Consider the following 111,539-nt stretch of genomic DNA (forward strand, 5'->3'; position numbering starts at 1 on the left):
TTCCAGCCAAGGGCAGAGCAGGACCCGGCGGGCTCATGGGCCTGAAGGATGAGATCACAGATTTTCCTGCAAATAGCAACGCACACTGGACAGTCAGAGGCTACTTTCCTGTGGCTGCCCAAACAAATGACCACATACAGGGTGGCTTAAACAACAGACATTCATTGTCTCACAGTTCTGGAGGCCAGAAGTCTGAAATCACGGGGTTGGCAGGGTAGCTCTATCTGAAGGCTCTAGGGGAGGCTTCCTCCTTGTCCCTTCTAGCTTCTAGTGCCCCACTCATTCCTTGGTTTGTGGACACATCTCTTCAACCCATGTGGTGGCATTGCCCCCTTCTCTCTGTCTCAAATGTCTATTTCTCTTATAAAGGACATTTATCATTGGATTTAGGGGCTACCGAAATTTCTACTTAGCACAAAATCCTTAATTCCACCTGTAGGAACCATTTTTGTAAAGAAGGTCCCATTCATAGGTTTCAGGATTAAGACACAGACATATCTTTTAGGGGCCAGCTTTCAGCCACTACAGCTCATTGTCACGAATGAAGTTTGCTGAGATGGCCATCGACAGGTGGGTCAAACGAGGAACCCCGAGAGAAGGGACTTTTTACAGAGAGACGCAGACTTTTGGGGTGTCTTTGGCTCTGCTGTCCAGGCTCCCCTGTGGCCAGGCCAGGTAAACCCCGCTGCTTCTGAAGGAGACTTTAATGATGGACTCTCCTCGGCAAAGCCAAGGGCTCAGGAACAGATTCGTGTTGTCTCCGGCTCGGCTGAGCGTGTGGGTCAGCACCCAGCTATTGGCTGGATTACGGAATCGTCAATAGATCCGGTTGAGCTGAGACAGCTGGAGAAAGCAGACCGCACACAGGCGCTGGTTATTTTGGCTTTTGTGGTGACGTGGCGTGATTTCTAGCTTGGCTCTCGGCCACTATGACACTCACAGAGCCTGGTCAGCTGTCACGGGTTCACGCTCTTTGCTGAGTGAAATGACCTGAGTGTAATTTCACGGTGCATGGAAAGAACGCGGACTCTGGAGTCCCTCAGACCCCTAGGGTCTGGCCCTGCCATTGCTTACCTCCCACTGGAATGTCTCACGGCTTCCTCCTGGGTAAAATGAGGAGGGACAAACCCCTCTGGAAACACTGTTGTGATCACAAACCTGGATTCTATCTCAAGGGCCTGGCCCAGGGCCTGGCGCACAGTAGGCATCCATTAAATGGTTGTTTGGATTTGGGGTTGGGAAGCCCACCCACTGTGTGCAGAAGCGTGGACCTTCCATCACCTCGTCTCTCCTCTCTCCCTGGCTCCTAGTCCTATGGTGTCTTGACCTCGTGTGCCCTGGCTTGGGCCATGCCCCGGCTCCCCTGGGTCCCTCCAGCCATTTCCTGAGCACCCTCGCTGCCCCGGGCTGCCTGCTCCAGGCCCACTTCCCACAGCCGCCGACGCCAGGGAGGCTCTGGTTTTGTCGCATTCCCAGCCAGAATGTGCTGGTGATCTCTCACCCCCGCGGGAGCCTGGATCGGAGCCCCTCGGCATCAGCCCCGCCCACACGGCAGCCTCAGGGATCACCCTCCTCTTTCCCGCACTGCGATCTCGTGCCCATGAGCCCTGCTCAAGCTGCGGCCCCTCCCCGCCTCCTCCCCTCAGTATCTCTCTCTGCATCACATCTTTACTCTTCCTCTTCTCTTCATCTCTTTCCTCCTCCCCTCCCTGCCCTTAACCTCCCCATGACCCCCATTGTCCTTCTCCGTGCTCCCTGACACCTTGAGCTTCCCGTAACCACACCACACCGCGCCGAGCCTCTTCTGGAACCTTGCAGTGGACATGGCATCCTCAGACTGCACTCCCACGGGAAGAGAAAGGCCATGGTCCAGAACCCAAGCTCCAGAGCCAGTGTTGGGGACTGAACTGCCTGTGTGACCTCGGGCAGATCACTGCACTTCTCTGGGCCTTGCTTTCTCAGCTGTGAAGCTTTTGTGAGTGACTCCACGCAGAGCACAGAGGATGACTACCTTTTCTAGTTTAAGCGGGAGCCCTTTCCGTCACGGAGTTGACAGCCGGGGGATGTCAGATAAGATGAGGAATCATGCTGGCCCGACATAAGGGGCAGGAGGACAGGAGAGTGCTTCACCAGCCGGAGACCCAGGTGTGCAGTGGCCGCCCTCCAGAGGCCTTGGGCTGCGCAAGGACGAGGCCTTGGCTGTCGATAACTTCCAGGCCGTACGCCCCCACCTTCCACGCTGCTGGATATCTTTCAAGCACCACACCAATCGGTCCACAATTCTCGTGCTAGTTACCGCCACCTCCACGGGTGACAAACACACTCTACAGGAACCACCCCTATCCCTTCTCCTGGACTCCACACACGTGCCTCTCACTTCTTGTCTCAGACTTCCTGAGACCAGCGCATGTGGCAACACCCTTGGGGATCCACTGAGCACTCACACAGGTGTGGTCCCAAAGTGTAGGAGTCTGTGTACCTGGGACCACCCTTGACCTGTGGAGGGGGACAGCCAAAAGACGAGCTATTCTCCACCTGAGTCCCAGGAGGACAATTCTGAAAGGCATTTCAAAAAGTTCTTCAGAAGTTTCTGCTCAGGTGGAGAACCAGTCCTCCTTGGCAGTGGGTAACCCATAATGCTTCCTTGAGTTACCTCTTATGTTCTCTCTGCCGTCTTCTCTGATCCTACACTTCACATTCCTGGTATCCCTCCCCAATACAGCTACCTACATCAGCCCTTTAACTTGGCCTCTACTGGGACCGCTTAACCTAAAATCCCTAGCAAAGGTTTCCCTTGGGCTGACTGAATGCCTTGGGCAGGGAAGCCTGCCACATTCTCTAATGCTTCTTAGTAGGTGAGTTCCCTTCACAGCATTGGTACCAAAGTAAAGAGATAAGGATCAGGCATGGAGAGTGAGAAGGGCATGGCAACTCACCCCAATATTCTTGCCTGGAGACTCCCATGGACAGAGGAGCCAGGCGGGCTACAGTCCTTTGAGTTGCAAACAGTTGGACAGGACTGAGCACCTTAGCATGCAGGCACGCAGGGAGAGGGCGACCAGGGGGTCCACTGAGTCCAACCAAGACAGATCTAGCTGAGGCTAGAATCCAGGTTGCTGTGTTGAGGCTTCCAACCCCTGAACATAATATGTTACTCTTATTTAGGTCTTTGATTTCTTTCCTAAGCATTTTATAATTTTGGCTTACCGATCCTATACATGTTTTGTAAAACTTATACCTAAGTATTTCATTTTCTTTGGAGCAATAACCAACGGCATTAGGTTTTAAATTTTGGTTTCAAGGTGTTCATTTGTGCATGTAGAAATGCAATTTACTTTTGTGTGTTGATCTTATATTTTGGAATCTTGCTGAACTCATTTATTCTAATTTTTTTGTGTATGTGAATTTCTTGGGATTTTTTTTTATGCAAACAACCAAGCCATCTGCAAATAATAACAGTTCTATTTCTTCATTTTCAATCTGTAAGCCGTTTCTTTCTCTTACCTTATTGTAGTGGTTAGAACTTCAGTTATGTTGAAGAGGAGTGGTCAGAGCAGATACCCTCTCCTTGTTTGACTTTTCACCATAAGTGTGTCGTCGTAGGTCAGAGCAGATCCCCTCTCCCTGTTTGACTTTCCACCATAAGTGTGTCGTCGTAGGCTTTTGTAAATGTTCTTTACTGTGTGAAGTGGTTCCTTTCTATTCCCAGCTGTGTGCACGCATGCTCAATAGCTCAGCGTTTCTGACTCTTTGTGATTCCATGGACTGTAAGCTGCCAGGCTCCTCTGTCCATGGGATTCCCCAGGCAAGAGTACTGGAGTGGATTGCCATTTCCTTCTCTAGGGGATCTTTCTGACCCAGGGATCAAACACATGTCTCTTGTGTCTCCTGCACTGGCAGGCAAATTCTTTACCACTGAGCCACCTGGGAAACCCCCTATTCCTAGCTTACTGGAGATTTTTCTTTTTCTAATTGTCATACATAGGTGTTATATCTTGTCAAATTTTTTCCTGTGTCAGTTAGTATGATCATATGATTTTTCTTCTTTAGCCTATTGATATGGTGAATTATATTAATTTTTGAATGTTAAATAAACCTTTGTGTACTTGGAGTAAATTCCACTTTCTTATGCACTGTATTTCTGGCCAGTTTACCTCCCTGCTCTTTATTCCCTCCCTGGAGTCCACTGGGACCAAGTCACACTGACTACATCTCTGAACTTGGACCCTCACCACAAGCTCAGCACTGCTGCCCCACGTAGCATAGCCCCTGGGTGGCTGATGCTGGCTGAGCTGAACTTGAGTTCACCACGTGTCCTTGAACTTAAAGCATAGGCTGCTAACCTTTCTATGGAGAGGCCCACTGGGACTCTCCATTCAGTTTCTATCAGCCATCACCCAGCAGGTCCACCCAAATCCAAATCTCTGGCTAGAAGAACACTGTAGCAAAGATCCAGTGCTTTCTCATATAAATCCAGATCAAAGTCCATCAAGCCTGGGCTGGAGAATTTCTGGGAGCAGGCAGAAAACAGTTCTACCACGCGTTTACTGTTGCTTCTCTCTTCTTTGGAAGTAAATAAGTGAGTGAAGCCGCTCAGTCGTGTCCGACTCTTTGCGACCCCGTGGACTGTAGCCTACCGGGCTTCTCCGTCCATGGGATTCTCCAGGCAAGAATACTGGAGTGGGTTACCATTTCCTTCTCCAGGGGATCTTCCCGCCTCAGGGATTGAACCCAGGTCTCCTGCACTGGAGGCAGATGCTTTAACCTCTGAGCCACCAGGGAAGATCTTCTTTGGAAAGGCAGAGAAAATAAAGAACCATTGGAATCCAGTACCAAATGCCTAGTTGCTCAGCCATGCAGCAAGCCGACCTTCAACGCAAACCAACATGAACTGGTAGCAATGTCTAACCATTTTTCATGGTCACTAATGAAAACAATGCTGCTTCTGGCTGAGAAGTTCAAAGTGCCCAACAAATGAATTCTGAGTCCCAGGCGAGAACTCTAGATCTGGAAGTCTTGGATCAACTAATGATATACCTTGTGCAAATTTTAAACCTCCCAATAATGTCCATGCATGTGGCCTAATGGTACTACAGAGATTTTAAGATTGGTACATATATTAGTCACTGTAATTAAAATCCTGGAGTTATATTATATGTTATTTGTATGGCAGTTTGTGATGTGTTTAATGCTCCCAGTTTCAAAATTATTAAAACTACTGTCCCTGGGTTGGCCAAAGTGACAAGGAAAGTAAGAATGTGATCTTATTCCCTTTTGATGGGGCCGGCCGGGAGGAGGATGCGTGAGGGATTTTCTTATAAAGAGACCAAATGCCAAATAAAAGAATTCCAGCTGTGCAACAGGAAAGTTGAAATGGTTTGTTAGGATCATTAATATTGCAATGAAAACTAATTAAACCTGGAGCTAGAAGGAGTTCATTAGTGGTTTGGAGCCGAAGATTCTGCTTCTGCAGAGTCAGTTGGAGCACTGGGGAACTTGGAAAGTTGTCAGCTGGGCGTGGGGTCAAGCGGCCCTCTCCTTTTTGTAGCTTCTGAAATTGGGCTTCACTAATGATAGGCACTTGGCAGACATGAGCCAAGAAATTTCCTTGGAGTACTGGAAGTGCCCCCTGGGTGATGTCACACCTGTCTCGGGGTCAGGGGTCACCCCTTGCAGGCTACTGAGAATGAGTCTTTGAGGATAGAGAAGTGAGCCTTTGAAGATGGCAAAGTGGAGGGGAATTGGGAGGCTTTCTTTCTAAGAAACGAGAAAGGTTTTCACATTGCAATTCAATTCACTTCAAGCCATTAAAAATAAGAAAGAAACCCATGTCTTCAATGGCAGTTTTGGATTACCAAAGTGCTTCCACACACCTCTCACTTGCTTTTCTCAAGACTCCTCATAAAATCACTTTATCATTTCTTTCTCCAAGTTGGTTTCCTGAGAGAGTGGAGGTTGTTTCTGTTGCAGGTTGGGTTTGTCAGGCAGCAGACTCTGAGATGGGGGTTAGCTGGCAGGATGTCTGTTAAGGAGGGCTCTTGGGACCAACCCTGTAGAATGGAGGGGTTAGCAGCAGGTATGGGAAGAAGGAGAATCAAACTTTGATCTTGTCTGACACTTCTGGGAGCTGTGGGGCTGGAGTGGGCCTCCAGAGGTGTCCTGACTTGGGTAGAGATGGCCAGGTCTTCATCCTTTGGCTTCGATCAGTCATCGCATGGCGGCCGCCCTGGGAAAGGTGGGGCCTAGTGCCTGGCAGCTCTGTGCTGACATGACTTGTGAAGGGACCCCTGCTCCTAGCACCCCAGCAGCTGGGGCGGCGGGCCCTTCCTCCCTGCGGCCTCTTGGCAGGGCGCGGCAGCATCCTCTGCTATTTTGTTCTTCATCATTTCCTTTGATTCCAGCAGAGTACCTGGCATACCTGGCATATCATCAGATTAAAAAAAGTTCTTTTATTTTTAATTGGAGAATAATTGCTTTACAATACTGTGTTGGTTTCTGCCATACATCAGCATGAATAAGTCTTAGTACACCTAAGATCTCCCCTCCCTTGACCTTCCATCCCGTCTCCCACCCTATTGCACCCCTCTAGGTTGTCAGGGAGCGCAGGGTTGAGATCCCTGTGTCATACCGCAGATCCCCACGGGCTATCTATTTTACATCCGGTAGTCCATATGTCACCAGACCGGTTCCAAACAGGAAAAGGAGGATGTCAAGGCTGGCTATTGTCACCCTGCTTACTTAACTTATATGCAGAGTACATCATGAGAAACGCTGGGCTGGAAGAAGCACAAGCTGGAATCAAGATTACTGGGAGAAATATCAATAACCTCAGATATGCAGATGACACCACCCTTATGACAGAAAGTGAAGAGGAACTAAAAAGCCTCTTGATGAAAGTGAAAGAGGAGAGTGAAAAAGTTGGCTTAAAGCTCAACATTCAGAAAACAAAGATCACGGCATCCAGTCCCATCACTTCATGGGAAATAGATGGGGAAACAGTGGAAACAGTGGCTGACTTTGTTTTTCTGGGCTCCAAAATCACTGCAAATGGTGATTGCAGCCATGAAATTGAAAGACACTTACTCCTTGGAAGGAAAATTATGACCAACCTAGACAGCATATTAAAAAGCAGAAACATTACTTTGTCAACAAAGGTCCATCTAGTCAAGGCTATGGTTTTTCCAGTGGTCATGCGTGGATGTGAGTGGACTATACAGAAAGCTGAGCACCGAAGAATTGATGCTTTTGAACTGTGGTGTTGGAGAAGACTCTTGAGAGTGCCTTGGACTACAAGGAGATCCAACCAGTCCATCCTAAAGGAGATCTGTCCTGGGTGTTCATTGGATGGACTGATGTTGAACCTGAAACTCCAGTACTTTGGCCACCTCATGCGAAGAGCTGATTCATTGGAAAAGACCTTGATGCTGGGAGGGATTGGGGGCAGGAGGAGAAGGGGATGACAGAGGATGAGATGGCTGGATGGCATCACTGACATGATGGACATGAGTTTGTGTGAACTCCGGGAGTTGGTGATGGACAGGGTGGCCTGGCGTGCTGAGATTCATGGGGTCACAAAGAGCTGGACACGACTGAGCAACTGAGCAGAACTGAACTGGTGTTACTCTCTCGGGTCACCCCACTCTCTTCTCCCTCCATGTGTACCCGAGTCTGTCCTCTATGTCTGTGTCTGCATTGCTCCCCTGCAAACAGGTTCATCAGGACCGCCTTTCTATAGTCCAGATACATGTGTTAGTATATGATATTTGTCTTTCTCTTTCTGACGTATTTCACTCTGAATAATAGGTTCTAGGTTCATCCACCTCTTTAGAACTGACCCAAATGTGTTCTTTTTTATGGCCAAGTAATATCCCATGCATATGTACCACAACTTTTTTATCCATTTATTTGTCAATGGACATTTAGGTTGCTTCTATGTCAGGCTATTGTAAATAGTGCTGCAGTGAACATCGGGGTACATGTGTCTTTTTCAATTATGGTTTTCACAGGATATACACATCATAGGTTTTTAATAAATATTTATTAATTTAGATGGAATATTTCCCTTTCACACAGAAAAAACCAAGACTTGGAAAGTGAAGTAAATGGAGGAACTAGAGTTAGAACTGGAGAAGGCTATGGCACCCACTCCAGTGCTCTTGCCTGGAAAATCCCATGGACGGAGGAGCCTGGTAGGCTGTAGTCCATGGGGTCACGAAGAGTCGGACACTTACTGAGCGACTTCACTTTCATGCATTGGAGAAGGAAATGGCAACCCACTCCAGTGTTCTTGCCTGGAGAATCCCAGGGACGGCGGAGCCTGGTGGGCTGCCATCTATGGGGTCACACAGAGTCGGACACGACTGAAGCGACTTAGCAGCAGAGTTAAAACAAAGGTCCCTCTAACTCCCGAATCCCAGCCCAGGCCAGTCTCTCTTACCTCTACTCATGAACAATGAAGTCCATGAAGGAGGTGATGAGCATCTGGCCCCTGGTACAAACAAAATCAGCTTCATCTTTCAACATCCAAAGGAGATAACTAGGTTTTTCTCTCTTTCAAGCCTTTTCCTAGCCCTGCCTTTGAGTGGAAGATTGTCACTAGGGAATCTTGTCCCTGGGTCTCAAGAGGAAGAACAGAGGCTTTTCCAGCAGATCAAATTAACTTGGCCTTGAGTCTGAGGACCCCCAGAATGAAAGCTGGACCCTGATGTCCACTCTATGTCTTGACGACTTTGGCCAGCCCAAGGGGCTGCTTGGTTCTGGGTTACAAGCAAAGAGGATAGAGCACATGGATACAAAAGCCAAGAGTTTCAGGCAGCTTGCCTCGAGCTGCTTTCGGATAAACTGTTACAAGGTCTCAGCCTCTGTGCTTGCATTGTAGGCAAAACCAGAGCAAAGAGTAAATTTGATAACTAAATATACTAAAAATGTTTACATTTCTTGATTTTCTAGTCCTTGGATCCAGCACTTCTGGTGTGCCATGAGTAGGTTGCAAAAGCGCCAGCCTCTTGTTCCCCTTGGGCCTGGGGCAGCAGGCAGGCATGGGGGAGAGGCAACTGATCACCTCCAACCACAAGCAGCCTCTTCTGTTTACTTCCATGTAACACATGTGTGCCGTAATCTAGAAAAGGGTAAGATGTGACGTTTAAACCACATTGAATGTTGCAAACAAAAAGGGCGATGCATTGTAGTAAGGATCTTCCACAGTTTTCTAAGTCTAATCCCATGACCCAAAGGAAATGGCTTGCTCTCTCCCAGGGCTCGGAACAGGCACCCTTCAGCTGTCAGATCCTTGAGCCTCTCATTCAAACCTCTCGCCTTACAGATGAGGATACCAGGGTCCAGGAAGGTAAACGCCTGGGCAATGGGCATGGAAGCAAGGTAGGTGTAATTTGACGTAATTAAGTCTGCTCATCATCCTGGAATGATCCATAAGCAATCATGAAAAATGCCAATTATTTAATTATATACTTTAACCACATAGTATACTTTATGCACTGTGAAATTATCACCATCATAATTAATGGTGGTGAGTTCTTCTGTAGCTAAAAGCAGTCTGCTGAAGGGAGCATTTAAACATCTTTTTCTTTCACGACAAGGTTAAGCCTAGGCAGATTCTTCTTTTTGTAAATCTTATCTCCTAGTTTAAAAAAAATTATTTGTTTGCCTGCACTGAGTCTTAGTGGTGGCACACAGGGCCTTTGTTGCATGACGTGGGACCTTCCGTGGCAGCTCATGGGCTCTCTTTGTGGTGTGCAGGCTTCAGCAGCCTAGGCGCGTGGGCCCTCTAGCCGCGGCGTGCGGGCCCTCTAGCTGCGGCGCGTGGGCCCTCCAGCCGCGGTGCGCGGGCCCTCCAGTTGCGGCGCGCGGGCCATCTAGCAGCGGCGCGCGGGCTCTGGAACACACCAGCTCGGTAGTGGCAGTGCTTGGGCTCAGTCGCTCTGTGACATGCGCGGTCACCCCAGACTAGGGATCGCATCCGTGTGCCCTGCATTGCAAAACAAACTCTTAACCACTTGACCACCAGGGAAGCCCCAAGCCAAGGTAGACTTCTACTTTTTGTTTAATCCCAGGCAGCAGAGAGATGTCATGAAGAACACACTGACCCTAATTCTCAGTCTTCAGCCATCATTTCCCACTGTAGGGGCAAGAACACACTCCAGGACTCCTGAGTGTGTTCACAGTGCTGGAAAAGTCTACCCGACTTTACTAGAGGCCCCCTGATTCCCTAATTTCAGAGGAGTGAAAAATTTAGCAGTCAACTCTGAACCTTTCTAGTCCACCTTTCAGAATCATTGAGGTAATTCATAAGGTTTTGGATTAAGTTAAAATGCAATCAAGCAGAGAAATGAAAGGTCTTGATGGTTTAAGAAAGTCTGGAGTCAGACTCCCCAGCATTAGAAGGGCAATCCCATGGTGACATCGCAGGGCGGGATTCCCTCTTTCTCTTCACACCCTGGTGTATAGCTTTCACCCTGAAGGTCACCTCATGGTCCACGCTGGTGGAAAATTCCAGCCATCATGTCAGCATTCCAGGCTGGCAGCCAGAAGAAAGGTAGGGGTGCTGGGGAGTCGGAGCTTTCTCTTCCCAGTTGAATACATTTTCTGGCATTCCCATAGAGCAACTCCTTTTCATTCCAGTGGCCAGAAACAGTCAGACTACTTCTAACTGCAAGGGAGGGAGGTGAATAAAGATTTTAGCTGGTATACCTTCTCTTAACTAAAAACCAGGGTTCTATAACTAGGGAGGAAAGGAGGGCCGTGGTTGGTGCAGATTATCACTGTCTCTGCCATGAGACTCCAGGAGATAATGGGCGCCAAGTCTTCAGCCAGTGCCTGGAACGTGGTTCAGTTTTTACTTATTTAGCACTCATTCGTGCAGCGCCTCTACGTCTTAGCGCAGAGGTTGTCCCTACCCTCAGGGAATTCTTGATCCAGGGCTCAGCCAGCTACAGAGGCATGGCATTCTCCAAGTAGACCTAGCCTCTGTGATGGATGTGCTGTACATCAGTGGCATCCTTGTGGTTTTCAGAACATGGGACTGCAGATCTGGCCAGCCAAGGTTTGTGGGGGTTGCCTAGGGTCTTCTAGGGTTCTAACGCATTAAGAATGTTTTGGGGGCTGCTTAAAGGGGATGTTCTTGCTAGGCAGCATGCTTTGGTGGGAATGGTACAGGTTGGGAGCCGGAGCCATCTGGCCTCGGATCCCACAGTGATACTGATGCTGGCTCTCAACGTGGTAAGCCTGGTTCCTGGTCTGGGTGATGGGGATAATGCCCCATACCTGGAGGACCATCCTGAGAACAGCGTCCAGCCTAGCTCTTGTCAAGACGCTGCTGCCGCTATTCTGTCAGGAACACTCTGAGAGGCCCTGGTTTAGGGAGAGAATGTAACGTTATAGGGAATTTCACTTTGTCGCTTAGTCACTAAATCATGTCAGACTCTTTGCTACCCCACGGACTGAATGAAGCCAGGCTCCTCTGGTGAAGGGTTAAACAAAACTGTGCTCCATCCATACCATTCTGATTTGTAAGGGTCTCCTAAATGATAAGGATATTAACTCGTTGTCATATTTGTTGAAACTACTTTTTTTTAGTTTGTCTTATCCTTTTATTTTTTAAATGTGGTATTTTTGATAAAGCATATATAAGATATACATATACATAGATTGCGCGGCTCAATCTATCACATTTTCTTCTGTAGTAATTTTTATTGCTGATCTTAGAAGTGCCTCCACCATCCTGATATTAGTAATTATTGACATATATTTACTTCTATTTTCTAAGGTTTCATTGTAAATGCAAGTTCTATTTGATGACTAACAGATTTCCTTTCCCCTTGGGTGTGATGTTCCTTTTATTGTCTTCTCAGTTCTTACATGTTTTGGAGATTTCTTTCTGTGCTTACTTAGTCTCTTCCATTGATCTGTTTGCAAATTCTTCCGCCAATAAAACACTTAATTGTTGGAACTTCAGTACACATTTTAAAATTTGGCAGAATAGTTCTCTGTTCTTTTAAGAACTGCTTCCAACATTTCCCAGTTGTTTATTTTTTAGATGTTTAGAATTATTTTGTAAATATTTGTTTCATTAAAAAATTCTACCACTATATTGATAGTAATTGTCTTAACTATCTAATTGGAAAGCAATTAACTTTCTTCTCCCTCCCTCCTTCCCTCCCTCGCTCCCTCTCTTTCTTCTCCCTCCCTCCCTCCCTCCCTCCCTCTCTCTCTCTTTCTTTCTGCCTATCTAGGGGACCCTGTGGTAAGGAACCTGACTACCAGTGCAAGAGAAATGAGATGTGGGTTCAATCCCCGTTCAGTTCTTACAAAGATAATGGCATGAAAAAGGGGGTGCTTCAGCCTCAGCATCAGTCCTTCTGATGAACACCCAGGACTGATCTCCTTTAGGATGGACTGGTTGGATCTCCTTGCAGTCCAAGGGCCTCTCAGGAGTCTTCTCCAACACACAGCTCAAAAGCATCGATTCGCTGGTGCTCAGCCTTCTTTACGGTGCAACTCTCACAGCCATCCATGCAGCGCTGGGCACTGACCCCACACAAAGTTGACACTTTGCTGGTGGCCTTCCAGTCCCATCCTTCAGGGCCCAACCCACCCCTGTCCTGACACCCTGAGCTCAGGCCCCTGGACTTGAACCCTACATAGCAGCTCTCTGAACAGTGGGCTCCTGCACCGTCACTGGGAAGTTAGGCACCCCCAGCTTCCCTAGGCTCCGTCTCTCTGGCCAAGGTTGGGTTATGGCTCCTGCTTGAGGAGGACCCTCCCTCAAGGCCTGAGTTCACTGCCTCTTCCCTCCAGCCACCCTGCCCTGTCATCTCCCTTTCCTGGCAACTTCCTCTCCAAGGCCCTGGAGAGGTCCACTCTCCTCAAAGGCTGAGCGCCTGACCAACAAGAAGCCGCTGTGTGTTCCCACTTCCAGCTACGTTCATTCATCTTCCCGTGCTGCTCGCCCTTCCCATCTGTGGCCTCGAGCTCCAGAGCCTGACAGACAAATGCCTGACCAGAGCCCGGGGTGGGAGTGGGGGGAAGGCTCAGCTCGTTCTCATCTGTGAGCAGCTGGGCCCAGCCTGGCCCGACGCAGAGGGCCATGGAGACCCAAACTTGGCTTTGAGAGGACTCCTGGCTGAGCAGCCCCAGCAAATGTTGGATCTCAATTCCTCTAAAGTAAGAGGAATCCTTTCCCGCCTCCCTGGAGTGCCCTGAGAATGAATTATTTACTATTTGTAAAGCACTTTGTAGGGTTCAGTATCATTACACAGGGACCACAGGGCTCAAAAGCAACCCTGGATGCCTGACAGGGTGGTTGTTACTATTAAGCATTTATATAGCACTTTGCATTGGCCAAGTGCTTCCCAATCATCTATTAGTTAATTCTCCCAGCACTCTAGAGCCATCAGTGGACTCTGGTTGCCATGTTCTCCAATCTGGAAACGAGGTTGCTGAGGTCAGGCCAGGCCAGGGGCCTTGTGCAGGGTCACCTGGCTCAGGTGGCCTGAGTCACTGGCTCTGCCTTTGGCCTTGCGCCACCTGCAAGTTCCACGTCTCACAGTCTTGCTGGCAGCTCACCCTCATCTCCAGTGAGGTGCCCTGCAAGCGGATTCTCAGTTGCTCCATCATGTCCAGCTCTTCTGTGACTTCATGGTCTGTAGGCTGCCATGCTTCTCTGTCCGTGGGATTTCCCAGGCAAGGATATTGGAGTGGGTTGCCATTTCCTACTCTGGGGGATCTTCCTGACCCAGGGATCTAACCTGCGTCTCCTACATCTCCTGAACTGGCAGGCGGATTGGATGGCTGTAATGTATGACCTCAGTGACACTCCAGAGACTGCTCTCAATGTACAACCTTGTGAAGGGTTGAACACTGGCTTCAGAGTCAAAATCTGGTTGTATAATTTGTAAGATGGGTGATTAGGAACACATTTCTTAATGCTCCCGAGACTTGGGGTCCTTGATTATTAAGTAAGAATAGAAAAACCAGAGAGGTTGCTATGAAGATTGAAAGTGTTACATAAAAGAGGACCCAGTATAAGTCAGAGGCTTCATACTTGTTAGGTCAGGCCTCTAAGTACTGGCATGGCACAGCCAGACTTCAGCTTCAAAGACGCCACAGGCTGGCCCATGGGAAATGCTATAAAGGAAAGCTTTAGATCCAAGGAATTCACGGGACTCTATCAAACTCTTGCCTTCAGCTTGGGAGCCTAAGAGCAGAAAGGAAGAGGGCAGAAGAAAAGGGCAGAGCTGGAGCTACCACTGCTTCCTTTGCACATTAATGCATCTTGCTAGTTAGGACCTGTGCTAGTCAAAACCCAATGAGGTTTCCATTAGTTAGCAAATATCAACTAAGCAATTAATTTCTGCTTTATGGACTATGCCAAAGCCTTTGACTCTGTGGATCACAATAAACTGTGGAAAGTTCTGAAAGAGATGGGAATACCAGACCACCTGACCTGCCTCTTGAGAAACCTATATGCAGGTCAGGAAGCAACACTTAGAACTGGACATGGAACAACAGACTGGTTCCAAATAGGAAAAGGAGTACGTCAAGGCTGTATATTGTCACCCTGCTTATTTAACTTATACACAGAGTACATCATGAGAAATGCTGGGCTGGAAGAAGCACAAGCTGGAATCAAGATTGCTGGGAGAAATATCAATAACCTCAGATATGCAGATGACACCACCCTTATGGCAGAAAGTGAAGAGGAGCTAAAAAGCCTCTTGATGAAAGTGAAAGAGGAGAGTGAAAAAGGTGGCTTAAAACTCAACATTCAGAAAACGAAGATCATGGCATCTGGTCCCATCACTTCATGGCAAACAGATGGGGAAACAGTGGAAGCAGTGTCAGACTTTACTTTTTAGGCTCCAAAATCACTGCAGATGGTGTCTGCAGCCATGAAATTAAAAGACGCTTACTCCTCGGAAGGAAAGTTATGACCAACCTAGATAACATATTCAAAAGCAGAGACATTACTTTGCCAACAAAGGTCCATCTAGTCAAGGCTACGGTTTTCCAATGGTCATGTATGGATGAGAAAGTTGGACTGTGAAGAAAGCTGAGCGCCAAAGAATTGATTCTTTTGAACTGTGGTGTTGGAGAAGACTCTTGAGAGTCCTTTGGACTGCAAGGGGATCCAACCAGTCCATCCTAAAAGGAGATCAGTCCTGGGTGTTCATTGGAAGGACTGATGCTAAAGCTGAAACTCCAGTACTTTGTCCACCTCATGCGAAGAGTTGACTCGTTGGAAAAGACTCTGATGCTGGGAGGGATTGGGGGCAGGAGGAGAAGGGGACGACAGAGGATGAGATGGCTGGATGGCATCACGGACTTGATGGACGTGAGTCTGAGTGAACTCCGGGAGTTGGTGATGGACAGGGAGGCCTGGTGTGCTGCGATTCACGGGTCGCAAAGAGTTGGACATGACTGAGGGACTGAACTGAACTGAACTGAACTGAGCACCTACTCTGAGCTAGACACAGTTTGAGGAGTGAAGGATTTGGCGGTGACCTAGGGAGACAAAGAAAGCTGCCTGGGGACTGAGTAGGGGGTCATGTAGGAGCGGGAGGGGACGGCACCTGAAATGCCCTGAGGAGGGAGCCTTCAGGATGCCCAAGCAGCAGAGAGAAGGGCCCTGTGACTACAGTAAGGGAGGGAGTGGTGAGGAGACGAACTGGGTGAGGATCAGAAGCAGCTCCCATGGAGTCCTGAACCTCAGGGTGAGGGGCGGAATTTTATCCCCTGTGCAGCACCTCTGAGGGGCTGTAAGCAAGGAGGCAATGTGATCCTTCAGGTTGCTTTGTGTATCGTTACATCTTCAGCAGACAGGAATCTGAGCACTCATCTCTGCCAGACTGTTAATCTCTCAGCTCCAAGAAGTCCAAGGTGTGTTCACTTAGTGGCAGAGATGGAACGTTTGTGTCCCGCCCTCTCCCCTTCCAAACCTTATCCTCAGTGTGATGGTATTTGAAGGTGGGGCCTTTGGGAGATGATTAGGTCATGAGGGTGGAGCCCTCATGAATAGGATCAGTGTCCTTATAAAAGAGACCCTAGGGAACTCCCTTTCCTCTTCTACCACGTATGGGCACAGTGAGAATATGACTGTCTATGGACCAGGAGGCAGGCCTTCATCAGAGATCAAATCTGATGATGCCTTAATCGTGGATTTCCCAGCCTCCAGAAATGTGAGAAGTACACATTTGTTTTTTATAAACCACACAATCTGAATGGACCAAGCCACTTAGAGCAGGTCTGAATCACAGCCCAGTGAGGGAAGCCCCAGTACTCTCAAATCCATGACAGCTGGTGAGTTCTCATAAAAGTCCACCAGTCTCGGTGAGATGAAGCAACCATGTGGCTCCTTGGTTCCCAGCTGCTAGTCCAGGGCTGACTGAGATGCCCTGCCTTACTGTACTCAGCATCTTTTTCCGCCTTCCTTTGCGAGATTGTTCACAGACTGGCTGTAGAAGGCTATTCCATCTTTCTTCTCTTCTTGGTGGTCTGGGGAAATCTGCCGCCCATCAAAGCCCTCCCTCATCTCGGAGATCAGACAGATGCTGGTGGGTCCCAGATCCCCTTCCTGGGGCACTGGCATGGACCTTTATGTCATGCAGGGCAATCTGTGTGGGGATCATTGAGCTTTCTAGGAAGGATGTCCTGACCAGCAAGAGGCTTGCAGTCTGGTTGGAAAAACAAGACTTCAGTGTCTTAGAAACTGAATTGAGCCAGTTGTAAAGTGTTGTGGCTGGAAAGAACCTAAGCATCAAGATAAAGGCTGCAGTTACCAGGTCATACTTAATTAATTACTGAGTATGTCATCCCAACAATGTGTGGCTAGAAATCTATGCCCAGCCTAATGGTGAGTTTCCTTGAAACCTCAGTAGTACGGGAACCCATTGTCGAGAAGCTTTTGAGAAAAATAGGGCTGAGGCCTGAGAGCATAAACGAAGTCATGGGGCACTATGCATCTATTTATTTTTTTACCCTTTAATTCAATAAAACAAAGGCAGCATACTAAATAAAGACAGAAGCATTGGCCTCTTACACGCCACACATTTGTAATAGCAGCAAGTTCATGATTAATTTCCATTTACCGTTCCTTCCTTCCTTAAAATCTTTAGGTATCTCTTCCTCACAATTTCAGCAAGATGCTTATAAATTCACTTGGCATGCATTCAGAGAACATGTTTAAAGGGGATAATATTTTTGAAGCATTTTCCTATCTGGTAACTCTTCATGCCCTGGGCTCCCCACCTGCGTTGGACAGAGTTCTTACCAGGAGACAACAAAATCTGTCCCAGTTAGTTTCATCAGAAAGGGGATTTTAAAGTCGTATTTGTTTGCTTACAGGACCTCCTGGGAAACCGGGGGATGATCGTGGCTGCTACACAGGAAAGTTGCCCAAGCTCACACAGGACTATTCTAGTAAAACACCATGGCCGCTGCCACCCCCTGCTCGACACCTATGACACCAGGCTCTCAAAATCCCATTTCAGCTGTTGAGAAGAGTCAGTTGTTTCTGCAGTCAGACTTCTGGAAGATACCATGTGCTGTTGGGTGGCCAGAAAGTCTCATTGTTCACTTCATTTTCCAAGTCGGTGTGTCAGCCTGGAGGACGCTTGGTGGTATGTGGATCTCTCTCTGAAAATATAGTGTCTAGCCCAGAATCGGAAGCTCGTGGGGGTGGGGGTGGGGCAACTAACAGGATCAGCCAGCCCCCCATGGTAGCAATAGTTTTCAGTGCTTCAGGCAGAAGGCAGATATTAACTAGAACACCATGTCATGATTCAGCTCTGCAAATGCTTTTTTGAGTCTCTGACAGGACAATGATGTGAAGAGTCAGGAGTTGTAGAGAGAGAAAGCTTCTTCTAAGTTCTTGAAGCTCCCATGAACCTGTTAGCAGCCAGGCCTGGCCAACAGGAACATCAAGGTTACAGTAACATAGTGGGTAGAGGAATTCAGGATATAGTATAATCATAGACCCTGCTACATGCGAAAGCAAAGCAAAAAGCTCACCCCTTCTACTCTGCTGCTGCTGCTGCTAAGTAGCTTCAGTCGTGTCCGACTTTGTGCGACCCCATAGACTGTAGCCCACTAGGCTCCCCCATCCCTGGGATTCTCCAGGCACTTCTACTCCAGTGAGCTATAAAAAGAGAAGAGAGAAAGAGCCAGGAAACATTGGCCAAAAGTAGAGTCTTCATCTTCCCCTTCTGGGGGATACAATTTGGTGGGGTTGGGGTGCTTAGAAAGATTTCTATACCCCCCCAATATCACTTCCTGCATGTTTTCCTGAAAGGCTATGAGCCTTAGAAGAAGAGAGGTGCCATTTCATCACCATGGTTGCCCCGCAGTGGGAGCAATGGTGTACCACTGGCAGAAGAGGAGGCTGGCAGGTAAGCCACAGCGAGGGTGCCTGGGCAGCCTCCCAAGCTCTTCCACCTGCTGGCTCTGCAGCCTCCTCAGCCCTCAGTTCTCCACTATATCCTCTCTGTCTGACCGGTCAAAACAAGAAAGTAAAAAGAGGAAGGAGAGCCTTGCAGCGTGGCACAGGAAACTTCAGGGGTTTGGCCAGCAAGCGGTGAGCACCACCTCCACCGCATCTTTGACCAGAACCAAGTCACATGACATCCCTAATTGCAGGGGAGTCTGGATGGTGTAGTTTAGCCGTGTACCTAGAAGGAAAAGGAATGCCTAACAAGTTCCTGTCCCATACCAATGGTGCAGATGTGTTGTGTGCCTTGGTGAGAGGACACAGTGGCAGCATGGGGTGGAGGAGTTCCAAGAGATGTCGTGAGCAGGCACTCTATATCCAAGTGCCAATGGAGGAATTCAGAGCTCTGCCCTGGGTGCCACAGGACGCCCTGGGGCCAAGTACAGTGAGAGGCTATCTGATGGAGCGCAGCCCCAGGTAGAAACCTGATCAGTCAGGCTGTGGCAGAGGTGAGTGCAGAATTAGCCTGTGTCTGCGGCCCCCTCCCCACTGTTGCCATGAGGTCACGTATACCCAACACATGCCCAGGGTCCATCTTGGTAGGAAGGAGTGGCCTGCTGTCTTTCCCCTCTCGTTTCCCACTCTCTTTTGGATCCACTTCTTTTAGGACTGGGACAAAGAAGAAGGTTAAGGGAAAAGGTTTCTGAAGGGGCTGCATCACTTGGCATTTCCCCTAGCAGTGTATGAGGAGTCCATTTTCTCTACAGTCTCCTTGACAATGACTGTTGCCATCGGGGGCTGTGTTTCTAGCTGTCCTAATGGATGAAGTAGTATCTCATTGTGGTTTAGATTTGCACTTCCAGGATGACTGACCATGATATTTTCATGTTTGTTACTGATGAAACCTGGGTTGGGGGGTTTGACTGCAGCCAAATTCTACTCAACTCTTCTAGAAAAGTTGAGAGTACAGGTAGTGGCTGGGGTCAAAGGTCAGGTTCAAGTGTCAGAGACAACTCTTCCTTTCCTTGTCTTCCATTCCTGTGTCTTTCATTGTCTTTCCGTAACTCGTTTAGAAGCTTGACTCACTTGGCTAGGTAGAGCCGGAACTGCCCAAATTTTCAGTGGCCAGCCAACCAGCTCTCTGCTTTGGTTCTCTCTTTCACTTGTTTTAGGCTTTTCCCCCGCCTGCATCCCAACCAGGCCTCCCCAGACCTCCTTCAATCCCTCAGGATAGCCACAGCCTGTTGGTTGATGTCAGAATGGCTGAGAATTCAGGGATCTGATTCCACACAGTTAGGCCACGAAGGTCATTCCGAGAGGGGCTGAGTGTGCCTGTAAACAGATTATACGTGATAATGTGTGTTGTAGCAGATTATATGTGATAATGTGTGTTGTAGGAAATCTAAGTGTTCTCTTCTTATGCAAGCCCCTTACTGCCTTCTAAGAAGCATGGGTGTGCTAACTGGAAGCCTTCTGTTTGCTGAATGCAGTTATGCTCTATGTAATGGCTTCCATAGGCCTGAATACAGCATTGATTTGGGTGTGTAAGTTTAAAGGCAGAAACCAGGAAATTGTAAATTGTGTTCCTTAATAAGAAAGAAGTGGCAAATTGAGTGGTCTTGGGGAAAATCTAGGAACAGGAGGTAGTAATAGAGGAGATTTAGAGCAGAGGTTGGCACATGTTTTCTTAAAGGCCAGATAGTAAATATTTTAGGCTTTGAGGTCCATTCAGTTTGTCCTGGCTGCTCAACTCTGTAGTTGTAGCACAATAGCAAGTCCCAGATGGAACCTAAATGGGTAGGCTGTTTCAGTAAAGCGGGTGTCTGTAGTTTGCTAACCCTTGGCAAGGTTGCAGGGACAGGATGGAAGATGGGTAGGGAAGGGAGGGAGGGAGAGACTGGGAGTTCATGACTAGCAGTTGAAATGAAACACTTGGCAAAAGAGACGTAACTAACAGGAGCTTTCCAGCTGTGGCTCCACACACCCCACCTTTGTAGCAGACAGGTTCTTTATGATGAATGCAAAAAGTGCTGAGTATTGCCTTGTGGCTGGTAAGGGAGGGGTGAATACAGAAGCTGTATCCAGAGCACCCAACAAAAGGGTCACTAGCAGAAAGCAGTTCTCAGCTCAGTTCTTGATGCCCGGGAAACTCTTAGTATAATATTCAGATGATCCTGACCAGAACCAACACTGTGATCCAAATGGCAGGGGTCTGATTGTGTCTCTAGAAGACCCTGTTGTTGGTGGAGAGCTTGTTTGGTTTACAAGCCTGCTCATTTATCTGTTGCAAAACCCCATCTGGGACACCTTTCCACATGAAAACTCTGCTTTCCCCATCAGTGCTAACTTTAGCACCCTTGGTACGTGATTGCTTAGAAAGTATTGGAGAGATGAGAAAGGGGGAAGAAGAGGCAAGACTGAGGCAGATGGCCTCTGGCATGGGAGGCCTACGTGCCTATAAAAGGAGGGCCACCCAGTGAATATCAGTGTGACTTAACCGTATCTCACCTACTTGGTGAGCATGGACTGCTTATGGGGACAATGTGGGTATCAGCCCCTGGCAGGTTAGTTTCTTTGGAAATCTGTTCTTGGAGAAATAGATCAGCATTTTTTCCTGTAAAAATAGAAGTTATGTCACTTTTTTCTATGAATTAGCTTTATTTGGCTGCCATCATGTCCTGCTTTTCAGCCATGAGACTGCTGACTTGGTTGTTAAGAAAACAGTACAAAAACCACATCTGCCATTTTTAAAGCTGGTTATTTTGGTCATGAAGACAGAGCCAGAATCTTTGTTTTCTTTTGTAGTCTTTGGCAAATTATCTCAAGAGACAATTTTTTCACATTAATTTGTATTTTTTAAAAATATAAATATCCTGTTTCCTGAACAATTGATTGCCTCACCAGGATGTGGCGCTTTTCTTAGAAAGTGAGAGGCAGCAGGTGTATGGCTTGTCTGGTCACCACCGTCTCTGGGGTCGCACAGAGTCGGACACGACCGAAGCGACTTAGCAGCAGCAGCAAGACATTGTTACGCATTCTCCTTCATTTAAAGTGAGCTTTCCAGGAAAAACATCTGATGCAAACATGGTATAAAGGGTAATATCTTTATTACTCAAAGAGCTCATGCAAATGTTGAAGAACATTAAGACCCCAACAAAGGCATGGAGACAGAACAATTCACAAAAGAGGAATCAGAAAGATGCAATTAACACAACCCCAGCACCAGCTAAAAAATTAATGCTAACTCCCTATGGTTAGTCTCATATGGCGTAAATTGGTACTCCTTTTTGGAGAGCAATCTGGCAAAATGCTTCAAGATTCATGTTTATGATTCAGAAATCTCATTTCTGGAAATCTTTCCCAAGGAAATATCCAAAATAGGAAAAAACCTTATATTTTTGAGCTCACTGCATAAGCAAGCTATCAATACAAGTTCAACAGTAGTGAAATGAGTTAGTATATTACCTGACAAACTAATAGGCAGCCATCCAAGAGTCAGTTATGAAGACTTAGATAACATGAAAAGTAAAATGGGCCAAATTTCAGTGGTCTGTACAACAAAATATACATGTCATTCCAAAGTCCAGAGGAAATATACAAAAGTAATGTTTCTTTCCAATCTTTGGAATGACGTGGCATTAAGAATAACTTTTTTTAAAAAAGAGCTTTTCATTATAAAAAATTTCTAACATACATGGAGAGAAGGGAAAAAATGCTGGTAAACCCATCACTTAGATTTCACAGTTAGTAACCTTTTGCAATGTTTGCTTCATGTAAGTTAAAAAATCTTCAATAAACAATAATTTTTTAAAATGCATAATCCACATATTGTCACAACAAGCAACTTAATTTCTTTTGTGTGTGTCTTTTTTAAAAACAAAAATTGACATAAAAGTTGGAGGAACAATAGAATTTCTATATACTCTTATTTGGGAAGAGTCCCTGGAGAAGGAAATGGCAACCCACTCTGGTATTCTTGCCTGGAAAATCCCATGAATAGAGGAGCCTGGTAGGCTACAGTCCATAGGGCTGCAAAGAGTCGGACATGACTGAGTGACTGAAATTGACATTGATGTCTCTAATTTCAATATAACACCCCACATTTTACTTATCCTTTTCACTTCAATACTTGTAACTCCTGTCTATTTACTTTTTTTCTTTTTATTTTATTTTTTTAAGTATAAATTTATTTATTTTAATTGGAGGCACAATATTGTATTGGTTGTGCCATACATCAACATGAATCCACCACAGGTATACACGTGTTCCCCATCCTGAACCCCCCTCCCTCCTCCTGTCTATTTGATAATAGATTTAGCTCTCATTATCCACAATGTATTTATTTGTTCAATGAAATAATTTGAAATTTGAATATTTTCTGTCCTCTATTTAAGTGGAGAGTATGAGTTTTGTGTAGTTTTATCTTCCTTCCTTTCCTCCTTCCTTCTGGAGGTTATGTGGAAGGATTTGGATTTAGTCATTACCATCATCTTCAGTTCAGATCAGTCATTCAGTCGTGTCCGACTCTTTGCGACCCCAAGGACTGCAGCACGCCAGGCCTCCCTGTCCATCACCAACTCCCAGAGTCCACCCAAACCCATGTCCATTGAGTTGGTGATGCCATCCAGCCATCTCATCTTCTGTCGTCCCCTTCTCCTCCTGCCCTCAATCTTTTCCAGCATCAGGGTCTTTTCCAATGGGTCAACTCTCCACATCAGGTGGCCAAAGTATTGGAGTTTCAGCTTCAACATCAGTCCTTCCAATGAACACCCAGGACTGATCTCCTTTAGGATGGACTGGTTGGATCTCCTTGTAGTCCAAGGGACGCTCAAGAGTCTTCTCCAACACCACAGTTCAAAAGCATCAATTCTTTGGCACACAGCTTTCTGTATAGTCCAACTTTCACATCTATACATGACCACTGGAAAAACCATAGCCTTGACTAGAGAGACCTTTGTTGACAAAGTAATGTCTCTGCTTTTTAATATGCTGTCTAGGTTGGTCATAACTTTCCTTCCAAGGAGTAAGTGTCTTTAAATTTCATGGCTGCAGTCACCATCTGCAGTGATTTTGGAGCCCCCCAAAATAAAGTCTGCCACTGTTTCCATTTTTTCCCCATCTATTTGCCATGAGTGATAGGACCAGATGCCATGATCTTAGTTTTCTGAATGTTGAGTTTTAAGCCACCTTTTTCACTCTCCTCTTTCACTTTCATCAAGAGGCTTTTTAGTTCCTCTTCACATTCTGCCATAAGGGTGGTGTCATCTGCATATCTGCATTATTGATATTTCTCCCGGCAATCTTGATTCCAGCTTGTGCTTCTTCCAGCCCAGCATTTCTCATGATGTACTCTGCATAAAAGTTAAATAAGCAGGGTGACAATATACAGCCTTGACGTACTCCTTTTCCTATTTGGAACCAGTCTGTTGTTCCATGTCCAGTTCTAAGTGTTGCTTCCTGACCTGCATATAGGTTTCTCAAGAGGCAGGTCAGGTGGTCTGGTATTCCCGTCTCTTTCAGAATTTTCCACAGTTTACTGTGATCCACAAAGTCAAAGGCTTTGGCTTAGTCAATAAAGCAGAAATAGATGTTTTTATGGAACTGTCTTGATTTTTCCATGATCCAGCTGATGTTGGCAATTTGATCTCTGATTCCTCTGCCTTTTCTAAATCCAGCTTGAACATCTGCAAGTTCACGGTTCACATATTGCTGAAGCCTGGCTTGGAGAATTTTGAGCATTACTTTGATAGCGTATGAGATGAGTGCAATTGTGCGCTAGTTTGAGCATTCTTTGGCATTGCCTTTCTTTGGGATTGGAATGAACACTGACCTTTTCCAGTCCTGTGGCCACTGCTGAGATTTCCAAATTTGCCGGCATATTGAGTGTAGCACTTTCACAGCATCATCTTTCAGGATTTGAAACAGCTCAACTGGAATTCCATCACCTCCAGTAGCTTTGTTCGTAGTGATGCTTTCTAAGGCCCACTTGACTTCACATTCCAGGATGTCTGGCTGTAGGTGAGTGATCACACCATCGTGATTATCTGGGTCATGAAGATCTTTTTTGTATAGTTCTTCTGTGTATTCTTGCCACGTTTTCTTAATATCTTTTGCTTCTGTTAGGTCCATACTATTTTGTCCTTTATTGAGCCCATCTTTGCATGAAATATTCCCTTGGTATCTCCAATTTTCTTGAAAAGATCTCTAGTCTTTCCCATTCTGTTGTTTTCCTCTATTTCTTTGCATTGATCACCGAGGAAGGCTTTTTTATCTCTCCTTGCTGTTCTTTGGAACTCTGCATTCAGATGCTTATATCTTTCCTTTTCTCCTTTGTTTTAGCTTCTTCTCTTTTTCACATCTATGTAAGGCTTCCTCAGACAGCCAGTTTTCCTTTTTTGCGTTTCTTTTTCCTGGGGATAGTCTTGATCCCTGTCTCCTGTACAATGTCCTGAACCTCCGTTCATAGTTCATCAGGAACTCTGTCTATCAGATCTAGTCCCTTAAATACATTTCTCATTTCCATTATATAATCATAAGGGATTTAATTTAGGTGATACCTGAATGGTCTAGTGGTTTTCCCTACTTTCTTCAATTTAAGTCTGAAGTTCATGATCTGAGCCACAGTCAGCTCCTGGTCTTGTTTTTGCTGACTTTGTAGAGCTTCTCCATCTTTGGCTGCAAGGAATATAATCAATCTGATTTCGTTGTTGGCCATCTGGTGATGTCCATGTGTAGAGTCTTCTCTTGTGTTGTTGGAAGAGGCTGTTTGCTATGACCAGTGTGTTCTCTTGGCAAAACGCTATTAGTCTTTGCCCTGCTTCATTCTGTATTCCAAGACCAAATTTGCCTGTTACTCCAGGTGTTTCTTGATCTCCTACTTTTGCATTCCAGTCCCCTATAATGAAAAGGACATCTTTTTTGGGTTTTAGTTCTAAAAGGCATTGTAGGTCTTCATAGAACCGCTCAACTTCAGCTTCTTCAGCATTACTGGTTGGGGCATAGACTTGGATTACCGTGATATTGAATGGGTTGCCTTGGAAATCAACAGAAATCATTCTGTCGTTTTTGAGATTGCATCCAAGTACTGAATTTCGGACTCTTTTGCTGACCATGATGGCTACTCCATTTCTTCTGAGGGATTCCTGCCCGCAGTAGTAGATATAATGGTCATCTGAGTTAAATTCACCCATTCCAGTCCATTTTAGTTCGCTGATTCCTAGAATGTCGACGTTCACTCTTGCCATCTCCTGTTTGACCGCTTCCAATTTGCCTTGATTCATGGACCTAACATTCCAAGTTCCTATGCAATATTGCTCTTTACAGCATCGGACCTTACTTCTATCACCAGTGACATCCATAACTGTGTGTTGCTCTGGCTCCATCCCTTCATTCTTCCTGGAGTTATTTCTCCATTGATCTCCAGTAGCATATTGGGCACCTGCCGACCTGGGGAGTCCCTCTTTCAGTATCCTGTCCTTTTGTCTTTTCATACTGTTCATGGGGTTCTCAAGGCAAGAGTACTGAAGTGGTTTGCCATTCCCTTCTCCAGTGGACCACATTCTGTCAGACCTCTCCACCATGACCCGTCCGTCTTGAGTGGCCCCACACAACATGGCTTAGTTTCACTGAGTTAGACAAGGCTGTGGTCCGTGTGATCAGACTGGCTAGTTGTCTGTGATTGTGGTTTCAGTCTGTCTGCCCTCTGATGCCCTCTCTCAACGCCTACTGTCTTACTTGGGTTTCTCTTATCTTGGACGTGGGGTATCTCTTCACGGCTGCTCCAGAAAGTGCAGCCGCTGCTCCTGACCTTGGACATGGGGGTAGCTCCTCTTGGCCACTCCTGTACCACGCAGCCGCTGCCACTCCTGTGAACCATCATCTTGGTTACCGACAATAATTTAACACCATCTGTTACCCTGTCTGTGTCCAATTTTCCCTGATTTTCTGTAAAGTTGCTTACAGTTCATTTGTTCAAATCAGGGTCCAAATAAACTTTACACTTCTTACTTGGTGGTAAGTTTCTTAAAGGGGTGCTATAATGCCATTTACCTTTGTAAGAACTGAACATCTACCCTATGAATCCTTCACATTTTGGGTTTGACTGATTTTATCTTGCAAGCGTCATTGAACACGTCAGATTCCCTTTAACAGGCAATTAGGCCCAGTTACTTGGTTGTGTTCAGGTTCAGTTTTGTTTTGAAAGGGAATTTTGTTAGGTGGTGTTCTGTTCTTCCCATTGTATCGTATCATAAGGAGCATGGTGTCTGGTGAAACCACTGAGTGATTACTGATGACTCACTGATGGGTGACGTAAGTCTCTCTTATTACAAAACCCCTGTCAATCTTTTCCCACTGGACCTTCAGCCATTGCGAATAGCATCTAGATTCATTGTCTTGAGGTGGCAAACTGTAGTTTTCTAATTCCCTGGCCTTTTGTCTGCTCCTGCACTTTATTTAATGCTGTAATGTACTTGTAATTAAAAATATAAATACATAAGAATGAAAGTTTATATCAGTATCAGTAGTAAGCTGAGGCCAAATGGCATTATCCGTACAGAAGATGTGTAATCTAGTTTCCCAGATAGTCTCGTTACCATGCCTCTTGAGAGTGCACTACAGTTTCCAGAGGCTGACGGCTTATTTTGGGAAAGTGTGTGACCAGTTAAATCCCTTCATAGAAAAGGAATTAAAATGCACACACCCTGTCACTCAACAATTCTATGTTGATATTAACACCAGCGAAACGGCCATCTTTCTCAGGGTAATGGCTTCTGTAAGCTTATGAGAGAAGGGTTCTGGGGGCCAGCTTAAACAGAAACCAGGAGACAGTGCCAGGAACTTCATTATAGCGATGTTTGTGATAATAACAAGGTGTAACAACCTCAATGTGAAAGGAGGAAGGGATAAGTTAAAGGTAACAGAACAGAACATGCAAACAGGACAAGGAACAGCAGGCAAAAGGCATTTGAGCCATCTGAATCAAGAGGGATAGATCTCAGAAACTTACTGTTGAGTGAGAAAATGAGGTGCAGAAAAATTCATTTTTATGTCAGTTATGAAAATAAAAATATACCAAATAATATTTATTTTTTGTGGATAGATATGTATCTATGTATATATGACTGTAAGACATGCTGCTGCTGCTGCTAAGTCGCTTCAGTTGTGTCCGACTCTGTGAGACCCCGTAGACAGCAGCCCACCAGGCTCCGCCGTCCCTGGGATTCTCCAGGCAAGAACACTGGAGTGGGCTGCCATTTCCTTCTCCTTCTGCATAAAAGTGAGAAGTGAAAGTGAAGTCGCTCAGTCGTGTCCGACTCCTAGCGACTCTATGGACTGCAGCCCACCAGGCTCCTCCGTCCATGGGATTTTCCAGACAAGAGTACTGGAGTGGGGTGCCATTGCCTTCTCCCATAAGACATGAGTTGAAGGCAAAATGAAATATAATACAGGTAGCCACTGGGTTGAGGAGAGGGCAAAGGACCTTACATTTAACTGACGTGTTCTAACACTTTTTTTAAACAGAATATAATACTTGTGGGGTTGTTTTTTAAAAGAGTATAAGCACAGTAAAAGATGGAGACGCAATATCCCAAAGTAGGCAGTGTTTCACCCTCTCACCTATGGGTCATTGTTTCTTTTTTTTCCCCATTGTTTTCTGATACTTTTTAATTTCCAAAGATTATAAAAGGGCAGAACCTTGCTCTGCAGCAGCGATAGCTCATCCAAAACCGTCCCTGGACTGTGGCGTGGTGGGTCCATCTGAACTGGCAGATCTCACTGGAGTGGGTGCCAGGCCTGGGACTGCGGTGCCTCCCAAGACCCAGTGGGCTTTTGCAGTCTGGGACCATCGGAAAGCCATGTCTTCTAATAAAAACCAGTCTGCCCTTTTCTCAGAGGCAAAACCCTGGATCCTCTCACTGGCTTCTTTTCTTCTCCCTCCCTCCCCACAGGCAAACAGTCGCCAAGAGCTGAAGTCCCACTCTCCTCACAGCTTCCCCTGCTCCCAGCACTGCCCCCCTCTCTCTAATCCCTCTTGTGTAGATTCCAGACTGGCCTTCCTAAATCCCACGGCACATGTCTGTCTCCCAGCTGTAAAGATTCTTGGTAGCCCCTTACTGAGGCTGGGACAGAATCTCAGTAACTTAGCCTCACACTTGCGGCCCTCTCTTCAATCTGACTGCAGCCTTCATTTCTTCTTCGTCCCCTTCTCCTTCCCTTCCTCCACTGACTCCTTTCCTCCAGTCTGCAAACAAGAATCTCTCACTAGAGCCAAATATCCACTTGGTGTTTCTGAAGCCTGTGGCTCCCCTTCCCCTGGCTGGCCTGGAATGCCCTTCCCTCCTGCCTGGCCCTCACTGGCTCCTCTGTGATCCGCCCCCAGTAATCAGTCTCCCCTCTGAGCTCTCTCATCATGTATTATCCATGCCCTCATGCATTCCTTTCATACCTACTATAAAATAATAATAAAGTAATAGCTACTGCTTATTGAGTACCTCCATATCAGGTGCACACAGAGTTATTAACCAAAGCCATTAGTTTGATGGAGGGCCAGAGAGATGAGAGACCAGGAAAGCGTTGGCAGTGCCCCAGCCATCCAGGCTGTGGCTGGAGATGGACTTTCTCAGCCTAGAGAATTCCTTGGGCACAAGAGAGTCAACAGGAGGGTCTACTTGAAATCATTTGGGGGAGCCAAGATGGGCAATATGTGAAGAGGCTATTTTCTCTGATGTCGAGAAAGGGCTAGGTTTGGGATATACCCAGCTGTTGTGACTGGCTGTTGTAACTGCCCCTTGAGAACTACTTCCATGCTGACCCACAGAGGGTCTAGGACTCTAGCAACAGGGAAAGGAACAGAGGCCATCACCCCAGCTCTCCTCACTTGGCCCCACTCCCCTGCCTACATGGCAGGCTCTGAAAAGCAAAGAGCCCTGGAGTCCAGCTGCCTGGCTCTGGCCCCTCCTGCCCCACCTAAGGGTCTGCTCACCCTTCTGGTCCTATGGGCACACTGCTCCTTCGCCCATTCCTTGAAGCTGAGGTGGGTGAGCTCCTCAGCTGTCCGGGCTGGAAGGTTCTCTCTCTACAGTGTACAGCCCGTCTTCTGCCTCCAGCATCTAGCTGTCCCTAGTCCTTTGTTCGAAGTGGTCACTGTGCTTCTTGTCTCAGGGCCCCAGATTCTCATCAGCTTGAAGGGACAGGATGGAGGCACAGGCCCTGGGCTAGTGGCCTGAATAAGCTTTTATTTAGGGCTTTGCCTATTTGTCGAGATGGCCTATATGTCCTTCAAGATAGGGCTCTGAGTCCTTAACACCAAACATCCGTAGAGAAAAAAGCAACAACCTGATTTCCAGATAGAGCCAGGGGAATTTTCCCTGAATAGACCAGGGACCCAAGCCAGAGACACTCAAGAAGGCTGAAGGAGTCTGTCTTGGAGGCAGAGGACATTCGAAGAGCAGACTTCTGGCCTCAGTGTGGACGTGGCCCCTTTCAAATGCCCAGCCTCCTGCCAGCCACCGGGGGCATCTGCCACTTACCCGGAAGCTCTGGGAAAGGCAGCGCATTTGCGGGGGCATTCGGAATGCCATCAGCTTCCCGAATGGATGACGTGGAGTTTGCATGTGGCCGTTTCCTTTTTACTCCACGTTTCTGGAGAAAGCCTAATGGCTTCAAGCGCTCCTCTCTGCTCTTGAAATTTAAAAGGGGGAACAAGAGCACACAATTATGATCCCACAGCAGGGCAATTGGCTTGCCTCCGACTATTAGGTCCCATTAAAGATGTAATATCTCTGGTGTCTCAGGAGAAATCCCTACTCATTTATGCTTGGTATTAGGGCAAATATTAGTTAGCATCAAAACAGGATGCAGTTAAGTCTAATCTGATGTCACCAGCAGAGCTTGCCTTATAAACAAAATAAGTGGCAATTACTTTCAAGCTGAACTAATAATTTTTCCAAGTGATTCCATTCGGTGTTCTTCAGAAACGTTCACCGAAGGAAGGTGTGTTCTAGGCAAGTGTGCAGGGTGTGCTTCTTAATCACACTTTATTTAAATGTACAAATGAAGGCTGCGGGGCCGGCTCCCCTCTCCTCCTCCCTAGGTTTTCCTGTGGGACAGTAATTAGGAAATATGACCCAATATAGGAAATGAGCATTGCTGCTTTTATGGGGATTTTAAACCAAATGGCTCTGCTCCGGTGACTGAAGGAGTTGCTCCCAAGAAGCCTGGTGGGCTGCTCCAGGCTGCCTGCAATTCAGACCTTTTGGAAAATGGCTCCTTGTTCCTCTGGGAAGACCTTTCTCGAGAGGAAGAGGGGAATGCCCGGGAGAGGGCCTGGGGGCAGGGCCCTGGGTGAGGAGCGGGCCCAGCACTCAGCCTCGCTGCGCGTGACCAGGCAGGCGCTTCAGGTGGTAGTCTGGGGGCACTCCTCTCTTCCGCACTGAGGTCTTCCTGGCAGCCACTGGCTGCGTGCTCTGCTTTACTTCAGCCTTTAGCAGCTGGGCATTCTGCACATTCTCCAGAAGCAGAGTGTCCCTAGCCCAGAACTTTCTCAGCTTGCAACTGTCACCCCCAGCCAAGACTCTCTGTGCCTTGTTAAATGTGCCCCTTAGTCTGACATCCACACAGCTCTCAGAGGGCTATACCTAGGCCCTCCGGGGGATAGGCGGGGCCATCCATCCCTCTGTCCTTCTGGGAGAGGCAGCTGCTTTGGGGTCTCACTCATGGGCATTGTCTCTGCAGCAGAGAGATGGCCCCACCCCCTACACCAGCAGGCACTGGGGGATTATGTGCAGGACTGCACCTCCAGTCCCACAGGACCCTGGTTCCTCATCTGTTTCTCTGCAACAGCACCAGCCAGGGTTGGCCCAGGCCATGAGAAAATCTACCAGAGCTTCAGATTCACTTCCCCTCCTAGGTTCCACCCTCTTCACGTAGCTCCATCTCATTACACCAACAAGGGGCACTCTCCACGGATCAGGTCTGGTGAGGTCCAGTGGCAGATTCGCAGAAGAAGGAAGCCCAGATTCTACCTACACAGAACCTGCACTTCTAGTTTAGAGAAATGGTAACAGATAATTAACTGAAGACACCCAGGCTGAGATGAGTACCATGCGGTAGGTAGAACGTGGTCTAGAGAGGCAATCACGTCCATTTGGGAAGATGAAGGAAACCTTCAGGAAGGAGGCAGAATTTGCGATCTTAAAGGTCAGATACAATTCCCCTTCGAGGAGCTGGTTTCCAGGGATGATATTCCAAGCAGAAGAAGCTGCAGGAGGCAAGACGTGGAGCTGGGACATGAGGGGCACTTAGACAATGCCAGGCTGGTTGCCAAATTAGTTACATTTCTTTTATTGAAGCAACAGAAACCACCGACTGGCTGTGGAGGCTAAGTGGCACAGATCAGCGTGCCAGCAGTCATGGGAGAAGGGTTGGGGTACAGCAACACAGGTGTCTGCGTGGGACAGAGGTCTGGGGTGGCAGTTGGTCCCCCAGGCCACTGCCTTGAGCGCCTCTGAGCTGTCAAGGGTCGGCTTGACACCAGCTGCTACCCTGCCAGAACCCGCCAATGGCTCCTCATTGTGCCCAGGGGAAGTCCAAATGCCTCTGCTTAGCACATCCTGAAAGTCTCTCCCTGAGCTGCCCTTTCCCCTTCCACCTGCTATTACCTTTGAGAAATAATTTCCTCTGACTCTGGCAGACCCTGCTTGGGAGCTGAGGTAGGCAGGTCAGCTAAGCTCCCTACAAATCGCCGCATTCCAGGAGCACAGAGCTGACACCCCGCCGCAGCCTTGCTTCCCTGGTCTGTGGGTAGGCACCTGACCGACTGTGCCTAATCACATTTGTTCTAGGAACCTGGAGAAGGGCAGAGGCTGGGGCCCACGGGGAGGGCCAGTGAGGCCTGGCTTCAGCCGCAGATGCTGCTACCGTGCACTCTCCTTCTTGCTGCTTCTTGGTTGGCCATGTCTTTCTCAGATTCCCTGAGATACGTGTGCACGCGTAGCTACAGATTCCCTCTGTATTACTTGAAAATAAGTATTTACATGCGAATCACTTCACCCTAAACACTCTGCAAGGTAGCTTCCAAGAATGAGCCTAGGGCACTCTCAGGGAGTGGAGGAGGACTGGGGTCCAGGTAAACGCTTGGACTCAGGAGGTGTCTCGTGGTTGCCAATCACTGAGCCCCTGCTCGCGTGCCTGGGAAGTGGGCTCCGTATGTGTCCCCTGACGTGCAGAGTGTCACGGGACTCTGCTGTTAATCTGACTGACCCGTAGAAGCTGGCCACACTGGAGCCACTGGCTGCCAGATCCCAGCCTCACCAACTTGCCTCTGCAGCCCAGAGGTGGGAGGCAGAAGGTCACTGAGAGGGCAAGGTCCAGTCTTAGCAAAGAAAGGGGGTGGCCTTGTTAGGTTAAGAAATATGCCCAGAAACAAATCTTGTAAGAAGTTCCTTCTACAGGCACACACGTTTGGAAGCATTTTGCCTGCCACGTGGGTTGGTAGAAATAGAATGTAATGAAACAGCAGAGATCAGTGGATCTTCACGAATGCATCACAGTCAGCAGGAAGAATGTGTCTTGGTCAGCAAGACGGCAGGAGATACAGGGCTGAAAAACAGGAAGGGTCGCCACAGAGCTGATACTCTCTCAGCCTCCATGGGAGGCCCAGTGGGAGATGGCGAGAAGCTATGTGGGTGGCAGCAATGGGCCTCCTTGGGGAGGGTCTGGGCTGTGCACTGGGGTGACACTGAGCTTGCCCTGAGCAGCAGGTGGTCCTGGCTGTGCCTGGGCACCACGTGTGGGTCAGTCAGCCGTGTGTGCACATGCCGCCTGACCTGCCCTCAGAGTGGGCGGGGCTGCACTCTCTTGTCCTGTGGCTTCTCTGAGCTGGTGCCACGCCAGTGGCAAGGGCAGCCCGCTGCCTTGACTGTTCCTCTCTGACTTTCACAGCGCAGAGGCTTTCCTCAGAAAGAGAGCAGAATCCAGAAGCAGCCTCCCCGGGTCCGATCACACCACCCTCTTTACCCTTTGCCTTGAAATATTTGAGGGTCCTAGCCATCCACTCGACAACTAGTTTAAGAGTCACGGGGTGTTATCAGCAAGCAGCAATAACATAGCGGGCTGCCTGGAATTTTCCCCTGGTGTATATCTGGGAGCCAAAGCATTCCAACTCTCCCCCCGGGAGATGGTCATACCCCATAGGCAACAGCTTTTAGGTCTACTGATGAAGCTCTTTGAGTAGAAGAACAGAAGTATTATGTTCTCAAATGAATGTTTCATTGGTCACCTAATCTTAAGACTGGAAGGGCCTCCTTTTATTAATAAAAATCACCTAACAGTAACAGAGCTCAGAGAGGGACATGGACCTGTCTGGAGCTAGTCAGCAGGCAGTGGGGTTTGGGATTCTGATTGGCGGCCACTGCACCACGGAGGCAGGCATAAGTAAGAACAGATGGGTGGGTACCTCGGGGGAGGGCTGAGAATCAATGGCTTCATGTTTTGCCCCAGTCCCCAGGATGCTGCAGAAGACTCTGGAAGCTAGAGCTATGAGAAAGAAAGTCTTGAACCATTGAGATTCTGGTCCCAGCTTCCCACCTGGGCCTCCCTCCTCTGATGGGGGTGAGTGAGTGTGTGGAACTGCAATCCATCCTTAGGCTGGCTGAACTCATCCCTTAATTTATTGGCCAGAGTCTGTCCCACGTACCAGTCCCTCTGTATTCCTGACACCCTTTCTTACTCCTAGGCAGCCAGATTTGTTGCTTTTCAGGTTCCAGAGCTGTGTATATGGGGGCAGGACAATGGCATGACTGTTAGCATAGATTATAGCTTACACGCTACGTACACGCTAAGTCGCTCAGGCATGTCCAGCTCTTTGCGACCCTATGGACTGTAGCCTGCCAGGCTCCTCTGTGCATGGGATTCTCCAGGCAAGAATACTGGAGTCAGTTGCCATTTCCCCCTCCAGGGGATCGTCCCAACCCAGGGATTGAACCCACGTCTCTTACGTCTCCTGCTCTTCTTTACACCGGCACCACCTGGGAAGCCCACGTAGTATCGCATAGACTGGATTCAAATCCAGGCCCCACTGTGTAGCTCTGTTTGACTTGGTCCCCCTGTGTGCAAACGGTGATCGTTAGAGTTCATTACACATGTCGTGGGGGCTGAATGGGGAGATGAATGTGCAGCCCAGGGCGTGGTGCCTGCTGCACAGGGTGGAACCCAGTGACTGTGGCGGTTTTTAACACCGGCCTCAGACACTTGCGGTCTCCTGGAGAAAGGCAAAGAGGCTTTAGAATCCAGAGGACCTGAGGGTAAGTCCCAGCTCTCTCCACATGTCAGCTGTGTCCTTGGGCAAGTTCCTTTGTCTCTCAGCCTCAACTTTCCGACACATCCTGACATGTCATAGCTGCCACACAGATACCTGCCTTGTAGGAGAAAATTTGAGGATCAGTGTGATCACATACTTGCAAGCACCTCTTTTATCTTTAATTTTATGACACCTGATGCCAGTGTTATTTGTTAAGGTTTGGCTGACTGAAACTGAAATGATAAAGTAACTGCATTTGCTACATGTATTTGGAGATACGCATTCAAGCTCATCAATGAAACTTTCTAAATTCAGATTCATTATGATCTGTTCGGACTTATTTGTTTGCATGTTTGTTTATTTTGGGTTCCTGAGACGCACAATAAAGTGAGAGTTGAAAGTGTTCTGGAAGGAGATCAGAGGCATCAAAGAAGGAGTGTGAGGTCGGGGTGTTTACTGCCTCAGATCCCTCCTGGCAGTTGCCTTGTTGTGCTTATTATGTGCAAGAGCTTGTCCCTCCCTTTAGGGTTCGCTGTCATCGGGGCTGGTGGCCGGGCATAATGACAGGCAATGACCATACAGGGAAGCTGAGCGGCAAAGTTTCAAGGCGAAGCATCCTCGGGGTCTCTGTGACCCGAGTCCAGCGTGTGGTCTGTCCTGCCAGCACAGGGATGGAGCCTGTGTGGAATGCCAGGCCACTGAGCCAGCTTGTCAAGCATGTTGGCGACACACATCCAAGGAAGGAGAATTCTGTTTTGTCCAAAGGCGATCACAGGACCAGAGGTGTGAGCTGTTCACTGTCTCTACGCAAACAGAGTCTCAACAGCCATTTGGCTTCGTTTCTACATTTACCAGACACTACAGCTCTCATTTTCCCTTCCAGCAATTAATAGAGGAGGCAGCTAGAGCTATTTCAGGGAACATGAGGAGCCACTCAAAGTGGCCAAATTGTTAGCAGGCAACAATTTGCTTGGAAATACAACATAGCAATAAGGCTTCATTCCAGGGCAGCCGCACTGCTAACGCAAAGGCAGTGCGTGTAGCGTGCGGGTGTTTTTCTCTCTTGAGAAAGTAAGTCAGTTAATACCGAAGAGGCCATTAGCACAGGGTCTGGGATGAAGCTCTGCATAGTTGCCACATATGGTGTTAATCCTGTGCAGGAGTGTGCCCCTGCCTTCAGGGCCACTGAGGCCAGTGAGCACCCAGGAAGCAGATGCTGTCCTCAGGTTAACCCTCGCGCTAACTTTACCAAGGATGACTTTCCTTTGTCTCATCAGGTGTAAAAGGCACAGGTTTTAGAGAGACAAGCCCAGGTTTGGATTCTGGTTCCCCTTTCTATTAACTTTGAGAAAGTCCGCAGCTCTCTCCAACCAACCCTGCTATCTTCCACTGGGCCTCCCACACCGTTGGAATGCCTTCAGCTGGGCCGTGTGGGGAAGTGGAGTTCATCGCCCCTCAAGCTCTGGGCCAGAGGCCTCGTCCGCCAACACTAGATGCCAGGAAAACCTTGCATGGTGCCTGATTCCACCTTCCCAAGGCCTTGCATCTTTTGACCACTGTGCCCAGAGACCCTGATCTCCTGGGGGTGGGACTCTTCCCAAGTGTAACACTGAGGCAGGGGTGAGACCCATCCCTGAGCTGAGCTTCAGACAACCCACTCACGCACACACTGTTGAGACAGCTCGGGGGAGACTCACATGGAGCACCACCCTGCAAAAAGCTGAGGTCACTTACTGATTTTCCTTTTCTCGGAAGTTTCTCTCCGGACGCCTAGCGCTCTGTCCACCTGTTGGCCCGTCCCTCAAGGGCCCCCGGCTTCTCACTCCTCTTTTGCTGCTGCACCTCCTCCTCCCGTCTGCACTAGAAAACACACGAACTCCAAACACACGAACAACGCACAAGTCCTTTTCCCCGGAGTTGTGTCCAAGTCATTTGGGTGCTCAGCAAGCAAGACGGCCTTTTATGAAACAGCATTCACCTGAGAAAACAGCTAAGGATATAAATGACAAAGTTTTTCATTCTGTTGTTTGAGTGGCTTTTGTTTGTGTTTCCCTCCCAAGATGAATCTCACACAAATCCCTGGGTGCAAGGAACTCTTCTGGGAGGTGAGGCCCGGGAGCAGGAGAGAAGGAGGAAGGAAGGTGAGGCTGGGAAAAAACTCATAGAACGTGTATAGCACGGTGATTCCTATGTGTTCGGCAGAGGCAGGCCTCTGCAGGAATCTCTGTGAAGCATTGCCAGTCAGAACTGTCTGTTTACAACTCAAGAGGCTGGAGGATGCGCGTTCCTGTCCCTCATCATTTGAGTTGCCCAGAAAGTAGTTACCCTCCCCCAACATTTCCAGACTGCTTATGAGCTAAATGGGATGCCACATCTACAAAGAAAGCTCAGAAGCAGAGGCAAAGAGACCCGAGGCACGCGTGCTTGGAACTGTCCATCTGCTGTGGCTGAACGTGGGGGTGGCCAGGTCCGTGTGGAGCAAGACGCTGGTGGCATCTTCTGCAGAGCGGAGCGTGTGCACTAGCCCAGCGGCTCCTCCTCCCCCTTCCCCTGCCCATCCCCTGACCCTTCAGACAGGTGGCTCATCATGAGATGCTGACCACGCCTGGACTCCAGCCAGGTCTCTCTTTTATCCTGGGATTCCACTTCCCTACCCTACGAAACATGGTGGAGGGCATGCGTGTGCCCCGTGCTGACACCAGAAGCAATGATGGCTGAGCTGGAGGCTGTCTTCAGCTCTCAGGAGGCAGGAGAGGAAGGGCCAAGGAGGAACTCTGTGCCTGTGCGGCCTGGGGCTGATCAGTGGCCAGGAGGAGCCAACCGCCAGCCTCTTATGCTGCTGTGACTGCACGCCTCCTGGGATGAGAGGTGAGGCAGGCAGGGGGGATGCAGAGGAGCTATCCCTTGGGGGGTCTTTGTCACCAGCAATTGGCTGAGCCAGCTCTGGTGCAGAGTGTCCATGAACCCCCTTTTCTGGCCATGGAGGGGTGGAGATGGAGGTGAGACGAGGGCCAGGCCAGGGAGCTGCCCAGCTTGAGGGAGTGGGAGCACAGGAGTGGGCCTAACCCAGGCACGGGTGGATTGGGGGCCAGACCCTGCTGGGTGGCCCAAGGGGCACAGAAGCACAGACATATTCTGCTTCTGAGGCAGCCAGGACGTTGGTGAGGACCGTGGTTGGGGCAAGGGGATCAGAGTGAGGCCTTCCTACGGTGTGCAGACCCTGTACTGCGTCAGTGAGGGCACTTCAGTGTGGGCAGGTGTTGCTTGCCACCTAGGGCATCGGCTCACACAATGCCAGGCAGGCCTTGCTGTGAGCTTCATCCTGATCCAACAGACTAAGAATCTGCAGCCCAGAGAGGTCATGTGACTTGCTTAGATGACACTGTGCATAACCGGGGACGTGGATCCTGGGACTCAGACCGTCTGGGTCCGGGGTGGGTTCCTGACCATGCACGACCCTGCTTCTTTCTTGGGCTTGCACTGCTGTATGACAACCTTGTGCGACCACAGCTCATCCTGCTTCCATGTGAGCCCTGCTTCTAGACATAGTCAGTGATGGGCACAGTCAGCACTTGCTGCTCCGGAGCTCAGAATTCCTGTTTAGGGCTCAAGAATGGCCTGGACCCCTAGGGTCTCAGCCCCAGATGCTAGGATACGGCTCAGTTTTCTCTGTGGCTGTTGTTTATTTTTAATCAGAGAGCTGTGTCTCCAGCCCAGCACTGCTCACATCCTCCTGCCTGTCTGTTTTTGAACATGGGCTCCGCATATTTTCCTCATATCCCCCCAACTCCCAACTTTAATTAGAGAGCACAATTGGCTCACAGCCTCGCTCCTGGTATTGCCTCCCCGGGCACTCTCTGTGCCTGTCTCGGCTCTTTCCAGAGAGAATGACCCGAGGATGTGAGGGACAGCTTAGAGCGCAGGTAATCAGCGGGATGGGCCTCTGAGGAGAGGAGAGGGTGATGCCGTCCCCAGAACCACAGAAGCTGCACAAGAGACGATGTCTGACCCTGGAGAAAGCTCTTCCCAACTGCTCCGAGGCAGGCAAAGCTCAGAACAGGATGTGATGAGAACACTAAATTCCAGTGGAAATGACAGAGGCTGTCGATAAACGGTAGATATTTGTCCCAGTTGAGACCCAACGCAGAAGCTCGACACAAATGGCGCCTTAGTGACTTGCATAAAATAAAATGGAATGAAGTCTTGAAAGCAAAGGAAAAATACATAAAACATTGCTCAGTTCCATGACTTAGGTTGCTGTGCATTTTCAACAAGGTTGGATTTAGGTTTTGTGAGCAGAAGTTACCAGGGGGTTGGTTGAATGCAGGAAGTGATTCTCCCATGAAACTCTTACTAGAAAAATCTCCTGGGGAAATCTCACTACAAAGCCCACTTGCCAGTCTGGCCATGATTGGCAGGCATTTGCTGGTGACTGAGGTAGGAATCTGCCTGCCAATGTAGGAGATGTAGGTTCGATCCCTGGGTTGGGAAGATCCCCTGGAGAAGGGAATGGCAACCCACTCCAGTATTCTTGCCTGGGAGATCCTATGGACAGTGGAGCCTGGAGGGCTACAGTCCCTGGGGTCGCAAAAGAGTCAGACACTACCTAGCCACTAAACAACAGCAAGAAGACGGATTGGACTGAGGGCTCTTTTAGGAGTGAGACCACTACTCTGACATCAGTAGCAGTCTGGAAAACACAGAAACGTTGAGTGGAGGAGACACTGACTTTCCCCCAGGTTAATAACCCAAACAAAGCTATTTTTTGTCATGTCGCTGCTTCATTACCATCATCTTTCCCATGAATTTTTGTGACCATCCCGTGTAAACAGATTTTGTATATTGTTTTCTCCTCAAATGGCCTTCTCCCTGTTAGCCTTTTGTCAAACTTACTGTTATTAATTGTACTCTAGCCTATCAAATGTTTGTGTCTCCTGATTCGGTGTGTTCCTCTTTGAACATTTGGGTTATTTCTAATTTTTCACTATTAAAGGTATATTTTGTGCATTGGGCTGTTTGCCATCTTTGAGATTATTTCCTTGGAAAAAATCCCCAGTACAGTTCAGACGGCAAAGAACGCAGTCATTTTGAAAGCTTTTGTTGAAAATGACCGACTGACCTTCTCAAGGAGGCCCTTTTCAGTTGGGTACCATCCCTGGGCAACCATGAAGTTGCCACTGGGCGCCCCCTTACAGCAGAGGCTTGGTCTTCTCTTTGTTACTTTCTGACCCCATTCATGCATTTATTCAATATTCATTGAGCCCCTGCTATAGAACAGGATTTTCTGTGTGTGTAGTGCAAACAAAAATGAATCTGACATCCCTGTTGCTCAGAGAACACACAGTCTAGACGAGAGGGCAGACGGTGCCGCAGCAGTCAGCCGCCGTGTCCCCCGTGTCTGCGGCTGCGCAGAGTCCAGCGCAGAGCTAGGCCGCGCTTGTGGAGACGTCCGCGGTCTCGCTCCCACCACACCCAGTGAGCTGCTCCCAGGCTCCTGCTTGGCCCTCGCTCCCTCTCCTCCCACCTCCTTCCCAGCGCCTCTTGAAGGACCCTTGTATTCCCATCACATAACTCTCAACTCTCGAGTTCGTAATGTGCTTTCAGCTTCTTACCCAAACCATTCTACCTTCTTCAGATTGACCAGGTAGTCAAATTGCCTAATTTGTTTTATTTCCTGGGGCTTCTGATTTTTTTCTCTGCATCCCAGGGACCCTTTCATGGGCTCCCAGAGCCTCTGAGCTGTTTTCTCCATATGTCTTAGGCCATCTTGAGTTTCTTAATCCCCAGCCTGGAGTGCGGAGAGGATATTTGCATAGCGGCTGCAGCAGCGTAGCAGGGATGTACAGAAGCCCCTTGGAGCAATTCCACCATCACCATGCTTCTCAGATGGCCTTTGGGAAAAGATGTGGGCAATGGCCTTTCAGAGAATTAAACAAATTCGTGTATTTTGGGGAAAAGAAGGTTGTTTCCTCGCAGCTTCGTTAGGTGCAAGCTGTTGGCCTGGAGTTTTAATGTTCTCTTCCATTTTTCTGTGTCACAACCTGCTTTGAGGTAAGAACTGTTCATTTAGTTTGATTCCCCTCTTTTTTCCCCGACTCTTGCACAGAGGTAAAGTTGATGAGCAGGAAGTAGTTTCTTCTCAGTCCCGGAGGACTGTAACAGCAACACTTCAGCTTGCCTCTAATTACAGCCACCGTGACAGTTCATATGTTGTAGCAATAAAAATAACCATAAACCTTACATAATCATTAAAGTTAAGCAAACAGCCCCTCACTGCATCATAACGTACAGGTAGTTGCTAATAATCCAGGAACAGCATTGGGGCATTCAAGGAACATCTTTCCTATCTCCACAGTTTCTTAAACAACTTCAGAGACATATTTTTATTAAGTATATGCAAGGCAGATGATCTTAAACCTCAAGAAGAGTGTGCACAATGACTGTGTGCTCTTCTAATGCTCTCCAAAGACCTATTCAGAGTCCATTCTGAAAGACAATAATATATCAAGAAGTTCTGCAAACTTCCTCCTAATGAAGACATGCCAATTTGAGACCAAGAATGTGGCCTCTAAGGACAAAATAACCACCGCTCTCAGTCTCTCGGTGTTTTGCTACTTTATTTCAGAGTGATTCAAAATCTAATTAAATTTCTAAACTCTAATGAAATTACAGAAGAAAAATCATTTAGGATTATATTATGTACAATTACTCACAGCTGAAAATTACAGTTACCCTCTTTCACCAGGATGGAGTCTCCTGGGAAAACCCTTGTTGTTTATTTATCCACCATATAAATCTGACACTTCTCTCACTATTTACAGGTTGGAGGTAAAGCTGAATTAATTAAATGTATATATCCTGAACGGCAACAGATAGGTGGGGAGGGAGTCCAGAAGAGAAATGGGCTGAGATTCTCTTATGCAAGAAAGGCTGGGATTGGGTGAGTAACCATTGACACCAGATTCTGTCTAAAGGAGAAGACGCTCAGAGTCTGGGATCTCTTGGGAGCAGAAACATTGCAAAGCTTTAGAAGATGAGCCTAGGGTGTAGGATGTTCCTTTAAGTTACGTTTGGCTTTGAGAATCTTTAGCTTATTTTTCTGCAGGTAAGTGAAGACCTTGCTACCAGAAGTTTGCTTAGGGATGGTGGCCTGAATTTCCGTTTTAGAAGGGCTCAGTAATGTGATCCATTCAGGCTAATATCATTAACCAGATGCTTTTGAGTCTTTAGCAGCTGATCAGCAATTTCCAGGAATGCATCTGCTCAGTTTGTTTGTTTGTTTTTTTAAATTTCTGTGAATCGGGAGTTTTGAAGGTGCCTCCATAGATACAAGTATTATCTTGTATTGCGACAAGTTGGGCTATGGTGGACTTGGATTTCTGGGAATATAGACCAAGCAATTCAGATCTTTCCTTGTATTAAGAATGACTGCAAATGCTAGACAAAAAATAAATTTTAAAACATCTGTTTAAAGTTGTCAGAGAGCTAACAGGCAACGAAGTATGAGAACAAGATCTGGGAGAAGAAACTCCAAATGTGCGTGGAACTTGACAATTTTTTCTCCTGGAGGCATCTTTCAAATCCAGAAGAGGTGACTGGGAGGCTGAGAAGGGAGAAGAGCTGTCAATAACTTTGAGGGGATAAAACCAGAACCTACTAAGAAAGAGGACCCTTGGAAACCCTCCTAGCTTTGGGTCTGGATGCTAAAGGGCTAATTCCTAGTAGAAACAGTGGACCGGAAACAAACTGTCCCTCAAAAGGAGGAAAGTCCAGCTTCATTCATGTTAGTCTCTGGCATGGCGTTCAGTGTTGCAATTTCTGCTAGTGAAGCACAGGATACTGTCAGAGGAAACACAAATCTACTTGAAGGAATATAATATCATCCTAAACTTAAAATTATTTTGTTTCTTTAATGTTCATATGTAATATCAGGGATTCGATAATACAATCAGGTATATGAAAAGATAAAACACATTGGAAAGAAAATAAAAACAAGAAGAATAAATATAGTGAATTAAGTTGATAGATTTGTCTGGTTTTAAGTCATTCTTGAATTCTTTGAATAAACTCTTTCATTACAATTTATTAGCTTCAAAGTAAGCAGTTGATTTGTTAATACTTTGCAAAAATCTTTTATCTATATTCATATGTGAATATTTGTTTTAATACTGTCCTTATCTGATTTTAGCATCATTAATATGAACTTTTATTAAAACAAGTAGGACAGATTTTAGCCAATTTTTTTCTGTGAACATTTGTGTGAGAATTATTTGTTCCTGTAGAATTCGGTAGAACTCATAAGCACATGTAACCATGGGTTTATAAAGGTGGGATGTCTGTGATTGACGTCTCAGTTTTCTGGATGGCTAGGGTACCTTCAATTTGTCTATGCTTTTCTTATGTTAATTTTGGCATTTTATATTTTTACCAATTTTTGTCCATTCTTTGAGGTTTTTAACTTGCTTTTGTGGATCTTTATAAAATTTTTAAAACCTCTCAATTATGCGATCAGTTCAGTTCAGTTGCTCAGTCATGTGTGACTCCTTGTTATCGCATCTTATTTATTTTTATGCTATTTCTCTTTCCCCTCTGCCAAGTCTTGCTAGAGGTCTATTGTATCAGCATTTGTAAAGGATCAGTGTTTCAGATTTTCGCCCCTTCCTACCTTAGTAACAAATCCCTAAATTTTACGCAGGGCACGTAGATGAAAGATTTATTCCCAGTCTTTTTGCATTTAAGTCTGATCATGATTAATTTCTTGCCAATATGACGTAAGATGAAATGTGCTACAGAATTTATATTCTTTCTTCTTTGAGTGTAAATGCGTTTGTATGAACTGACTTCATTCAAACTGTTTGCTTCTTGCTTATTTTTGTCTATTTGATATCTCAGTTTCTAAAATAGATAGATGACATTCTCCAAGTATAATTGCTTATTTCTCTCAGCAGCTCTTTCAGCTGTTCCTTTATATGTTTTAAGATTATATTTTTAGGTGCCTGCATATGCATGATTACTTTACTTTCTTTCATCATTTTTACCATTATGTGTAATATCCATCTTTTCACTTAGGTGATTTTGCACCTTAAATTCTACTTTATTCAATGTTAAAATCACTACCCTATTTTTTGTGTTTTTCTGCTAAATTTTTTGTTTCTAATTTTCAACTTTTCATGAATTTCTTTCTAAAATAGATCTTTATTTAGCAACAAATAGACAACATATTGCAGAATTTTAAAAAATTTAAGGTTCATGTTTATCTTATACTTATCCCTACTTACATATCTAAATTTTTATTGAAGTTCAATATGCATACAGAAAATGTGCATATAGAAATATAGAGAGCTAAAAGAATTTTTAAAAAGCATGGCTCATCCCCAGCACTGTTTCTCCCTCCAATATCTTTGTCTTTTTCCCCACCTCAAGTCATACTGTTTAGTAAGCAGTATCTTAGTAGGAATATTACCCATGGAGTTAGATCTTTGAGTTTGTGTAAGGAAGGAGATATTCCATTTTCAAAATATTTATCTATACGATGATATCTTTTAACACCAAAGAAATTGGTGTTTATGCTAATTTCTTGTGATTCCAGGGCAGAATCTTAGCTGCAAATTGAGAATTTTGCAGGCTTACTTCCTAGGCAGAGAAGCCAGGAATGATTTTAATTCCTGCTGAGAAAATAAGGTGGAATGGGAGACTTCTGATGTTTGCTAGCGTTCTCTAAGCTTCTTGCATCATCGAAGATGTCCAGAGAGCCGACAGTCTTTTACTCAAGATTGAAGTTAAGAAACAGGCGTCTGGGTTGTTTGTGTTTTTACCAGTCTTCAAATTTGATAAATGCCAACTTTTGCAACCTTCTAAAAGATGCGGCTGAGGATGAAGTTCTTCTTTTTGATAGTGAGGGAAATGCTGCATACACCATAGTTTCCTAATTGTCACACAGCATGCAGATGGCTAAGCATGGGTAAAATTGAAAGCCCACCCTGAGAAAGATGCTCTGTCCCTAGAACTCCCTTTGAACTGGGCTCTTAGCAAGCCATGCCTATGTTTCTTTGACCAGGAGCCCCTGAGCCAAGGGGGTTTTATGGTGTCCACGGCTTCTTCAAAGTCTCACTGATAGATATCCAGCTCCTTAGCTTCCCTGAAGCACTGGAAAAAATTTGAGAATGAAAATTCCTTTTTGGTTTTGGTGATTTCATTTTTTCAAGATTGATTACTTTAATAATGAATTTCGCATTAGTACCTTAATGGACTTTATCCTTTTTATGATGACCTGGCCATATTTGAGAAAATTTAGAATTGCAATATTATTCTTGGATCAGTAACAGAACTGTATAGAGCCATGCAGAGATAGGGGAAGAAATTAGGCCATATGTAGGTTAAGGCATAAATGTACATATATGTGTGTATATATATATATATATATATTTTTTTTTTTTGTCTGTGCCACATGGTTTGTGGGATCTTAGCTCCCTGAGCAGGAATTGAACCCAGGTCCTCGTACAGAGTCTTAAACACTGGACCACCAGGGATCCCAAATGTTTATAATCAGAAAATAATATTGAAACCACATCACATGTATGGTAAGATTTATGGATCACATTTATATATAAGATTCTCTGTGGATCATCCCCAAATGTACACATAGCCTTACTTATTACCGTATTTCTGGCTTGCTTCACTCTGTATGATAGGCACTAGCTTCATCCACCTCACTGGAACTAACTCAAACGTGTTCCTTGTCACGGCTGAGTAATATTCCCTTGTGTGTATGCACCGCTGCTTCTTTGTCTGTTCCTCTGTCGACGGACGTCCAGGCTGCTTCCATGTCCCTGCTATTGCGAACAGTGCTGTGATAAACATTAGCGTACACACGTCTTTTACAGTTGTGGTATTCTTAGGGTACATGCCCAGTATTGAGACTGCTGGGTCATGAGCTAGTTTTATCCCTAGTTTTTAAAGAAATATCCCCATTCATTGTTCTCCACAGTGGCTGTATCAATTTACAGTCGCACCAACAGTGCAAGAGAGCTCCTTTTTCTCCACATCTTCTCCAGCATTCATTGTTTGTAGATTCTTTTGATGATGGTCATTCTGACTGGTGTGAGGTGATAACTTATTGTAGTTTTGATTTGCATTTCTCTAAGCAGAGGAACCAGAGATCAAATTGCCAACATCCGCTGGATCATGGAAAAAGCAAGAGAGTTCCAAGAAAACATCTATTTCCGCTTTATTGACTATGCCAAAGCCTTTGACTGTGTGGATCACAGTAAACTGTGGAAAATTCTGAAAGAGACGGGAATACCAGACCACCTGACCTGCCTCTTGAGAAATCTGTATGCAGGTCAGGAAGCAACAGTTAGAACTGGACATGGAACAACAGACTGGTTCCAAATAGGAAAAGGAGTCCATCAAGGCTGTATATTGTCATCCTGTTTATTTAACTTATATGCAGAGTACATCATGAGAAACGCTGGACTGGATGAAGCACAAGCTGGAATCAAGACGGCCGGGAGAAATATCAATAACCTCAGATATGCAGATGACAGCACCCTTATGGCAGAAAGTGAAGAGGAACTAAAAAGCCTCTTGATGAAAGTGAAAGAGGAGAGTGAAAAAGTTGGCTTAAAGCTCAACATTCAGAAAACTAAGATCATGGCGTCTGGTCCCATCACTTCATGGGAAATAGATGGGGAAACAGTGGAAACAGTGTCAGACTTTATTTTTTTGGGCTCCAAAATCACTGCAGATGGTGACTGCAGCCATGAAATTGAAAGACGCTGACTCCTTGTAAGGAAAGTTATGATCAACCTAGATAGCATATTCAAAAGCAGAGACATTGCTTTGCCGATGATCTCTTGGATCATGTCATCTGCTGCAAATAGTGAGAGTTTTCCTTCTTCTTTTCCAATTTGGATTCCTTTTATTTCTTTTTCTGCTCTGATTGCTGTGGCCAAAACTTCCAGAACTATGTTGAATAGTAGCGGTGAAAGTGGGAACCCTTGTCTTGTTCCTGACTTTAGGGGAAATGCTTTCAATTTTTCACCATTGAGGATAATGTTTGCTGTGGGTTTGTCATATATAGCTTTTATTATGTTGAGGTATGTTCCTTCTATTCCTGCTTTCTCGAGAGTTTTTATCATAAATGGATGTTGAATTTTGTCAAAGGCCTTCTCTGCATCTATTGACATAATCATATGGCTTTTATTTTTCAATTTGTTAATGTGGTGAATTACATTGATTGATTTGCAGATATTGAAGAATCCTTGCATCCCTGGGATAAAGCCCACTTGGTCATGGTGTATGATCTTGCTAGCTGTTTTTAACTGTAACTTTTTCTTTGACTTATCAGTTGCTTAGAAATGCATTTTTAAATGTCTAAACATGGAAACTTAAATGTATTTTTGGCCACTGTTACCTAATTCAGTTGCGCCATGGTAAGAAGTATGCGCTGTTTGGCACCTATTCTTTGAAATTTTTGAGAATGGCTTCCTGGTTCATATTTTTTTTGGTAAATATTGTATGTATGGTTGAAAGGACAATTTTCTAATTTTTTGGACCAGCCTTCTATTTAAGTGTGGTACATCAGTATGTGATTAAAAATCTTCCCTATACTTAGTTTTTTACAAAGTCTCCCACAATCTTGGCAGATTTGACGGTTTTTCCTGACTAGTACTGGGCTTTGCAGGTGGTGCCACTGGGAAAGAATCTGCCTGGCAACGAGGAGATGCAAGAGACGCAGGTTCGATCTCTAGGTTGGGAAGATCCTCTGGAGTAGGAAATGGCAACCCACTCCACTATTCTTGCCTGAAGAATGCCATGGACTGAGGAGCCTGGCAGCTACAGTCTGTGGGGCTGCAGAGAATCAGACATAACCAAGCAGCCACAGAGCGACTAATACTATAGACACGTGCGTCAGTCACACGCACTGTGGCTGGCGCTCAGCTGCTGGGAGCGGACTGACGCTTCCTGGGCATGAGGGGACCACGCTGGAGAAGGGACAGAGCCTGCAGAATATCAGAGCTGCCAAGCTCTTTCTCTGTTGGTTGGCAGAGCAGGTTACCTCCCTACCGCAGGTGAGGTCCACAGCCGTGCTCTAGGCTGGAGGCTGGGCTGCCTCAGTCCGTGTGTGAGCAAAGTAAAGTGATTCCTTTATTCAGTAAAAGCTCTTGAGACCTGCTGCTGTGTCGGGTGTGGGGCTCAGTGCTCTGGCCCCTGACCTCACAGGCTCCCGGTCTAGTGGGAGGCATCCCGACACCTATGAAAGAGCAGCCTCTGGTTAAGAGCTGGGCAGTTATTACAGGGGCATGGGGTGGGGCAGCCCGTTCTGGCCGGGAGGGCACCACACTGAGACTCCAGTCACCCCCAGATCCCCTGGCTAGACGATGGCAGGCTGTCGTTTCAGATTCCAGCATTTGGGACCATTCTCCACTCTTCTGCTCAGGTGGGTAGCAGAGGCTGCATTTTCTGGTCTTAGGAGGTTGTGGCTGGGTGAAAAAGAAGAAGTTGCTGCAGGAACTTCCCTTCGTGGGTTTAATATGAAAGCTTGAGCCCTGGAAGAGATCACGAGAGGTATTCTAGAGCAGAAGCTGCACACTGCTATTCGGTTTGACTTGCCACACGTGAGGGCTTTCCCAGTGGCTCAGCAGTAGAGAATTCACGTGCAGCGCGGGAGACTCAGGAGACACGGGTTCGATCCCTGGGTCAGAAAAAATCCCCTGGAGAAGAGAGTGACTACCCACGCCAGTATTCTTGACAGGAAAATCCCATAGACAGAGGTGCCTGGAGGGCCACAGTCCATGGGGTCACAGAGTCACAGACGACTCAAGCTACTGAGCATGCACATTGCGTGTGAAGACATTTTCAAATAAGTTGCCCCAAATTGCAAAGTCTGATGTCACATCAGCTTAGGACCTCTTTGTGTACCTGAAACCTTGGGCCCACTTGAAGCTCTCCTGGTGTGTTTTCTGCAGCCCACAGCCACTGCCCATAGATTATTGTGTCTGCACTGGCATTTTCTTTCAGATCGCTTAGGGGAAACTGAAATATCTCTCCTACAAATGTCTCCACTAAGAGGGATAAAGGTTTTAAAAGTCCACATGTTTCAGGAGAAGCAAGAGAGAATATGTTTCCTGGTGAAAGAATATGTTTCCAAGTGAAGAGTGAGCCAGGGTGTTTAAAATGAAATAAAGTGTATCTGGGTAAAAGGGTGGAACGTAAAAGACACCAAAGTAAAGAAAACTGCATTCCCCAGAAACGACCTGCTCCACTCATGGGGAGACTCAGAGAAGCAAACACGGCTGTTCTGAAGGGGTCCCGTCAGTGGGCGTCAGCGGCTGCCAGTGCAACCTGATGGCCTCTGGCTGGACAGATGGACCTTGGCAGTGGGTGGTGCCCACCCATGGATGGCACAGTGCGGTGTGAGAGGCACAGACTGCCAGCCAAAGGCTTGGGCTCAACACCCAGCTGAGTGGACCTGGGGTACCACACACCTCAGTGATGTCATTCCCTCCTCCATCAAAGGAAGGCCAGTGCTAACACCTGACTCAGAGGGTTGGGATGGGGGTCAAATAAACTCGCCTTCTAAGAGTGCAAGCGCTCACTGAGTGAGCTGTGCTGGGGATTTGGCTGAGGGATCCCAAGAAGAAAAGTGTTCAGTTTCTGCCCGCTCATTTAAATGGGGCTCTACAACTGCCATTAAGTTGATTTAAGTTTTTGCAAGTGACCTTTCTTGCACCCTGGAGGTGGTGCCTTGACAGTTAAGTATATGTCAAGGAGAAGTATGGAAACGTGTGACCCCAAATTTGCAGGCTGAGTCTGTGTTAACAGCCAAGGGTCTCCTGAGGTTGGACACTTGACCTGGGATCTGTGACCTTGGATGGGAAAAAATTCCATCTCTGTCCTCCAACCTCTAATGGAAACTTAGCATTTCCTGCTAATGCTAGTGCAGCCAGTAAGCCGCAGTGCCACTACCACACGGGTGCTTTTTCACTAGCAGGAGCAGTGAATATGTCCATCCACACTTCAGCTGTTAGAGACATCTCTCAATATCATGGCATCAAGATGGTGGTAGTTACTTCACTTGATGCTACGCCTTGTTATTCACTGTGTGGGTAAAGAAGTACATATATTTCTGTATCGCAAGTCTGTTTTCTAGATATTTGGGTAATTGTATTTCAAAATAACTGGTTTCTTTTATAATCCTTGTGAGTGTGTGCATGGGCTAAATCATGTGCTAATCACTCAGTCACATCTGACTCTTTGTGATCCCAGGGACTGCAGCCCGCCACACTCCTCTGTCCATGGGATCCTCCAGGCAAGAATACTGGAGCGGGCTGCCATTCTCTTCTCCAGGGGATCTTTCTGACCCAAGGGTTGAACCCGCGTCGCTTTTGTCTCCTGCACTGGCAGGCAGATTCTTTACCACTAGCACCACCTGGGAAGGATCCCTAAGTACCTTATTTGGGGCACTTAAGAATGTTATTCTGGGGAGAAATCCATAGGCCACTGGAACCCAAAGGAGTCTGTGGTCCTCAAACAGTGACTGGCCATGCTGTGGGCTTGGGGGTACTTCCTGCTCTTGCCTCAAGGCTGGGGGGCTGGGGGCTACTGCAGGAGTTGCACCTCCAGGCAGCCCAGCTTTGCCCACACCCTCTCCGAGACTTACCAGCTGGGGTCTCTGGGGAAGAATCTGCAAGCAGTCACACTTGTGTGGGGAACATCATAGGCGATAATACTGGGTAAGGATCAGTACTGTTCCCCTGGTGCCCCCTTCTTACCCTAGATGCCCTCATTGTGGACCAGCTACCTTTGGCTGCCTGCACTTGCTGGGATGACGAGGCTGAAGGGGACTGAGCAGTGCTGGGCTGTGGCGGCAGCTTCCTTCCCCATCTGTCACGTGGGACTGGGCTCCCGTTCCCCGGAGCTTTGGTCACATAGTCCCCCTTCTCTGCCCTGTAAGAAGCCCTGAGCAGAACGCCAGCATGTGCTCTGCGGCCAGAACGCTGACAGTCCTCCTCCTTCTCCTTGGTAAGTGGTGTGTGGAAAGGGGGCTCACGTCCCCCTTTCTTGGCTGGGGCGGGGGTGCTTCAGTAAGTCAGAAACTGGGGCTTGCTAGCCCACTGGGGCTCAGTCCCTCAAGAACACATGTGTCCCTTTGGACAGACGGCTTTTCTCACTTTGATGGGACAGTGAGAAAACCTTTTGGTCTGTTTCAGTCCAGCTGCAGCTGACAAATGCTTCTGGGAGTGCAGAGGACAAGAAGTTTCCTGTGGCAGAAAAAGCTTTGGGGTTGCTGCTGCTGCTGACTCTGTGTGACCCCATAGGCGGCAGTCCTCCAGGCTCCCCCATCCCTGGGATTCTCCAGGCAAGAACACTGGAGAGGGTTGCCATTTCCTTCTCCAATGCAGGAAAGTGAAAAGTGAAAGTGAAGTCGCTCAGTTGTGTCCGACCCTCAGCGACCCCATGGACTGCAGCCCACCAGGCTCCTCAGTCCCTGGGATTTTCCAGGGAAGAGTCCTCGAGTGGGGTTGGGACCTAGACAAATCTAGCTTTAAACTGTGGCTCCATTGCTGACAAAACAGAGCTCCTTAGAGTCTCAGTTTCTGAGCCAATAAAAGGGAGAATAATAATGTTTACCTTCTAGGATTGTGTGAAAATTAAGTTAAATTTAATCAAGTCAAATGAAAATAATTATGTAAAATGAGAAAATATAGATATGTAGATGCTTTTCTATTGTTAATGGTGAATCAGTCTTATTATGCAATAAAGCAATGCTCTTATTTACTCAGAGGTATTTGTTTTCTAAAGTCATTTTTAATCCTGTGATCAAAAGAGGAAGAGGGAGAGAGGCAGAGACTAATAGAAAAAGAGGGAGATGATATAGAGGGAGAAAAATCGGGCCAGAGAAACAGACAGGAAAAACCCAAAAGAGACAGTGATCAAGCCAGGGTGATGGTTAGAAAAATGCGTAGATAACAGAAAAGGAAAGAGTCTTGAGACTTTTTGCAAAATCCTCTTTAACGTCAACTCTTCTTTCTTAAAAAGGCAATGGGTGTCTGTCATCTACACAAAGAAGCTCTTTGCCAAAACTTGCACTGAGTCAAGCCTCAGAGGCGAGCAGTCTGTCTCGATTTAATGTTCTGTCTCTCGAATAACAGCCTGTATCCTGGACGCGGGCAAAATTATTCTCATGGGCAGGACTTTGTCTAAAGCCTGCACTAAGCCCAGGAGAGAATAAAGTCCTTGACCTCCGGGAGTTAGCAGGTCAGACAGCAGCCTCGGCCTCTGCCGGTTTACACGTGGAAATGGCATGTGAAACAAGTGTCGGTGGCAATGAAAGGATGGTGAAACCCAGGCAGCCAGAACTGAGGATGCACGGGGCAGACCCTGGGAGGTGTGCCTGGGATGACTGACAGAAGGCAGTCCAAGTGTTAACCCTCGTTTCTGCTTTTAACTTATGTAGATATACAAGCCTGGGAGGAAAAAGTTAAATTTAAGGAGCCTCGTGAAAAAAAGGTGCAAATTATACGAACAGGCAATTCACTGAAGAATGACAAATAGAATAAACCTTTAAAATGCTCACGCTCACAAGTAACAGAAGAAATAATAACGTCAAACATTTTGGAGTGGATCTGATAAGCTGCATAGTCATATATATTCTGCTCAATACTTTACATTAGCTCATTCTGTCCCCGTGACAACTCTGAAATTAGTCCCCCTATTATCTGAGTTTTCTGGATGAGGTTTGCGTTGTGATACTTGGCCAAAGCATCACAACTACTTAGGGCTTTCAAACACTGCTTGTAGAGATAGCAGTGATTAGCCTTGTGCATCCAGCTCTAAACACACTGCATGTGAATCCTTGCCCTGCTCTTTACCAGCCCAGAGAGCATGGGTAGGATATTCATCCTCACTGTGCTCAGATTTCTCATCTGTAACTTGGGGATGAAGATGGTACCGACCCCACAGGTTGAGAGAATTCAGTCTGTTATCATATTTAAAGCATGTAGCCAGTATCTAAGGTGAGGGGACCATTCGTTATTGAGTACCAGATTCTGTAATCACAATTTGGTAATTTGTAGCAAAATGTAAGCTGTTCGCAGCCTTCTACTCCAAAATTCCACTTCCAGGAGCTCATCCTAATAACCTAACAGGGTAAAAGCTCCCTAAAATATTTAGCAGGATGCTATTCAGCACTGCTGATCACAGCGAAAACCAGAAACTAATGATTATCTGTCGGAATCCGGCTAAATCAATTTTGCTGTAAAATTTCCGACGAATCCAGTACGTGTCAATGAAAGACTTAACTTTCTCAGAACTGATCTGGGTAGAAGAGGAGAGACAAGGTCATAGTTGCAGAGTTCTAGTTATGTCGTCGTATTTTGCACGTTTTCTTACCTTTCCAAAAATTGACGGGGAGGAAATATAGCAAGCGGTTAAAAGTATCCTTCAACTCTTTTTAGGAAATAGGATTATAGGTCATCTTTTAGTTTCTGTGTTGGAAAATTTCATAATGTTTATATATATTCTTCATTCCAATAAATATATTTATATGAAGAGAAAAATAACTACCGACCTATTGACAATTAAAAGACAAACTGCACTTTCCCTTTATGGACTGGTGACAGTGAGCTAAGGATTAGCTAGTGTGACCCATGGACAGATGGCTTGTGAAGGCAGGTGACCGGGCTGGTCATCCCAGGGTATATGTGAGAACTGCACACGAGAAGGCTTTTAGGGACGCAGAGAGGCAGGGTGGCATCTCCACCTTGTCACCTCGTGACATCCAGGCTTGCCTGGGGCCAGGGAAGAGAGATCAGGTCCACCATTTCCCACCCATGGAGTAGTTGGAGAGCTTTTGAAGAACCAGTCCTCAAATATTTTGAAACTATTTCTAAAACTTAGATCAAGGTAACAAACATTCATGGACACAACACCCTAAATTAACACATTTCCAAAAAAAGTTATTTTAAGATATCTGTGTTTGAAAGGAGATGGATGAATGAACACATCCATCAAAGAAGCGGGCATCAGAGATGAAGCCGAGCCCTTTGTCTCCCTTCCTCTGTCTTGTTTACCCTCCTCTCTCTCCAGAGGAAGCGGCGCGCCTGCTTTGACTGTGCTTCCTTCCTGTGTTGTATTCTGGGTGTTAAATGTTGACCTGAATGCCCCACAGCGTGGGTAACATCTGTGTCATCTACCCATGCTGAGCCTGGGAATCAGGTGTCTTCACCTTAATTCTCTGTATGAGTCTCTTGAAATACCGCACAGTAATTTCGTTGTCCGTTCCAGGACGGACCCAACTCGGGTTGTTGCGTTGCTAACGCTTCTCATGACAACTGTCGCTGCAGTGAGCCTTCTGGGGCCTGTCTCCTAGGGCCTATGAGCAGTGTGCCCCTGAGGAGGCGTGCCTGGAAGGACTTCCTGCCATTTGTATGCGTGATTCTCCTCTTACCGGAGTTGCTCTCCATCAGGGAGGTCGGGATTATCTATCCTGCTACTGATTCGATAAAACTCGATATTGTCACATTTCCAAATTTTTTTTGCCAGAGTTGTGAAATATTACCTGCAAGGGTTTAGGTTATATGTTTCTGATTGCTAGTGTGAAGAACCATTTTCCATGCACTTATCAGACAGGTTTCTTTTTCTCTAAACTTGTTGCTAGCTTTACTCGGTTGCTGGTTTTTTATGTAATTTTTTCTGGACATTAAGGTTTTGTTTATGCCATGCATTGCAAATATTTTCTCTTGCTATTGCTTTTCTCGTATTACTGCCTTTCTTTTATATTTGCGGCATTCTCTGCAGAAGTCTCTAGATGTGATACAGTCAAATCTACGTCTTTCCCTTTTCGTATGTTTTGTTTTTCTGTCTCGCCTAAGAAAGCTTTTTTTTAACCTTTAAAGTGGTTGAATTTTTCATGATTAGGTCTCGAATTTATTTGGAATTTCTTTTTGTATAAGGGCTAATTTTAGTTTTTTTCTTTATGGAATATTAATTGTCCTATCACTTATTTAATCATCTTTCCTTTTTCTCCTACTTTTCTTTTTTTAAACAATTTATTTGTTTATTTTTATTTTTTTTATTTCTCCTACTTTTCAATACTTCTATCCTCATCTAATACGTGTCTGAACTGTTCATGAGCAGCAACATTACGCCCACTTCGCAGACGAGGAAACTGAGAAATAGAGCACGATTGCATGATGGCTAATTTACCAGAGGGCAAGGTAAGCGAGAATGCTGGGATTCAAATGGAAGTGTTTTGACTCCCAAAGACTATATTTTTGGCCCATCAGTCAAAATGGATCATCAGGCAAAAACTGACGAGATTTTTCAAACTATCCTTTCAATTTTTTATTTAAAAATAATATCAAACCTAAGAAAAGTTGCAGGAATAAGAACAGTACAAAGAACAGTTGTACGATTTGCTGATTTCTTTAACAAATCACCTCGCTCACTTTATCACATGCACTCTCTCTCTCTGTAAATAGGGAGAACGCATGATGAAACAAACGTGGTAATGTGTGTATTTGCATTTATAGTCTCTAGCGATCTTTATGTAGATAATAGCTATGTTTTTATGAAACAGAAAATACCTATTGTATATAGCAGATATATTTATACATATACATACATACAGAGAGAGATGCATACACAGGCAGATTTTTTTTTCCTGAGCCACTTGAGATTAATTTATATACATCACTTTCAAAAAAACCCTAAATACATTAATGGGTATTTTTTAAAACTGAAGATATGGTTCAGTGGTAAAGAATCCTCCTGCCGATGCAGGAGATGAAGGAGATGAGGGTTCAATCTGTGGGTCGGGAAGATCCCCTGGAGTATGAAATGGCAACTCACTCTTATATACTGGCCTGAAAAATTCCATAGACCGAGGAGTCTCGTGGGTTATAATAGTCCATGGGGTCGCAGAGAGTCAGAAATACACCACTGAGCGACTGAGTATGCACAATCTCTCACAAAACTACAGTCACAGGACAGTTATCAACTACCGGAAAGTTAGCATTGACTACAGTTTTCATGTAATCTATCATAGTCCAGTATTTCAGGGACCTCACGGTGATCTTTGCAGCTTTTACCGTGTCTCAGGCAAGAAGCCGGTGGCGAGGACCTGGTGTTGTGTTTGGTTGCCGTGTCTCTTTAACCTTCTTTAATCTGGAACATCTCCACAAATTTTGTTCATTGTTTATGATACTGATGTTTGAGGGTTTCTGTCCCTCTTTTTTCATAGAACATTCCTCAACTGGGAGTTTGTCTGACATCCTAATGATCAGATTCCAGGGGTCCATTCCCCATCAGAAAATCCATAGCTGATCTTGCGTCCTTAGGGTCTCACAATGGGAAGTGTAGCCTCTCTCTCTTCTGAGAGAGGCTGATGTACTTTTGACATAATGATAAAAGACTTACAACCGGGTTTTGGATAATAGCTGTCACAATTCTAAATAATTTGCCACTTAACTACCAACCAATCAATATTTTAAAATTTTGTTAAAATATTGCCCTAAGAAGAGCTCAATATCCAGTGAAATTTCTAGGCATTTTATTAGAGGTTTGCACCTTCCTTTTTAGAAAGCTGCTGTACAAAATATTCCTGTAGACTCCAATTCCCACCCAAATGTCAGCCATCTGTCTTCGTTTTAATTCTGTTGGAAAGTACCTGCTAAAATCTATGTATTATTATAATCATGATAATAAAAGAAATACAATATCACTTTAATTACATTCCAGAGCCTAAAACATTCTTCACTGGAGGAGGCAGAGTTATTGAAGAGAGCAGAAGCTTTTCTCCCCCCTTAATTTATAATGAAAAGATGGCAAAGGCCGGGGTAAAGGGAATTAAATTCGTTTTTATCTCACAAGTCAAAGTCATCACTTTATGCCTTGGCTCTCACTCCCTGAGATCTTTGTAAAAATCTTTCCTGACAGCTTTTCCCCTGTTCCAGATTCTTGCCAAGACAATGGTTCGGAATCACGTGGTGTGTGCATTCCAGTGAGAAAGAATTCCTGCTGTATTAGTTCTCTTTGACTCTGTAACAAATGATCGTAAATATACCAGAAGAAACCACGTACCAGAGTCTTTCTCAAAGTCAGCAGAGGGTGGAGGAAGGGGCTGGGACCCCGGGAAGGCAAGGAGAAATTTCCTGACACCGTAAGAATTCTCTTCATGATGTTTATCAATTTTCTAATGTGACTGCTTTTTTGTTTGTTTAAAAGTTCTTAACATATTTGGGGTGGGAGTTCTTTGACAAATATGTGATCTGCAAGTAGTTTCTCTCAGCCACTAGCTTGTCTCTTCATCCTCGTCACAGGGTCTTTCATAAAACAAAGCCAGTTAGTTGTAACTGCCTAATTTACTGATTTTTTTCTTTAATGTGTCATGCTTTTGATAGCTGAGTTTTCACCAACCCTAAATCTCAAAAATTTTATCTTACATTTTCTTTTAAAAGTTATATGGTTTTATATTTTATGTTTGCATCTATGATCCATTTTGAATTCATTTGGGAATTTAAGGCAAGGCAACTTTTTTCTTTTTCTTGCTGTCTTTCTTCTCTACGCTTCTTTCTTTCCCCTCCCACTCCCCCCCTCCCCCTCTTACGGATATCCAGTTGCTCCAGCACCATAGGTTGACACAAAGGTTGTCCCTCTATTGAACGGATTTTGCTTGCTCCTCAGAAACCTGTTGGTCGTACTTGTGTGAAATATCTCTGTGCTATCTTCTCTTTTCCGTTGATGTATGTGTCTGTCGCTCTGCCAGGACCACACAGCACTGATTTCTGTAAGCATACGGGTTCCCAAATGGGAGAGTGATCGTTCCCACTTTACTCTTCCTTTTCAAAAACAAATTAGCAAGTATAGTTCCTTCACCTTTCTGTGTAAATATTTAGAATAATCTTATCTACATCAACCAAAACCTTTCTGGAATTTTGGGAGAAATTACATTAAATCTATAGATCAATTTGAGGAGTCTGGCATCTTTATTATGTTGAGTTTTTCATGAAGTCAGTATGTATTTCTAATTATTTAGGATGCTTTAAACTTTCTGTCAGCATTGTGGAATGTTCAACATATTAGACATTGTATATATGAGCGACTTCACTTTCCCTTCTCACTTTCCTGCATTGGAGAAGGAAATGGCACCCCACTCCAGGGTTCTTGCCTGGAGAATCCCAGGGACGGGGGAGCCTGGTGGGCTGCCGTCTATGGGGTTGCACAGAGTCGGACACGACTGAAGCGACTTAGCAGCAGCAGCAGCAGCATATATTACCAGACTTGCACCTAAGTATTTTTTTGAGTGATTATAAATTGAATGGTATTTAAAGTTCCTCTTTCTATGTGTAGTTGTTAGTATATAAAAGTATAATTGATTTGTATATGTCCATCTTTTATCCTGCCCCCTTGCTGAATTGACTTATTAGTTCTAGGATTTAACTTTCAGGTTTTCCTACATAGACCATAATATCATCTGCAGGGACAGTTTATTTTTTTCTGAAAAGTATGCCTTATATTTCCTTTTCTTGCTTTATTAGGTTGGCAGGAACTTCTAGTAGTATGTAACAGGCATACTCTCTATCTTAATTGAAAAATATCTCATTTTTCACCATTAAGTATTCAATATAATATTAGCTGTAGGGATTGGGGTAGATATTCTTTATCAAGTTGAGGGAATTTCCCTCTATTCCTAGTTCCTGAGAGTTTTTATCATGAATGGATGTAGAATTTTGTCAAATGCTTTTCCTGCATCGCTTTATATAGTCAGGCAATTTTTCCTTCACTAGCTTGTAGTTATGGTGGATTATATTGATGGATTCTTGAATATCAAACCAGTCTTGCGTCCCTAAATAGACTCCATATATTGATGATGTATAATTCTTTTATCTTGCTGAATTCTATTTGATAATATTTTGAATCTATATTCATGAGGGATACTGGTTTGAAGTTTTCTTTTTTATTTTTAAATTTAATTTTGTCTAGTTTTAATGTCATAGTAATGGCTTCATAAAATCAATTAGGAAGTGTTTCCTTTCCATTTTCTGGACGGAACTGTGCAGAACTGGTGTGAATATTTTCTTCAAACGTTTGCTGGAATTCTCTCAGGAAACTGGTCTTGCATATTTCTGAGAACTTGTAGATTATGAATTTAATTTCCTTAATAGCTACAAGGCTATTCATCCTATTCCATTTGGTTGAGTTGTGATATTTGTGCTTTTTGAGGATTCGGTTCATTTTATCCAAGACATCAGGATTTTATGTGTAGAGTTTTTCATGGTGTTCTCTTATTACCCTTCTGAGGTCTGAAAGATCTATATGATTTCCTGTTTCATTTCTGCTCTTGGTAATTGGTGTATTCTCTCTCTTTTCCTTTGTCAGTCTTGCTAGAGGGTTGTCAGTTTGATCGATCTTTTCAAAGAACCAGGGTTTTGTTCCGGTGATTTTCTCTACTCTTTTTGTTTGCAGTCTCTCAGACACACGTCCCTGACCCTCGAGACTCCTCAGGGGAAGTGCCCTGTGAGGTGAAGGCACGAGGAGAGACCTCAGCAGAGTGTCTGTCTATAGGATAGTCCCCTGTGCCTTGCACCCTGGGTGGGAGCCGCAGCCGAGAGGCTCAGAGCTGTTGCTGACCTGGCTAACAACACACTGATCCGCAGGCTTCTTCACTTGCTCTCAAATTAAACCATGCATGCCTCCTCTGCAAAGTCACGTCAGCATCTCTGTCACACCCAGACCCTCACTTATCCACCAGAATTGCTTCAACTGCTCCTTTTATTAAATATGATTCCATTCGATAAGCGGCTAATGGTTCTCAGTAAGATGAACTGGGCTTGCGCTCTCCCTGTTGTCTGAATGAAACAGATGGGCAGCTGGGGGAGTTTTTGCCTGGAACCTGACTGCACCCACCTCAGAGACCTGTGCAGATCCATGGGCCATGTCATTAAGGAGTTGTTGTCCGGGGTTTGAGGTGAAGGACCTAGAACGGGACCCATGGGCTATACCAAGGGGCTGGAACACATGGACATCAGGGCTGTCCGTTATATTAACCAAACAGTGATTTTCACCAGACTCTGCCAGGACACAAAAAGTACATGATTTCAGGCCCCAACCTGAAGGAGTTGACAGTCCATGGAGAGGGCAGTTGCAGTGTGTTTGTTAAGTGCTGAGATGAACGAACAGGAAGGGAACAGAGAGGAGAACTTGAGCCAAACTAGAGTATCCAGGAGGGCTTCCTGGAAAAGGAGTTTTCCTGAGAACAATTTGATTATATCTCTGCCTGAATTCCAAGGAGTGTCTTTTAATTTCATGGCTGCAGTCACCATCTGCAGTGATTTTGGAGCCCAAAAAATAAAGTCTGACACTGTTTCCACTATTTCCCCATCTACTTCCCATGAAGTGATGGGACCAAATGGAAGGAAAGTTATGACCAACCTAGAGAGCATGTTGAAAAGCAGAGACATTACTTTGCCAACAAAGGTCCGTCTAGTCAAGACTATGGTTTTTCCTGTGGTCGTGTATGGATGTGAGAGTTGGACTGTGAAGAAAGCTGAGTGCCAAAGAATTGATACGTTTGAACTGTGGTGCTGGAGAAGACTCTTGAGAGTCCCTTGGACTGCAAGGAGATCCAACCAGTCCATTCTGAAGGAGATCAGCCCTGGGAGTTCTTTGGAAGGAATGATGCTAAAGCTGAAGCTCCAGTACTTTGTCCACCTCATGCGAAGAGTTGACTCATTGGAAAAGACTCTGATGCTGGGAGGGGCTGTGGGCAGGAGGAGAAGGGGACGACAGAGGATGAGATGGCTCGATGGCATCACTGACTCGATGGATGTGAATCTGAGTGAACTCCGGGAGTTGGTGATGGACAGGGAGGCCTGGTGTGCTGCGATTTATGGGGTTGCAAAGAGTTGGACACAACTGAGCGGCTGAACTGAACCGCCTGCCTAAAATCCTTCGGCAGCTTCCTGCTGTTGCCAGGACTGACAAGCATCTGTGTGGTCACTGGGCCTCCCTAACCCATTATGCAGCCCATCCTGGGGCTCCTGCTCCCCAGCCCCAGGAACAGCCATCAGGTTCCAGTCCAGTCCCCTGCCCGGTCTTGTATTGCCTCTGTTGTGTGAGGTGTGTGCCAACCACCCCCACCGCCCCCACCACCCCAGCCCCAGGACCCCAGAGATGCTCTCTCCCAGTGCTGTTTCCATGCCTGTTTGGGACCTTGCTCCCTGCCACACTGTCACCTTGGTCAGGTCAGGGATCCAATCTTGCCAGCCACCGTTCAGCTCATGCCCAGCAGCCGCACTTGTTTGAGCTGGTTAGTGCATGAAGTAGAAGCTTGGCTTCCAGGAGCCAGTCTGCAGGAACCATGAGCAGGGATGGATCTGGTTGGCCTGAGAGGACTGCGGGAAGGCAGTGTGGGTTGGGGAGGAGTGTGCGCTGCAGCCGGGGATGATGGAGGGGTTAGCTGGGGGAGGAGTGTGAGCCTCGGGAGGAAACAGGTCTTACCCTGAGGGTGTTTTAGCAGCCCTGAGAGAAGAGCCACCCCGCCACCTCCCCAGCAGTGTAGCAGGTGAGTTAGTAGTAAGACCACCTAGGAGAGAAGACAGGCTGGATGTGTCTCGGGCCTCACCAGCAGGGTCTATGCTGGCTTCTGAGGCCTCATTATACACTCACACCAGCTTTCCCACTGCGTGAGGCCTGCGGTCAGGGTGTGGCCAAGGTGCCTTCTCTGTCACAGCTTGTACTGCAGAAGACGACTTAGGACCAACGGGCTTGAGGCTGTGTGGAGATAGCCCTGGGCAGCTAAGCTGACCCAGAGAAGGTTCTGGAGATGCTCAGAGAGGGCCCCTGAGGCGACCCTCGGGTACGAAGAACAGGGCCCCACCTTACAGAGCTGCAGATGAGCCCTCGAAGCTGAGCCACACACGACATGCTAAGAACCTGTGCTCAGCCTGGAGCCCCAGTCCTCACTGTGCGCGGCCGGAGACCCTGAGGAGCCGGGCTGGCTCGGGTCCAGATCCTGGGGCACTCTCCTTCAGCTGCGTGACACGACACGGCACTCACCTCCTGGGACTTCCCTGTGAAAGGAGGACCGTGATCCCCGAGAGAGACTCCTGCCCCTACCTGGCTTTAGAGCTCCCCACCCCCACCCCCCAAATCACACACACATACAAATGCAAGATTTTTTCTTTTTTTTGGTTATGTTAGAAAATCCTTGAAAGTTCCAGAACTGGATCAGCACAGAGACGTAAGGGAGGGACCTGTGTGTGTGTGCTGGGCAGTGGAGCGTGAGGGAACGGGGACCATGGCTTGGTGGGGACCTGTGAACTACAGACTGAGGGTGGGCTGCTGCTTTTATTTCAATGGTTGAGGGCATTCCTATGCAGACCCAGCTCCCAGGTAGCTCCACTTCCTCCCTCTACTTGGTGGTCCAGTGTGGGATGATGTCTTAATGTTGCCCAAGAGTCCAATGGCAAAAGCAGGGTGTTGGTTGGTGTGAGGCCCTTGGGGGCGTCAGACTGAGCCAGGCTCCATCCTGAATCCTGGGGATCTGGTCTTTCCAGGAGGTCCAGGTCAAGCCTGACATCACCCTGCTCTGTTCAGAAGACCTTGGCAGCCCTTGGGGCCATAGGCAGGGCTGAGCTTCCCTTTCCAGAAGGTGACCCCTGGAGAGTGGACCACAGGGCCATGCTGGAGGAAGTGGGTTGAGCCCTGTGTGTGGCTTGATCTCTAATCTTTAAATATTTAGATCTGTGGTGTGCCCTGGTTTCTGCAAATGTTAAAAGCAGCCTTTAAAAAGATAACTATGGTGGAAGTGCCTGACACAGACCTTGGCACACAGTGCTGCCCAGTGATGGCGACAGACGGCTCGGAGTTGCCAAGCTCCCTGGACGTTCATTGGCTGGGTGTGGCTGTTTCCTCTGCAGCTTCGTGACCCCTTCCCTGAGGGCTAGGCCAGCTGTCATCCCACAGCTCCGCCCCCTGGGCACATGCCCCCTTCCACCAAGTCCCCGAGGACTCCAGAGAGAAGCTTCCCAGAGGCTGAAGAGCACACTATGAATATTGCATGAATGATAATAACCTCACCACTTAGCGGTTATGCAACGCTTTCCTCTTCCACAATACTTTACCATCATTAATTAGTTATTCTGCTCTGCTTCCAGCCTCCTCTGCTCTCTGCAAAGGCAGGCCCTGAGATCGCTCCTGAAGACAGGCTTTCTCTGGTCTGAAGCTCCTGTGTTGAGGGGGTGGGCCGTCCCCCACCTGGGACCCCCCAGTCTCTCAGAGGCAACAGCAAGGACCTGAGACCTTGACGGGGAGGGCCTGCTCCTTTCTGCTCCGAGTGCCCCTCCAGAGCCCCTCCTGGTATGCTCTGTCCCCGCCCGTCCTGCAGCCCGCTGGCAAGCTGAGGCCGTGCCAGGCAGTGGCCAAGTGCCCGTGGAGGATGGTTCCTGCCCACACGTCAGTCTACACCACCCTCCTGTGAGGGGATCCTTGCAGTCACAGTCCTTGTGTGGCCAGGCAGGCTTCCTGTGGTCAGCCCCACGGCACAGGGGCCCCTGAGCTGGGAGCCACGAGGGCCACAAAGCAGAGGCAGAAAGGGGACACAGATGCTCTGGTTCCAAGCGTCACACCTTCCCATCCACCATGGGGACATAGGCAGGTTTCATGTCCCCCCGCCGCACCAGAGACATTCAAAGATGGAGTGAACCCATCCACTGGTGAGTGCAGAATTGATTGGGTGTTCCAACTGGGGGGTCTTCTGACCCAGGCTTTCCTGGATATCACTGCCCACCCCACCAGGACAGCCTCAAGCTCCTCCCAGCTTCCAAGCACCTCTGACCCCCTTGAGAATTCAGCAGGTCTTCTGACGGGTGTGATAGCATTTATGCATCGCCACTCCTCACTGAGCATGGCTGGAGCTCCCTGTGGCCTCCTACCCCTTTGGGAGCACTCTGAGGGCCTGGAGCACCCTTGGTTCCACCTTGGGCCAGAGCCGGCTCCCTGCCTCCAGCCCCTCCATTAGCCTGGAAAGGTATTGATCAGTTTGGCTTCTGCAGCTGAGTGTTTTAATCCCAGTGTGTGAATCTTTAAGAATTAATTAGCGAAGATCGCTCAGGAAAAAACAAAGTGGTCACAAGTTTTGATACCGTCTGGTCACCTGCCATTAATGTTTTCCTCTTAATTATGAGGCTATTTTTGGAAGCTGGAGGCGTTTCCCCTCGTGTTCTGATGCCTCAGATGGGCTCCTCCATCCTTCTGGTGGCCTTCCGTAGACTCCTGCTTCCAGGTCCTGCCCAGCTGCCTGTCCCATCCGCGTCCTCTGGAAAGCACTCAGAGCCTCAGTTACCCATGCCCCCGCACTGCTCTGACCCACTGAGCCACTTTCTTTGTTCCCAAGGCCTCGTCCTACTTTTCCTTTTGTTTTTAAATAGTGCTCACTTCTGGGGACCTCCACGGATGCCCCAGGCTGGGTTAGAGCCCCCTAAGTCCTCCTGGATGCTAACGGCTGCATGTTCCTCTGTGTTAGGAAGAACGCCCTGCACGGAATTCCTTACTCACTGCCCATCTTCCAGGAGTCTCCAGGGCCCACTGCAGTCCAGGGCCTGGGAGGCCCTGAGCTGGGTTTGGGAGCGAAAGGTCTGTCTGGTTCAGCGTGCTCTTGCCCTGAATGGGGATCCCTGGAAACCAAGGCGGCGTCCCCAGTCCCCATGGCCCATGGTGGAGCCATCTTTGCTTTGTTCTCCTAGGTCCTCTGCATTCCTTCTGCTTTCTGTCTCTCAAACCTGTGCAGCTTTGCAGGTTTGTGTTCCGCCCAAAGTCTAGGTGCTTTCATAGGAAGAAAGGAATGCACAGCTCTGGGATAGGAATGACAATGTCCTGTTTACTCGAAGTTTGGCAGCTGCGGCCTCTTTACGGAGATGGGAAAAGGGTATCGAAGAAGAGCAATGTCAAGGTGGTTTCTAGGTTTGTGAGCCGGGAACCTGAGGTCCTGTAAGTCACAGAATGTCAGAGGAAGGCCGTAGACCCCAGCGCAATGCTAGCAGCCACTGGGAGCAGGGGCCACTGCATAACCCTACCAACTCACAGCCCTCTGGCATCCTGCTCAGGAGAGGACTAGAGCCTCCATCCTGTTAGAGTTTCACATGTCTAATTTCTAGCAACTAACAGCCCCGGGGAGGGGCAAAAGGGCCAGGGCCACTGACCTGGATTTTTCTGAGAAGACCCATCATCTGTGAGCTCTGAGGAGGGACGGGATTGCCAGCGCCCAAAGCCCCCAAACCAGCCCAGTTAGAGAAGTGTGCCCTGAATCCGGCTGGGACCCCAGGGTCAGCTTCCATTGCAGGAAGGATTTGGGACAAATGGATGGAAGAAAGCTGTCTGAGTGAGTCCATTCTGTGTGTCGGGGCCCACGTTCAGGTGAGAAGAGGGAGGTCCAGGCTCTTTCCATGACGTGAAGCATAATGAGGGCAGCCCCGCTCACTCTGCACTTCCACTCCCCTTTCTAATCCTTCCTCCTAGTGGGATCTGGCTGTGTGGTGCTTGCACCAGGGCCTCAGGTGTATCCACAGCAATAGCAGCGGTCCACGGGTGTTCCTGGTCTCAGAGTCATAGGAGATGCTGTTACCCAGATCTATTTCTCTGTGGCTGAACTTTACTTCCTCCTGAGCCCTTATTATATCACTCAGTGCTATAAACTTGATCTTATCACACAAGCCACTTCTGGTTTAACAGTAATTTCGGGGAATCTTTCCTGTCAGTTCAAGATTCTCCCCTTTCACCTTCCTCTTGCACCTCCCTGGAGGAGAAACTAAGCTCCGAGGAGTCTCACATATCATCCTGGGCCCGGGGAGGAACTGGGGCTGGGAAGTGTGTCCTTCATGCCCTAGAACATTCTGCAGGACAGTGTAGACAGAGCAGGGGCAGATATGTGATGAGGTTGCAGGGGGATCCTGCGCCAGCAGAGAGCAGGGGACTTCCAGAGGAGGTGCCTTTGTGCTATGTCTTGGAGGATAAGCAAGAGCTTTCCATGGAGACAAGAAAGGTTTTGCATCAAATGGCAGCTTGTGCAAAGGTCCAGAGGCACATAGGTTTGCTTAGCTGGTGGATCATAGTTGGGTTTATCTAAGGCTGTCCTGTGAGCTCCTGGTTCACAGCCAGCACACTCTGCTGTGTGAAGGACCTGCCACCTAAGTCATCAGGATGCTTGCAGGTGACACTTAGCTCAGGTTAGACTATAAGATAAAAGAGGTGTTTCTTTACTGAGGTGGCTGAGAAGTCAAGAAGAGGTGCTTTAGGCACAGCTGGATTCAGGGGCTCAAAACTTGTCTTAGATTTGGTCTTAGCCTGACCTTCCTGGTGGCTCAGGCAGTAAGAGTCCACCTGCAATGCAGGAGACCAGAGTTCAATCGCTGGGTTGGGAAGATCCCCTGGAAAAGGAAATGGCAACCCATTGTGCCTGGGAAATCCCATGGACAGAAGAAGCTGGTGGGCTGTATAGTCCATGGTGTCACAAGAGTCGGACACGACTTAACGACTAAACCTAACCCTGCTGCTGCTGCTGCTAAGTCGCTTCAGTCGTGTCCGACTCTGTGCGACTCCATAGAGGGCAGCCCACCAGGCTCCTCCGTCCCTGGGATTCTCCAGGCAAGAACACAGGAGTGGGTTGCCGTTTCCTTCTCCAATGCATGAAAGTGAGAAGTGAAAGTGAAGTCGCTCAGTCGTGTCTGACTCTTAGCAACCCCATGGACTGCAGCCCACCAGGCTCCTCTGTCCATGGGATTTTTCCAGGCCAGAGTACTGGAGTGGGGTGCCATCGCCTTCTCCGGACCTAAACCTAGCATGACCCTAGTCAGTGGGGGTTTCAGACTCGGCAGTTTCCCTCTAGCCTGTGGATCTCCCTCAACCCCACAGTTACCAATTTCAGAAGACATTCTTCTTTCTCAGTATTTTCCACAAAGTCCCAGGGTTGAGTCTTACTGGCCTGAGTAGGATCACCCCTTGACCAGTCACTGCTGACTGGAAGATGTCATATCTGACTAATCAGGATGGTTCACACATCCATCCTGGGACCAGCCTCAAGGGAATCTAAGGGAGGTGTTTCCCCAAAAGAAAACCAAGGTGCTGCCTGCAGCCAAAGGGCCAGGAAATGCGGAGGGCCACGTGGCAAGTGCTCACCCCACACACCCCTGTTCAGACTTCCTCCGGCTCCCGGGGACGCAGATTCGCAGGAAGATGCCGAGCACCTCCCGCAGCACTCTGACCTTTTCTTGTGCCAGTCTTGTCTCTCCATCACTGTGTGAGCTCCTTCATGCGGTGCCGGGGTCTTCTATCCAAGAGCACTTGGATCCCCCCGGTCACCAGGGCCATGCGGAGCACACCGAACGTACTTCATTCCTAGGTGTGTAGTTTGTTAGGAGAGGATAGATTTCTTTTCTAGTTATCTGAGACCCCTTCCTTGATCTGAGAACACTGGAATTTATGTGATCTAAAGTTAGGAGCCGTTCTGTAATATTTAAGTTTCAAGATGAAAATGGCCAGGCATCAGTTGACAAACACTTAGGGCAGCCTCTCCCTATTTTTAGTCCAGATACTTATAGAACGACATCTGAGTGCACGCACGCCCACTGCCCCACAGCTGGAAACACACAGCCTGGTTCTGCCCAAATAAGGGTGGTGAAGAGGGCCAGCTCCCAGGAAGGGTGGACCCAACAGGTGTGGGCGGCTCGGGAGGTCTGGATGGTGGGGATGGGCTCTCAGGGTCAGATTCCAGCTGAGGTGGGGCAGGCCGCCCTGTGCCCTCCACTCACTCCCCGGAGCAGCCTTGCCTCCGTCTTCCTCTGAGGCTAACTTCCCAGTCCTGGAGGAGGGGGACCCAGGGAGCCTCCAGGCCTCAGGACTATTTACTCTTGCAGGAGATTCCTTCCTGTTGGGAAACCACTTGCAGAGTGCAGACTGTGCTCTGTAGTGGGGAACGGCTGCAGAGAGGGGGCGGGGCACGGGCTGTTTTGCAGGGAGGGCTGGGGTGTCAGGTCTCTGTCAGTTGCTTTTCCAAAGGGGGCTTGGGAGGAAGGGCCAGTCTAGACTCAGAGCTGTGATGGTGTCTTAGGACATCTGAGAAAAAGGCTCCATCTTCTGGGCAGGCGTAGCCTCAGGTGAGTGGTCTGGTGAGAGGGCCGGGGCGCAGGGCTGGACCTGAGCGCGCGTGGAGACCGTGCGGGTAGAGCCCCTGGAACCTCAGCAGGCCCGTCTAGAGGCGGCACCCCTACTCTCTGCTCTGCTGCTGCTGCTGTCTAGTCCCTAAGTCATGTCCGACTCTGCACACCCGCAGAAGCTGTGCCCCAGGACCCTGGCTCCTGCACGCTGCGCCTGGCTCAGTGTAGACAGCCCTAGTGTGGTGGTGACTGTCAAGCCAGATTTGGGCAGCACTGTGCCTGCCAATGCAAGAGGCATGAGCGACGTGGGTTCAATCCCTGCTCAGGAAGATCCCCTGGAGGAGGGTGTGGCAACCCGCTCCAGTATTCTTGCCTGGAGAATCCCAAGGACAGAGGAGCCTGGCAGGCTACAGTCCATAGCGTTGCAAGGAGTTGGACACGACTGAAGTGACTTAGCATGTATGCACGCATGTGCCTACTACAGCCACGTGAATTTATCAGTCAGAGGGTCCCCATGTCCCCCCCTGGGACACCAGCCTCGGTTCAGTCAGCCCCTGCTCAAATCCCTTGAACTATCCCCAGGCTTTGAGAGACTGTTTTCTGGGTACTAAGCTGCCAATTCATGTTTGTGTGTGAGAACCCAGAGAATTTCAGTAAATAAAATGTGGTGTGGCTTCCTCTTGTGTCTCTGACAGACCTGAGCAGGAGCAGTCAGGAGGCCTCTGGCTATGCTCGCAGACCAGCAAGCCATCCTCCAGCTACTTTGCAGAGCCAGGGGAAACCATCCTTGGGGGCTTTTGCAAGGGTCTGCAGCGCAGGAGGTGATGATCTTGGCAGGAGGCAGGGGTGGGGTGGCCGATGTGCGGCTCTGACAGGCCCTCGCCAAGGGCTCTTAGCAGGCAAGGCCAAGATGCTGAGCACAGGAGGGTGGCTTGGAGGAGTTCCCTCCCTGAGGAGGGAAAAGGCTGCCGCCAAGTGGCTGTCTGGATGGCTAGCAGGAATCACTGAGATGGGAGATGGCTGATGGAGTGCACAGCGTGGCCCACTCTTGGGGCTTGGTGCCTGCAGCTGTCTGATCTGCAGCCCCAGGGAGGGCACTCTCTCAGTCTCTAACCTTGGACTTCACTCAGTCCCTGAAGCCCAGGGAACCTGTTTGGGGTCAGGGACTAGGAGCAGCCTCCTCTCCTGGGGTGGACCCAGGAGAGAGCATGCAGGGAGGGGTCTAAGGCGCCTGAGCCTGTGGGGGTGAGAATGGGAGCTGAGCTGAGCCAGGGACCCCTGCCCGGGAGGGGCAGGAAGAGTGGGGCATTCAGGAGGATGCATTTGCTGGGCAGCCTGGTGAGGACTGGGGGCCTGGTGCTGCTGGGAAGGCCAGGGCCAGGCTTCTTGGACGCTAGACATTCTCTCTCTTCCCTTCTCCGCCTGCTCGTCCGCAGCCTGAGCTTCTCTGGCAGAGCGCTTGTGTGTGTCCCTCCTTGCGTCTCTCTGATTCTTTCCACGTTTCCATGCTTTCTGATCTATGTCCTTTCTTCTTTCCCTGTTCAAGTTTCATTTCAGGCTCATATAAGGATTTTATGCTGTGTGATGGTCATGCAGAGCCGTGGCCACTGGGAGAAGACCCCTGAGGGGGGGCCCAGGAGAAGTGTCTGTGTGTGAGCAGGCAGGGGGAGAGGCTGGCCCTTCGTGGCCCTGGCCCCACTCACTGACGCCTGCCTTCCCTGTTCCTCGCCTTCTGCCCAGTAAAGGCCGCGTGGGGAAACTGGAGCTGGAACGGCCCCTCCTGAGCCAGCAGCACACACGTCAGGGTCTCCAGCATCAGCTCAGAAGCCAGTTCCGTTCAGCGACTCTAGCAGCCTAGCCCTACCACGTGTGAAATACAAGGCGTTGTCCAATCCCTGGAAAGGTTTTCCACCTGGCTAGAGCGGCAGGATTGACGTGAAGAATAAATGCAGAGAAACAAGGAAGCTCAGTGGGGAGTTCTAAGAACTGATGGGACCAGGGCCATGCTGCGCCCTGTGGTGTCTGCGGTGTGTGAGTGAGTGGATGGGCCCCATGCGGGTCCATCAGTAACAGAAGTCACCGGATTTCCAAGAAGCCTAGTGACTAAAACAAGGCTGTGTACTTTTGCTTCAGAGTCCTCCAGCTTTTTCATCACCAGGCGAGGCCATCAGAAAACCCCGACAGTCTATTACAATGGTCCCTTCCCCACCAGGGCACTCAGCGAAGATGTCCTCTGTGGAGTGTCTGCCCAACCCCTGGGCAGCTCTGAGCGTGGTCACACGGACGTCTTGTCACTTTGGTGACCGAGTGGCCACCGTTTGCCCTCCATGAGGTCAGGACTCAGGAGGTGGACTTCTCCTGGAGCTAAGTTGGGGAAGATGTGGTCCCTCTCAGTGAAGTCAGCTGCCCCCTTTTAGGACCAACAGGGACTTCTGTCTTGCCTGGAAAGTCAAGCCTAAGAATCAAGCTTGGGTCTCACCACTCACCTGCCCGTGTCTCAGCCCTCCAGTCCTCGGTCTTGACGGTCCTGGCATCATTCTATCAGTTAGCCGCCTGGGATGTAAGTTCTCAAGGCATCATGGGGCTTTGGGTGAAGGTGGCAGGGCTGCCACTTCCCACTTGTATTTGGCCCTTGGGCACATCCTCAAGTTCTCAGTGCATTCCTCATTCAGCAAATGGTGGGGATGGCAGTGCCTGTCTCACAGAGCTCTTGCTCTGAATATTGAATGTATTAATGCAGGTGCTGCCCCCAGTGTCTGCCTCAGAGTAAGTGGCCAGTTAATGCACACTTTCCTTTACGAGGCCTGTGGGTCCATCTTAGCTCTTCTAGAGCCCATCTTCAGGGACCAAGGTCCAGCTTGTGAGTCACATCTCCTATTTAAGGCTTCAAGTCTAGGCTAGAAGACTGAGCCCCCCTGCAGCACGCTCTGTTATCATCATTCATTCATTCATCAAATGTCTATTAATGCCTCCTGTGGGCCAGACACCGTGTCAAATGCTGGGGATTAAGCACTCCACAGGGCGCCACTCAGCCTAGGGGGAAGACCAGCCAGAAGACCCATCAGTGGGTGAACAGCTGAGAAGCTCTGGGGACAGTACCCGGCACACAGCAATGCTATGTAATGTTCTTAAATAAATGGTGTGGTCAGTTACAATGGGTCGGTACAGCCGCTGTGAAGCACCCAGAGGGCAGCTAAGCCAGGTGTGGGGTGTCAGGAGAAAATGACACAGAACCAAGATGAGGTAAAGAAGGAATAGGGGAGAAGACGGAGCTGGGCAAAGGGTGTGGGTCAAGGGCAGCTGGTCCCGGCCTGGGTAGGGAGCTGCAATCAATCAGTCTGGCCAGAGAGAGAGGGTTCTTGGGAGTGAGGAAGAAACTAGAGAGGCAGGCGGGGATCCCAGTGTGGGTCTTAGAAACCATGTTAAAGAGCTGGTTTAACTTACAGCTAAAAAAAAACCTGTTAACCTAAAAAAAGAGATCTTTTATAAAATGAATGAAATAAAAAGCAGTCTTCTGATGGGATTAAAAGGATCTGGTTTAACTGAACTCAGTGCACTCTCACTCCTGCTTTGGCAGAGGTTCTGACCTCCCAGCAAAGCTCCCGGACATCGTGGCAACCAGGAACCACCTCTGTTGCTCCAGAGTGTGGTGGCCGACCAGGAGGCGTCCTGTGGCAGACTTCCCCAGACCTACTGGAGTGGACGGCTGGGGCAGGGCTTTGGCCTGAGACCCCCGGCCTGATCTTGGCCAGCAGTTCTGTTCTAACCAAAATTTGGGGCTTTTGTCTTTGCAGATGTTGGGGCCGCTCAAGTGTTAGCAACAGGCAAGCCTGCTAGCGCTGAAACTGGTAGGTGGCTGCCCAGTGGATTCTGGATGCAGGGCTGAGGGGCAGGAGGAGGGACTCCAAAATGCATGGGCAGGTGGGGCTTCCTGGTGCCTGTTTCCTCCCAGTCATCATGGCGCCGGGACAGAGCTCACCCCGAGACCTGTCTGAGTGGTTAACATGGCTCTACCCTGGGGGTGTGCTACTGAATAAGAGCCTGTCCTCCCAGGCGACATGAGCCATCAGGGCCACCTCGGTCCACTCTCTATGAGATAGGCAGCCCTGCACTGCAGCCGCGAGCCCCCAGACAGCAGGCTTTGCCCTGGCCAGCGCCTCCCTCCACTTGCCCCATCCCAGCCTCTCTCCACCCGAGTTCAGCTCCCCACCTATGGCATGCCTTCCATGGCATCTTCTCTGGGAAGACTGTCAGTTTCCACATCAGCCTGCCTTGTCACTTGGCCCTCGAGTGAGCTCTTGTCTTCCGCTGCTGACTGCAGGCCCTTCAGGATGGAGTCAGGGACTCATTCATTTGCCGTCAGCATACTCACCAGAGCAGGCAATCGACATACACATGGATGAGCTGCGGATGCAGGGATAAGTGAAGATGGCTGCAAGAAGACAGAGAAAGGAGCCACCAGCCACTTGGGAACGATTCCCACAGCTGAAGGGACCAGGGCTGGAGTTCCAGGAGGAGGAGATGCAGCGTGGCTGGAGGGGTAGGGAAGGAGCATGTTCCCAGGAGACTGGAAAATTAGGCTGGCCTCAGTGGGTTGGGACTTCCCAGGTGGCTCAGTGGTAAAGAATCTGCCTGCCAATGTAGGAGACGCGGGTTCAACCCCTGGGTCATGAAGGGAACTTGGAGGAGGAAATGGCAACCCACTCCAGTGTTCTTGCCTGGGAAATCCCATGGACAGAGTAGCCTGGTGGGCTGCATTCCGTGAAGTTGTAACAGGGCTGGACACAGCTGGGTAACGGAACATACACGCATGCAGCAGGCTGGACTATGTAGTGTAAAGGTCCAAGTATATGGCTTTGGACTTCATTCTGACGTAAAGGGAGCTGTGGAAGACTTTTGCTGGGTGACGACTGATTAAAGCCCCTTGTTCAATTCCTCCCTGCCCTCCAGATATCAAATATGCCATCATCGGGACTGCTGTGGGCATCGCCATATCGGCCGGCTTCCTGGCCCTGAAGTTCTGCATGGTCAGGAAGCACATGTTTGATGACGATTCCTCCGACCTGAGAAGCGCAAATGCGGGCTTCAGCGGTAAGGAAACAGCGATGCTCAGGCCTCGCTCTGCCCTTTCCTGAGACAAGACACATTCTGGCCGGTTATCTGGTGTGAGGCTCTAAGGGTAAAACGGGCTATAGAGAGAATAAAAATCATGGATCGAAAAGAAATGCAGTGACCTCTCTGTGTCTCTGTCTCTCTCTGCTTCTGTCTCTCTGTACTTTTCCGTTTAATCATATTTGATATTCTTAAGAATCAGTTTTCTTGGAGAAATGTGGGGCAGGGAGCTGAGCTGGCTTCTGACAGAAATTTCTTTTCTTTTACCCAAATGATGTGATGAGATGAAATCAATCCCAGGAAGCGGTGAGGCTGCTCCTGGCATGGGTGGGAGGTGGGAGGTGTGGCCGGCACTGATGGCCTGGGCCAGATTGCACTTTCCCCCATAAATCGGGCAGGCCCTGCACTGAGTGATGCTGAGTATCTGCTCATGGCCCGAGCAGAGCTGGGCTTACGGGCGCCCAGCATGGCTCTCCACACCCTGTCACAGCTGTGGAAATCCGTGTCCTTGGGTAGATGCTGAACACGCAGTGAGTTTCAGTAGCAAAATACAGTGTTGATTTGCACGCTTGTCCCTCGAGGGGGGACCTGCAAAATCCATCACCCATATGGCTGCTTAATGGGATGGTAACGCGGTTCTCAGAGGATAGGGAGGAAGGACTCTCACCCTGTCTCTTGAAAATGTGATTATTATCTGTAAAGATATCCAAAAACGGAGACAGGGCAAGGAGGAGACCGCATCTGGGGGCTTCCAGTGTGTCCAGCTTCACAGGGAACTTAATTGGTCATAGTTCACCTGCCATTGATTTTGTATCCCTAGGAATAAGGGGAAAGAGAAAAGAGTGTCTTCAGCACACTGAGAGGCATCCCAAATCTCCTGCGGGTGAGAGGGCCCAGCATCCTCAGGGAGGGAGAAGGGGACGAACAACTGGCAGGGGCTGGAGGGTCTATTTGGGAAACCGCAGTCTTCCCTGGGTGCTAAGCTAGGGGGCTCGGGGAGGGACTGGGTAGAGAAGCTTTGACAGTGCTAATGGGGAGGGGGCAGAACCCTCAGCCCAAGACCACCCCCTCAGTGGCCTCAACCTCAGGAACCTCTTAGCGTCTCCCGAGTCCGGTGGGCTCTGACCCCCTCCTGCTGGCCTGGCACCGAGAGAGTGGCACCACCATCACCGTGCCCCCGTCCTAACAGCCTGCTTTCTCTGTTTAGAGACCATTGCACTAAAGAAGAGAACGGCAAGGTAAGGTCACTACCAACTTGTGTCCTCCTCGTATTCCCTCCTGTTTCACCCATCCCTCGCCCTTGCCTGACATCCCTGCCCCTCTTCCCACTTTGAAATGCTTCCGAGGGGACCAGGATGCACCCCTGGCCTCCCTCTCCTCACGCTCCCCTCCTTTGGGCAGCCCTCAAGTGTCATGAGAGTGGGGGAGCCCACAGGGTATTAAGTAGTCAAAGTAAGCTTGGGCTCTTTTCTGCACTTGTTGGGTTAGACTTTGCCTTATCTCCTGCACAGAGTCCCCCCAGCGGATCGCCCACCCCCGTGACCATGTCCCCAGCTGCTGCCATGCCCCAGCTCGGAAACTACACGTATTCTGCTTCCAGCTTCCCTGCTGCCACCCAGCCACACTGCTCTTCTGTATAGAGCCCTTGTCCTCCAAAGACAATCCTAACTCAGGACCTTTGCGCTTGCTGCTTTGTATCGTATGGAATGCTCTTTACTCAGGTAGCAACAAGCTACTGCGAAGCCCTCTGGGATGAGGACCTGAGTGAGACCAAGGAGGCAGCCAGTCTCTTGGGGCGGGGTGAAGGTGCAGGCCAGAATGAAGACGCAGTAGCATTTGCTGAAGTGCGGAGGCCGTAGCTGGGGAGGCCCTCTGGGAAGCAGGCAGTCGAGCCGGGGTGGACAGCGGGCCGGGTGGAGTGGACTATGTTGGTGGCTGCCTTTTTTCAATAGGGTAAGTCTGAGGCTTCTGGAGACTTCCTCGTGGAGGAGATGTTCAGTGAGTGACTGGTATTCAGGGCAGAATCTGAGCTGAGATGTGCTGGTGGGCTTTTAGAGGGATGCAAAGCACAGCCCCCCTGGGGGTTGGTAAGTACAAGGTAGCATCTCTTGACGAAACGTGTGGATCTACGGGTGAAGGAGAGATGGACGTGTGGTACGCCGCAGTCAGGGGGATGCCCTGGGGATGAGCTGGAAATGGATTTTCTCAATAGTTTCACTTTCTTGAGGCTCTGCTCTCCTTCAGATGTTATGGTGTCTGTCAGTAACTTCTGAGGACCTAAAGCCCACTCCAGTATTCTTGCCTGGAGAATCCCATGGACAGAGGAGCCTGGTAGGCTACAGTCCACGGGGTCGCAAGAGTCAGACATGACTGAGCGACTTCACCTTACCTCACCTTAAAGCTCTTGATGGTGGGGGTGAGGGGACCTGGGAAAGTATAGATGAACCCCAGACCCAGAAGCTGCGTTGCCTTTGGGGCCCAGCTCGTCTCCGGGGTGGGAAGTGTAGGATGGGGTCAGGTTTGGATGGGTGAGCTGTGCCTGCGATGGCGGTCTCTGCCCACAGCACGGTCTCAGGGGCCCTCTACTGGGTGGCTGAGGCACCCTGGCATGCGGCTGCAGGCTGCAGTGGCCAGCTCTGGCCCTGTGTCAGGATGATCGAGTGGGCTGGGGGAGGTTCTAACAGAGTGATCTTCTTGACCACCCATGAGCCGTGCTATCTTGATCATCCAAACAGCTCACACTCATCGGGGGACACTTTGGGTTAAGGCATCATGCTTTGGAAGCTCCAGTGCCCCCTGGAAGTTCCCAGAACTGGTGTAAAGTCTGATTCAGGGACCTCTTAGTCATGGGATTCACAAAACGGAAAGATTTCACAACACCCAATTCTTAATCCTGGTGGCTTTGTACATGCATATGTGCGTGCCTGGGGAGGGAATGTGGCAGGCTGTGATGACTCATAGTGAAGGTCTGACACACAGATGCTGCTGTGTGAAGGTGCTGCTGTGAACAGTACATCACAAACCAATTCAAGAGCACTGAATGGACAGTTACCATGGTTTCATGTTCCTTCCTGTGATCAGGTCGGAGGAGCATCGGCTTGGTATGTTTGCTGTTTAGTTGCTCAGTTGAGTCTGACTCTTTTGTGACCCCATGGACCATAGCCCGCCAGGCTCCTTTGTCCATGGGATTTTCCAGTGGATTGTCATCTCCTTCTCCAGGCGTTTTTCCCAGTCCAGGGATTGAACCTGCGTCTCCTGCATTAGCAGGTGGATTCGTGACCACTGAGCCACCAGGAAGCCCTTTTGTACATTTGGATGTTCTGAATTATTCTGATACATTGGAGCTGTAGGGGGAAATTTCCATAACCCAGGGGAGGTGGCTGCCATAGTCACCCCACAATAAACATTGAGGGAGTGAAGCAGAGGAGGAGTGTGAAGGGTGCAGGAGGAAGGCAGGGGCAGAGGAAGGCAGGGAAGAGATGAAAGATGTGGGGAGGTGGACGGTTGGGAGTTAATGGCTGGATGGGGGTTCCCCTGCATCTGTTCCCCACCACGTGCAGGGAACTGTCCTCGGCATTATCACACCAGAGCTCTTCTACTGAGAAGGAAGACACAATTCAAGTTTCCCAGACTGACACTAGATGGAGTCAGCCTTAGTCGGGAAGCCGATAGACCCGAGGATGGAAACACAGAGGACATGCAAGCTGTTCTCCCGCAGCAGAATTTTGCCCCTGCTTTTGGTCGTCTAGGAATGACTTAGTAAACATCCTGTCTTTCTGTTTTGCAGGTTAAACCTCAATTTCTCCGAAAGGTGAGTTGTAAGAGTGAGGGATGGCTCATACCGAAAGGAGGGAAGGCAGTCCCTTTCCTGTCCTGTGCAGGCGGGAGGCCCTCCTGCATGACCCCTGCAGGATGGGAGGGGGATTGCTGGGCATGGGCCAGAAGTCGTGGTGTCAGGCTGGCTGTGAGGTCAGGAATCAGCATCTCTTCGGGACACTTGTGGCAAGTCCTAATCTGGCAGTACTTTGGCAAGATTTTAAATGAAGTTGTGGGGCATTTGCCTCATTAGAGCTGAGAAAACTAGGTTTTAACAGCAAGATGGTTAAATTTTTATCTTATTTGATTTGGTTTTCCAAGACCTTCTCTGACAGAAGCCAGTCAACTGTAGCCAGCTTAAACCATTTGATGAAAAAAAAAAAAATCCAGAATTTTCTTTGTGTCATCAAGCCATCAGTTTGGCTGAGGTGTCAGATTTTCGACGCTGCTGTGAAGTCTCAGAATAGACGGTGCCTGAGCAAGGACAGCCTTTCAGGAAGTGGGGACAGGATCCGAGGTTATGGCTAAAGGAGCTCTGTTCCCAGGAAGGAAGGCATCTCCTTCAGGTTTATCTGAATGGTTGGTTCACTACTCACTTCCCCTAGTCCTGCTTTCCCATACCTCGTGTACCACCCACGTGTTCTCACTGTCCTTTTGGAAAAATCTTCAAAGCCACAGAAATGTTGAAAGAGCAGTGCAATAAAACCATCTTCAACCTTCACCTAGATCCATGAATTAACATTTTACTCTGTTTGATTTAACTCTGCATGCATAATTTTTTCTGATTCACTTAAAAAATAGTGTAGATATCATAATATTTACGCATCATGTATCTCCTGCATAATCACAGTGATAGGAATGGTAAGAAATGGATGGAAATGGGTAGTAATTCAATAGTATCATCTCTTTCACAGCCTGTATTCAAAATTCTGATTGTTTCCCAGGTATCTCTTAAAGCTCTGTTTTTCCAAGCCAGGAGCCACCGTACTTGATTTTGTCTCTTTCTGGTTTTTCTCGATGTTGCTTTCTCTCCCCACGGCACTGTCAGTCTTGAAGTACTCAAGCTTCTCGAATCACGGTCTATTTCCTGGACTTGTCTGTTTCCTCCTGAGCAGGTTCAGATTGAGAATTTTGTCATGATCACTGCAGAGGTGATATTGGGCACATATCTTTCAGTGTGCTGCTCAGGAGTCACATGACTCCAGGCTCTCTGTTAGTGACACTGCTTTTAAGTGCTTGGCTAAGGAAGTGACAACTAGATCTCTCCTGTTAGAGAGAAAATCCCTCGTTTGCAATGAGTAAATCATCTAAGGGGTGGGACTTTGAGACCGTGGGAACACCCTGACCCAAGTAATTCTTCACCCAATGGTTTTACATCTGTTTGTGGCCTGTGTTTGAATAGCTATTGCATTGAGGGTCACAAAGTACTGAGTTTCTAATTCCAGCATTCCTTCTACATTTAATAGCTGGCATTCTTCTCTTATTTCTTGTACATTATTCTTAAGGACTTCAATGCATTATAATTCATCACCATCATGAATCTTTTCGATGTTTAAACTGTCCCAAGTTATCAGTACAAATCAATTCTTGGTGGCTTTAGACCGGATTCCAGTAGTCACTGAGAATGTCATAGACTTCTGAAATTACACAATGTTCCAGGCTCACCTTACACTGTTCCTGCTCAGACTTGGAATCACGCATTTCCCCTAGATTCAAGTTTTCCTACCCCCTCCTCCACCCTCCTGCTTTTCTTTAACATGAGTAGTTTTTAGAAACCAAGATCTGCGCACAGTGGGTGTTTATGGCTACTGAGGCATCGTCACTTGGAGACCTTCTCAGTGGACAGTCAGCACACGCATATTTACCAGAATGCATCAGAAACGCAGCATCACAGCATTCTTCTTAAGATTTCCTCATTCCATATTTCTATTTTGCCTTCTCTAAAGTGAAAGCCCTGTTTCCCAACCATAGAAATATTTTTATTCATTTGCTCTATCCTATAATACACACAAAATACATACTTTAAGAATTACAATACTGTACAACTACAAACTCACTTAAAAACTTCTTTGCTGTTCTTCGTTCTTAGAATTTAGCCCTCCATGTGTACAGAGCATTGTGTTCAAGTTGAATTAATTATCTTCTCAGTGTGGTTATGCTATCAATTTGATATATACTTAGAGGTATTTGTTTCAGTGTATATGCTGGTTTTTAATTTCTTAATCTTTGTATTTTAATTTTATTTTTTGAGTATGTGAAACACATGTATAGTTTTAAACTAAAAACGTGTAAATAGGTAAACTTAGAGACCTTCTGCTCTCCTGTCCACTCCACCCTGCTCCTACCCACTGCTTTGAGGTAATTAATTTCAACAGTTCCTGTTTCACCTTCCCTGTGTTCCTTTTACGAAATTATGTTTAATTAAAAGATGTGCATATGTACAATTTTTATAAAATTGGATAAATATTTATATATGCATATATATATTGTCCTGGTTCTTGTTTGTTCTTATTTGGAGCTCTGATTCATCTGGTATGGTGCGTGGTATGAGACATGATCCAATTATATCTTTTACCCAAGTGGCACTCAAGCTATCTTAATATCATTTTTCAAAATCACTGTATTTTCCCAAGTATTTTATTTGTCACCTTTATCAGGCTCAAAATCCTCCCCTATAGGTGGGCTGTTCCTAGACTTCACATCATTCTCCAGTGGTTTTGTGATTGTTCATGCACCATTATCACACTCTTTCTGGTGACGACTTCATGCATTACCCGGTGTGGCTGGTTCCCACACACCTTGCTATTTAAGTCTAGCTATTCTTGTGTATTTGTTTTCCATATAAACTTTGCAGTCAACTTCGGAATTTAGCTACAGAAACAAACATCTTGCTATTTTTATTGGAGTTGCATTATGTTTACACGTTAAATTGAAGACAATTGACTTTTTGAGGATATTATCCTTCACTGACACAAATATATGCTTTTCACAAGTCTGTTTTTGTGTGTCTCGGGAGAGTTTTCAGATTTTACTCTTATGGATTTTCCACATTTCTTATTAAGTTTACTTCTAAATATTTCATGTTTTTGTTGCTTTAGTAAATGGAATTTCCCATCATGTCTCCTACTTGGCCATTGATTTGGGATATTAACATGATAGCAGCTGACATATTGAATGCTTTTCTTGTTTTATTTTATTTTATTTTATTCTTGATCTCCTTGAGTTTTCATCATATTATGTCATCTGCCAAAATGTAGATCTTCTCTTCCAATAAGCCTCTAATTGTTTTCTCCTCTCTGATTGCATTGGCTAAAATCACCAGGGTTAAATAAGAGTGGAAACAGTGAGTATATTTGTCTTCTGCCTGACCTTTGTGGGAAATTCTCCAGTGGTTTTCACTGAGTAAGATGTTAGATTTAGGGCTAAAGTACACATGTTTTATCACCTTAAGGACACGCACCAGTTCCTATCTTACTGAGTCTTCCCCCACAGCCCAGGAATTTGTGTGGGATTTGGTTAAAAGACTTTTCAGCATTAGCAGCCATTAACTTATCCTCAGGAGACATTCTCTGGGATGGTCCCAGGAAAACGAGGACAGAGAGGCACCCTTGTTACTACTTCACTTTTTTGCGTCTCTCCTTGTTGATCTGTATGGTTTTGGAGGATGGGGTGGAAAATTGGATTTAGGCAGCCACTAATAACCCTAGAGTCTCCAAAAGTCTCTTTGTCTTTCTCTTGGTACCTAGCTCAGGTCTGAGTATTAATGAGTCTTCCAGATGGCTCTTTTTTTTTCCAGAAATGCACATGTGATTGAGCTCTGAGTGAGCAGCTTCTTCAGGAGGGCACTCTGGACAGCTACTCATTGGAGACAGCTTGAATTTGAGCATCCAAAGCTGGTGATGGACCTTCACACGGAACTCAAAATACAGAGCAAATAAACTTACAGAATCTACAGCACCTCTGTCCTGAAAGAAAACAGCGCTTCTCTTCTGCAAGGAGCTGGCTGCCTAAAGGGACGGAAGAGCACTCTTTCGAGCAGTAAGAAAGTTTGGAAGTCGATACACGCTCACTGCCTGTCCTTGTTTCCAGTATCAGAGTTGTTCACGCTTCATGATGACATTGTGTTCGTGGATCCTACCAGTAGCAAGCGGCTCATGGCATGAGAACCGAACTCAAGACACAGCTTCTTTAGCACCACAGTCTACCAAGGGGTGAGCAGCCTTGTCTAAAACTGTTGGCCTCAACTTCTTAGCTGTCAGAAGAATCCATCTGTCAACATTCAAGGGAACTGAAAAGTGAAAACCTTGGGGCAGGCTCCATTTCTATAAATGACTGGGAGACCTTCCAAAAGAAGAAATGCAGGCTGGGCTGGAGTGGGAGAAAGGGGTCTGACAGCTGTGGAATGGCCCCTCAGCTCTGCAGCTTTCAAATGATGGTACCAAGAAAGGATGAAAAGAGAAAGCAGCTGCCTTGGCTTGTAGTGAGCTATACCAAAGCAAGGGATTATTGTTATGCTTATAGGATTGTTTGTGGTGACTATGACAATGTCCGTACCTTATCATGGAGGACACAGCTGGAAAAGACATAAAGCCAAGGCGGCATGACGCAGGCCCCATTCACATTTCTCTCCCCTTAATATTAACCCTGGGTTTCTGGGCTGCATTAAGGAATACGCTTTGCCTTTTCATTCAGTAGAAATCCAGGTGGCTACATGGACTGGTTCTCCTTAGATTAGGTTACTCACCTTGTGTATGGTAAAAGATGAGTTATATTTCAAAACAAAGCACTGTGTTGTAATAATTTGCCTGAACTCCCAGGGCATCTTTTATCTGACTTGATAACAATGTAGCTCATTAGCAGCCTTGGTTAACTGATAACCTAAAGCGGTAATGCGATACTCATAAGCAATTTTCTGTGTGTTAGAATAAACCATCTTGTAAGGTATCTGATAATTGATTTGCTTCTTTTAGCAGCATTTTAATTAAGACAGCTGGTTGGGAACTGAAAGTGAATGCTTCTAGATTCTCAGTAATCACTGTAATATCTATAAACTCAATAGAATGTAGGGTCCTTTCCCTCACCCCACATCATGACCCATTTTCCCAGCACCACTCCCAGCCTCCAGCTTTGTTTGAGTCCCACCCAGAGTGTCCTGTGTGAGGAACAGAGAAGTATGCTGAGGACTGGTGCTTTCTCCTTGTCTTCTAATGGCAGACATGCCGTGGAAAGCAGATGGGTTGGGGGTTCCAGGCAATTGGCTTCCTCGGCTTATACGCCAATTCCAAGCTCAGTGACTTCCTTCTGTAGCAGTCCTACTGGAAGCCGTTTTTGACAGCCCCTCTTCACGGGAGCAGCTCCTGGGGATAGAGGTGCCAAGGGGCAGAAACTCTTGGATATGTTTTTGAAGCAGCCAAAAGAAGTCATCGTGTCTGTAGGTCCAATGTCCTGAGTGAGAGTCATTTCTCCTGTCCTATGCTGTGGTTTGGGACCAGAGGCCAAGGACTAGGATAAACCCTGCCCTCCCAGCCCAGTAGGCTCTGAGTCCCCCAGAACACATGCAGATCCCAGACAGCCCATCTCAACAGGCAGAACATCCTGCCCAAAGGAGAAGCGACAGACGAGACTCAAATACCTGTGGGTGGAGTGAGCGGCAGATCTCAGCAACCAGACTGGATCTAGAGGCACAGCTGTGGTTTGCTGCCTCTGTGACTCAGTACCTGGAGGAGAAGGGAAGATGGGAAAGAGTTACCTGGCAAAATCAACAGAGCACAAATATGTATCCATCTCTATGGGCTTCTCAGATGCCTCAGTGGTTAAAAAATTCTCCTGCCAATGCAGGAGCTACAGGAGACACGGGTTCTACACCTGGGTCAGGAAGATCCCCTGGAGGAAGAAATGGCAACCCACTCCAGTATTCTTGCCAGAATAAGCCCATAGACAAAGGAGCCTGGCTGGCTATGGTCCATGAGGTCACAAAGAGTCAGACATGACTTAGCAACTAAACAGGCACACATCAATCTCTATATCTTCAAGCTAAAAATATGTTTTACATAGAATCTATAAATTAAAATAAGCATAAAAATAAAATAAATATGTGCATATATTCTTCTATGTGTGTTAGAAGTATGCATATGGTGGAATTATATTCTATCATAGAATGTATGGGTGTTTGAATAAGTAAGTGAAAAACAGCCCTTTTCACCATCCAAATTTGGAAATAGCTGAGAGGTAGATAAACAAGTTAAACAGATGGAGATGAAAGTATCAGAGTTATTCTGATCTTCAAATAAGTCATGACACATTAATATCACTCCACAGGCTCTAGAGTCTTGCTTGGTCCTTGCCCCAGTCTAAGCAAGAGGTTGGTGTGGCTGGGGTTGGAGCGTCAGCAGCAAAGATGCAGAGGATGGATGGGTTTTGGATGGGGTTTAGTGGTAGGGGCCTCAGGGCTTGCAGACGTAGATTTGGGTGTGGAGGAAAGAGTGACTCAGCCTCAGTCCCAGAGTCTGGCGCCATGGAGAAGGATGTGGAAGGAAGCCCCAGGGAGTGCTAACCTTAGGAAGGGTCTGCAGCCGCTCTCGGGTTTCTTGGGTCAGCTCTTGGCGAGCCAAAAGATGGGCTGCACTTGGAGAGAGAGTGAATCCCATGTTCTCCTATGGGAGTTCAAGCTTGTAAACTGGGGTTAAAAGCACACATGTCAGAGACTGTTGTGGAATGCACTCCGAGATCCATGAGAGAAGCAGGGAAGAATCGGCCTGGAGGAGCTGTAAGGCTCTTTAACAGTGGGGTGGAGTGTGCAGAGGGGTTGTTTGGACAGAGCAAAGCTGAGCTGAGCTGAAGATGCAAGCCGAGGGGCTGGTACCTGTGATATGAACTCCAGAAGGGCCAGGGCCAGCCTGTGCTCAGGGCCCACCCCTTGACTGGTTCTCTTCTGAGTTATTTGTCATAATCCCAGGGCTTGTCGGATAAATTAAGCATCCTTCAAAAATATGACATTTCACATGGATGTTATCAATGGATGACAAATAGGTCTCTCCCAGGCTGTGTGTGCAGAGTGAAGTGAGGTCACTCACGCCTGGACATGAGGAGTTTATGAGTCAGGGAGGAGGGCAGACCATTTTGGAACCTACTATGCCAATACCTGCTTCCCTTGTGGCTCAGCTGGTAAAGAATCCACCTGCAATATGGGAGACCTGCTTCGATCCCTGGGTTGGGAAGATGCCCTGGAGAAGGGAAAGGCTACCCGCTCCAGTATTCAGGCCAGGAGAATTCCACGGACCGTGTAGTCCATGGAGTCACAAAGAGTTGGACACGACTGAGTGACTTTTCCAAATAGGAAAAGGAGTACTTCAAGGCTGTATATTGTCACCCTGCTTATTTAACTTCTATGCAGAGTATGTCAGGAGAAACGCTGGACTGGAAGAAACGCTGGACTGGAAGAAACACAAGCTGGAATCAAGATTGCCGGGAGAAATATCAATAACCTCAGATATGCAGATGACACCACCCTTATGGCAGAAAGTGAAGAGGAGCTAAAAAGCCTCTTGATGAAAGTGAAAGAGGAGAGCGAAAAAGTTGGCCTAAAGCTCAACATTCAGAAAACGAAGATCATGGCATCCGGTCCCATCACTCCATGGGAAATAGATGGGAAAAGAGTGGAAACAGTGTCAGACTTTCTTTTTTGGGGCTCTAAAATCACTGCAAATGGTGATTGCAGCCATGAAATTAAAAGACGCTGACTCCTTGGAAGAAAAGTTATGACCAACCTAGATAGCATATTCAAAAGCAGAGACATTACTTTGCCGACTAAGGTCCATCTAGTCAAGGCTATGGTTTTTCCAGTAGTCATGTATGGATGTGAGAGTTGGACTGTGAAGAAGGCTGAGCGCCAAAGAATTGATGCTTTTGAACTGTGGTGTTGGAGAAGACTCTTGAGAGTCTCTTGGACAGCAAGGAGATCCAACCAGTCCATTCTAAAGGAGATCAACCCTGGGATTTCTTTGGAAGGAATGATGCTAAAGCTGAAACTCCAGTACTTTGGCCACCTCATGCGAAGAGTTGACTCATTGGAAAAGACTCTGATGCTGGGAGGGATTGGGGGCAGGAGGAGAAGGGGACGACAGAGGATGAGATGGCTGGATGGCATCACAGACACAATGGACGTGACTCTGAGTGAACTCCGGGAGATGGTGATGGACAGGGAGGCCTGGTGTGCTGCAATTCATGGGGTCGCAAAGAGTCGGACACGACTGAGCGACTGAATTGAAATGAACTGAACTGAACTGAACTGAACTGAACTGAGTGACTTTCACTGGCTCTGGCGATGCCAATACCCAGGAGGATAAAAGACCAGGACAAAGTGAAGAAAGGGCAAAGCAATCACTATGTGTGGGGGGTAGGCTGCACAGAAGGGGCGTCAGGAAGAATCAGTTCCTGATGCACAGTGTCCTGATACACTGACACAGTGTCTGCTGCCATCTGGTTGTCTGGATATGTGAGGCTTAATTTCTCTTTCATGAAGCCAGTTTCAGAAAGACAGTAAGTGAATATGTGAAATAGAAGTTCAGGGGCATGCAAAGATCCCAGAAGTCCCGGTGTTCGTTTGTTAGGTGTTCTGGGAGGAACGAGCAAATAGAACAAAAAGAAAGACAAATCCAAAGAGAGAGAATAAAAGTGAGCAGAATTTCAGAAAGGGACTAGACAACAGCTTAAAAGGAAGGATGTAGTGAGACATAGGCAAAGCCACCTATATACAGCAGAACCAAAGTAAATTTGAGAGCATCAGGAACAAAGAAAAGCAAATGGCCCATAAAAATAGGAGCTTTTGAGAGAAATTTGACTTTTTGTCGGTGGAACTGAATGAAAGAAGATAAAGAACCGATATCTTCAAAATTCTCAGAGGATATGATTATGTACCATAGTATTCTATACCTAAACAAACTATCAATCAAGTGAAAAAAAAAAAACAAAAAATCAGAAAATTTACTACTCCCAAAGTTCTTTCTGAAAAAAAAAAAATGACCAGAAGACGGACTTTAGCAAAATGAAAAATGAATTTAACAGGACTGTGTGAGATAAAAGAAGTGTCAGTAGGCAAAGGAACCAGTGAAATTCATATGTAAGTTTACATGAGCAACTATTATTTTCAAAAATTGTGGTGCCATTATAATACATTAAAATCTCACATGATTTCAATATGGGAGGTTGTGTGGAAGAAATAGAAATGACAGGTATAAAAGCATTAAGTTGTTCAGGGACATAACATAGAATATTGATTAGCTCTCAATAATGATATTAGAAAAATACATTATTGAATTTGCATAATGTAAATTCAAGAAGAACCCCTAGAATAAAAAAATAGTGGAGGGATAGAAAACTTTTAAAGAATTATAAGCCTTCAGTTCAGTCACTCAGTTGTGTCTGACTCCTTGCGACCCCATGGACTGCAGCACGCCAGGCCTCCCTGTCCATCACCAACTCCCGGAGTTCACTCAAACTCATGTCCATCGAGTCGGTGATGCCATCCAGCCGTCTCATCCTCTGTCGTCCCTTTCTCCTCCTGCCCTCAGTCTTTCCCAGCATCAGGGTCTTTTCCAACGAGTTGGCTCTAAAGGAGAAAAAGAAGCAGCAGCAGGAGGAAGAGGAGGAGGGGGAGAGTAAGAATGAAAATTCTTGTGTATATGCTTTTGGGAGAGACATAAAAATTTCTCTGGGGCAGATACAATTTTTATTCCTAAAACTGCAAAGCGTAGGTGGCATGACCAGTGTGAAAACGGCCTGAGGAACAGTATTATGGATAATGATATTATCCACCAGTATTTTGAGAAGCCTGGTCTCCAAGGTTGCTGGACCTAGATATTATAAGGAAAGTACATCCCTCTCTGGACTCCTCATCTTAGTTTGCACCTCAGACTTGGCTCCAGTGCCAGATGGCCATGGGCAAGAGTAAGGGAAATAAGTCCTGCTTCTGCCAGCCTGAGTGGGTGGCCTCCAGTGGTCTTGGGAAGTCCTCAGGGAAGGAAGCTGATGGAATAAACTGTAAGACCACTTTATCCAAAAGGGAGCAACATGGTAAAAACAATTAGTAGAGGACAGGACAGCCCATTGCCTGGTGAGGCAGAAGGTGGGGATGCTGTGAGGACAGCTGCAGGCTCAGGCTGATTCAGGCTGGGGAGTACCTGTGGATGTCAGTTCAGTTCAGTTCAGTTCAGTTCAGTCGCTCAGTCGAGTCTGACTCTTTGCAACCCCATGAACTGTAGCATGCCAGGCCTCCCTGTCCATCACCAACTCCCAGAGTCCACCCAAACCCATGTCTGTCGAGTTTGTGATGCCACCCAGCCATCTCATCCTCGGTCGTCCCCTTCTCCTTCTGCCCTCAATCTTTCCCAGCATCAGGGTCTTTTCAAATGAGTCAGGTCTTCACATCAGGTGGCCAAAGTATTAGAGTTTCAGCTTCAACATCAGTCCTTCCAATGAACACCCAGGACTGATCTCCTTTAGGATGGACTGGTTGGATCTCCTTGCAGTCCAAGGGACTCTCAAGAGTCTTCTCCAATACCACAGTTCAAAAGCATCAATTCTTTGGCACTCAGCTTTCTTTATAGTCCAACTGTGACATCCATACCTGACCACTGGAAAAACCATAGCTTTGACTAGACGGACCTTTGTTGGCAAAGTAATGTCTCTGTTTTTTAATATGCTATCTAGGTTGGTCGTAACTTTCCTTCTAAGGAGTAAGCGTCTTTTAATTTCATGGCTGCAATCACCATCTGCAGTGATTTTGGAGACCAGAAAAATAAAGTCAGCAGCAGTAGAATAAGCAAGAGGAGGGGCAAGGCTACACTGATGTCTCTCCTCTAGATTGGGAGGAGTAACTCGCCTAGACATAATGGCTGTTCTTTCCATCAGTTGGATGAGCGGATATGGACTGGCCTTCAATCAGTACGGGATTCTCTGGCGTGACAACAGCCGCATGACCCAGACACTCTCAGCTGTCATGGTGACCTTGCATTTCTGATCGCTCAGCCCTGAGAAAACCTTCAGTGGCGCAGAGGACCATGTAGAAGGTTTTGTGCACCTCAACTGCAAGTCACCTGCTCCAGTGATCTTGCCTGGAGAATCCCAGGGACGGAGGAGCCTGGTGGGCTGCCATCTATGGAGTTGCAGAGAGTCGGTCACGACTGAAGCGACTTAGCAGCAGCAGCAGCCCCTCCTAAGAAAGTCTGGGCCAAAGGGGCTAACTCCATTCCCCTAGAATGGGAGGTGAGCAGAATAACAGGAAGGGAGTTTGCCCTTAAAAAAAAAAAGTTTTTCCTGTGTGAATGAAACTCCTTAGAGAGGAAATAATATCTAAAGAAGCTTTATCAGAAGCTGAGTCATGTAAAACCCTTGAAGTCCCCGTAAGGAATAATGGGTGCCAATCAAGATGGATTTGACCTCAAGCAGGCTGAGATTGTCTCCTTTCATCAGCTTCAGCTCATTTGGAGGGTGGCAGTGACTCACCCAGATGAGGAAAGAGGGGTGAGGAGGGAGAGGAGGAACAGGGTGGTGCCAGCACATGGCCGACACCTGGGCCCTGCAGCCGGGGGCTGGTTACACTCTTGGACATTGTTTGGTCTTGAGGGAACCCCTCCACCGCCTCCCGCTGGGGGGATGTTCCTGTGTCTTTGCTCTGAAAGCAATGAGGAGAAGGAATAAAAGGTCAGATTTAGGCCAAGGAGGAGGGAGAAAACTTCAGTGTAACTTCTAAGCTTCAGCTATCATTCATGAAATCAGTGAGCCATTTTGCCTTTCAAAGGGAAATATCTCTTCAAATTAATGATAATTTACACTACTTCTGAGCATTTGTCTGGCATGGTTGAAAAGAAACATTGTAAAGCTGCCTTAGCCTTTACAAGATATGTAATCATTTCTTTACAAGATATGTATAATTATGTGTTCTTTACAAGATATGTATCATTTCAAGAAATGATACCAAGGCCAGGGCTCAGCTCTCTAAGGGGCTCAGATGCTCAGAGCTGGTGGAGGTGGTGGATGGAGGAGCGGTGGACTGGGGCAGATGTCCAGAGGGGCAGGAAGGGGCGTGGCGAGAGCTCTGGAAGCACTCAGGTGGCCACTGAGGACCACCTGGCTTGCGGTGATGGGGAAAGCCTGCACTCTACAGATGGACATGGGTCCTCGTTTGGATACCTGGTCCACAATTCAGGAGCTACTTGACCTTGGGCAAGTTAGATGGGCAAATGGCAGGAGTGGAGGGGGATGAGGGCACTCCAGGACCATCACAGGGACCAAATAACATGATGAAATGTTTTGCTTTGTACCTGGCCTGTGGCTGGTGGTAGATAGATGTGGATTCTTTTCTGTATATGAAATTGGAGCTGAGAAGACGGAATCTGGGTGGTGCTTCCTCCCATCCAGGCAACTGGAACAGCCAATTGTGGTCCCAAAGTGCCTGAAGCTCCATTTCCCCATGCTGGCTCCTTGGGGCAGTTCAGGGCTAGAGAGGCTGCCCCGCCCCGCCCCGCCCCGCCCCGCCCCGCCCCGCCCCGCCCCGCCCCAACCCGCTCCAGGCCCGCCCCCACGCCCCGCCCCCCACGCCCCAACCCGCCCCGCCCCGCCCCGCCCCAACCCGCCCCAACCCGCCCCGCCCCAACCCGCCCCCCACGCCCTGCCCCGCCCCCCACGCCCTGCCCCGCCCCCCACGCCCTGCCCCGCCCCCCACGCCCTGCCCCGCCCCCCACGCCCTGCCCCGCCCCCCACGCCCTGCCCCGCCCCTGGTTCCCTGTCTCTCCCGAAGGCGGGAGCTTGCTCGCCCAGCTGGCTCTGATCAGCCTCTCACTGGGCCACTTTTCTGTCTTCATTTGTCCTTGTTTACGTTTCCTTGCAAACAAATGTCATGCCTTTCCCACGGGCTTCTCTCTAACCAGTTTATATTTTAACCCTGTGTAGACAGGGCCGGATGAGACAGGGGATGAGATGGCTGGATGGCATCACCGACTCGATGGACGTGAGTCTGAGTAAGCTGCAGGAGTTGGTGATGGACAGGGAGGCCTGGCGTGCTGCAGTCTGTGGGGTCACAAAGAGTTGAACACGACTGAGCGACTGAACTGAACTGAACTGAGGCAGGGCCAGATTTCTGCTCTTCACCCCAGCCCTATTTCCCACACCCCGTGAGCCAAATGCTGCCTTCTGACGTCTGTCCCAGGTCCTGGGCTGAGGGATGTGTCTGTAGGACCGATATGAAGCATCCTGGGGACGGATGGGCAGGAGGCATGGAGTTTTACAAAATCTTGGGTTTATATGTGTATACATATGTATGTATTTTTAAAATTCAGTAGTATTTAAATAAAACTAGAGGTAATTTATTGCTTGGGCTTCCATTGTGGCTCAGTGGTAGAGAATCTGCCTGCTATTGCAGCAGACGTGGGTTCAATCCCTGGATCCGGAAGATTCCCCTAAAGAAGGAAATGGCAATACTTACTCCAGTGGGAAATCCCATGGACAGAGAAGCCCATGGGCTACAGTCCATGGGGTCCAAAGAGTCAGACACAACTTAGCAACTAAACAACAACAATTTTTTTCTTATTTTCTTACATGTTTATTGTACAAAAATTAAAAAAACAAGGATAAATAAAAGGATGGGGGAACTCCTTTTCCAAAGATAAATGCTGCTCGCTTTTTGGTGTTTATCATTCTCAACTTTACATATCTGAGCATGTCAGTCAGTCAGTTATATATATACATACGTGCTAGGTTTCCATAACTGGGTTTGTACGGTACAGTGGACCCTGAACAACCCGGGTTTGAACTTCGCAAGTCCACGTATACGTGGGTTTTTTTCAATAGTAAGTACAACAGTAGGTTGAATCCGTGGATGAGGAACCTTGGATACTAGACGTTATATTCCTATTTCAGCTGTGTTGAGGATGGGTACCCCAACCACCAGAGTTGTTCAAGGGTCAGTTATATATGGCTGTATTTACTATGTTGTGAACATATTTTCCCAAGTTCTTCAGGAACAGCATGGCATCTCTTTGTTTAGTTATCCCATATTTTATTCAACCCAGGGGTTCTCAAACTCAAATCAGTCACACGGAGGATTTACTTAAACCCAGAAGGCTGGATGTACTGGGGTTGAACCCAAGAATCTTTATTTCTAACAAATTCCCAGGTGTCAAGGATGCAACCCAATCAACCAAAATTCCTTTCCTGGGACACTGGTTGCTTCTGAATTTGTGAGTAAAAATAGCGCTGTATTGAAAATAGGTCAGAAAAATCTCGGCATACTGTTAATTTGCTTAAAGATAAATTTCTAGAAGTGGGGTTGCTGAGAGTGAGGGTGTCACAGGTTTAAAGCTGTTGCTGCATATTACCAGAACATTGTTTCAATCTATATTTCTACCAGAGTATGCCTGTCCTGGACCTTGCGTTTGTTTAATTCTTTTTTTTTTTTAAGATAAAATGTATCCATCTGATCTAGCTAATCTATATAGAAAGCTAAATTCCGCCTCCCACAGGCTGTGTGAACCCAGGAACCAGCACCAACTGCACAGAGGCTGTTTTTTCACGTTAATGGAGAAAGGATCCTCCTTTGATTACATTTTTAGATTGCTGTGAGAATCATAAAATGATGGTAGGATTGAGTGCCCTTTCTACACTGTGACTCACTTGTAGATGGGAGGGTCTGAGCACTTTCCTGAAGAATTAAGAAGCAGCCCCTCTTGTGGAAACTTCCCGAAAGTTAGAATTACCAGGAGAAATTTGCCTAAAAGACTTGTCTTCCCAGACAGAACTGTGGGCTCCATTAACTGTATGCAGGAGGCCCTAGTGGTGGGACAGTAAGTGCTTAACATCCTGTCCCCTCCCTGGGGTGGTAGTGGGACAAGCAGGAAAGACCTTGATTTTAGACTTTGCCAGTTACCATGATGTAAATCCTCCCTCCGAGTCCTCTTACAAGCTGCCAACGTGTCATGAAATGTGGTAAAATAATTGGGAATTGAGGAGTTTTGAATATTTGTTCCTTTTGTGCATTATATAATCTAATTATAAGTTGATATGATTCTGATTTTGATAAAAGCTGTTTCACAACTGGCTTTCAAAAATTCTTGACAGATTTAACAATTGGTTTTCGTAAGCCAGTCCTAGCTGGCCCCAGATCACCACTGGCTTCCCCTCTTGGTTATAAACTCATTAAAAATGCAAGTCACGTTCTGGAAGAATAACGCTTGGTTATGCCAACTTCATTTTTTAACATTTGGCTGTGGGCAAAACACTGGCAATCTGAATGATTTGGGTTCCAAACCTTCGACATATGTATATAAAACAGTCTAATGCTAGCCTTCGCAAGGACTGGGGTCTGGGGTCCTCCTAAGACGTCTGGCTCCCGTGCGTGGCTGCCAAGCTCCTCCTGCACACACTGGTGGTGTAGGGAGAAACCCAGCAATGTAGAGGAAGCAGGCTTTGTTTCCGGAACCTCCACAGTGAGGTCTCGAAAGATGTGCTTTCAGCTGCTGCCGTCCTTGCCTTTTAATTTTCTTCGCTTGGCTCTATCACAATCAATCTAATTTGTTGTGGGTTAGGAGGTGAATCCTATGGAGTGATGCTCCTTATCATGCTTATGGACTGTCATTTTCCAAAAAGCTGACCTGATTTGTGTGTATATTGTGGGCCAAATGCCAGCTAGTCATACTCTTTTCACAAAGGCCGGTAAATAATATAAAAAATTATTTTCAGATCTCTATACTGCTGTTTCACTGTTAAGTACCACTGCCTGTGAATTTGTGCTGTATCAATAGCTTATTGTATTTTGTAGCTAATAAAGTAATAATAAATTTACTGAGTTAACTTCAAGCTTTAGGGAATCATTTTAAAGATATAAACCAAAATTTAAATAATATGCAGATGCTTTTCGTCTTCTCTTGTGAATAATAGATAATTCACTTATGTTCTCTTCTGGTCTTCAGCATATTTATCGGATTTCTGACAGTCAGAGTGGACTGGGGACAGCGTTTGTGGAGAGCTGTCTGTCCCTTGTGATGTGAGTCAGTGCTGGTCTCCTTCTCACCAACGCTGGCAGGGCCTATCTTTCCTTTCCAGGACTGGTGCCATACTGCCCAGGATGCTGGCTGGCTCAGGTGGTCAGGGGCGGGGTGCATTGCTCACTGCTTCCTGCCCATTCTCTGTACGCTGGGGGGTGGGCTGCCCATTCTCTGTGCGCTGGGGGGTGGGCTACAGCCTCTGCCCATTCTCTGTGCGCTGGGGGGTGGGCTGCAGCCTAGGGCTGCCTCCTTGACACTGGGACCCTCCACATCAGCCGTCTGGGCATGCTGACCACATGGAGCAGCTGGCCCACCGCAGCAAGGCCAAGTGAGATTTCTCCTAGGAAGGCAAGGGTTGTTCAACAACTGAAAAATCAAGCCATGTTAATAGAATGAAGGGATAAAATCATGTCAATAGATACATAAAAAGCATTCTAAAAAAAAAAATCAACATCCTTTCATGATTAAAGCACTCGGTAAATTAGGATTTGGTGGCTCAGTGGTAAAGAATCCTCCTGCCAATGCAGGAGACATGAATTTGATCCCTAAGTAGGGAAGACCACCTGGAGATGGAAATGGCAACCCTCTCCAGTATCCTTGCCTGGGAAATCTAACTGGATAATGGAGCCTGGTGGGCTACAGTAGATGGGATCACTAAGAGTCAGACACAATTTAGCCACTAAACAACAATGATGAATTAGGATTAGAAGGGAACTTCCTCAACACGAAAAAGGCCATGTACAAAAACCAGCGACGTTGTCAATAGTAAAAGATTTAATGCTTTCCCTGAAGATAAGGAGTAAGACAAGGATGCCAGCTTTCAGTGCAACAGGATACTCAAGTTCTTGCCAGAACAATTAGGCAAGGGAAAGGAATAAAAGACACCGAATGGAAAAGGAAGAAGTAAAACTATCTCTGTTTGCTGATGACATGATCTTATGTATTAAAACCCTAAAGAATCCACACCTCCGCAAAAAAATCTGTTTGATTAAGCACATTCAACAAAACTGAATTTTAAAGTTGTATTTCTATACAATAGCAATGAACAATCAAAAAAAAAAAAAGCATTAAGAAAATGGATCCACTTACACAGCATCCAAAAGAATAAAATACCTAGGAATCAATTTTAATTGAGGAGGGCAGGTTTTGTACATTGAAAATACATACATACAAACCCTACTGTGGAGGCGTTGCTGGAACCAGCCTCACGCACTGCAGGAGTGCAGCCAGCGGTGGACTGGTGTGGCTCATGGACTGCCTTACCTGCTGGTCCCTCAGTCTTGGCCTTGGGTTCCTTTCTTGGGAACTTTCCTGTTCTCAAGGAAAACACAGCCTGACCCAGCCTTCCTGGAAGTCCTCCCACCTTACTCCCTAACATTCCTGGAAGGCGTGGGACCACCTGCAAGGCTGTGGGTAGCAGGCTGGGGAGGGACAGTGGCTGCTTCCCCTGGGACCCCTTTACCATCCAATAAGTAAGCCCATCAACTTACAAAAGAGACAGTTTCTGAAGGACTGGGATAAGAAAAAGACAGTCTTAAGACAGGAGTCTGCAATAGCCATTCTGATCACGGGGATAAAAAGAACTCATCCCAGTTCTGATTGCCTGGTTGCAGATACCTTGGATGTGAGCTGAAGGCTGCACAGGAAGTCAGCCCAGCGCATTTAGAAATTGTGCTGTCTCACTGATGGTCTTTAGGGTCCTGGGATCTCCCCTTCCATGCAGAAGCCATGCTTCCAGAAAGTTCTCTCAGAACAAGTTAGCAGCTGATGTCCTCAGCGCTGTATCCGAGGTGGCCTATGGCCAGCACATTTTAGACACAGAGGGGAGCAAGAGCCAGCCCTTTCCCCAGAGCTCTCCGTGTGGCTCTCTAAGAACCATCAAGGGGAGGCCCCAGCAGCTGGGGTCTCAGAGTTCCTGGGTACATGCGTGGCCTTCAGCTGGAGTGCCCTTCCTCCCAGCTGAGGTCACCTTTTCAAGGAAATACAATTTGGAAAGACACTTCTGAATCCTCAAAACTTGTTGAATCTTTGCAGCCTCATGGAGCCAGAGCTGGGGTTGAGGGGGCGCTCTGGGCCAGGTTGGGGCTCTGGGGCACAGCCAGGGATGTGCCTGAGAGGCCCACAGGGGTGTCCCCCCTCCCTGCTGCCTAATGACAGAGGAGCCCTAGGCTATTTGTGTGGGCGCCCTGAGGTTAAGTTCAGGGAGACAGCCCCAAACAAACCACAGAGAAGCAGCAGCCTGTTATTAAGTCTGAAGGAAAACAAGAGCAAAAGTCCCTTCCTCATTCACTCGGGGAGGCTGAGGGATCTTCGTATCACATTTCTCTGCGGCTGAGTTTTCCCTTACGTGGGCCACTGACTCACTTCTTTTTAAATAGTGACAAGAAGCAACAGAAAATGAACTCAAAAGATGATACTTCTCTACTCTGATCCTCAACTTATCTTCTGGCACTTTCTGTGCAGAGTTAGCACAGGCTAAGGTCATAAACAATTCCTGGGAAGTTGGCTTTCACTGGGATGAACTCCAGTCTGGAGCCTGCCTTATACCTGGCAAGCAGCGTCTAAGGCAGCTCACCACTTCCCCGCCTCCCTTGGTGTTCAGTCTGACAATAGAAGTGTTTTGAGAGGGGCAGTGACAAGGTGGCCCTAATTTTTAGTTGAAGGGAGGAGTGTTGTCCACTTGAAGCGCTTTACACAGCGATCGGCTCAGCGTCAGAAATGTGTCCTGTACAACAGCCCGGGTAACGTCAGGCTCCTTGGCCAAGTGGACAGGCTATTTCTGGAGGCTCATGGCTCCAGGATGAATGATCTGATTCTCCCTGTAGCCTAAATTGTGGCACAAGCCCATCTCTAGAGTTAAAAGTGAAGGGAAGCGAGAAGTGGCGTCTCTGTTTCCTGCTGGGGCTGTGGCTGGTTTGCTTCCTGTTAGTTTCTTCTCAGTGGAGAAAGAAAAGGGAGGGGGTGCTGAGAAGAGGAGGTTTTGGAAGAAAAGTGGAGACTGGAAAATCCTCCAGGCCTTCTTGATGAGGTCTAAGACTCGCATGTGATGTGTGAAACGAGTTGGCCAGGAGTCAGAGCTCCGAGAAAGTGCTGTGCTGGCCCTTCTGGGGTTTCGCACACCAACCCTGCTGGCTCCGGCAGTGGAGCATGAAGTTCCTGGCGAGGTTGGAGACCCAGCTGGAAAACTGCGGGGGCTGAGGCATTAGGGGGCTGGGTGGGCCTGATCTGTTACCATCCTCCCCTTCCACTGCCCCCCTCCCCCTGCCCGGGGAGGGCAGGAACCCTGTATGGGTGGCCTCCGATGAGTATCTACTTGGAGCAGAAGATGGGGCCGTGACAGAGAGCCTGCCCGTGGCCAGACGCTGCTCAGAGCCCATGTAAAAATGAAGGACAGTGGCACAGTTTGGCGCAGATTTGCTTTAAGCACACATCCCCCTTCCACCTTGCCTCCAGTAAGCAGACCAAGAGGAAGAGCATCGGGCAGCCTGACAAAGCAGTCCTGCCTCTGGGCTTGAGGGCTCAGCAGTCCATCCTCCTGTCTCCTACGTGTACTTGGAGTCCCAACCTCCATCTGTAACATGTAGTTAATAGTGTCTCACTGGTAGGACTGTTAGGAGGGTTAGCAGGAACATACGTAGATTCTAGGGCAACAAAGGAACTGGCCCAAGTACCTTTGGAAAATGGTGCTTTCAACTAGAAACTCAATGGCTAAATACAAAAGGAACTGTGTGTAAGCATTGTACTCTAGGCGTTAAAGTAGCTTCCCAAGGGTTAACAACTTTGAAGCTGCTCTACCTGAATGCTGGGGTTGAACAAGTGTGGAAATAGATGGTGGGTGGTGGCAACCTTCCTCCCAAGTTGTGCTGGGGGTGCCACAGTGATCAGCTGGGTACACCGTAGTCCTGATGCTGTTCAATGAGCCATTTCACCAGAACATACATAAACAGTGCGTGGAAAATCAGTCTACTGAATCACTATGGTTGAGTAACAAATCACCCCAAAACTTAGTGTGTGAAGCTGCTCACAGTTTCTGAGGGTCAGGAATTCAGGCAGAAGAAGGCTGAATTCAGAGGTGGTGGCTTTTCTCTGCCCTGAGAAGTCTGGGACCCCAGCTGGAAGATTCAAAGGCTGGAAGCCAGAATCACCTGATGGCACATTCATTCACATGTCTGGTGGCTGGCTGGGTTTGCCAGAACTGTTGGCTGGAACACCTCCACATGGCCTAGGCTTCCTTACAACATGGCGGCTGGGGCCAGAGGAGAGAGAGAGAGAGACAGAGAGAACCCAGAGGAAGTGATATTGTTTCCTACCACCGAGCAAAGTCTCCAAGCATCACCCCTCTGCACTCAGTTGCTGGAGTCTGTTACAAAGCCCACTCCGGTTCAGGAAGAGGGACTCTGTCAGGGGAGGACTGTCAGCTTCACCTTGTAAGAAAAGCCTGTGGGATGGGAGCACAGGTGTGGTCATGTGGGGAAAATACCTCCAGTCGCCCATAGCTACACTGAAGCTTTTTCACTTTCCTTGAAGTCACCACTGCTCCCACTGGGGTGTGATTGCTTCCTCTGCGCCTCCGCATTCATACACATACAGGCTTGGTTTAGGGTTTTGTGGGGAGGGGTTACATGTTTAGTGTTTACATATGTAGGATTCACTTATCTCTTGCTTTTTTCACTTAACATGATTTACTTACTAATACATGTAGATCTCTTTATTGCAGTATGCTGCTGCTGCTGCTGCTGCTAAGTCGCTTCAGTCGTGTCCGACTCTGTGCCCCCCATAGAGCAGCCCACCAGGCTCCCCCATCCCTGGGATTCTCCAGGCATGAACACTGGAGTGGGTTACCATTTCCTTCTCCAAAGCATGGAAGTGAAAAGTGGAAGTATACCACAATGTGGTTATGGTGCAATTTAGTTAACTACTTCTTTATATCGATGGATCTTTGACAAGTTTCTTTTTATTTTCTATTATGAATACTACTGTAATAAGTATTTCTTGATGTGCTGTTTTATGCACTTAGCACAAAATGTGAATGCTTCCCGGGAAGTGATGTTAGTTGCTGAGTTGAAAGAGCCCGCTTTTCATTGTGATGGGTGCTACCAAATTTCCCTTGAGAAAGGCAAGCCACGCGCTCGCAGGTAGAGTATAAACATATTCATTTCACTGTGTTCTCACCAGCACTTAACAACTGTCAATCTTTTAAATTCCTGTTTGCCTTGTGGGCGAAAACAATATACTTATATAGCATGTGTTTTTAATCTGTTGCTTCCTTCCTAGAATTAGGTTGAACATCTTTTCATATGTTTATCAGCCATCTGCCCTTCTTCTCCTGGGGATTGCTTATTCATTTCCTTTACTGAACTATTCATTTCAGTTTTACTAAAAAGCAGAGAAGTGGAAACTGAAACAGTGAGTTTTTTGGGTTTTTTTAGCAATGAAATTAAAAAGATTCTCAATGCTCGTGTTGACTGATGCATTTAAGTTTAGAAAAGCCACCCTATAATAATAAATGTTAATTTATATTTTCTTTCTAAATATTTTACATTAGAAAGTTACCCCAGAGTCACATGAAATTAGTCTTAGTTGTTTTATATGAGGTAAGGCCAAAGTTGATTTTTTTAAAAGTGAATAAAAATGTTCAGCACTATTTATTGACTGAGTCTTTTTTTCCCTCCTAGCCCTTTATTTACTTTATCTCTTAAAAATTCAAATATTAATACATAACGTGATCTTTCTCTGGACTACCTTTGTCTTCCATTGATCTATTTATTTTTTGTGCTCATACTGTTTATTTTTATAAGGCGAGTCTCTTGATTTATTAAGGGAGAAAGAACACACAGCGCTTCCTCTTCCTGCCAGGGATCTCTGTCTCTTTATAGGTGTGAGTGTGACTCTCTATCACTCAGTAAAGCTCTGCAGCGTTTTCCTTTACATGGTGGCTTCTAGTTCTGGAGAGGAGACTACTCCTAGGTGCTGTCTGTGCTGGCGGTGGTTGTGTTACTTTGGGGATTATTTTCAACCAATCATCTTCTGAGCTGTTGAGAATTTGGGATCCAGAGGAATTGAGTTGGTGAGACTGAGCAGGGGTTGGGGGGATATGGGGAGAAATGTTTTGGGGGAAGTGTGCTCAGGACATTCTGGAGCAGAGAGAGATGGCAAGCTGCAAGAGGTGCCAGAGCGACTGAGCGTGGGGTGAGGTTTGTGCAGGTGGAGAAGCAGGAGGGGACTCAGAGTTGAGGGACGAGAACCAGCCTGCCTTGGGGCTGCAGGGATCTGAGGTTCAGAGAGAAGGCAACTGCCCTAGACTGACTCGCCCTTGTCGGTCCATCCAAATACATGTCCGACGTGTCCACCCGCTATTTATTCATTAATTTGACAATAATCTCTGGAATCCTCATGAATGTGTCAATGTATTCTACTAGATGCTGGAGATATGACGGGGGAAATGAATGAATGACGTCTCTTTCCTCATGGAGCTGACATTTAAGCAGCAGCAGATGAATGCTGGGAAGTGGTTATGCCTGTACACGCACACGTCATAGAGTCTGAGGGGAATGGATTCCAGGAGGCTTGGACAGGAGTCGTTTCAGAGACTGCAGAGAAGAGTGAGCCATGTGGGCCTAGGGGTGGGCACTCCTGTCAGAAGGAAGGGTAAATGCAAGGCCCGGGGGCAGGAGCACCCCTGGTGTGCTTGAGTCCCTAGGCCTGAGCGAGGGTAAGCAGAGAGCGGGGACACGCGCAGAGGCACCTGGGTCCCCAGGCCACGGAGCGCCAGAAGCTGCAATGAGACAGTGGTGGGGACTCTGGAGCAGTGACGGGAGGCAGGACTGTGGCCACCTGCTGCAGCCACAGTTCAAGGTGGGCCCCTTTGAGGTTGGGTGATGATCGTGTGTATGCGAGCGTGTGTGCGGTTAAGCAAACGTGGTCTGAATGTGTGTGTGTGTGTGTGTGTGTGTCTGAGTGTTTACGTATGTTTGAGCGTATGTGTGCCTGTGCGGTTGTGTGTGTCAGCATGAGTGTATGTGTGTTCATGTGTGTATAAGTGTCTGCATGTGTTTTTAGGCATTTGTGTCTCTGTGTATGTACATGTGTTTGTGTGTGTGTGTGTGTGCACGCGCGTGCGTGCGCACTGTATGATTGCATCTCTGACAACACACAAAGCAGGGAAGGTCCTGGAGGGAATGAGATCCTGATGGGGAGCCTCTCCTGGCAGCCTGGCTGGGGCTGTGTCCTGGCCACGGGTCACAGAACAGACCAAAGTCACTGATGAGGTCACAGAATAAAGCCAGGAGCCTAGTGACCACGGGCACCTAGCAGCCACCTGGACTGAGGCCAGCGGAGGCTTCAGCACTGGCCGAGCCCACTCTCACCCAACAGTGGGAGCTCTGTGCCCCCGGGCCCTCGGGTCATCATGAAGCACCACTTCACAGACCGAAGGGGGGAACAGTCACCCACGGACCAGTCCACCCTCAGCCTGGCCAGCCCGGAGTCCACGGAGGAGAGCGCACCAGCGCACCGGACAGGTCGGTCAAAAGGAAGGGTGTCGCGGTGTGTCCTTGAGAGGACGGGGTCCTGGAGGGGAAGGGGAGGCAGCGGGCCACCCCTCCGTGTTGTCGCCACAGTCCTGAGTGGGCCATAAACATGGGCTGTGGGTTCCCCGGGGCCGCTGCTGTGAGCACACAAGGTGACTTCAGGAGTTCAGGAAGTATGAGGATGGCACCCTGAAATGTCGGTCGTATCTTTTAACTTGCTTTGGAAAACCCAGAATTGTGTCGATTCTGTGATTTCAGCAGTGATATAAAAAGTTCCTTTATAATAAATGGATGGAAGTTAATCTGTAACACCATTTTGAAGTGGCCGTGGGTGGTGCCCAAGGGTCACACCATCTTGGGGCCGACTGACTGGCACCAGCTCTGTCCATATTTCAGTGCTCTGCGCTTCAGTTTTCTAACTTATCAAAAATCAGAGCAATGCAATTTCTTAAGGTTTCTTGAATACTGAAAGAGTTAAAAATATGACAAGCACTTAGCATTTATATGGTGATGGGATCCAATGAGGGTTTCAAGGAAAGTGTCAGATTCCCCTGGAGGAAGATGAGACATGTCCCGCAGATGCCAGGGGGAAGGTAGGGCTGACTGGTCTGGCCAGAGCACTCCCCCTGTCAGGCTTTATTGAGCTGTGATTTGCATATACAAACCACATCAATTTTGTGTACAATTTGAAGAATTTTGGCAGGTACACATTTGCTTAGCCACTGTCAATACCATGATGCAGAATCTGTTCATCGCCCTCCAAAAGTTCTAGCGACCCTTTGCATTCAGCTCCCCTGCTGCCCTTAGCTCCGGGTAACCCCTGTTCTGTTCTCTCTCCCTACAGTCTTGCCTTTTCTAGAATGTCATTCAAATGGAATCAAATACTCTATGGCCTTTCACCCTAAGTTCTTTCATTTAGCGGAATGCCTTAGGGACTTGTCAACGTTTGGCACGCAACAGTGGTTCACTCCTTCTTATCAGTGAAGAAGACGGCGCTGTATGGATGGGTGTCCCGTAATCTGTATTCAGGTGGTGGCCTTTCGGAGTTTAGTCAAGGGCTTAGATATTACATTCATACACTATTTGACCTTTGTCATCACATCCGTAAGGCGCAGCTACATCTCTACATTTGACCCTTATCATCACCCCAAAAGGAAAGTATATCATCCTTAATTTATGGGGAAACAGGCACAGAGAGAAAAAGTACCTGCCTGTGGCCCCCAGAGCTTGCATCCTTTCAGAGACCTGCAGTAGGTTGTGGTGCTGATGAAAATGTCCTTCCACTTCCCAGGGCCCATGAAGAGAGAGCAGCTGTCTCCACGACCAGGCCCAGCCATTCCCCAGGCGGAGAACACCTACTTCTCCGGCAAGGGCCGGCGGATGCTGAGCTGGAGCAGCTCGCCATCATCCCAGTCGTCCTCTGAGTACCGGTCCTACTCCCAGTACCAGTCTTGCTGTTCCTGCACTCACGGGGACCAGGATGCTGCCCAGCAGAGCATGTGTGCCTTCTACACCCACGTGCAGACCGTGCAGGGTGTGGCCGTGGCCTGGGAGACCGACAGTGGCTTCGAGCCGGCCACCCGGCAGCCTCGCATCCATGAAGCCGAGTTCATCAAGAGGCAGAGGCGGAAAGGCTCCTCCTTTGAGATGGCTTCCAATACGGACCTGCGCTGGGAACTGGAAGCCAGCAAGAGCACCAGCAGCTCAGAGCCAGAGGACGCGGAGCTGCTGGTGCCCCTGGAGTGCTGCCTGCAGGAGCTGCGGGACACCCCGGACTGGCTGGTCACCACCAACTACGGGCTGAGGTGCGTGGCCTGCTGCCGCGTCTTCCCCACGCTGGAGGCACTGCTGGAGCATGCCCAGTATGGCATCCAAGAGGGCTTCAGCTGCCAGATCTTTTTCGAGGAGATGCTGGAGAGAAGGAGGGCCCGGGACCAAGGGCAGGAACAAGAGCCAGAGGAGGAGCAAGAGAGTGCTTCGGACAGCAGTGAACGTCCAAGGACCCGTGTCGGGGCGCCTTCGTCACAGTCACAGTTGCAGAAGCTTTGAGCCGGAGGTTTGTGCCCTGCCCTGTCCTCACCTCCGGCACCTCAGTCACTCCTTTCCCGGCCATCAGGACCAGAGCCACCAGGGCAGGAAGAAAGGATGAGGGCCAGGGAAGGAGGCGAGCGCAGTGTAGAGCTGGGAGGGCCGTGAAGACGTCGGGGAAGTCACCCTCCCAAAGGGCACAGCATTTCAACAGAATCATTTCAAAACGTGAATCAAGTGTTTCTTACAGTGGATGCAAGACCCGAAAGCCCGCAAGCTTGTGGCCACGGGGATTTCTATTTTTGCTGGTGGGTCAAGCAGGTCATGACTCGCAGGAGAGACAACTCCGAACAAAACTTCAGCCCTATTTTTTTCATTGTTAGGAATGCATCATAGGCCCTAATTCTATATCTTATTTTATTGGAATTAAACTTGAATAGCCCAAAGTTTAAGGCAATGGCTAATGGAGTGAATCATGTTATTGGGTTGGACCCACAGGACATTGCCATTTCTGCAGGTTACCCACTGGCACAGACATCTTGAGAATGGCAGGTTCCCAGAGGTAGAGATGGGGCTGGATAAGTCCTGCTGAGCCTAAGCTCAGCTATGCCAACTGTTTTAAAATATTGCTGCAAAATTTGCCTTTGCCCTTTCGTGTGTTCTTTCAAGAAAATACTCGGTGGCCCGCTGTGTGTCGGGCATGCTGGTGGGCACGCACTCCAACTCGCAGTGAGAGGCAGCCAGGACAGGCAGTTGGAAAGGGAAGGGGAAGGCTCCTGTGGAAGGCTCCCAAGCTCATGCTGGTTGATAAGGAAAAAGAAAACTTTCCAAAGAGATTGATGCTCACAAAGATTTGGAGGGCAGGTAGAATTAGTGAGACCAGGAATTTTCTTCAGATCAACAAAACTAAGAAAGATGGTTTCTAGGAGTGGGTGAGCCTTGTTAATAGTGAGAGCAAGTGGTATTGAGCTGAGACTAAAGCATTTCCTATCATTTGTACATGGAGATTGCTGATGGCTATAGGAGAGCAGTGTTGGGGACTGAGGGGGGCAGAAGCCAGACGGGCACACACACACACACACACACACACACACACGCGCGCGCGCACACACACAGCACTGGACACAAACATCAGACAGCCCTGCTAGCGAGTTTGTCTAAGAAGGAAAGCGATGGTAGTTTAGCTGGACGAAAGGAATCTGCAAAAAGGCAAAGATGGGGAGAGAGTTTATACGCTAGCGGGAAAGATGCAGAGGAGAGGGGGGGCTGAGGATGCCAGAAAGATGAGAAAAGAGGGGTCACGTAAGTGAGAGGAGACTGGATCCGACCAGACACACAGACCAGCCCCTGAGGACAGTCCCTTCATGTCCCCTGGCATAGGCACCTGGGCAGTCAGGTCAGGTAAGGCTAGGCAGCCAAAATGATAGAGCTTAACTTTTTTTTCTCTGGAAACTGCAAGGAGCTCTTGAGGAATTTTAAGCAAATCAGGTTGGCCTCTGTGAAAGATTTTTCTGGTGAGCAGGGTCAAGAATGGGTGAGAGAACATCCCTGGTGACAAGCGGTGCAGTTGAAGAGCTGGAGGCTCTCGTGTGAGTTCACGAGACTTAGGAGATGGGACTCACGGGTTTGGGGAAGTGTCTGATGAGGGCGGTGAGAGGGAGTTGTCCAGAATGACTTCTAAGTTCTGTGCTTTTTCGCCTGAGGGGTCGGTGAGTGTAGCTTCTATTTTGGAACAAAGGACAAGGTTTGCTGGAATGCCCATGAGCCCACTTTTGAATAAGCTCAGTCTGTGATAGAAACCTTTGGAAGGGAGCTAGCTGGAAGAATCCGGGGTTTGGAAGAATGTTGAATGAGATGGAGGTGGACGTGTGGTCGTCCATGCACGTGTGGTTGCTATGGTGCTTTGCGTGGCCTAATGTTGGACGCGTTCTCTACAGGTCCCAGCGCAGCAGGAGCTGTGGGGTCATTCTGGAACAGATGTCCACCAGGGGAATGAGAGCTCAGCCCCATTTTCAAGAGGCGGCAGGGGTACAGACTTTCTCAATCCACTTTGAAAGAGGTTGCAGGATTCCCAGGAAGAAGAAAGGGACAGGACAGTGGTCCAAACTTTGTCAAGCTCTTATCAGAAGAACTGTGTGGTGTTCAAGGGAGTCTAGTGGGCACGGGGACGTCGCTGGTGGCTCAGCTGTAAAGAATCCACAGCAGTGCAGGAGACCCAGGTTCGATCCCTGGACAGGGAAGACGCCCTGGAGGAGGGCATGGCAACCCACGCCAGTACTCTTGCCTAGAAGACCCCATGGACAGAGGAGCATGGAGGGCTGTAGTCCATAGGGTCGCACAGAGCCGGACACGACTGAGTGACTAGGCAGCAGCAGTGAGCAGGTAGAATCCAAGGACAGTCTGGGAGGAAGAAGCTGAGCCAGAGCAAGCACTGGCAGGGAGGAGGACTTTCCTATTTAGAAGTTAGTTGCAAAGGAAATAAAATGAGGCATAGCATGTAGGCTCTGGAATTTCAGCCTTTAAAAGACAAGTGTATTTTTTTGTTGCTGCTGCTGCTGCTGCTGCTAAGTTGCTTCAGTCGTGTCCGACTCTGTGCGGCCCCATAAGCGGCAGCCCACCAGTCTCCCCTGTCCCTGGGATTTTCCAGGCAAGACCATTGCAGTGGGTTAAACACAAATTATTCTAACAGCCAAGCATTGTTCTAAACACATTACGAATATTAAGTCATGTAATGCTCTCCACAATCCAGTGAGGTGTAGGTCCTATGATTAGTCCTGTCCTATAGGTGAGTGAGCTGAGACCTTGCCAAGGTCATAGAGCTGGTGCACAGCAGAATCAGTTTTCAAACTCAGGCAGCCTGTCTCCAGAGCCTGCACTGTAATCCATCACACGGAGAAGTTAAATTTGAACATAAAGACAGATGCAAGGTATTTATAAAAGCAAACATGTCAACTCCACTGGTTGTATTTTCTTTGGATTAAATAGTAGCAGCTGGAGATCAGGGCAAAAATAGTGGGTTTTCAGGACCAACGAAAGATGACAAGAACCTTGGGGAAGCAAACTTCTAATGTAGCAGATAATTTTAGCTGACATGGATGAAGGAAGGATGGGGCAAAAATTTTCTTAAGATAATGACTTATTTTTAAAGCGTATCTTAAACTCAGCTCAGGTAAGTATTCATTTGTGGTTTAAACTTATCATTTTGTAGAGACCTGGGACCTCCATCAAACAAGACGAGGATCAGGGTGAGTAAGGGGAACCTTTCCAGAGGATCGTGGGGTCTCAAACGCCCTACATCTTGAACCACTTTACACCCTTTATTTTCCCAGACTATAAAAAGAAATGGAACTTGTTTTATGAAATGTACAGAAACGTGATAACAAAGCCTGACAAAAACAGTGGTGAAAGAGTGAAAAATATATTGATCTCACTTAGAAACACAAAATGATATCAAATCAAATTTACAGTGTGAAAAGAACAGTCCACCAAGACATGAGTTTGGGTCATCTCATGACTGTAAAGACAAAATTAAATCTAACAATACTTTATATGGAGAGAAGGATCTTATGATAGTCTCAGTAGATATTAAAAAGAGAAATATTTAAAAACCCATATATTTATTGTCAATTGTTTTTCACCTATGGTGCCTAGATAATTCAACCGGGGAAAGAATAACCTTTTCAGCCGAAGCCACTGAATAACTGTATGCAAAAGAGTGGAGCTGGTATGGTCCCTCACACCATATATAAAAGTTAAAATAAAAGAGATCTAAATGTAAGAGTTAAAACTATAAAATTCGTAGAGGAAAACAGAGGTGTAGGTCTTCATGATCTTGGATTAAGCAGTGATTTCTCTTAGATAGGACACCAAAAGCACAAGCGAACGAAAAATATATAAACTGGACTTCATGAAAGTTAAAGACTTTTGTGTTCATAAAATATTATTAAGAAAGTGAAGAAGAGTCCAAACGATGGGAGAGGTAGTTGCGTGTCACATATCTGATAAAGATCTAGTCTTATACAAAATGTATAAAGATTCTTATAACTCAATTAAAAACAAGCATCTCAATTAAAAAATGGGAAAAATTTGAAAAGCATTTCTTCAAAGGAGGTATACAAATGACTAATAAACATATGAAAATATACTCAAATCATTAGTCTTTAGAGAAATGCAAAACTACAGTGACATGCCTATAATAAAAATAAAAGATAAAGATATAATAAGAAGCATTGGTGAGGATGTGGAGAAATTGGAACCTCATACATTGCTGGTAGGAATGTAAAATGATGCAGCCACTTCAGAAAATATTCTGGCAGTTCCTCAAAAAGCTAAAAATAAAGTTAGCATATGGCTCAGAATTCTGATAATTGAAAACAAATGTCTGTGCAAAAACTTGTATGTGAATATTCATAGCAACATTATTTCTAATACAAAAAAGTGAAAATAGCGATCTAGTGATGAATGGATAAACACAATTATTCACCCATAAAAAGAATTCAGTACCAATCTATTCTACAACAGGGATGAACCTTGGAGATACTATTCTAAGTGAAAGAAGCTAGACACAAAGGGCTACAAATACATTGTTCTATATATGTGAAATTTCCAAACAGGCAAATTTATAGTGATGGAAAGCAGATTGATGATTGCTTGGGATTCAAGGGAAGAAGAGGAATGGGAAGTGATTGCTAATGGATTTGGGGTTTCTTCTTGGGGTGATGAAAGCATTCTTGGCAGTGGTGATTACACAACTTTGTGAATATCCTATAAACCACTGAATTTTATGCTTTAAAAACCTGAATTTTATAGTATGCAAATTATATAGCAATTAAAAATATCATATACAACAATAATTCCTATATTATGTTTTGAACTGAGGATAGAAAATGTCTTCAGATGATTGCTGTGGTTTTTCAGTTGCTAAGTATACCCATTTGAATGCAGAGTTCCAAAGAATAGCAAGAAGAGATAAGAAAGCCTTCCTCAGTGGTCAATGAAAAGAGATAGAGGAAAATAATAGAATGGGAAAGACTAGAGATCTCTTCAAGAAAATTAGAGATACCAAGGGAACATTTCATGCAAAGATGGGCTCAATAAAGGACAGAAATGGTATGGACCTATCAGAAGCAGAAGATAATACAAAGAGGTGGCAAGAATACACAGAAGAACTGTACTAAAAAGATCTTCATGACCCAGATAACCATGATGGTGTGATCACTCACCTAGAGCCAGACATCCTGGGAATGTGAAGTTAAGAGGGCCTTAGGAAACATTACTATGAACAAAGCTAGTGGAGGTGATGGAATTCCAGTTGAGCTGTTTCAAATCCTGAAAGATGATGCTGTGAAAGTGCTGCACTCAATATGCCAGCACATTTGGAAAACTCAGCAGTGGCCACAGGACTGGAAAAGGTCAGTTTTCATTCCAATCCCAAAGAAAGGCAATGCCAAAGAAAGTTTACACTACCGCACAGTTACACTCATCTCACCACACTAATAAAGTAACGCTCAAAATTCTCCAAGCCAGGCTTCAACAGTACACGAACCGTGAACTTCCACATGTTCAAACTGGGTTTAAAAAAGGCAGAGGAACCAGAGATCAGATTGTCAACATCCACTGGATCATGAAATCAGTTAGAATATGTAATTTATCACAATTTTTATTCAACATTGTTCTGAAAGTTACAACCAATTCAATAAAACATGAAACAGAAATGTTATATATAGTGGACAGAAAATTCTGTTGTTTTTTTAGAAAAAGGATATATTTACCTTAGAAGCTCAAATAAATTAAAAAAAAAGAGGTAACTGAAAGATTGAGACAAAATGGATATCAAAAGTTTCATGTGTATTAAATGTGACTAATTAAGAAATAACATGGGAAATCGTCCATTTACCAGATAAATAGAAATTCATGGAAATACTGCAGGTGCAATGAAATACCAGTGATTATTTCCAGTTGATAATTGTCAATGAATTTCAGTTTTCCTGGAACATACATTATTCTCTGTTTTCTGTTTGAGGAAGTATGGATTTTATAATGAAAAGGCAATAAAACATTTAATCAAACATAACCTGAGGTTAGAAGTGACACAAGGGACCTTCAGCCTCCACATTTGTGGTCTACAGAGCACACTTTGAAAAGCCCAGCTCTTGACATCTTAAACTTTGGCTCTTCTGAATTAAATCAGCTTTGATTTTAAGAGCACATTATAATGAATGAGAATGCAGCCAACTCAAGAGTTAAATTGCAAAGCTCTTTCTGTGGTGTGTCCTCACTTCTGATAAAGGTTGAGAGCTGTGAGTGAGAGGGAGATCTTGGGAGAAAACCGGCGGGAGGTCAACGGAGAGAGAGGGTGACAGACAGCAACACTGGGAAGAGAGCAAGATGATGGAGGGGCTCTGCAGGCAAAGAAGGGGCAGGCATTGCTGCTGCTGCTGCTGCTGCTGAGTTGCCTCAGTCGTGCCCGGCTCTGTGCGACCCCACAGACGGCAGCCCACCAGGCTCCCCCGTCCCTGGGACTCTCCAGGCAAGAACACTGGAGTGGGGTGCCATTTCCTTCTCCAGTGCATGAAAGTGAAAAGCCAAAGTGAAGTCGCTCAGTCGTGTCCGACTCTTAGCCACCCAAGGCCTGCAGCCCACCAGGCTCCTCCATCCATGGGATTTTCCAGGCAAGAGCACTGGAGTGGGGCACCATAGGCAGCGCAGCAGGGTGAAGGAAAGATGAAGTTGGAGAAGGGAGAGAGAAGGGGGAAGAGAGAAATGGCAGGCGCTATGGAGGATGCATTGACGGGGGAACGCGACATCACCAAGGTGGTCCGGGTATGAGGCTGGTGGGAGAGGATGAGGGTCCGTCACAGATGGTGGGATCCTGGCTGCCCTTTCCACGGGAGTCTCTGAGGTGTTCGGTTATGGATGCTGTCATGGGTTGAATTGTGTCCTTTGCCCCCAAATTTCAAGGTCCAAGGCCTAAACTCTAGAACCTCAGAATGCGATCTTATTTGGAGATAAGATCTTTAAAGAAGTAGGTAAAATGAGGTCATTATTAGCACGGGACCTACTCCATTGCGATTGATGTCTTTATGAAAGGAGGAGGTTAGGGTGCATATACACAGAAGAAAGGCCACGTGAAGACACGGAGAGGACAGCCGTCGGCAAGCCAAGGAGGCAGGCTTCAGCAGACAGCCCTGCAGAGGCCTTGATCTTGAACTTGTCCTCCAAAGCTGGGCACGATACATGTCTGCTGGCCAAGTCCCCAGTCTGAGTGTCTTGTCAAGGCGGCCCTGACAATCAACTACAGGTGCTGAAGAACAAGGGCCAGAGCCCAGCAGGCAGGTCCGTGTGTCTGGTGGGGAGCCTTCTGGGTCCCAGGTCCTCAGGAGAGTGACCACACAGTGAGCGCTCAGTCAGTGCTTGCTGAGCGATATACTCGGAATGGCACGAAGGCATCTGAAACCAAGAGGTTGACTTTTGGCAAATACAGAGTGGCATACCGGTCCTGAGCATGCAGAGTGCTTTGGGCGGGGGTTGGAGGGATTCTGCATGTGAGTTGTGGTGGCCTGGAGGTTGGGTAAGAGAATACGGTATGTTCCTTTCCTTTCTACTCTAAGCCTCTACTGCTCCCCCTTTCAGGGAGACAGACTGGAAGGGCCCACCTGGAAATGAGCTGGGTCAGGGCTGACGAGCACCAGGGCCCGCTGAGCTGTAGGGAAGATGGAGCAAGCAGTTCATGAAAATGCCATGGTGACAAGACCATGTGTGTACACACGCACGTGTGTGTCGGGGGGTGGATGAGTGTGACTGGGTGTGTACATATGTGTGTGCTGGGCTGTGCTGTGCCTGGCTGGGTGGAGCACAAGGACCTAGAAAGAAGGTCCATGAATGATGCTCTGATGGGCTTGTTGGGGCTTGCTGCTGCTTTGTTGCTGGGCTTCCCGCAGCCCCTCCCAGAGCACACCCAGGAACTGCAGTGCCAGTTACCATCATCTTAGGAAGAGAGAGAGTTACTGACAGCACTGTTTTTGCAAACTTGAATACTGTTCTTTCAAACGCCAAGAACTTTCTTACCGGGCCCACATTGACTTATTTTTTGCTGCTTACACGATGACTTAAATAACAAATGTTCTAGCTTACAGTTCTTTGATGACTCTAAAATAAAAACAAATTTATACATTAAATACAAAGCAATTACATCAGCAATAAAACTCAGATTGGCAACATTAGTTTTTGTCACTGTTGAGCTTGGTGCTGCAAAACCCAGTTGCCTCCTACGTGAGTATGGGGTTGAATGCAAGGCAGAGTCTTCTGGGGCTGATGGGTCCTAACCGCAGCACGGTAAGATGACACGATCTCCCAGTGTGGACAGTATGTAAAGCTGTATCATCTAAGGTCATCCCGGTTGCCAACCTACATGCAAACAAGGGCACAGAAATCATGTGCCACAAAACGTTTATAAAGTGTGTAAGCAGAAAATCCATGTGCTTTAAATTTTTGCCCTAAAGTTTTAAGAATTCCATTAGGGAGCATGAGGAGCCCTGGAACCCTGATTGAGAAATGAAACCAAGCAGCACTCGTTTGGAACACCCCTCCTTTATTCCACAGACACTCACCCACTGCTTCCTCCACAGCCAGGGCCTGGGCTCAAGCAGGAAGCACACAGAGATGATGACGGCCAGCGTCTGGTCTTGGGGATCAGAGAGTCCAATAGGCACATTTACGATGCTGCGTGTAGAGGTTTGTATAGGAACACGTGGGAGCTCTGAAGAGGGGCGCTAACTCAGTCTTCGGGGCTTGGAAGGCTTCCTGGAAGAGGTAGGACCTCCTCAAGCAGAGTCTTAAGAGGATTAGAAACCCAGCACCTCCCTGACGAGGCAATTAGTCCAGATATCCCAAACTGAGATGAGACTGGGACTCTGAACTTCTAGAACAAAGGCTATCGTCATAAAGAGGGAAAAGGTTTGTTTTGTCCTCTAGAGAGCTCGCACCTTTGCCCCCACAATCTTCTCTTCAGGCAATTAATGGTTCAGCAATTTCATCATCGGAGAGCCGTTCACTGACTTAAGACTTGTCCATCTCTATTTTGATAATAATATCCTCGGAAAGCTCACATACTACTTTAAGCCT

The 111,539-nt window shown here is 47.4% G+C and overlaps 2 protein-coding genes across 2 annotated transcripts; both read left to right on the forward strand.

Annotated features, from left to right (window-relative positions):
• Positions 1–50,701: 50,701 nt before the first annotated feature.
• Positions 50,702–80,711, forward strand: TMEM273 (transmembrane protein 273). Its single transcript, XM_052641121.1, has 7 exons — positions 50,702–50,765; positions 71,689–71,742; positions 72,845–72,985; positions 73,827–73,889; positions 74,214–74,244; positions 76,794–76,817; positions 80,619–80,711. The coding sequence occupies exons 1-7, from the start codon at positions 50,720–50,722 to the stop codon at positions 80,641–80,643; spliced, it is 384 nt and encodes a 127-aa protein (XP_052497081.1). The 5' UTR covers positions 50,702–50,719; the 3' UTR covers positions 80,644–80,711.
• A 19,556-nt stretch (positions 80,712–100,267) lies between these two features.
• FAM170B (family with sequence similarity 170 member B) lies at positions 100,268–102,437 on the forward strand. Its single transcript, XM_052639657.1, has 2 exons — positions 100,268–100,379; positions 101,680–102,437. The coding sequence occupies exons 1-2, from the start codon at positions 100,268–100,270 to the stop codon at positions 102,435–102,437; spliced, it is 870 nt and encodes a 289-aa protein (XP_052495617.1).
• Positions 102,438–111,539: the final 9,102 nt, after the last annotated feature.

This window comes from Budorcas taxicolor, chromosome 5 (genome assembly GCF_023091745.1).
Source record: "Budorcas taxicolor isolate Tak-1 chromosome 5, Takin1.1, whole genome shotgun sequence".
Lineage (NCBI taxonomy): Eukaryota > Metazoa > Chordata > Mammalia > Artiodactyla > Bovidae > Budorcas > Budorcas taxicolor.

Coding starts and splice junctions, on each gene's coding strand:
- TMEM273 (XM_052641121.1), top strand. CDS start 50,720: ATGTGCTCTGCGGCCAGAACGCTGACAGTCCTCCTCCTTCTCCTTG. Junction 72,986..73,826: donor CGCAAATGCGGGCTTCAGCG/GTAAGGAAACAG, acceptor TTGTATCCCTAG/GAATAAGGGGAAAGAGAAAA. Junction 74,245..76,793: donor CTAAAGAAGAGAACGGCAAG/GTAAGGTCACTA, acceptor TCTGTTTTGCAG/GTTAAACCTCAATTTCTCCG.
- FAM170B (XM_052639657.1), top strand. CDS start 100,268: ATGAAGCACCACTTCACAGACCGAAGGGGGGAACAGTCACCCACGGAC. Junction 100,380..101,679: donor CGCACCAGCGCACCGGACAG/GTCGGTCAAAAG, acceptor TCCACTTCCCAG/GGCCCATGAAGAGAGAGCAG.